Genomic DNA, 132163 nt, shown 5'->3' with positions numbered 1-132163 from the left:
TAATAATAACTAGAAAAATTTGCATTTCCTGCGAAATGCCGTGAAGAATGCAGATAGCTGCATGGTTGAAGCAAAAGATGCAGAAGATCTTTGAAGAAGAGAAAAATAGCTGAAAAGCATCTTGAAGAAGTTGAAAAACTTGAAGAAGTTGAAAAATGTTGAAGAATATGAAAGAGTTGAAGAATTTGAACATGAAAGAACAATAGCTGAATTATTAGAAGAAGAAAAAACTGAGGGAAAGGCACCAAACATTCCTAACTCATTCTAAACACTGAATCGTTTAACAAAGCAGAAGTAGAATTTCAAACTTGAATATACTGTTGCCATATGTGGGCCTGCATTTCTAGGGAGTATAAGGGGTTTCGCCCCCATTGAAACGCATTGGATGTTTGACACCTCTACTAACTTGGAGATGCTTACGTGACGAGGCCAGAACTTATTGTGGAACATTCTGTATAAAGGAGGTACAGACTCTGTAAAGCAGAAGTTTGTCCGAGCGTCCTAGAGCTACTTCCCAATTAGCAACATGCTAACCATTAGCCGCTAAACATGGTTGTGCTCAGGATCCACCGGGTGATTGTACTCTGTCAGTTTGGTCCAAATCCTGTACTGGGAAGTGCCTCAAATAGGGGTGCCAATACTAATGTCACCAAACGTGACCAAAGTTCATGGGAAAGCTTGGCCTCCTTTAGCAACTCAGCCTCACCCACATCTGGGCCCAGAACTCAATATTTGACCCAAAATGGTCAGTAGTGCCATTTCCCACAGGTGGGTGGTGCTGTATTGGCCAATTGGGTCGTGTCTGGGCATCATGCCAGGTCCTGTTGGAAGCAAAGGCCCAATAGGAAAGCATGTCAAATCCAAAATGGATAGAAAAATGACACATAGCTGAAAGTCACTTGAAAATTTTAAAATGTCAAGAGGAAGTGACTGTGCGAATTTCAGATTCCTACATTTAATCACAGCAAACTGCGGTGAGCGTCGAAAGGTTGCCATTGTATCTCAATTGATCCTCTCCCTCTGGCCCTCAGAGTCCGTCGTCATGGAAACTCACTCACACACCTGCAGCGGCCAATCTACCCAAGTGCAGAGACTTTGCTCACAATAAGTCCCATTGGATTATAATGGAGAACTTTGCCCCGAACAACGCTTCATATCTCCTGATCCCTAAATGGTAGAGACGTAATTTTTTCTGCGTTTCTTTTTTAACGGATAGGGGAAGAAGGACTTGCTATCGGTTTTTGCTGGAAATATTTTAATAAAGGCGTAAAAAATTATGATCTAAAGGACATTTTTAAGAAATTTTCCAAATCCTCTAAAAACGGTCCCGAACCAATCACTCTAGCTGAAAAAGTATAAGAGATATCAAATTAATTCTTTCACTGTGAGTATCAGCAGGCTTTTTGAGGACTATGTTGCTCATTTTTTATGTTTGTACAAAAATCTGTGTAGGCACAGCGACGATTTTGTAAAAAAGTGGATCATGTGGAACAATGCAGCTCTAAAGCATTTTCAGGATTTTTGCACATTCGCTACTCCCGAACAAATTGTTCCTGCGGAAAAAACCGTAACAGTTATCCACAAAATTCATTTTTTGTGAGTGCCCAGAAGGGTCGGGACATTCCTATGTGAAAGTCTCATGCCTGTACATCAAACGGTTTTAGGAGTAGCGACGATGTGAAAACGTTCTGTGATGTTTTGGATTTTCAGACGTCATTTTTCAAAACCGCTCCATAGGAAATGAATGGGGGAGGTTTCGGGTTTGTGTCGCTCTGAGGTGATTTGCGAAAAATCTATAAATGCTACACAAATGAGGGTTACATTTCCTGAATCCAGACAAAAATTCCTACGTTTTTGATGTATAATTCATGTGGATAGGTTGAAAATTGAGCGAGTGAGAAGAAGTTGTTCGGAAGAAGAAGAATTTGTTGAATTTCTAGAGTGCGCACTCTATTAACTGCCTCCTTGACGACCATAGCAACGCATGTTATTTGCTGAATTTCTTGAAAAGCCAAAATTCTTTTAAGGAGGGTACTATATGACAATGGTAAAAGATATGAAAAAGCTGAAATATATCATAATAGCTGAAAGATATCACTACATTTTAAAAGTTGAATGACGTTTCTAGCTGAAAGTAGGCTGAAGCAGTAAGCTGTCAAAAAGCAGCTGAAATGAGCGGAATTTTAGTGAATTACATTAATTTCCTATGGGAGAAAAAAGCTGAAAATTTGCAGAAAAAGCTGAATATTTTAAAAGTTGAAGAGTTAAAAGTACAAAAAGACATAGCCATCCATTCCAGAAGAAGCTGAATAGTTTAAAAGTTGAATGGTTGAAATGGGAGAAAAATTGTAGGAGGAGAAGCGAAGCAAAGTTTAAACAGTAAAAACGCATTTGGAAGAATAAACGGGAATAATAAAGAATAAAGAGAAACAGGATCTCAAGAACTGTGAATGCCTACTGCATTCACAGTAATAAAGAATAAAGAGAAACAGGATCTCAAGAACTGTGAATGCCTACTGCATTCACAGTAATAATAACTAGAAAAATTTGCATTTCCTGCGAAAATGCACTGTGAATGCAGATAGCTGAATGATTAAGCAAAAGATGCAGAAGATCTTTGAAGAAGAGAAAAAATAGCTGAAAAGCATTGAAGAAGTTGAAAAGTTGAAGAAGTTGAAAAAGTTGAAGAATTTGAACATGAAAGAACAATAGCTGAATGATTAGAAGAAGAAAAAACTGAGGGAAAGGCACCAAACATTTCCTAACTCATTCTAAACACTGAATCGTTTAACAAAGCAGAAGTAGAATTTCAAACTTGAATATACTGTAGCCATATTGTGGGCCTGCATTTCTAGGGAGTATAAGGGGTTTCGCCCCCCATTGAAAAAGCATTGGATGTTTGACACCTCCTAACTTGGAGATGCTTTACATGACGAGGCCCAAACTTATTGTGGAGCATTCTGTATAAAGGAGGTACAGACTCTGTAAAGCAGAAGTTTGTCCGAGCTTCCTAGAGCTACTTCCAATTAGCAACATGCTAACCATTAGCCGCTAACATGGTTGTGCTCAGGATCACCGGGTGATTGTACTCTGTCAGTTTGGTCCAAATCCTGTACTGGGAAGTGCCTCAAAAAGGGGTGCCAATACTTAATGTCACCAAACGTGACCAAAGTTCATGGGTCAGATCCGCCTCCTTTAGCAACTCAGCCTCACCACATCTGGGCCCAGAACTCAATATTTGACCAAAATGGTCAGTAGCGCCATTTCCCACAGGTGGGTGGTGCTGTATTGGCCAATTGGGTCGTGTCTGGGCATCATGCCAGGTCCTGTTGGAAGCAAAGGCCCAATAGGAAAGCATGTGAAATCCAAAATGGGTTAGAAAAATGACACATAGCTGAAAGTCACTTGAAAATTTTAAAATGTCAAGAGGAAGTGACTGTGCGAATTTCAGATTCCTACATTGATCACAGCAACTGCGGTGAGCGTCGAAAGTTGCCATTGTATCTCAATTGATCCTCTCCCTCTGGCCCTCAGAGTTCCGTCGTCATGGAAACTCACTGACACACCTGCAGCGGCCAGTCTACCCAAGTGCAGAGACTTTGCTCACAATAAGTCCCATTGGATTATAATGGAGAACTTTGCCCCGAACAACGCTTCATATCTCCTGATCCCTAAATGGTAGAGACGTAATTTTTTCTGCGTTTAGTTCGAAACGGATAGGGGAAGAAGAAAAGCTATTGTTTTTTGCTGGAAAAAGTTTAATAAAGGCGTAAAAAATTATGATCTAAAGGGTTTTTTTAAGGAATTTGCAAAATCCTCTAAAAACAGTCCCGAACAAATCGCTCTAGCTGAAAAAGTATAAGAGATATCAAAACAATTATTTCACTATGAGTATCAGCAGGCTTTTGAGGACTATGTTGCTCATTTTTATGTTTGTACAAAAATCGGTGTAGGCACAGCGACGATGTAAAAAAGTGGATCATGTAGAACAATGCAGCTCTAAAGCATTTTCAGGATTTTGCACATTCGCTACTCCCGAACAAATTGTTCCTGCGGAAAAACCGTAACAGTTATCCACAAAATTCCTTTTTTGTGAGTGCCAGAAGGGTTGGGACATTCATATGTGAAAGTCTCATGCCTGTACATCAAACGGTTTAGGAGTAGCGACGATGCGAAAACGTGTGATGTTTTGGATTTTCAGACGTCAATTTTCAAAACCGCTCCATAGGAAATGAATGGGGGAGGTTTCGGGTTTGTGTCGCTCTGAGGTGATTTGCGAAAAATCTATAAATGCTACACCAATGAGGGTTACATTTCCTGATTCCAGACAAAAATTCCTACGTTTTGATGTATAATTTATGTGGATAGGTTGAAAATTGAGCGAGTGAGAAGAAGTTGTTCGGAGAAGAAGAATTTGTTGAATTTCTAGAGTGCGCACTCTATAACTGCCTCCTTGACGACCATAGCAACGCATGTTATTTGCTGAATTTCTTGAAAAGCCAAAATTATTTTAAGGAGGTACTATATGAAAATGGTAAAAGATATGAAAAAGCTGAAATAGACCATAATAGCTGAAAGATATCACTACATTTTAAAAGTTGAATGGCGTTTCTAGCTGAAAGTAGGCTGAAGCAGTAAGCTGTCAAAAAGCAGCTGAAATGAGCGGAATTTTAGTGAATTACATTCATTTCCTATGGGAGAAAAAAAGCTGAAAATTTGCAGAAAAAGCTGAATATTTTAAAAAGTTGAAGAGTTAAAAGTACAAAAAGACATAGCCATCCATTCCAGAAGAAGCTGAATAGTTTAAAAGTTGAATGGTTGAAATCGGAGAAAAATTGTAGGAGGAGAAGCGAATCAAACTTTAAACAGTAAAAACGCATTAGGAAGAATAAACACTAAGAAGAAGAAGAATAAAGAATAAAGAGAAACAGGATCTCAAGAACTGTGAATGCCTACTGCATTCACAGTAACTAGAAAAATTTGCATTTCCTGCGAAAATGCACTGTGAATGCAGATAGCTGAATGATTGAGCAAAAGATGCAGAAGATCTTTGAAGAAGAGAAAAAATTGCTGAAAAGCATTGAAGAAGTTGAAAAAGTTGAAGAAGTTGAAAAAGTTGAAGAATTTGAAAGAGTTGAAGAATTTGAACATGAAAGAACAATAGCTGAATGATTAGAAGAAGAAAAAACTGAGGGAAAGGCACCAAACATTTCCTAACTCATTCTAAACACTGAATCGTTTAACAAAGCAGAAGTAGAATTTCAAACTTGAATATACTGTGGCCATATTGTGGGGCTGCATTTCTAGGGAGTATAAGGGGTTTCGCCCCCCATTGAAAAAGCATTGGATGTTTGACACCTCCTAACTTGGAGATGCTTTACATGACGAGGCCCAAACTTATTGTGGAGCATTCTGTATAAAGGAGGTACAGACTCTGTAAAGCAGAAGTTTGTCCGAGCTTCCTAGAGCTACTTCCAATTAGCAACATGCTAACCATTAGCCGCTAACATGGTTGTGCTCAGGATCACCGGGTGATTGTACTCTGTCAGTTTGGTCCAAATCCTGTACTGGGAAGTGCCTCAAATAGGGGTGCCAATACTTAATGTCGCCAAACGTCACCAAAGTTCATGGGTCAGATTGGCCTCCTTTAGCAACTCAGCCTCACCACATCTGGGCCCAGAACTCAATATTTGAACAAAATGGCGTGTTGCGCCATTTCCCATAGGTGGGTGGTGCTGTATTGGCCAATTGGGTCGTGTCTGGGCATCATGCCAGGTCCTGTTGGAAGCAAAGGCCCAATAGGAAAGCATGTGAAATCCAAAACTGGACAAAAAAGTGACATATCGCTGAAAGTCACTTGAAAATTTTAAAATGTCAAGAGGAAGTGACTGTGCGAATTTCAGATTCCTACATTAATCACAGCAACTGCGGTGAGCGTCGAAAGTTTCCATTCTATCTCAATTGATCCTCTCCCTCTGGCCCTCAGAGTTCCATCGTCATGGAAACTCACTGACACACCTGCAGCGGGCGAGTCTACCGAAGTGCAGAGACTTTGCTCACAATAAGTCCCATTGGATTATAATGGAGAACTTTGCCCCGAACAACGCTTCATATCTCCTGATCCCTAAATGGTAGAGACGTAATTTTTTCTGCGTTTAGTTCGAAACGGATAGGGGAAGAAGAAAAGCTATCGTTTTTTGCTGGAAAAAGTTTAATAAAGGCGTAAAAAATTATGATCTAAAGGTGGTTTTTAAGGAATTTCCAAAATCCTCTAAAAACAGTCCCGAACAAATCGCTCTAGCTGAAAAAGTATAAGAGATATCAAAACAATTATTTCACTGTGAGTATCAGCAGGCTTTTGAGGACTATGTTGCTCATTTTTATGTTTGTCCAAAAATCGGTGTAGGCACAGCAACAATGTAAAAAAGTGGATCATTTGGGGTGATGGAGGTCCAAAGCGTCTTCAGGATTTTGCAAATTCGCTACTCCCGAACAAATTGTTCCTGCGGAAAAACCGTAACAGTTATCCACAAAATTTCTTTTTTGTGAGTGCCAGAAGGGTTGGGACATTCATATGTGAAAGTCTCATGCCTGTACATCAAACGGTTTAGGAGTAGCGACGATGCGAAAACGTGTGATGTTTTGGATTTTCAGACGTCATTTTTCAAAACCGCTCCATAGGAAATGAATGGGGGAGGTTTCGGGTTTGTGTCGCTCTGAGGTGATTTGCGAAAAATCTATAAATGCTACACCAATGAGGGTTACATTTCCTGAATCCAGACAAAAATTCCTACGTTTTGATGTATAATTTATGTGGATAGGTTGAAAATTGAGTGAGTGAGAAGAAGTTGTTCGGAGATGAAGAATTTGTTGAATTTCTAGAGTGCGCACTCTATAACTGCCTCCTTGACGACCATAGCAACGCATGTTATTTGCTGAATTTCTTGAAAAGCCAAAATTATTTTAAGGAGGTACTATATGAAAATGGTAAAAGATATGAAAAAGCTGAAATAGACCATAATAGCTGAAAGATATCACTACATTTTAAAAGTTGAATGGCGTTTCTAGCTGAAAGTAGGCTGAAGCAGTAAGCTGTCAAAAAGCAGCTGAAATGAGCGGAATTTTAGTGAATTACATTCATTTCCTATGGGAGAAAAAAAGCTGAAAATTTGCAGAAAAAGCTGAATATTTTAAAAAGTTGAAGAGTTAAAAGTACAAAAAGACATAGCCATCCATTCCAGAAGAAGCTGAATAGTTTAAAAGTTGAATGGTTGAAATCGGAGAAAAATTGTAGGAGGAGAAGCGAAGCAAAGTTTAAACAGTAAAAACGCATTTGGAAGAATAAACAGGAATAATAATAAAGAATAAAGAGAAACAGGATCTCAAGAACTGTGAATGCCTACTGCATTCACAGTAATAATAAAGAATAAAGAGAAACAGGATCTCAAGAACTGTGAATGCCTACTGCATTCACAGTAATGAACTACCCTATATGACTTTCTTATTACGACCAACTGCTTTGATGTTTTTCAGTCCGGTTTCCGTGCTCACCACAGTACAGAGATTGCCCTCGATCCATGTGAATCCAGACTGTGGAAGAACCACAGAGCTAGTTCAGTTGGACCTCAGTGCAGCATTTGACACTGTTGACCATGACTTGTTATTAAAGCAACTGGAGAGCTGGGTCGAACTCTCTTGTACAGCATTCAGTCGTGATCAGGCCTGAAATCTGGGTATAGTGATGGACTCAGACCTGAATATTCAAGGACACATAAAGACAGTTACAAAGTCAGCCTTCTATCACCTGAAGAACATTTCCATGATTATAGGACTGATGTCTCAAAGAGATCTAGAGGAACTCATCCATACATTTAGGTTTAGTTGCATTGATTACTGCAACGGTGTATTCACAGGCCTGCCCAAAAAAGTCGATCAGACAGCTGCAGCTGATCCAGAACGCTGCTGCTCATGTTCCCACTAAAACCAGGAAGATTGAGCACATCACTCCAGTTCTAAAGTCCTTACACCGGCTCCCTGTAGCTCAGAGAATAGACTTTAAAATACTTCTGTTAGTTTATGAATCACTGAATGGCTTAGCACCAAAATACATTAAAGACCAGTTGTTGCTGTATCAACCCTCCAGACCACTCAGGTCTTCTGGTTCTGGTCTACTCTGCAGAACCAGAACCAGAACCAAATACGGAGAAGCAGCACTTGGTTCCTGTGCTCCACAAATCTGAAACAAACTTCCGGAAAACTGCAAAACAGTCGAAACACTGGGTTCCCCTAAATCAAGACTGAAAACCCACCTGTTGAGAGTTCCTTTCGACCCATAATAACAGGAACATTGACCAACATATTTGATGTGTATTGATGTTTTCACTTGATACAATTTATTGTTTGTTACTGGTCAACCAGTGACCATTTCAATGTGTTTGTCCATTCATCCATTGCCTTCCGGTTATCCGGGTTTGGGTGGCGGGGGTAGCAGCTTCAGTAGGGAGGCCCAGACGTCCCTCTCCCCAGCCACTTGAGCCAGGTCCTCAGGAGGAATCCCAAGGCGTTCCCAGGCCAGCAGAGACACATAGTCCCTCCAGAGTGTCCTGGGTCTTCCCCTGGGTCCTCCTCCCTGGTGGGACGTGCCCGGAACACCTCACCAGGGAGGCGTCCAGGAAGCATCCTGACCAGATGTCCGAGCCACCTCAACTGGCTCCTCTCTATGTGGAGGAGCAGCGGCTCTACTCTGAGTCCTCCCCGGATGACTGAGCTCCTCACCCTATCTCTAAGGGAGAGCCCAGACACACTACGGAGAAAACTCATTTCAGCCGCTTGTATCCGGGATCTCGTTCTTTCTGTCATGACCCAAAGCTCGTGACCATAGATGAGGGTAGGAACGTAGATCGACGGGTAAATCGAGAGCTTCGCCTTTTGGCTCAGCTCTCTCTTCACCACAACGGATCGGTACAGCGCCCGCTTCACAGCAGACGCTGCACCAATCCGCCTGTCGATCTCCCGCTCCATCCTCCCCTCATTCGTGAACAAGACCCTGAGATACTTGAACTCCTCCACTAGGGGCAGTACATCCTCCCCAACCTGAAGGAGGCACTCTACCCTTTTCCGGCTCAAGACCATGGTCTCAGATTTGGAGGCACTGATTCTCAGTTCCAATAGGACCACGTCATCCGCGAATAGCAGAGACGCAATCCTAAGGCCACCAAAACGCATCCCCAAAACGGGGAAATCAATGTGTTTATGTTTTTTATGTTTTCATGATGTAAAGCACGTTCAACTGCCTAATTGATTAAATGTGCTATAGAAATAAACTTCACTTGACCCCATAGGCCTTGCCGCCCTGATCAGAAAGCTGTTCTGTCCATACCAAAAACCATCGCTTGATCTATGGGTGAGTTCTGTGTGCTCTTTTCTTTATTTAGCTGTTTACTGTTTCTTCAGAGGGAACTAGTTGTCTCCATTGAACCTGTCTGTCTGTAATTGGCTTGATGTCTTGTATTTGATTGTATCAAATGTATATCTGTGAACTGTATGTATTTGTTGTGTGGCTGGAAGTTCTGAGGGCTGTCATCTGTGTCTTCTCACCACTGGTCCTCTGGGTGCTTCTATATAACTTTGCGTCTGTTTGAAATTAAAGTTGGCTCCAGATGCTTTGGACACTTTGGCTAAGATGGTTTCTGGCTCCACATCCTCCTCCGTACGGGCATTTATCGTCACATGGGCTCCCTAAGATCAAAGAAATCAAGATATTAGAGGGAAGCTGACATACGAACTTTAATGGCTGCTTTGCCATTGACTCACAGTATAACAAAATTGGACATACCTTCAAAAAATTTGCTATGGAGGTCAGATGGTTGGCATACATTCCTTTACGAAAGTCCTTCACACCTTCACCAGTCTACATACACAGAGATTCATAAACAATGTGTTTTTAATTAGCTTATGCCTTGTTATTGACAGCAACAAAGTGAAAATATATTTCACAATATTTGGTTAATTAACTGAAAAGCTAAATAGGAGCTTTAGAAATCTTGTCTTGCAAAGGGTTAGGCTCAAAACTATTGATCAAAAGGTATTTCCTTTACACTGTTCTTCAAGTTTGAGCTTTTTGTCTCACTTTTTAGCTTTTTGGCTCATGGAACAAATTTGAATCTCAGACAAGTAAAAACTAAACAAATAGTTTGGGCTTCTGAGTCCAGTTTCCAGGCCTGATCTCTGTAGGATCAACAATGATTTAAATAGAACTTGTCTGACAAAAGGAAGTGTGCTTGAAGAACTCAAAGAACAACATATTCATTCAAAGAACTTGAAGAACAGATATGTTGGCATCTATCAGTCTGGAAAGTCCATCCATCGTCTTCCATTTATCCGAGATTGGATTTCTAGGGCACCAGGTCCAGATGGGAAACCCAGACTTCCCTCTCCCTAGCAACATCCTCCAGCTCATTGGGATCCTTGGAAGAATCCCAAGGTTTTTCCAGTTCAGACAGGATGTATAGCCCCTTTAGAGGGTTTTGGATCTTCTCCCAGTTGATGGGCTGGAATATCTTCAAAGGGAGGCACCCAGAGAACATCCTGATCAGATGTCCAAACCACCTCAACTGGCTCCTTTCGGCGCGGAGAAGCGGTGGCTCCACTTTGAGCACCGCCCGATAACAGAGCTCCTCACCCTATCTATAAGTCTGAGTCTGGCCACCCTCCAGAGGAAGCTCATTTCAGCCGCTTGTATCAGTAATCATCTCCTTTTGGTCACGATCCAGACCTCATGAAAATAGGTGAATGTCGGAACGTAGGCCAGAATCCCCCCTGGGGATAAAAGGAAGAGTTGCAGGAAATGGGCGGGGAGAAACCAGCATAGCTGGAGGAGAAAGTGCAAACCCGCCTTTCCATCCATCACCATGGGGAATGTAAAATCACTCACAAAGTGAAGGAATTAGCAGCGCTAACCAGGCAGTGAGGAAAAAAAGCAATATTTGCACCAAAACTGACTGAAGCCCAGGATGTTTTCTGAACAGCTTCGGATTTCACAAAAGAAGACATTTAGGTCTATTAAAGAAATACATTAAGTTCCACAATGACATTAGATTCAACTACTTTATTTAAAAAAAATTAAAAAGTTCTGTTATATTCCATATAATCACTACTTGCTGTACCATAACCTGACAATGACTAAAAAGAAAAACAAGACAGCAAAAAAATTGTTATTTGCATAACTGTCTGTCCTTTAATGGCTGCTCCGTCCAGGCTGACGGCCCGCCTCGTTCATCACCCAAAAAGTTGCACTGAACGCCTCTAGGGCTACAAAAGGGGACACGGCTCAATTCAGAGGAGCCATAGAGCCAACCGGGGAGTGGGCGCCTGGGGCATGTGGCGCATAGGAGGAGATGAATTACAGCTGATCACTTATTCACTCAGGAAGACGTGAGATGGAGGTTTACTCTAACAGCATCGGCAGGGTCGCCATGAGGAACGATGAGCAGAGGGACTCTCACCTGAGTAACAGCTTCTGGCCATGACAGAAAACAGTACAAACCCTCTCTGGGAGCTTCTAGCTGGATTTGTATCATAATGTGAAAATATATCTGGTCCTTAGTTCAGTCAACATTAAAGCATTCTTAAAGCTAAACACATATTGTCTGTGCTGATTCTAAATGTACAGCTCAGGGTTGTTTAAAGATGCCGAATCAAAAAGAAATAATTAATATTAATAAATCACAAATGTACCATTAATTAGTTAACGGTTTTATTTTTCTGAATATTATGTGGAATATGTAATGTTATGTAAACTAAACTGATTAAACAAGGATACAGTTTTATTCAAAGTAAAACATAGTTATCAATTTATGCATGCAGAAATAGTAATACTGATAACAGGACAAAAGATGTGTGTGTGTGAGCGACAGACACTCACCCAGTTTATGAGGACATATTTAGGCAGGCCAGAATTAGGGTCTGAGACTCGACAGAAGGCATACATGACCTTCCCACTGTTCAGTTCCTCCACCAACTCCTCCAGCCCCCCATCTGAAAACACACACACGGGGAATATGAATATCAATGCATTATTTAACTTGCCCTCATGTTTCTCTGATGCAACATAGAATTTCTGATGTATTCATAGAATAATCTTTTTTTTTCTATTTAAGATCAAATTTTTTTGACAATTCCCTTTTATAGGGAAGTTTGGCATGCCTAAATTTTTCTGCCACCCCGTCGAAAAAACGCAAACATTGCCTTTCAATAGGTGTGCCTTTAAAAGACTTGGATTAGAATAATTATTTTTAGTCTGAGACCATGGTTCCCAACCGGAATACGGTAGACTGATCCTTCTTAATTGCCAGACAGCCTTTGCCTTAAAAGGAATTCAATGATCCTGGTATTTTGTTCATGGGTGATGGTAGCATGGAGAAGTAGATGGATAAAGGGATTGGAGCTTCGTCTGCAGTAACGTGGGTGCTGCTGTTGTCATGGTCTGTCATTGGTTTGGAGAAGGACCTGGGTGCAGGAAGTGACTGGCAAAGCGTTCTTTAATAATAGAAAGGATGTAGAACAAAGATAACAAGGTATAGATCACAGTCAGAGAAAAAGGCAGACTTGAACAGAACAACTATAAAGAAGTCGAAGGAGGGAGTCTAGTTACCCTGGGAGGCCACTGGACTTTTCGCCATTGGAAAATGATTATTACTGAACTTAGAGAAATACATGCACATGCACAAAGAACAGAAAACAAGGAATAAACTAATAAGCATTACCTGATAGCAGATAATAATGGTAATAAAGTAAAAAACCTTGATGTTATTTTTGAACAGGACGTGTCCAGGGTTTCCTTTATTCGCCGGCGGATTATTGCCAAAATTAGAAATATTCTTTCCTGGAACGAAACTGCAAAACTGGTCCACAAACAAGCATTTGTTACTTCAAGGCTGGACTATTGTAATTATTTGCTTTCAGAAGGTCCACAAAATTCTTTTCAAAATCAACAAGCGGGATCATATTTCTTCAATTTTAGCTTTCCTTCATTGGCTTCCTGTTAAATCAAGAATAGAATTTAAAATTCTCCTTCTAACGTATAAAGCCCTTAATAATCTAGCTCCATCATATATCAGAGCTCTGATTACCCTGTATGTTCCTAACAGAGCACTTCGCTCTCAGACTGCAGGTCTGCTGGTGGTTCCTAGAGTCTCTAAAAGTAGAATGGGAGGCAGATCCTTTAGCTATCAGTATCATAGTCTTGGACATTTTGGACTAATTGGTTCCACTCCCATCTGTCACCATCCCATCAGCTCAGTCCACTCCTCTGTCACCAGCTACCAGTCATCAGCTCAGACCAGTTCCACCTGCTGCCACTACTTAGTCCCAACTCTGCTCACCTCTTCCCCTGTCCTCATATACCTGCCTGACCTACCCACTCACTGCCAGATCGTCTTGTCTCCTGTCATTCGCTCTGCCGTCACAACGCTCCCAGTTCTGCGTGCTCAACCTGCTGGACGTGGAAACTCTGCCTGTGTTCAGCCCTCACTGAAGAAGGTTTCCAGTGTCTGCATTTTCCTTATGGTTAAAGGGAAGTCTTCCTCTCCACCATCACTTCATGCATGCTCGGTATGAGGGATTTCTGCAAAGCCATCAACAATGCAGACGACCGTCCACTGTGGCTCTACGCTCTTTCAGGGGGAGTGAATCCTGCTTGTAAAGATTCAATCTGCTGGGTTTCCTTAGATAGGAAACTTTTTGACCAATCTGATTTGATTGAATTTGAAAGCGGTTTGAGATAACGTGTTGTGAATTGGTGCTATATAAATAAAACTGAATTGAAGGAAATGAGGAGAAACCCAAAACCATCATGACAACGCTGGTCTGTTGTGATGAAAAGGGAGCTAAAGTGAAACTCAAGACAGTTGCATACAATTGTGATGTCTGGGATTCCCTCTTGGACCTGATGCCAAGGTGACTAAAACTCAGACATCTCAAAAAAAGGATGTATGGATTTCAGTCAGATGACTGCATGAGGAAATTTAACCATTGAACTGTGTCAGGTAAACCGCTGTGTTCTGAGAGTGGCATTGGCTGAATAACTAAGAGGACCAGCTATTATGGCATCGGGCTGTTGTCGGCGCTTCCAACAGACAGGTTCAGGCAGGTTTATGAGACCTGGCAGTAGGCTCAGACGCATACAAAGGGGAATGTAAATAACGAGATTTATGAGAAGCTGGCACATCTGGAAACGGCACAGCAGGGCATAATGGTGAATGAATGTCACAGTGTGTTGCAGGCAGTTTCTGGACCCGCTGAAAGTCAAACAAACAAGCATCAACAGGCTACTGGACACAGAGGGAACTGCAGATGCATTAGACTAAATGACCAGCTCTTACTGAATCCATATAGGATTTCCATGAGACTGGACTTTGGATGATGTCAGGTTTATATTGTTGATAATTGCAAGGCAGGCAAATGGGGCATAAAAAAGAAAGTGGTCTAATATCTGAACCAGCTGGTGCACGAGAGCGTCCACACGCATCATGGAGGTTCTTTCACTCAGAGCAGATCAGAGAAAGGAGGTTCAGCAAGACATCTGTGCCTCATGTGCAGACACAGGTATTAGTGTTCAGAACACGATGTGGGAGGACACGAAGCTTCCTCCAGGCCCCCGGGGGGGTGCTGACTGGTAACACTTGACTTATGATGCCGTCTGTTTTGGCCTCAGGGAGGCTTTCTCAATGCAAATCAATTCATCGGCAAAGTATTCATAGCCGTTGAACTTTTTCACATTTTGTCACAGTAAAAGCACAAACCTCAATGTATTTTTGTTGGGAATTATGTGACAGGCCAACGCTAGTATTGCATTATTGTGAAGTGGAATTTATTTATTTATTTTACAAAAATAAATATGTGGCATGCGGTGTTATTCTACCCCCTGAGTAAATACTTTCATAGAACCACCTTTCATAGGAATCACAGGTGCAAGTCCTTTTGTCCTGTGTCGGTTCATGAAGGACCCAAATGCAGGCAAACTGGTAGGTGCAAGGTTTTAATGACATCAAAAAAAAAAAACAACTTCCAGCAGGCACGAGGAACAGCGCAGGGGAAACTAACCATGAGAAAGAATGACAGAAACATCCAGCAGAACAATGGAGCAACAGGCAGAGTGAAGTCAACGGAGGAAACCAGTGAGGAACTACAGTGACCAGCAGGCCCGTCTGCTGAGGGGAGGTGTGGTGAATGACGTGAGCTGCAGGCGTGAGCACCTGAACCTCATACACCTGAGGATGGAGACACTTTTAGAGTACTGCCCGCCAGCTGAAAACTGTGTCCATTCTTACTGTAACTAGCTCAGGTTCAGTCGCGTTGGCTGAAGAGCATCTCTGGACATCAGTTTTTAAGACTTTCCACAGATTGTCGTCTGTATTTAGATCTGGGCTTTGCCAAGGTTTGCCAAGAATACATTTTGAACCAATGTTTACGGACCTGCTCCTGCTATAAAGTAAACCCTCCACCTAAGACTGAGGTGGTTTTCCTCTTGGATTGCCCTGGATCAAGCTCTGTCCACCTTCCTGTCAACTAGGACCAGCTTCCCCGCCCCTGCTAAAGATAAGTCTCCCTCTAGATTTCGTTTTACAACCTAACCCTGCTTCAATCTGACCCAAATTTAAGCAGGGTTAGGTTTCTTGGTCTTCATGATGCTGTTTTTTTTTTTTTCTCTATCAAACTTCTGAGGCTGGAAACAGAACAGCTGCAATTATATTGAATCATTATTGTAATTGAATCTAAATCTTATTTAGATTATTTTTTTCTTAACCAAAAATAAACCTGTACATTTAAAAAAATATATAATAATAATAATTTGGAGCACTGGATTTAACACAAAGTTATTCCACACTAACCGGATTTTTATTCCTGAAAAATATTTTAACGCCATTTACAATGAATCCCAACAGAACACATTGATGTTTTTGGCTGCGATAAGACAAAAAAAATCTTGGTGGCATAAATATTTTTTACAAGACGCTGTTCATACACCCGGATGGTCTGCAGGTGTCCCACACTGAGTTTATAATATAGTTTTGGACATACCGTCTTATTCAGGATGTTTTCATAGTGTGCTGTCTCTTTAAATGAAATAAGGCTGATAGCACACAACATGAAAGTGACATTACACCTTCAGAGACAGTCCCAGCAGTCAACACAGAAGCCATTTCTTATTGAAAACCTGAGCAACCCCACAATGAGTAGCTCTCACCTCCTGTCTCTGCCAGTCGAAGGTCATTGCTGTTCCCCTCATAGGTAAACAGAGCCCTGAAAGCAGCAAAAGCAGAAGCAGCAGGTGAAAACCAAAGAGCAAAATAAGGTCTGTCACTGCCGCTTTCAACAAAAGCAACTCACCAGTCTGTGGCCGACTTGGCATCCACCACTTGCTTATAGGCAGCCATCATAGCTGAGCCGTTCTTACTCAGGTTAACTGCCATCGTATTCAGGGTTTCAGGCTGCCGAGGAATCAGGTCCTGTCAGGAGACAGAGTCGAGTGGATTTCGAACTCCACAACTTATGAAAAGATTCAACTCTGGCCTTTGCGATCTTTCCAAACAGATTCTGATCTCCAACCAGTCAGGTTGGTGGATTTAAACCTGATGAGCCACATTTTTAAACAGGTTCCTCCCCTCTGACTGCCACACCTCCGCTCATCGACAGGTGACAAACAGGTCTCTTTTATTCCGGTCATTAGTTGATGTTTTCCTCACATGGAGTCAGCAGATACACACAGCAGATGTGCCACAGGCTGAAAGCAGAGCGGCCATGGCAGCCTGTGGGTAGGGGTCACCATGTGATTGGAGTGGAAGCGAAAAGTGCTGTGATTGGTCGCTCTGGTCTCCGTGAATACAAGGAACGGCAGTCCAAGAGACAAGTTTGGACAAAGGGCCTGATGTGTCTTGCATAAGATGTGGTGAGATGAGTGACACGTGTGGAGGGATGATCTTCACCGAGTTTGGAAATCAAGCAGATCTTGTCAATCGTGACACAAATCTGATATCCTGTTGCTCTCCGGTCAAAAGGTTCCCGCGCGTTTGTTTGGATTCATGTCCACCGTGCATTCTCGGTCATTAAGGTCACTAAGTTTTCTGCACCGTTTCGAGTGAAAGGGGGGGGGCTGGTCATTTAGGCCCATCTGCAAGTTTAGTGAGGTCGTCCAGCCGTTTTATGCTGACAGGGCATCGATTCCTAGTTCAGTCGTCCTGTGCTCCTCAAATAACGGCTGAGGATTCAAAGCCCCTTGCTAGTTTCCACCCATTGTCTCCCGTCAGGAAATGTACTTAAGAGACTAACAGTTAGTGATTAGATCAGTGTTCATGAGAGCAAACTGGCCTAAATGGCGATCAGAACCACAATAAATGGAAACAGGATGCAATATAAGATATCTGGAGGATAATACATTAGTAGGTTCCATTATAAGGGGGATTAGAGTATTGTATGTTTATTGTGTTAAATCTGTTTTGTCTCTATGGTTGAAATCATGTTCCCTTCTGCCTTCTCACTCCTACTCTTAAACCATAGTGTGACAGGACTTCAGCTCACCAATTGCTAAGATAACGCCGTCCCTCTGGGAAGACTTCCCAGAACGTCTAGAGTGTGCTTTTAAACTCGTCACGCACCGATTTTGGATGAGTCTGCTCATTCATCCCACACCTAATAATAAGAATTACTGTTAGAAATAAAAAGAACAGAGTACAATGTTCTTTATTGCAGTCACGAGTACAAGGAAATTGAAAAAAAGAAAAATGTAGAGCAGAAATAAGCTTTCTGGTCAGTGTATAGAGAAACAAATAAGTATGTAAAATAGAAAAGTAGAAGCAGTTTTTTCAAAAGTGTAAAATAAAAACACATTCATACTGATTGCACAATCCCATTATTGCATCCCGCATGTCTGTTTAACACAGTAAAGCAATGGAAAAACCCTGCATATTCCAGTGTCCCCCCAGCAGGGGGAGCTGTAGCACAGGTGGGAGCTCTAACAGCGGATGGAGCGCCTTTTCTACGTGAAGACTAATGATTTCACATTAGAAGTTGGTGTGAAACCTTCTCTCCAGACCCCCGGAGAGAGCCAGACATGAAACAGTTGTGTCCTCTCTGCTGATCAGAGGGGTTTTTGTCATCTGCAGTTCAACCCGTCGTACCTGCAGAGCAGCAGCAGCACGCATGCGTCACAGCGCTGAAAGGTTCACCAGCAGTGGAAACCAACCCTTTTAAAAATCACCGGGAATAACATCCTTATCTTCAAGTCAGCAGAACAGACTGTGGTCATACTAACAGAAGCTCAAACTCGCATCTAAAGAACGCTGCTTTTCAGAAATGGAACTCGGGGTTAGGTTTAGGCCTCCCCTGCATGTGGCAGGATTTAGTGTCTGGAAGTGAGGAAATATCACCTTTAGCTGTGAAGAATTAGGAGTTTTTCCTCAACGTTTAAATGCTTAGCAGGTTCTGGTTTCACCTTGGTTGCCGTGCCTGTCTTCCAACATGAGCCTGGCTGCAGCAGCAAACAAAAATCAGTCCATGAGCAGAAAGGAGCCGGTAAACGTGGACACAGAGCTTCTTCTTGACCTCCATACTGCCCTCTGGATCACTGGGTCTCTTCATAAGTTCCTATTCCAGGTTGTTTCTCTTTGTCAGGGACCTAAACTGGTTCTATTGCTGGACAAATCAAATGGATCATCATATAAATACAAATATAAAATATGAACAGATGAAGCAGCCGAGGCGTCTTACTCCGCCGTTCCCGCATCTTTCCCAGAATGCCTGCTTTCCTTCAGGACTGTGCTCCACTCGGTAGGTGGGTGACACGCATGGCTGCAGAATGTTGCTACTTCTGCTATGCCGCTCTTTGTCTTGCAGTGACCCAGATGGGGGGGGGAGGCTGTGAACGAATGTTGTCAGCAGTAAAGCTGCTTTTTATCAAATGCACCCCGTTGTTTATTAGCTGTGCCTTGCTGAAGGTGTGCAGCGTATCAGGGTACGCTCACCTGTGTGGAGTGCTTTTAAATCAAGGCGTACTCGGCACAGAGCCGCTGTTCTCCATCAGTTGGTTCTGATGTTGCTGGCTCAAACAGCCTCGTCCTGCAGCTCATCACCACAAAGCTGCCCATCTTTTCTCCCACAGCAATCAGGACTGAGGCAAACCACACCTTTGTGGAGTATCAATGGTGATCAGCATAAATCTAATCACAGGAGGACTCGTACATCATGCAGAGAAACGGGGACGTTTTTCTGTAGAGGCTATCCCACTGAAAGAACCAAACGTCAGAGGTGATGGGAGGGAGGATGGAGCTAAATAACAGTAGTCCTGGGGTGCAAGGTTCAATGGAGGATGCTTACATTTATTTATTTATTTATTTTTTTTGGGGGGGGGGGGGGGGGGGGGAGAGAGTAATTATTGCCATCAGAATTGGCAAATATTCAATTAACTAACTCAGTCACAATCAATAGTTCTTTCATTAGGTGAGCTTTTGCTATTTTTCGCTCTTCCTGTTGTCGCTGGCGCTGCTCGGCCCCTACCTCAAAAACTCAATATCCCTCTATAAGCACCTTACAGAGGTCCGTTCAACCAGTTTCCCTAAAGCAGGGAGAGTATGTCACAACTGCAGACCTACCAGAATGGCTGCCTGTCTAAACGGACAGGGCAGTCATGGAATAAAGCCTTTTACTGGCTGTAAGAGAGAGCAGGCCAGGGGTTCACCCTCCTGCGGGACAAAAACATAAATCCAAAGATACAATGGAATGGTTTATGTCGGATCAGGAGTGGCCTAGTCAAAGTCCAAACCTAAATCCAACTGGGAATTTGTGGAAAGACTTGAAAACTGAATACAGGTGTCAAGTTTCTGCAGGACTGTGATGCACTTCTGTCCCCGCAGAGCGATAAAACACCATCCTGCTGTCCCATCAGAAAGGTGAAACCAGCTCCACCCGGGAGATGGTTCCGGGTCCTTAGATTCCCGATAGGTGGAGCAGGCCTGTCCCCTGTCCCAGCCTGACTGGCGGCAGAGTCCCCGCTGGGTGGTGCCAGTAGTCGGGACTCCAGTGCGAACAGCAGGAAGTGTCTCACAGCTGGAGACATGGACTCCGTTCTGTTGCTCCTTCTAGCGCTCTTCTCCTACCGGACCGGAGGGAACCGATTGTTCCGCGGAAGCTCTCCGGTCGGACTGGATCTGGACCTGGAAGTGGACGCGGACCTGTCGGCGGTGTTTCGCCGGGTGGATCCCCGCTTTCTGTCCGTCACCATCGACGCCAGCTTGGCTTCAAATGAGAAGTTCATGCTGCTGTTGAGGTGAGGCTGGGCTCGGAGCCCGAACCGGGCCGCTGGTCACACCGCAGAACCCCGCGCAGAACCCCGCGTCACATCCACCGTGAGCCGCTGACTCTGTTCGCTAATCAGCGCCGGTGCGCGCAGCGGCTTTCCTAACCATGGGGACGGCGCAAGGCGCAGGAGACAGACGCAGCCTGCCCTCCGGTACTGATGTTAGACACTAGGCAGGGGTCAGGTCCGATCCTGATCATCCCCCTTTTCAGCGCACAGAACAATGTGCTGATGTGCTGAAACGGGGAGACGATCAGATGAAGGCCTGGGTCAGAGCGCAGAAGAAGAAACTCCATTCAACCCGCTTTCACTTCGTAAGAAAAATAAGAAAACCCACTGAGATTGAGCTGGTTTCCGCTGCTGTGTGTTCCTGTTGCTGCGCTTGTGAAGCAAACATGTGGCGGTTCTTGCACCAGAGGCATCCTGGCTGTAGAATATTTTTATTAGGGCTGGGCAACGATTAAAATATTTAATCGCGATTAATCGCCCTGATTAATCGCGATTAATCGCGATTAATCGCATTGTATTTACAAACTCCAAGAATGAATTCAAAAGTAGTGTAAAGAGCACTTTTATTTTAATGTTCTGCTGCCATATGAACAAAAGTGTTGTAACATTTGTAGCACTTATTTTATACTGGATATTTTCAACCCATCTATTGAATTTAGTGCACTAGTTGATCTTTTCTTCATAAGAGAACAGCAAGCACTGCAGCCAAAATATGGCCTTTTTTGACCTGCTGTATATTAGCCAGTCCCTAAGCTTGATGTATCATGAAACTGTTGACCTTTTGGGTTTTGTGGTTTTTATTTTATTATTACAATTAAATAATAATAATAATAATAATAATAATAATAATAATAATAATAATGCTATGTTCAGTGTTTTTTCGCTAATCCACCTCTTATATATTTCATTCCTTATGTAATTTTGTCTGTGTTGTGTGCACCTGCCTGTTGCTTTAATCCTATAAATTTCCCCGTCGTGGGATAAAAAAAGGATTAGCTAATGTTATCTTATCTTAAATAACACTTTTTAATATATGTACTGGGTTCTTTCAAGGTCTTAATTACATGTTATGTGTGGGCTCCAGTAACATCCATCCATCCATCCATCCATCCACTGATCTACCTGGATGTTCCCTGGAGGACTGAAACGCCTCAGTCAGAGACGTCAGTCTGTGGGTCTGTCGGGGCAATGAGAGAAGTTTCGTCTCCTCTCTCCGTTTCTGGGGCTCGACGTTTTCATGTTTTTTCACGTGCTTAGATAAATTTGTTGTGTTTCCACTAAAATGAACCGGCTTTTTACAAAACATACAGCTTGATTTCATTTACGGTATTAAAATAAAGCCAAACGGTGCTACTTCCTCTGTTCATGTTTTTCCGCTGCTGCGGTCTCTCTCAGCACAAAAACTTGTGTATTAAGTTTGTGTGAGAGCTGAGTGGGCGGGCCAGGCTGAGCCTGCGTGCTGATTGGCTGGCGCCGCTGAGCCATGTACGAGAGGGGAGGGGGGGCGGGAGAGTGCTGCCGTGACAGCGCGCCTGCTGACTGACACTGACTGAAAGCATGTGAGCAACATGCGTTAATGCGCGATAAAATAAATATCGCCGTTAATAGTGTAATGAATTAACGCGAAATTAACGCGTTAACTTGCCCAGCCCTAATTTTTATATATTTTTATTTATGTTATATTCTGCTCCTTATAGGTGACATACATGTGACAGGCAGATGTTAGCTGGATAATTAGTCAATCTATCTGCTGACAGACGGCTGCAGTATAGTGGCACTGTTGTCTGTGGCGTCAAGAAGGTTTCGAACCGCGAACCTGGGTCATTCTGCGTGGAGTTTGCATGTTCTCTCTGTGCATGCGTGGGTTGTCTCCGGGTACTCCAGCTTCCTCCCACAGTCCAAGAACATGACTGTCAAGTAGGGCTTAAAAAATCAAATCTCTGATTTTATTATACCAAATCCGATTGGTTTGTCACAAAAGAAACAAAATTATTTTAAAAACTTCTTTTTATTAATCGTTTCGCCTGGGAGTTCACCTGAATTCAACGTGTAACCAAATGCAAGCTGTGAAACATCCCTGTAAAACAAGATGGCGGCCCTGTCGTTGTAAGCAGTGAAAACATAACATCTTTGTTGTTAGTGGTTTTACACAATGGGCTAACAGGCTTCACTTCACTTGTGTAACTTCAAACTAACTTTAAAAAAAGTTAACGAGTAAATCAAAGTGCCTTGTGTTATGGTTAAAAGAGGCTTTACAGTATTTTGACAATATATTTTCCTAAACATATATTCTGCATTGCATGCTATTCTCTTCATGAATCCCCAATGAGTGCATTGGCGAAATAAAATCCAGATATTTCCAAATATTAAAATGTTAAAAGAACGTAAATTCAGATTCATTGATTAAATCGATTTATCATGCAGCCCTACTGTTAGGCTGACTGGGGCACTCAGGTGTAAATGTGTGTGGATGGTTATTTGTCCTGTGTGTCTCTATGCTGCATGAGATAGTCACACCCCCACCACATACACAATATTAGCACAGCAGCTGCTGGAACCCACCTGACAGTCATTGTGTGGACGTTGGTTAGTGACTGTGCTCTCTGGTCCGGGTCGCTAGATGGTTCCTACCTCAGATCACTGGAAAGCACTAAGATAACCAAAGAGCAGGTCAAGGTAAAGACCAAGCTTTACCGGAGCTTTAAACAGACAATTTACCAAAAGTATGGTAAAATAAAAAAATCTCATTTCGTTCTGCACGCACTCTGTGCATACAAAATGACAATAAAGTTGTCGAAGTCTAAATAGTTCACTTCATGAAACCTTTTAGCATGTTACTTGCATTCACAGTACACATGAATACAGTTTTACATCAGGCCCACAAACAGCATGCTTTGAAGATCTCAGGGGCATAATCTGTGGGAGGAAGGTTTATTTCTCCTCAATTTAACGTCCTAATGAACCCCTTCGGGAAACGTCTTGGTGGCACTGTGGCGTGTGTAAAAAGTCCAATTTCTGAGTGGTTCCTGTTGCAACAGCTACTATATTTTAGGTGCCATGCATTTAACCATGCACTCCTTCAAGTGTTGGATGTGTGAGACAGCTGTTGTTTCCTGACCTTCATGCCCGGCTTTGTAACGCTCCACTGACTGATACATGGGTCTGCCATGGGTTCTTTCCTTGGAGTTTCATTGGGGGCTCTCCAGAACCGCCATGGGATGTGTTAGGACAGCTGCCCAGTAGTGATGAGCTTCCTTCTCTGACATAATGAGGGTCGTAAAGGAAAAGTGATGGGAGACAGCAGTTATCTGTTCAGGTGTTTGTAGGGCAAAAAAAAAAAAAAAAAAAAGGTTGAACTCTGTTTGCCTTGTTTCTTCCGCAGGTCTCAGAGGATCCGAACTCTGGCCAAAGCTCTGAGTCCAGCCTTTTTAAGGTTCGGGGGAACCAAACAGGACTTCATGGTGTTCAGGCCTAGGAGGAGCCAGCGGCTGAATGCAGGTCTTTTCTTCTTCTTCTTCTTTTTAGCATCAACACGTCTGAATGGTGTTAAACAGTTGAAGGTCGGTGACAGAAAGAGACTTATCCTGTTAACTTTGAGCTTCTTTCAGGTTCTTATCTTCTCCAAGTACTTCCACATGGAAAAAGCGTGACATTTCTTGAATGTTTTTACGCTACACTTTTTTTTAGAAATAGCGTTTCTTACGTTTTACATTTATGTAAACATAGAGAAATCCTGCTTCGTTTTAAACAAAAACACATTTGTTTCACGGTGATGGTATCATTCCCAGGGGTCGTCTGATTGATTAGCTATTAATAAGAACATATAAATGAAACGCATAAATGAGAAGATGCAGAGTAGATGCGGTGCACAGGGTACTAACGACCTGGTCAGCAGATTGGTCTCTGCGCGATGGCTGCTCTCGTGACGGGAACTATGAAAAAATGCCTTCACTGAAAAAAACGGAACTAAAATAAGTAATATTCTCTTAAAATAAGTATATCTGTCCTTGATCTGAGCAGGTAAATAAGATGATCTGCCAATGGAATAAGATTTGTGCACTTAAAATAGGAACAACTCATCTCCATCATCTTATTTCAAGTGCAGGATGTCTAATTATCTTATTATAGGGGTCAAAATACTCATCCCATTGGCAGATAATATTATTTACCTGCTCAAATCAAGGAGAAAAACACACATTTTAAGAACATTTTACTTATTTTTAGATCAGTTTTTGCAGTGTTCCTTTAGCCAGGAGGTGTTTGGAGACGTTTTGTCCTCTGATCAGCGGTTCTTGCTCCCTCAGATGAGCCTTGCAGCAGTACTGGACTCCCTTGGTGGCTGGAGCAGAGGCTGAAAGAGGACTGGACTCAGCAGAAGCTCATCCTGCTCAAGGAGGAGCAGCAGAACCAGCACAACAGAGTCCACTTCACAGGTAGGCCGTGGATGTCCGTCAGGCCGTCCCCCTCTGGAGCTCAAGCTGTCTTCTGGTTGTTCTCCGTCTCTGTCAGAGCTCACCGTGGACCTGCTGCACTCGTTCAGCAGCTGCTCGGGCCTGGATCTGATCTTTGGCCTGAACGCGCTGCTCAGGACCGCGGACAACAGCTGGAACAGCAGCAACGCCCGCTCTCTGCTCCAGTACTGCGAGTCCAAACGATACAACATGTCGTGGGAGCTGGGGAACGGTAAGCATCCGCTCCCGGAGCTCCTGCTCAGACGTCATCCTCCGTCACGCATTAAAGTGGCTGCATCTGCGTCGCTCAGCTGCATGAACAGCACCGCGGGTCAGGTGCACCAAGGCGTTAGCCTAAGATCTACAAAGTCCTGCTCAGAAGGGAGGAAAGCATGTGGGGGAAGATCTTCAGGGTTTTCCACCTGGGAATAATCTCATGTGTGGAGAGACAGACATCAGATTGTTAGGAAAGGACCGCATAGCTCTTCCCAGACGGATGCGTGACAAATAAGGATGTCCCAACCGAGGTCTTCTGTCTGTAAGAAAGTCTGGGTCGTTTGAAAAAACTGCTCCGTGCACAATAAAACATTTATTTTAAAACCCGGACAATCCGTGTTTAGTAGCAGAAGAAAGGAGGGGCTTGGAATAATGACCAGTCCCCATCATTTGAGGCTGGCTTGGATGCATCACAACCAACATCTAACCACATCAGAGACAAAGGAATCCAGCCTCAGGGGTAAGAGAGTCCTTTGTTGACCGGCGGTTACATTCAACTCAGGCTACGTTCACACTGCAGCCTGAAGTGATCCAATTCTGATTTTTTTGTCCATATGCGACATGTATCTGATCTTTTTATGACAGTCTGAACGCAGATCTGATTTTTTCAAATGCGTCCAAGACCACTTGGATATGTGGTCCTGAATTCGATACGTATCTGATCTTTTCAAATGCGACCTGTGTCTGTACGGCCGGGTCGCATTTATCCGACCTGTACGTCACGATACTCGACAAACGTCACTATTCTGCGTCCTGCTGTGCAGAAGAGGGAAGAAAGACGACACCCTACAATGAGAAGAGCAGTCAGTGGACGGAAAGCTCCGGTTAGAAAATAAATGAATGACCGCAAAATGCGCGCCAGCATCATAATCCATGTTTACTTCCTCAAACACTGAGGACGCTTGCTACGTGTGACGTCATCGCGTCCTCGAGTGCCCATGCGGGACACTTAGGTTGAACGCGTTCAGTTCACACAGAAGATCACATAAAAGTTGCATATATTTTGAAATGTGAACGACCACGCTAAGAAAATCCGATTTCACAAAAAAGATCGGAATTGAGCTTTAAGACCTGCAGTGTGAACGGAGCCTTAGTGTTGACACCAAACTGGAACAGGGATCCAAACCTAGTCCTGAGAGACCTGGCCTGACTAACGTCTCCATACGTGATGCGTCAACAGCCAGGGAGTTACCGGCTCCCCATGTGGCTCTCCTTCATCAGGACACTTCTTGATGTGCCTTTCAAAAATATTCACACCGCTTAAACTTCTTTTCACTTTCTGCAAAATGTACTAGCGCATTTTGGGCTCTGATGCAACAGGCCAACACAAAGGTGTCAAATGCGAGGAAAATTAAAGTTGTTTCTAGAAAACTGAAAGGTTTGTATTTCATGTAATGTAAAATAAAGTTTGGAGCTCGTACTAGAAGTCTGAAAAAAAAAAAGAGAATTTCTTTTGAAGTTGATTCAGAATGTTAAAAGTCTCTGAGGAACCCAGAACGTTGGGTGGAGTTATGGACCCTGTTGTAGACAGGAGCGCACTCTGGGTTCTAATATAGCGAGCTGTACTGAGCAGTGAACGTTAAGATTTAAAGAAATCAGCCTCTAAAAGGGAGCCTCAGAGCAGCTTCGTCTGTCTTTCCTTTTCACAGATTATTGCCGTAAAGGTGGAGTAATACTGAAACCCTGCGGTTTCTGATCTGACGTCTGAGTTTCACTTCCGTGTCCGCTGTGGCGAGCGCCGCGGGCTGCAGGTCCATACCCCCCCCCCCCCCCCCCCCCCCCCCTACTGATGCTGTGTTCTGTGTGTGCAGAGCCAAACAGTTACGAGAAGAAGGCCGGGATCCGCGTGGATGGATATCAGCTCGGAGTGGATTTCACCCTTCTCAGAAAGATGATGGCAGAGTCCAAACTGTACCGGGACGCCGGGCTGTACGGCCCAGATGTGGGTCAGCCGCGGGACCACAGGGCAGACTTACTAAAGAGGTCAGCTTTCAGTCAGGATCTGCATTGCAGATTTACCTGTTATGATTCTTCTGTCCTTTGTGGAAATGATCGTTTTTAGCGATAGTAGTGGAGAAAACTGTGAAACCATTGAACTGTGAAACCTAGGCGACCATGCGTGCCTAGGTTTGGATGAAAGCATCTGTTAAACAGCTTAATGGAGATGGATTCTGCACGGTGCATTTAATAGTCAGTGATGAATGACGTTTAAGTTTCATCAGAAGAACTGCAGACTGCTGCAGTAACCCGGGCTCCTCAGTTTGGGTTGAGGAGGCAGAAACGTGCTAAAAACAGAACATTGCTCAAAATTTCACAATGCTTCAAATTTTGCTGATCGTGAAAGTCAAACAAAGGAACAAACTGTTTCTGAAGAGATAACCTTTAGTGTCTTGTTCCTTCATTAGATCGGGGGTTTTACACAGCAGGCAGCCTTGGGTGAGGCTGTGTTGCAGCGTTTTATGTCCGCTCCCGGTTTGCTTGAAATGCCATTACCTTGTTTGCCATTTGCTTCAGCACTCATGTTCGGCCCACTTAGTCCTTAAAAGAAACCAAAGATAGAATTGAAAACTTTCGATAGAGATCCAGAGTTTCTTGAAAAAAACATACCTTTCAGAGCGTCTTGGGTCTACACCTGTTGATCTTCTCTGCTGTATATAAAACTCCACCGTTGTCTTGTGAGGTGGGACCAAACATTTCCCAACCATCTGTGTCTCCTTTCCTGACCTTTATTAAAACTGAGCTGGTCTCCAGATCGCTGGTTCCTGTAATTGAGTCACGGGGTAAATTCCATCTTTCAGACAGACTATTTGCTTCATCTCTGGGCTCTTCCCCCTTCGAGGCCAGCAGAGGCAATTCATTTGTTCTAGGAGGTACCCAGATGTGACTTCATAACAAAGAGCCGTCCTATTTACAAAATACGTCTGTTTGAATTCCTCTTATTAATCTTTGGATTTGAAGCCTCTTCTTTCTTGGGATGTTTAACGATCCTAGAGTTTTATTTCTCAATCTAAAAACGGCAACAACAGGATTCTGTGTTTACTTTGAGTAACAGAAACGACTGGGAGCAAAGGTCACGGTATCCCAAACAAACTCATTGGAAGAGCGGCTGCAGTAGACGTTCCTCCTTGTTGCGAAGCCAGCAGGGTGGAGGGTTCCTTGTTTTTCATCTGATGCATCAAAGCTACCAACAGGTTGGGGTCAGACGGTATTTATTTCCCGCGGTCTGCGCGTCACAGACAAGACGTTTCGCTTTGTTTGGACGACGATACGATATTTGCCGATATCACAAAGTCTGTTAGGATTTCCGACCGACGCGATCGATATAACACGATATCATCTGCCCAGCTAACACTATTAGGTAACACTTTATTTGAAGGGGTGTACATAAGACTGACATTACACTGTCGTAAACATGACATAACACCTGTTATGAACATAAATGACTCTTTATGAATGTTCATTCAGTGAACTATGACACTATTAAAGCAAAGTTGACATTGTTTAAAATGTCTTTGTTATGACACGCCCTTAACTTAATAAAACCCCAAGTCAAGCCCCTAACTTAACAAAACCCCAAGTCCTTAATTTACCCTAATTCCAAACCAAGCCCTTAAATTTAACCTAATCCCAAATCAAGCCCTAAATTTAACCTAATCTCAAACCAAGCCCTAAATTTACCCTAATCCCAAATCAAGCCCTAAACTTAACCTTGTCTCTGTTAATGTCAAGTTGTCATAACAAAGACATTTTAAACAATGTCAACTTTGCTTTAATAGTGTCATAATTTACCGAATGACAATTAATGACAACAGTCTTAAATATTCATAAAGTCATTTATGTTCATAACAGGTGTTATGTCATGCTTATGACAGTGTAATGTCAGTCTTATGTACACCCCTTAAAATAAAGTGTAACCCACTATTATTTACATTGATATTAACTCACAAAATATACATGGATATGATTTGACCATTTTTTTCTAAGCAGGCATTTAAATCAAAACAACATGATGATGATGATGATGATGATGATGATGATGATGATAGATCACCTGTTCACTATAGGCTCATGCCTGGATTTCAAAATAAAGGTGCATCTTAAGAATGACAATATGGATCAATATTTTCATCTTGCATCGATGTAATTGGATCATTAATCACTGAATGGATATATCGATGTGGGTCGACGTATTGTTACACCTTGACTAATTACCCAGCTGTTTAATTCAAGCGTGAAGCAAACGGCCGCACGCTCTCTGGTTCTGGTTCAATTTGCCCGAGCCGCGCATAATCTGCGCGTGGGTTGCGGGCGGCTCCAGCCGACCCGGTTACTAACTGCTCTCCTCTCCGTGTGTCTCTGCCGCAGCTTCCTGCAGAGCGGAGCCGAGGCCGTCGACGCCTGCACCTGGCACCAGTGAGTTGACTGTGGGCACCCTGACCGCAGCCCTCTGCATCCCTGTGTCACCAGCTGCTTCATCACACTTTCCTGTCATCTGTCTCCTAGCTACTACGTCAACAGCAGAAACACGTCATTACACGACTTTCTAGATCCTGAAGTTCTGGACTCCCTGGCTTTAAAGATCCAAGAAGTCCTGAAGGTAACGGAGACTGCGGAGGTCGGCGGCCTGCAGGGTTTGATGAGGGAAGTGTGTGACTGTGTGTTCCTCCTCTGGCTCAGAGAGTGAAGCAGGAAGCTCCTGGGAAGCCCGTGTGGCTCGGAGAGACGAGCTCAGCCTACGGCGGGGGAGCGGCGGGACTGTCTGACGCCTTCGTCTCGGGATTTATGTGAGTCAAGAACCATTTAGGCAGTGTCCACAGCCACCCCCATGATCGAGTCAGGACCAGAGACCCGGCTCACATGTTCCTATTCTGAGCTGAAACTGGACTTTGTGTTCAGGCTCTGATCGTGAGCGTGGAGAAAGGAAGACGTTTGTCCCACTGAGCTATATTATACACTGGAGTGCTAATCACCGTCTGTTAGAACGAGTCGCTTTGAAGCCACCAGCCGCCATATTGGTACTCCCTATTTTCCCCCAGTAACTAGGGAATATGTGCGCTACAGCATCGAATAACGAGGATTTTCTCATGTCCAGGGGGGGCTTAAGACTTTTAAAATGTCAAATGCTATATACTTTTATGTTATGTACTAAAACTATCAAGTACTGAGAAAGTCATGAGCTGAAATATTTTGCATTATATTCATTTAAATATATATGTTTAACATTTATAAATATATAAATAACAATATACAAAAACATATATTTACATATGTGTATACATATATATACATATATACATATACACATACTTATATATACATATATATATATTTAATATGAATAACATGTCAAATATTTCAGCACCTAATTTCCTAGTAGTTGATAGTGTTAGTACATCCACTGACTGTAGAATTACCTGTGAAACGTTTTCACAGAGCCAGAAAACTGCTTGTTGTTGCAACCAAATCCTATGGGATTCTGTCAGAGTAGGGAGGAGCAAGATGGCGGCCAGTGACTTCAGTTTTTCGGCAAAATCAGCACTCCAGTGTATTATATAGCTCAGTGGTTTGTCCGCATCAATGATGTCAGACATGAAAGCAACACGACGCACTAAAGAGATTTTCTACTGATACTACTACTTTATTTATAAAGCACTTTAAAACAACAGCAGCTGCGACAAAGTGCTGAACAGACAATAATCAACAAACATTCAAAGGGCGGGCATAAAAACCAAACATGTTTTAATTGGGTCTTTTTCACCTCTCTGGTCTATACATCTGTTCGGGTGTGTAAAATACCTGACATATACAGCGCCTTGCAAATGTATTCACAGCCCTTGAACTTGTCCCCATCGTGTTAGTCATTCTGCAGCCACAATCTGCCTTGTCTTTTATTGGGATCTTGTGTGACAGGCCAGCATAAAGCCCTGGTCAGGTGGAGGGGCGGTGGGGGATGATGGTGTGGCTTTCGTAGATCTTTCTGAAATAGCTCAACTCACACAGACCGGATAGAGAGCCTCTATAAACACTGAGTTTTCTTGCCACACCTCGTTTGGACTTAGGTCCGGACTTTGGCTCAGTTATTCGAACACATGAATCTGCTTTGATCTAAATAATTCCTCTGGATCTCTGGCCGTGTGTTTGGGGTCACTGTCCGGCTCCGCTCCAGTCCCAAAGCGTTTACAGCGCCTCCTTCAGGATCCTTCGGTTCTCAGCTCCGCACAATCTTCCTCAACTCCGACCAGATTCCCTGTCCCCCCTGAAGAAAAGCATCCCCATAGCATGATGCTGCCACCTCTGTGCTTCACTGTGGGGTGGTGTAATCAGGGGGATGTGCAGCATTAGTTTTCTGGCTCACGTAACATTTAGCCTGTTTCCCCAAAAGTAAAACGTTTCTTTCATCTGACCAGGGGACCTTCTTTCACGTGCTCTCTGTGTCGCCTAAGCAGCAAACAAGAATGCATTAGCTTTTTATTAGTCACAAAACCAGAGTTGTGAGGTACACAGTTGCTTTCATAGTCGTTTACCTCATCTGGTGAGAATCTGCCGACAGCCGTGGATCTCTGCAGCTCCTCCAGAGTCACCATGGGCCTCTTGGCTGCTTCTCTTTGCCCAGTCTGTCAGATCTGGTGGACATCCATGTCTCGGTAGGTCAGCAGGTGGTCCATCATCTCTCCGTGCTCAGACGATGGACCGGGCAGAACTCTGGGAGACGTTCTAAGCTTGGGATGTTACTTTAGAACCTAACCCTGCTTGAAACTGAACCAGAACTTTCTCCCTGACCCGTCTGCTGGGATCCTTTCTCTTCAGGATGTTGCGTGTTCTCTAATGTTCTCTGACAGACCTCTAAGGCCACAAACAGAGCAGCTGGGTTTATACTGGGGCCAAAGTGCACACAGGTATTTATTTCAGTAACTTTACCACTAAGTGAACACATTATATAAATTCATTCAATAATTTCAAGTCCTTATTATGATGATTGTCTTCTTACCGCTAACGAAAACACGGCATTTAGGATTTGAATATCAGACCAGTGAAAACACACGTTTAGTATGGAACGCCAAAGTGCTCAAAAGTAAGTAAATAAAACATGAACCAATTATCTACTCGAATAAATAACAGAAAAAAATATACAAAGTGACAACGAAATAGTGAAATAACTGAATTATTTTAAAATGATCGCCTTTATTATGAAATATTTTTCCGTTCTTCTTTAAAATGCATATAATAATCGTTGATGGGTTCTTATTTAATTCCATCAGTTTTTATTTCAAAATGTGGGCTTAGTTTAATACCTGCTTAGCGGCTATTATCAAAAGGCTCTTTTAATCTGACAAATAAGCCTGACCAGCATGCATATTCTAATAGATTGAATATGGCTTTAGTGATGATTGTGGTTGTAATGTTCAGCAGGTATGAATACCTTCATAAAGCCCTGCAGAGAACCCAGAACCGGGTGTGAGCAGGAGTGTTCTGGTCTCATGGTGCCCTGAGCTGCAGGAACAAAGGAGTGCCGCTTCCTGCTTCGGCCCCATTAAAGTGAGATAAGAGATCTCTGAAAACAGAACACAGTGCAGAACTGTAACCAAAGCAAGTCAGAAACATTTTTATTAGAGAGCTAAAAAAGGGAGGGGCTGACTTATTACTGCTGAAACCCTTAGATATGAAGACTTGAGATGAAAGCAGGAAAGGTTTCTCAGAGCAAAGCCTGCTGGTTGGCAGAGCGTGTCTTATGAGCCAAGCTCAGCTCACATGGAGACCTTCACCTCGGCATTTGCTCAGAATGTTTGAACCTACTAATTGGCCGGGGTCGGTGGGTGGAACCGATGGCAGATCCGGAGGTCTGCAGAGACGGTCCTGAGGGTGTGTTTCATGTGGCTGTGCGCAGGTGGCTGGATAAGTTAGGCCTGGGAGCCAAACTGGGCCTGGATGTGGTGATGAGGCAGGAGTTGTTCGGCTCCGGGCATTACCAGCTGATCGACGATGACCTGGATCCTCTCCCGGTAAGACCTGTCAGAACCACCCAGAACGTCATCGTGTAAGGACGTCTGCAGGGGACACACACACACACATGTGATGCGTTAACCTGCACCTCTTTCCAAGTTATCACTTATTACTTGATATTTAATATGTTTTAAAAGAAAGGAACATGCATAAGATAGTAGATGTGAAGAAATGTTATGTTGGTGTAAAACTGCAGGCCAGGGCCAGGATGAACAGCTGAGTCTTTAACAAAAATCTTCCTGATGCTTGGGTCAACTCAGTCTCTTGGTTCGGTCGGTTTGATTTTCTGCTGCCTTTTGAATGGACCGACCCTGACTGACTCCTGGCTCTCCTTCCAGGATTACTGGCTGTCGCTTCTCTACAAGAGACTCGTTGGACCAGAGGTCCTGAAACTTTGGGCCGTCTCGGACTCTGGCAGGAGCAAAAGAGTGAGGCTGTATCTGCACTGCGCCAACAGGAGGAGGTACTGTGAGGATCAGAGGCCAGACAAAAGGCTCTGGAAACCTGGAGAGGGGAGCTAATCAGGAGGCTGAGATGAGGAACATTAGGCGAGGGGGGGGGGGGGGGGGGGGGGTTTAAAGAGGGGATGTGTAGGCCGATGGGTAAATCTGCTCTGATCATGTCGCTGTTTGTGTGTCTGCAGCTACGCCAGCGGAGCCGTGGTGCTGATAACGATGAACTTGAGCAGGAAGCCAGCCAGGATCTCACTTCCTGTCCTGCTCTCCGGCAGCACAGTGGACGCGTTTGTCCTCCAGTCCAGCCTGCCGGGGAAGGAGGGACTGCAGTCCAGGTGCCTCCATCCTCTCAATACATTCTTTTTTTTTTCTCTCAGCGAGAGACGCGCAGTCACGGGGAAGATCTAATTTAGATTCATGTGGTGCTGCTCGTCATGTGCCACTTCACTGTCTAACCTCTGACTTCCCCTCTAGATGAAATCAGAAAAACATACCTGAAGCACTTTGTTGTAAAGAAATAAAATCTGCGGCTTTCAGGAGTAAAACATCAAACTTGTAAAACTTCAATGTATACCATGTTGATCCTCCTTCTTTATGATGTCTATAGCTGTCTGATTTTCTGGATCTGAACTTCTGAATCTCAGCCGAGTGCGAAGCGGCCGGGATGAGGATCAGTGCCTCCAAATCCGAGACCATGGTCTTGAACCGGAAAAGGGTAGAGTGCCTTCTCCGGGTTGGGGAGGATGTGCTACCCCTAGTGGAGGAGTTCAAGTATCTTGGGGTCTTGTTCACGAATGAGGGGAGGATGGAGCGGGAGATCGACAGGCGGATTGGTGCAGCGTCTGCTGTGAAGCGGGCGCTGTACCGATCCGTTGTGGTGAAGAGAGAGCTGAGCCAAAAGGCCAAGCTCTCGATTTACCAGTCGATCTATGTTCCTACCCTCATCTATGGTCACGAGCTTTGGGTCGTGACCGAAAGAACGAGATCCCGGATACAAGCGGCTGAAATGAGTTTTCTCCGTAGTGTGTCTGGGCTCTCCCTTAGAGATAGGGTGAGGAGCTCAGTCATCCGGGGAGGACTCAGAGTAGAGCCACTGCTCCTCCACATAGAGAGGAGCCAGTTGAGGTGGCTCGGGCATCTGGTCAGGATGCCTCCTGGACGCCTCCCTGGTGAGGTGTTCAGGGCACGTCCCACCGGGAGGAGGCCCAGGGGAAGACCCAGGACCACTGGAGGGACTATGTCTCCCGGCTGGCCTGGAAACGCCTTGGGATTCCTCCTGAGGAGCTGGCCCAAGTGGCTGGGGAGAGGGACGTCTGGGCCTCCCTACTGAAGCTGCTACCCCCGCGACCCGACCCCGGATAAGCAGAAGATGGATGGATGGATGGATGGATGGATGGATGGATGGATGGATGGATGGATGGATGGATGGATGGATGGATTTCTGAACCAGTTCCTTGTTGGTGGTGACTCGTCTTTTAGTGCTTGGCGCTGGGAGCAGTTTGCGGGCTTCTTTTTCTCCTACCTTCTGAGAACCGACCACAGCGGCACTTATGGGTTTGGATCTGAGCTGATTCCTGGAAACAGGTCCAGCACTTCAGTGTTCTGATCTGTGAGCCGTCATCATGCAGGAAAATCCTCAGATCGTCACCAATCCAGAAATCTTTCTTGGCTTTGAGAGCAAAGCGGAAACAAAGTTATATTTCCTGTTTGTGTGCACAGACCTGGTGAATCAAGCCAAGCCGAGCCATGTTTTTCAGCTTCAGTCTTCTCAGCAGCAGGAGTTTTTTTTCTTCCATGCAAATGTAAAAAGCCAGACAGAGGACCCAACGTTTCAGCCAGAGGCTTTCAAGGTTTTTTTCAATCGAACCTCTGGTAGGAAACAGGAAGCTGCTGGAAGCACTGCAGGGAGAGGAGACAGCGTGGAGGCTGCTGAGGGTTCCATGGTGGATGGAGCTTTATCATCAGATGACGATAATGACTGTGGAGCAGGAGGAGTGAGGAAGCATACAGACGGGCCAGAATCTTAGCTGCAAAGTGATGATGGCTGCACATGTTTCTCTGGAGGCCAGCGTTGCTAAAACAAGAAGAGAATGTTTCAGAATCAGCCATTTCTGGCCATGGTTGTGATCACAATCAAGGAGTTTGACTGCAGTTGTAGTACGCCCCTGGGTGGTTGAGGTGATGCAGGATGAAAGGTAGACCTAAGTTCACTGTACCACCTGCAGACCTCTTCACCCAGTTAGCAAACTGCAGAGGGTCCAGCACTGGGTCAAGTAGGGGGTCCGTGATTTCAGCACATCTGTCTTTTTTCTTATTCAGTCAGTCAGCCGATTAGAATAGACTTCACCTTTTCTGATGGTCTGATGAACGGACATAAAGTCAGCTGATTGGCTGGGTCCAGAGCAGAAATAGGAGCAACGGCTGGATGCTGTGTTCAGAAAAAGATCTGAAGAAGATGAGACATTTTTCAGGGCCTACCTCTCACTCTTTCAAACCAAACTTACTGTATTTTTCGGACCATAAGGCGCACTAAATATTCCTCCCATGTGTGTAATATCACTCCGCCCCTTCACGTATACACAGCTCTCTATCCGTCTGTGTCAGGAGGACAGAGTAGTTGGACTACACTGCCCTGTTTCTAACATAAAGCCAAAATAAACGTAACTTTTATCTTGAATTAACTTACTAGGTTTATTGTTGCTAGCGCATACTCCAGGTGCAGGCTGCCTAAAGGCTCCCTCATCCTCAGACGTACTGTGAACACTGTGAGCTTGGTGGACCTCCACGCTGAATCTCTGCAGACGTTTTACCCTTCATAGCGTACTGTTGTCTACATTTCTTGTGGCAATTCTCAGACTTTCTGTCAGAGAGACGAAGCAGCGGAAGAGATGGTAAAATGTGTGATTAGCTAGCTGAGCTCCTAGAGCCGTTTCTTTTCCAGCATCATTCATCTCACCTGTCAGTGAGAACAGAGGAACTGTGATGCTGTTGGTTCTTACGACCGCCTGCTTGGAGCAGCTCAGTGCATCAAGCTCAGTGTCACAAATAAAACAGTTTGATATAAAGACTTCACAGAGAAGTCAGTACAAGTTGAGCTGTGCACATACCTGTAGGGGAGGACCTCCACGGAGTGAACTACGCCCGAGAATGTGGGGGGCCTTTACATTAATGCACTTCTGGTTTCCACATTACAGTCAGGCAGTGTGTAGACAGCTCATGGGTCTGATCAGGTAGTGACACAGTGTACCGTAATGCTCTGAATATCCATTTAGTGGCGTGGCTTTGTTGCTTACCAAAGTCCATCCATCCATCCATCCATTTTCTGACTCGCTTATCCCTCATGGGGGACCGTGAGGTCGCCCGTTGATCTCCAGCTGTCAATGGCCGAGAGGCAGGGTTCACCCTGGACAGGTCGCCAGTTTGTCGCAGGGCAACACAGAGACAGACAGGACAAACAACCATCCACGCACACACATAAGGACAATTTAGAGAGCAATTAACCTAACATTCATGTTTTTCGGACTGTGGGAGGAAGCCGGAGTACCCGGGAGAGAACCCACGCACGCACAGGGAGAACATACTCCATGCAGAAAGACCCAGGGCCGGTCTCGAAAGTTACCAAAGTCATACTTGCATATTTTAACAGATTTTTGAGCGCACTGTACCATATAAAATCGGCCAGTAAGCACAACAGTAATTATGTATAGGGCGTATTGGATTACGAGACGCACCCTACATTTTTGAGAAAATGTAAGGATTTTAAGTGCGCCTTATAGTCCAAAAATGACGGAGTTACGATGCTGCGGTTCAGTCAGACGGGCGTATTGTCTCCTGACGCGTGGCGCCACTCTGACTACGCTGCAGAATTTCAAAAGCCCCCAAACATACCTGACAGACGCAGTTGTACCTCTGCTTTCAGCCACATTGTTGTGTTCTGTTTGACCCAGACTGCTTATGTCAGCAAACCGTTGCTCAAACTCCTGTGGATTCAGTCCTGCAGGAGGGGAGGAGTCTAGAGAAGTGCTGAGGGTCATGAGCTGTATTCCTGTCAGTAACTCATCTGGAACCTGACAGTCTGCACCTTAAATGTTAACAAATGTCCCGACTGTCTGGACCGGACCTTGCCTGCATTGTCACTCAGAGCAGAGCAGAGGTTCACTTCACTGAACAACAGGATCACGGTGACTCTGCAATGAGCATGCTGTGTTTTTTTCCCGCAGGTCTGTGCAGCTGAACGGAGTGCTGTTGAAGATGGTGGATGATAAAACTCTCCCCGAACTCAGCGGAGCTCGGTCACCTCCAGCTGAACACGTGCTGCTCCCTGCCTTCTCCCTGGGGTTCTTTGTGTTCTCGGAGGCCCGGGCGCCGGCCTGCCGCTGAGCCCAGCACAAAGCCTGAACATTCTGGGACTGCAAGAGGACAGACTTAGGACAGACTTTGTCTCATGAAGGAGCTGCTGAAGGGTCCTGTTATTAGAACCTACTGTGTTGACTATGCATAGTTTTTAATCAGTTTCTCAGCTCAGATAACTACATGTAACCTCATGGGTCTGTTGTGGGAGTTTTGGGTGGAATATTAAACAATAGTAACTGAGTTCCCATCTTTACTAAATGACGAGACGGTGGTATAACGTTCCAGCACTTTTATTGAGAAACAGAGCAGAGTGTCACATAGTTGGAAAGTAATCGCACCCCACGGTTCCGCTGCAGTCTCTGTCTGCCCTGTCTCTGTCTGCCTCGCTTTTCGGGCTTCCCCTAATACTGCACTGTGGCCTTCCCATGAGACAAAACAAAGACAGTCTATCGTAAACAATCAGTATCCCTCAGCAGCTGCAGCATTTGGCCTTGCAATCAGAAAACAGTGGATCTTATACACAGACATCAGGTCTCCAGGCCTCCTCTGTCCGAGTGGTGTGAGGCCATAGTGACTTCAGAATAATAATTCTTATAACATTCCTCTCTTTTTTTTTTTTTTTTTTTTTGATGATGGCGTCGTCAGCATCAAGACAAAACAAGATGACCCATCACTTGAAAATGTGAACAAAGCACAGAGGAACCATTTCTGTAAACTCGTAAAGTGGGACCCAACGGGTTCCCGTGTTGGAACCGGGTAGTGCTGGAACTTTTAGTACAGATCAACATGAATGCTTCAAAGAGCTTTAACACACAAGATCAAAGATTTAGCTTTTGTCTACAATTTAGGATTCATCTAATTAGGTAAGGCCTGTTTTAGGTACCTATGCGCACATTATTTTAAAATTACATTAGACTATGGTAAGCTAAACCCTGTTCAGTAACCAAGGTCGAATCCGTCTACTCTTACCCACCCTGAATACCCTCCAACTCCTTTCTCCACTCACCCCTACGATGGACAATAATCCACCACTCCAAACTTATAACACCAGGAGCAAAGGCAGGAGAGGTTCAGTGCGTGCAGGGGAACCTCCAGAAAACGCTACCCCTAGGGGGCAGTAAAAACTGCAAGGCCCCCTCCCAGGGAGATCTGCTCTCGGCCAATCTGAGCCTGAAAACCCTGTATTGAATCTAAGTCTTATCATTACCAGCTAATATTAAAGGATCTTTAGAGCCAATCCGATCCTGGTTCTTCCTATATCAAATCAAAAGGTGCATAAACCATAGATCCTTGTGTGTCTGAAGCAAACAGTTTCCATTTTTTACCATAAAACCATATTGATCAACATGATGTAACATTAAAGTGTAGATCTCATAACACAAAAAAAATCAAACATGTGAGTCAGTGGAACAGAGCAGTTAAACAAACAGCAACACAATATGATAAGAGTCCTAAACGTCAAGAACGCAAAGTTAAGGAAGCCTTCAGGCCATTCAGGCACAAGGCAGAAATTAATCTAATCGCGCTTAGGGTCTCTTCAGGCAACTCCTCCCGTTGAAGAATAAGGAATCAGAGTTCTCTGGCTTCTTCATCCCCAGTCCTCTTCTTGGTTCCTCCTCGCAGGCTGGACGATTGAGCTGGATGGTAATAAGTGTTCAGTTCTGGATGGGCACTGAGCATTTTATTTTGCATTTCTCTCTAATAAAACACTTTGTGAAGATGGTCTGCAGACACGAGTCCTTGTTTCCACTGGAGAACAGAAACAAGGTGTAATTACACTGTAAATAATATCCGTAGAATTAACAGTGAATTCCTGTAAAATCATGACATAAAAAAACTGTAGATGCAAAAACAATGAAGCATTGTGTAATTTACAATGATAAACTGTAAAACTCCTAACCAAATACAACTGTTCATTTTACAGTAAGAATATGTTGAATAGATCAGAATTTTTTGTATAATTTGCAAATTAATGTAATTTAAACACAAATAAACTGTAATGCCAAAAAAAAGTCATACAGTTAAAATTACATCATTGCCCTGTTAAAAAAAAGTCAGTAGCCTAGGCTCTTTGGCACATTTCATAAAACGAGTTTTTGCCTCGGCAACCGCCCGAGCCGCATGTCGCTTGGACTGCCGATACCCATCAGCTGCCTCTGGAATCCCACAGGCAGGGAGCACTGAGTTCATTAATGGTACTCATCATAAGGGGTCTTTGGGCTGCGCTTCGTCTGATCCCTAACCTAATTTCGTTTACCATTTTGTAAAACTCTAAAAAGTTTTAAATAAGTGTTTAAAATACAATACTTTTTTTAGAATAAATTAGGAAAGGGAAGCTTTATGTAGGTCTAGTTAACACGGGATGCCTATCCATGATGATATTTGAATGGAAAACGCAGCGGAATCAAACCATGGTTATCCACACTCCAAACCAGTTGGTGGCGGTAATGCACCGTTTCGTTGCGTGCCAACCGCCAGAAAAATTCATAAAGAAGAAGAAGAATCAAACCATGGCCATCTGGTGCTGCTGCTCTACATATATTGGAATTTTTCATGGAACCAACTGTTGGTAAGTAAACAATTTTATTTTCTGTTTATTCCTGCTATGTAGAATAGTTTATTTTACAAAAACGTTGTTCTTTGCAGGAGAATATAAAATTATTTTGGTTCAAATGTTAGCTCCGCCCATTCACAGGCTCTAGTTGCGCTGCTTCAGCGTCAACGTCCCACCACACAGTTACTAGCTAGGTTGGTACACGTGCGTGTTCGGCTCTCTGGCAGTGGCACTTAACAGACACCAAGTTTGAGTAAGTAATGTCTCTGGTTCGAGCATCAGGTTAAGTCAAAAGACAATTTTGTGAAACAAAACGGCGCGTTTTTATTGATTTCACTGGATATTAGGCGGACAACTGACAACTTCACATTGATACTGGCTGCTAGCAGCTAATAGCTATTTTGCCTGTTTCTAGCTCCCCACGCCATGATTCATTGTCATTTTTGCGGGAGAACATTGCACACGTTAAAGGGTTATGTGTTGCATTGTAGGGTTCATAGAAACGAACCACGCTGCGTGTTCAAGTGTGAGAGTACTGACTGCAGGCAGACATTTTGTACATATGCATCATTTAAGTGTCACTTCTATCGAAAGCACAATGTCCCAGCGCCGTTTGCTAATGCTAACACAGCCATTATATCAAGTTTTATTTGCGCCATGTCACTGTGTTCAGACCGATTTCAGACTGTGCAGGAACTTCTTGTACACTTAAAAAACATTTAGTGGAGGGAAGATCTGTAAAGTGTCCTGTGGCAGGTTGTCAAAGCACATTTACTTTAAAAGTAAATTTGTACAATTGTTTTGTTCTATTTATTTAGTCATTTGGCTCAGGCTTTTATCCAAAGCAACGTGCATACAAATACCTACAGGGCCATTCTCCCCTAGAGCAACATGGGGTTAAGTGCCTTGCTAGGGGCTAGCTTCAACCCCTGACTTCTGTTGCTACTGGCATGATAACCAAGTTCTTTTACCCCATCGCCACCACCATCTTAGTCAAGATACCAGTTCTGTAGCATTGCTAACTGAAATACGATGAATCAAATAACATGTATGAAATAATGTTGACACGTTGTCAAACTAATTGCCTGAGTATTTTTTTTTTTAGCAAAAACGATTTCATTTCATGGGCAAAATGACATGTTCTGCTCAGAGGACAACTTCGGTCCATTTCAACAAGAGCTCTATTGCTGAAGCTACTCGAGACTTGCCAGTACTGAAGACGCGAAACATTTTGGTCCAACTTGTATAGGTTTATTTGAACAGAGAATTAGCTCTGATAGCTAACCCATGGGGGCAGAACTTTACACTGTGTTTTATCATATCATTTGTTTAAATTTTGTATATGGCTGCTTGCACAAACACACTGTTTTTAACTACTTTTTAAGCATTTCTAGTCATACACATTACAGTGTTGTGTTGTATTGTGTCGGCTGGTGTTGCATAGCTTTGGCGTTGACATTTGGAGTGTTAAATTCACAATTTAAAGTTATGCCCCCATGGATTAGCTGTCAGTGCTAATTCTCTGTTCAAGGAAACCTATAGGATTTAGACCAAAATTTATCACGTCTTCAGTCCTGGCAAGTCTCAAGTAGCATGAGCAATAGAGCTCTTGTTGAAATTGACCGAAGTTGTCCTTTAACTTAGGAATCTATACATTATACCAAAGGTGTCTGTCATCAAGAGGAAAAAAAAAAGACGTTGATATGTCAATAGACAGAGTGTAGTGTCTAATGTCTATAGGCCTTAAGGTTCACTCTCCCATAATTCAAAGGAACCAACTTTCTTTTAAAAGTCTGACCATGCTGAGCATAAATCAGAATGTTAACACTGAACATTTTGGGTTGCACTACATGTTTCAGGTAGTCAATGTATTTCCATACATTGAAAATGCAATGGAAACACATTACAGAAACATGACTCTCCATGAGCTAGGGGAAGGTGCAATGCAATTTGCAATGTTTGGAAATACACTGACTACCTGAAACATGTAGTGCAAAATGTTCAATGTAAACATTTTAATTCATGTTAAGCATGATGGGACCTTTAAAAAAAAAATATTATTTTTTTTAAAGTTGGATTATGTGGGGGGTTCACGGTTGGCCCCTTAGCTCCCCGCCTACCAGTTAAACTTTAATCAATGGAAAACTGTAACCCGTATTCTCACCTTTTTTGTCTTTTCCTTTGTACTGATTTGACTAGTTGAGATGGTTGTATCATTTATAGTAGTATGTGTTTCTTCTCTCTTCTGTTAACCTAGATGTTTCTTCTCTATTAATCCGGAGAAGGGGACAAAAGTGGAACAAACAAAAACAAAACGGCTCCATGTGAATCCAAGAGTCCTTACTTTGATTCAGGACCTCTCAGACCATGAATGGTGAGCTATTTAAAAAGGTATGTGTGCTAATGCTACTGCTGTCCTTGATTATTGACTGACTTTACTAATGAAACTAATGGAGAATATGTGTTTCTGTCTCTTCTCTATTCCATTAGTTGTTCCTTCAAGTGACCGTGAACACCCATATGTTTCTCTAGATGTTCTTCTAGAAGCAATGCAGTTGCATCTTAATCAAGCCTTTACCATGATTCACAAGCTCTCCATGAATGGCGAGGTATTTAAAAAGGTATGTGTGCTAGTGCTACTGTTGCCCTTGATTATTGACTGACTTTACTAATGAAACTAATGGAGAATGTGTTTCTGTCTCTTCTCTATTCCATTAGTTGTTCCTTCAAGTGGCCGCGACAGTGAACACCCATATGTTTCTCTAGATGTTCTTCTGGAAGCAATGCAGTTGCATGTTAATCTAAGCTTCTGTAACTTGATTCATGACCTTTTCAACCATGAATGGCGAGCTGTTTGAAAAGGTACAGTACAGGCCAAAAGTTTGGACCCACCTTCTCAATCAATGTTTCCTTTATTACCATGTCTATTTCCATTGTAGATTCTCGTTGAAGGCATCAAAACTATGAATGAACACGTGGGAATTATGTTCAGTGCATCCAGAGACTATTCACACCCCTCTCAATGTTTCAGCATTTGTTGCATTGCAGTCATCTCCTTCAGTCAAATAAGTTAATTTTTTTCTCCCTGATCTAGGATCCGTGCCCCATAATGACAGCAAAATACAGAATTGTAGAAGTTTTTGCAAATCGTTAAAAAACTGAAATATCCACATGGGCATAAGTATTCACACCCTATGTTATAACACTCTTGCTGTCATTATGGATCACTGAGTCTAGATCAAGGAGAAAAAAATGAACTTATTTGACTGAAGGAGATGCAATGCAACAAATGCTGAAACATTGAGAGGGGTGTGAATAGTCTCTGGATGCACTGAACATAATTCCCACGTGTTCAATGTACGTGTGCTAATGCTACTGTTGTCTTTGATTATTGACTGACTTTACTAATGAAACTAATGGAGAATATGTGTTTCTGTCTCTTCTCTATTCCATTAGTTGTTCCTTCAAGTGGCCGTGAACACCCATATGTTTCTCTAGATGTTCTTCTAGAAGCAATGCAGTTGCATCTTAATCAAGCCTTTACCATGAATTACAAGCTCTCCATGAATGGCGAGGTATTTAAAAAGGTATGTGTGCTAGTGCTACTGTTATCTTTGATTATTGCTGACTTTGCTAATGAAACTAATGGAGATTATTGTGTTTGTTTCTCTTCTCTATTCCCCTAGGTGTTCCTTCAAAGTGATGGAGCCGATGAACACCTATATCACCTTTTTTCGTGGCTCGCTATTAACAAGGTTCACATTTATTCACTCACTACCACACCTCACTCATAATCCCTCTCTCTCACAAACACAAGTGCAACCACACACACACACACACACACACTTTAATGATCTCTCTCATTATTTTTTCAACAATAAATTTGCATTATTGTGAATTGTATAATGTCTGACGAGTGGTTTGTTACAGCCTGACTTTTCATTTAGAAGTAATTTGAAGCAATGTAGATAGACTGTAATTAATATATATATATATATATATATATATATATATATATATATATATATATATATATATATATATATATATATATATATATATATATATATATATATATTTTTGTTAAAAATACAGTACAAATGTAAACATCTTTAAAAAAGAAATCTGTTGTTTTTTACGGAAAAAAACTGGCAGCTGTGGTTGCCAGAATAATCCCGTTAAAAATACAGTACAAATGTAAACGTCTTTAAAAAAGAAATCTGTTGTTTTTACGGAAAAAAACTGGCAGCTGTGGTTGCCAGAATAATCCCGTTAAAAATACAGTACAAATGTAAACATCTTTAAAAAAGAAATCTGTTGTTTTTACGGAAAAAAACTGGCAGCTGTGGTTGCCAGAATAATCCCGTTAAAAATACAGTACAAATGTAAACAACATTACAAAACAACTTGTAAATTTCACATCCTAAAACTGCTTATTGTACATTGAATAACTGCAAAATGTACATTTAGTCATCATTTATTGTACATTAAATCCCAGTAAAATGTACAAGTTGTTCCGTAATGTTGTTAACATTTTTGTAGTATTTTCTACGGGATTATTCTGGCAACCACAGCTGCCAGTTTTTTTCCGTAAAAACAACGGATTTTTTTTTACAGTGTAGTGTTCTTATCAAAACCCCTTTCATGTGTCATTTATTAAAACATTCTTCAAGCACTTTCACATTCAAGATATTTCTGTGCACAATTATTTAGCTTTCAGAATTCTGAAATTTAATTATTAATTAAAATAGTAATCTTTAAGTTCAAATGTATATGCAGTAAATTCATAATAATTCTTAACAGAATGCTTTTAATGTGTGTCTTAACTGTTGTTGTCTGACAGTTGAAGTTCTCTGCAACATAATTTCATCAACATATTCGTTTCATGTCATTTCCCAATTATTTTGAAAACCCAACTGAGAAAAATAAAGCCTTTCCATGTGAAAGCCTTTTCCCTCTCTCCCTCTTTTTTTCTTTTTTAAAGAAAGCGAGGTGCTGTTCTGCACTGAAAAGACAAAATATTTATACCATGCTGCTACTGTTCAAGGATGCCAAGGTTCTACAACACAAAACAAAGCAGAGAGCAGGAGAGAACAGAAGTTTTTTTGAAAATGTTCTAACATTGTTGAACAACTAAAGCTACTTAAGCAAATCAGAATTAGTTCCCAAATTAATCCTAAAATAAAGTAAACCTTACATTGTGTACATTGTGATTATTTATTTATTTATCTTCTTGAACTGAGGATTGAGGACTTTGATTAAGAAGTTGTTGGATGAACGCGTCTCTGCGTTCCTATTTGTCTAGGCCTCTGCAATCTGATCTATGATCTATGTATTCTGAGTACCCGGTCAGGAAGGGTGAAAGGTTCTCTGAAGCTTTCTGTTTTCAGCAACCCTGAAAACCCAGAACCATTTACAGTCAGTGTCAGGTGTCAGGTGACCTGTGGGACCACCTCGTCATCCCTCTGGTTCCACCAGCTGTGTCAAGTCCACAGCAGCTCGTCCTGGGTGCCATGCCCCAGGGGTCTCCACACCGCCCTGTGTGGAACGCCTCTCATTGTAAGGATCTCACCTTATGTCCCGTTCAAAACAGGAGTTCCAATGTGGGGTGTCTTTGCTGCTTTAATGTTCCTCAGAGAAAACCTTCATTCATTGATATCACCTTCAAGCTGTTACCCTTTTATCATCACAGCCCCCCAACCATCCTGACCAGATCCAAAATGTCCCCATAATCTAATCTAATTAAATTAATCTTACTTATGTTCTGTATGTAGGACGATAACCATTAAATTATCCTGATCTAAAAGCTGTCAGGTTAAAGGTTTGCTAAACTCAGTGTTGTGTTTTTTCCCTTAGGATGTTTAACTGGTTAAAAAGACTATTGAGTTATTTGTGTTCTAGTTGAAAGATATTAAATCTCCATAAATATTGTACCCATTTTACACTGATGCTTTAATCCTAAATTTACCCATGTTAGTTAGTAGGATGTGTCATTATGCTAATTTTATTGCAACATTACCCATTTTAGCCAGTAACCTTTTCTTTGCGTTTTATTGATGCCTGCCAGAGTAGCAGAAATCAGCTTACACTAAGATGTTTATTAAATGAAATGCTATTTAAAAGTTCACATCACTCTACTTATATAGTGAAAACTAATTAATTTATTTATTTATTTAACTGTTGATATAAAACCCACTTAATTTATTAAGTTGATCCATGATTCCATCAAGGTGCTTCTTTAAAAGTTTTCACCTTTACATAATCTTAATGTGTTTCGTAATGTGTGTTTTGTTTTAATTGTGTACAACAAAATCTGAAGTGAAATGCATGAAGTCGTGTCTGCAGAACTCATCTGTGTTTGTTGTCGAAGGTTGTCCGATGCCTCAGTCATAGTCCTTCATTGTCCATTTTCCAGTCCAATGTCTGAGTTCAGCACAACATTCTCCTTCCCTTCAACAGTCCATCCTCCAGTCCTCACGCCTGCAAACAGAATGAATTCTGCCAGCATTTTTTGCCAAAGAAAACACTCCATAGGTTGAAAAGAAATTACAGCAAAACAGTCACAAACATTTTAACTACAGTGTTCCCTCTAACATGACAAACATAAAAGAAACAAAAGGATAGAAAAAAATAAATCAAACTTTGTCTCTGACAAAATAAAACTCAAAACTGGATCAGGCTGAAGTCAATGACATCACCTTTAGTCCTTGTCCCAAGGATCAGCCCCCATGGCACTGCGGCACTGTTTCTGCATTCTCTCGCATCTGAGAATGTCTAAAATGAGACTAAATCTCTATGTTAGCACAATCCCATCATATTGACCAGGTTTCTTTGCAAAGAAAAGAAGCAGAAAGATAGAGCTGTTAATAGCAGAAAGCAACAAACATCTTTAAGACACCACCTTTCCTGCTGGAAGATCTGGCATAACTTGGTTAAAACTAAGTATAATTTAGTGTCCAAATCTGATTATAACTCCTTTAATCTGAAAGCAATAACTCAGAGAAAAAACAAGAGTGTTAATAGCATGCAGTTAAAACCCTGGTCCCCTTAGTGTCCCTTTAACGTGATGTTTTTCCCTTTTTTTTCTCTGATCCTGGGAAGGTTTCTATTCTTCACCTTTCTTTTGAAACTTTGTTCAAAACACCTCCAAAAGAAAGAAAAAAAACGAAAGAAATGAACCAAAAAAACTAAAACAAAATTGTTTTCCAAGGAGCACAATTATGTCTTTTCCAATATGACATAGGTTTTTGACTTATTACAAACTTTTTTGATATATTTCTGGTCCTTTGACCATGTGTATTTGCTGTTAGTAATACTTTTATTTATATATACACCTTTTCAATCTTAATTGGTCAAGGGTGAAACTTTAAAGCAATGATTTTTCCCTTTTAGTTTACTGAACTTCTAGTGTTTCTCTATAAATGATAAGAGTTTTCCCCTTAAGCACATTGAGAAGGCTACCCAAAACAAACCAAGATTAGAATTAGAATTTAACCCTTCAAAAGCTGGCTTTATTTTATTTTTCCCCCTCTGACATAGTTTTCGTGCCCCAGGCCAGAACACACAGACCCAGCCTCGCCATAAACATTCAGATGTTTAAATCATGGTCAGATTTGTTTATCATATCTATTGTCCTTCTCAGGTTATACTGTCCCTCTGAGGTTCGCCTCAGCGCAGCATAACTAATAAAATCAGATGATTTTTTTTACTGATGACGCGTGTAACGTGGCCTTCTAATATTTTGACGCTTTTCAAAATTTCTCATTAGTTGCATTCAAATTCCAAGTAAAAAATAAATAAAATAAATGAATAGAAAAACCTTAGAAAAGCAACCATATTTAGTTCCATACAGTTTGTTCAAAGCACAGTTTTCCCTCATCTATTTAAATCAAAAATCTTGTATATCTAAACTTCTTTCAACTGGACTGGTTTGTGATGAATCATTATTATTATAAGTAATGAGATCTCAGTAATTTTAAATTACTTTAGGGCTAAAAAACAAGTTATAGGATCTCAGCCTAAATTTGTAAAACAGTAAACTTAACAAGCTTATGTAACGCTTATTTCCAATTTCTAACAAAGCTGAAATATTTCCGTTCAAGCCATGTTAATCTCTCCGTGTATCAATTTAATTTGGTCCTGATATTTAATGTTAAAAAAAAAAAACTTTGTTATTTAAATCTCTCTTTTACTGTACCTCTATTGTTAACATAGTCCATGCTTAAAATGTCATTTGAATTACGGAGCTGCAGTTCTCCCAAAACAAATGAACATTCTGAAACCATGAACATTAATTTTACCCCGAATTAATTCACACAGACGAACGTTTAGTTACATAGATACATACACACGTACGGTTACATACAAACGATGACATTCAGACAGACAAACACGTGCAGGCCTGCTTTTTCACCATCTTAAATAGTTATATGTTTTTCATAATTTTTAAACGTCAACGCCGAAAGATGTTTTCAACGCGTTAAGTTCCCGCTTAGTTTAAAAGGTGGAGAGCGTGCGCTGGTTACGACCCCCCGATGCTTCGTCCACACGCGGTTTTACGCTTCAGTCCCGCAAGGATACAACTCTGTGTCTCGCAGACACTTGGACGCTTACCCATTTTTGAAAGTTATACGTCGCTTTTTGCAGTTTAGACCAGTTTTATCCACAACGGAAGTGCCTAATCGGTCCCCACGTAAACGCTTCCCCGGTGCAACGCCTTTTTAGTTTCGTTTCCGTTTCCTTGTTTTTATCGCTTTTCTTTTTTCTCTTAATTTTATTTTTATTATTTAGTAGCAGTACTGCAATAAAATAAAATAATAGTAATAATAATAACCCCTATGTGAGAAATCTGCATGTTTAATCAAATCATTTCAAATCATTTATGCATGTCATGCGTCTGGGCCCCTACGTTTTTCAGCATGAAATCGAACGTCTCACCCTGGGGCTAGGCTTGACCCTGAAAAACCTCTGCCTTTCCCCCATTACACTGACTCTTCTGCATCCAGACTTTTTTTTTTGTTTGTTTTTATTTATTTTATCCTTTTTTTTGTGTTTTTTATTATTTTTACTCGTCCTTAGCACGATCGACCAACTAAATGAAAGGCCTCACATCCGATGGTCGCCTTTTTGGTATAATGGTCGGGGTCCCCACTTATCAAAGCTGCAAACGTCTTCGCAACAGTCAAGGACTTAAGCATCCCTGCCGCTTTCATCCACAACAGAAGTGGACAGCCTCTTGCACAAACCCAAGACAAGAGGACTTTAATGGACCAGCTGCAAACTGCTCAGCCGGTCACCTGTTCTCCAGGTGAAAATCACTCTGCCCCTCCTCTCCCCTTGTGGGAAAGTCCGTATTTCAGCTGAAAACGTATTCTAATTAAATTTTGAATTTTAGTTTAATGTTTAAACCTTAGTCACCGTTCGGTATTGCGAACCCTGTTTTATTTGCCTTAAGGATTAAATATAATTCATTATTTCTACCGGCTTTTACTTTTACTACCTTTTAGGTTTACAGTTTTAAATTTTAAAATTTCTTGAGGTATACTTTAAAATGGGGTTTAAATTTTAAAAGCTTGCAAGCATTTTTTGACCAATTGCGTTTGTTTTTAAAAGAGCTGGAAAATAATCCCCTTACCGTCTCATGAAAGAAAGGTTCGGATCTTCGCGCCGACGCCCAGAGACGCTCCGAGACCAGGAGCTCCTCCACATCCCTTGAAAATCCATTCGGGGTACCAGAGGCCGGATAACCTCTCCGGGCCGGCCAAAGCAGCTCCTGTCCCCGGACTCCCTCGCTCGTCGGTCGGAGATCCTGTTCGTGACGCCAAATTGTTGTGGGAGTTTTGGGTGGAATATTAAACAATAGTAACTGAGTTCCCATCTTTACTAAATGACGAGACGGTGGTATAACGTTCCAGCACTTTTATTGAGAAACAGAGCAGAGTGTCACATAGTTGGAAAGTAATCGCACCCCACGGTTCCGCTGCAGTCTCTGTCTGCCCTGTCTCTGTCTGCCTCGCTTTTCGGGCTTCCCCTAATACTGCACTGTGGCCTTCCCATGAGACAAAACAAAGACAGTCTATCGTAAACAATCAGTATCCCTCAGCAGCTGCAGCATTTGGCCTTGCAATCAGAAAACAGTGGATCTTATACACAGACATCAGGTCTCCAGGCCTCCTCTGTCCGAGTGGTGTGAGGCCATAGTGACTTCAGAATAATAATTCTTATAACAGGGTCCCATCCTACGATGATCTCACAGTTGCACTACTTGTCAGGATGTCTCAGGGTCAGCTGAGCCTTTTAAACTCAGTTTGTGATATCTTACTGCTGTAGCTGAGTGTTGTTTCACATTATTCCACCCCGAATAAAGAACATTCTGGTCACATTTCTGTATTGTACAAAGATGCTGCAACATTCATCCATCCCTCCACCCACTCATCCACTCATTTATCCATCCATCCATCCATCTGTCCGTCCATTCATTCCGCCAGCCAGCTTTCTCGATCTTCATCTAAGCTTTTTTTAGGTTATTCTGATTGGTCCAGATGCATTCCCAGAAAGAGTATATATGATTTTTTAACTGTTCGGGATGATTGCCCAGTTGGGAAACCCACCAATATCCCGAGCAGCTTCAGCTCAATCATCTGCTAGCCGGATGATCTCACAGTGGCACTACTTGTCAGGACATCTCAGGGTCAGCTGAGCCTTTTAAACTCGGTTCATGATTTCCTAATTGCTGTGGCTGAGTGTTTCACTTTATTCTACCCTGAATAAAGAACATTCCGGTCACATTTCTTGGCCTGTATTGTACAAAGATGCTGCAACATCCATGCATGCGTTCATGCATTTATGCATCCAGCCATCTATCCGCTATCAACCATTCATCCATCCATCCATTCATGAAATCATCATTCATCCATCCATCCATTCATGAAATCATCATTCATCCAGGCATCCATTCATTAAATCATCATTCATCCAGGCATCCATTCATTAAATCATCATTCATCCAGGCATCCATTCATTCATCCATCCATCCATCATCGTCCATCCATCCATCCATCCATACATCCATCTATTCATTCAGAGGCTAGACCCTTCTGGGCTGTTGTAAGCCATATGTAAAGCTGAATCCCTGTCAGGGAAATGGCACCATTTAAGTGAGCTCTGCCAATTCTGATAGGAAGCGTGGTCTAATATCCCACCAGAGTTAAGCCTGTAATGGACATGGTTCAGGTATGAAAATGACATGTTTCAGGTATAGTTTGCTGTGACACATTTAACCAATTTTCAGTGAATGTCTTTGTTCATATGTGAGCCTTTACCTTTACGTTAATGACACGCCCAACTGAGCCCTGATTTAAATACTGAAACAACAAAAAGTCTTCATTCGGGTTTGTAGACAAGTGTTGGTGAGGTTTTGGTGTGTGTTATGATATATTTTTCTGGGATGAACCCGGACACAGCACGCACACACAGAGTCAGTTCTTATGAGTGAGTTTTTATTGAATAGTGTGGAAGATGGATGATGAGACCAGAGTCTTACAACGGACGGAGGTGAAGGGTGTAGAAGCTGGCTGGCAGGAGGAGTGTGGAGAGACTGACCGGGAGGAACTCTGGAGCCGGACACTGGAGAGCAGGACCTCTGAGCAGAGCCGTGGAGCGCAGAGCATCAGAGCCGAGCAGAGCATCAGAGCCGAGCAGTGGCGAGCAGAACGTCAGAGGCGAGCAGAGCATCAGAGCCGAGCAGTGGCGAGCAGGACGTCAGAGCCGAGCAGAGGCGAGCAGAGCATCAGAGCCGAGCAGTGGCGAGCAGAACGTCAGAGGCGAGCAGAGCATCAGAGCCGAGCAGAGCATCAGAGCCGAGCAGTGGCGAGCAGGACGTCAGAGCCGAGCAGAGGCGAGCAGAGCATCAGAGCCGAGCAGAGGCGAGCAGAACGTCGGAGCCGAGCAGTGGCGAGCAGAACCTCAGAGCCGAGTAGTGGAGCACAGGACGTCCGCGCCGTGCAGTGGAGGGCTGAACGTCCGAGCCGAGCGGTAGAGGTCTGAACGTCTGAGCCGAGCGGTGGAGGTCTGAACGTCTGAGCCGAACGGTGGAGGTCTGAACTTCTGAGCTGAATACTGGAGAAAACAAAACTGTCGGAAAGTCTTTGGGCTGACTGAAACAAGACCAGGTGAAAGGAGTCTTCAGGCTGACGGGTACAAACGGAGCTGACAAGAAAAACTGGCAGGGACTGAGCGGGAGTGAACGCTATGGACCGGCGACGGGAACAGAAAGAGGTGAGTCTGATAAAGCGGTGGGAACAGGTGGAAGCAGTTGTGGGTTAATTGCAGCCTGCCAGGTGAAACTGATCAGGCTGCGCAGGAACAAGAGAGAGGGAGAGAGGCTCAGCATGCAGCCAATAAGCTGCATCCTGACAGTACCCCCCCCCCCAAGGCCGGACACCGGACGGCCCAGAATCCCCACGCCGGGCGGGTGGAGGGGGCCCAGGAAGGCGGGCAAGAGTCGAAACCGAACACTGAGGGACCAAAGAGCCTGCAAACACAAAAGGGGCCAGAGAATACGGGGAACCAAAGGGGCCAGAGAACACGGGGAACCAAGGAGCAAGAGAACACTGATGTGCCAAAGCACAATCAGGGGGCGGCACATCAGGGAAAGACACGAACGCTTGACTGCGCCGGGGGAAAAAGCGAGTGCTTGACAGCGCTGGGGAAAGAGCGAGCGCAACACAGCGCCAAAGGGAAGGAACGGGCGCAACACAGCGCCAAAGGGAAGGAACGGGCGCAACACAGCGCCAAAGGGAAGGAACGGGCGCAACACAGCGCCAAAAGGGAAAGATCGGGCGTACACAACGCCAAAAGGGAAGGATCGGGCGTATGGAAACGCCAAAAAGGGAAGGATCGGGCGTATGGAAACGCCAAAAGGGAAGGAACGGGCGTATGGAAACGCCAAGGGGAAGGAACGGGCGTATGGAAACGCCAAGGGCAAGGAACGGGCGTGTGGAAACGCCAAGGAGAAACAACGCCGAAGCGTGAGAGGAGCGCTGGGGCCCAAGGGGCGAGATCGCCGGGGCGTGAGGGAAACGCCGAGGCGAAACGGACGCATGACAGCGTCAAGGGGAAAATATAGGCGTACGAAAACGCCAAGAGGGAAGAACGGACGTACTTAACGCCAAAGGAAAAGAACGGGCGTACAAAACGCCAAGGGGAAAGAACGGGCGTACTTAACGCCAAAGGGAAGGAACGGGCGTACTTAACGCCAAAGGGAAGGAACGGGCGTACTTAACGCCAAAGGGAAGGAACGGGCGTACTTAACGCCAAAGGGAAGGAACGGGCGTACTTAACGCCAAAGGGAAGGAACGGGCGTACTTAACGCCAAAGGGAAGGAACAAGCGTACTTAACGCCAAAGGGAAGGAACGGGCGTACTTAACGCCAAAGGGAAGGTACGGGCGTACTTAACGCCAAAGGGAAGGAACGGGCGTACTTAACGCCAAAGGGAAGGAACGGGCGTACTTAACGCCAAAGGGAAGGAACGGGCGTACTTAACGCCAAAGGGAAGGAACGGGCGTACTTAACGCCAAAGGGAAGGAACGGGCGTACTTAACGCCAAAGGGAAGGATAAGCGTACGACAACGCCAGAGGGAAGAACAGGCGTACGACAACGCCAGAGGGAAGAACAGGCGTACGACAACGCCAGAGGGAAGAACAGGCGTACGACAACGCCAGAGGGAAGAACAAGCGTACGACAACGCCAGAGGGAAGAACAAGCGTACGACAACGCCAGAGGGAAGAACAGGCGTACGAAAACACCAAGGCTCAACAACTCCTGCTGGAACACGACTGGTGTACAGAAACGCCAGGGGAAAACCCGCCGGGGCGTGAGGGAAACACCGGGGCTTGGGGAAGAGAACGCCGGGGCGTGGGGAGAACGCCGGGGCGCCAGGAAGAAGAATGCCGGGGCGCAAAGGGAACGCCGGGGCACAAGGGAAACAGGAATATCTAAAACACCAGGGAACAAGAACGGAGGGCGTACTAACATGCCGAGGAACCGAGAAAAGAGGGCGTCCTAACACGCTGGGGAACCGAGAATCAGAGGGCGTCCTAACACGCCGGGGAACACTAAATCTAAACGCCAGGAAAACAAGACCTAAACACCAGGGAACTAGAGGGTGAGCTAGGCAGCAACAGGCCAAGGGCGCCAGAGGGCACAGACAGCGACTTAAGCACTGGAGGGCTCTGGCGGCGACCTGCGTGCGCTGGGCAGCGACAGGTTGGCGCACCAGAGGGCTCAGCCGGCGACATAGGGGCGCTGGAGGGCTCTGGCAGCGCCTAAACAAGGGAATAACAACAAGAGGGTGAGCTAGGCAGCAACAGGCCAGGCGCGCCAGAGGGCACAGACAGCGACTTAAGCACCGGAGGGCTCTGGCGGCGACCTGCGTGCACTGGGTGGCGACAGGCTGGCACACCAGAGGGCTCAGCCGGCGTCATAGGAGCGCCGGAGGGCTCTGGCGGCAACCTGCATGCGCAGGGCAGCGACAGTCTGGCCCACCAGAGGGCTCAGCCGGCGACATGGGTGCGCCGGAGGGCTCTGACAGCGACCTGCATGCGCCTAAACAGGGGAACAACACAGAGACACTAGGGCAAGACAGAACAAAACAACTACGGAAGGGAACTAAACTAACCTAAACAGGGCAAAACATACAACGAAAACAGGAGAAGGGTGTAGGGACCTAGAAAGCGTAGGGCCCTTAGAGAGCGCAGGGACCTGAAAGAGCGCTGGACTCCATCCAACGCAGGAACCCATACAGCGCAGGAACCCATAAGGCGCAGGAACCCAGACACCTAAATACTAAGGGGGAAGAAAAAAAAACAAAAACAAAACTAAAATAAAGAAAAAACAAATACAGAACAAGACTAGAACTACCGGGCTAGGACAGAAACTACAGAGGCTAGACTGGAACTACAGGGGCTAGACAGGGACTACAGGGTCAAGACAGGGACTACAGAGCTAACGAAACTACAGGGCTGACGAAACTACAGGGTCTCAAACTGAAAAATCAAAACAAGACTGGTAAACTAGGAAAGGAACCAAAAGCTAAAGCAAAACTATGAAACAAAGCAGAACCGGGAGATGAGGGCAAATACAGCTGAACTGATGAAAAACTAGATAACTAGAGCTAGAAATAACACAAACCAAAACAGGAAGTCTAAAAAAACTGGAACTCAAAAACAAAACTCAGAAAACTAACCTAAAAAATAGAACCGAACTGGATAAACAAAAGCTAAATAAAACTCTAATACTCAAAGGCAACATAAATCCCAAAAAATTCTAAGTAAACCAAAATCTAAGGTTGAGCCAAAACAAAAGAACAGAAGGCGGAAAATAATCTTCTAAAACAATAAAAAATATACAAAAAGACTAGAAACTAAAGCAGATCTAGAACACAACACCAAAAAATAACTCTAAACAAAAACCAGAAGGCGCTGGGCAGCAAAGTCTGAATATGCTGGGCAGCAGCAAAAGTTAGCGCTGGGCAGCGACGACGAGGAGCGCCGTCCTTAGTGCTGAGCAGCGGGGAAGGCGGACCAGGAAAACAGAGTCAGAGGCGGGGCGTCGCAACTCTGCGACCCGGGTGGCGTCGCAACACAGCGACCCAGGCAAGATGAATCCAGAAGCGTGGCGTCGCAACTTTGCGACCCAGGCGAGACGAACCGGAGGCGAGGCAGATCCTACCAGCTTCTACACCAGGCTCTGTGCGTGCTCGGGTTCATCCCTTGGCCGGTCCATAATGTTATGATATATTTTTCTGGGATGAACCCGGACACAGCACGCACACACAGAGTCAGTTCTTATGAGTGAGTTTTTATTGAATAGTGTGGAAGATGGATGATGAGACCAGAGTCTTACAACGGACGGAGGTGAAGGGTGTAGAAGCTGGCTGGCAGGAGGAGTGTGGAGAGACTGACCGGGAGGAACTCTGGAGCCGGACACTGGAGAGCAGGACCTCTGAGCAGAGCCGTGGAGCGCAGAGCATCAGAGCCGAGCAGAGCATCAGAGCCGAGCAGTGGCGAGCAGAACGTCAGAGGCGAGCAGAGCATCAGAGCCGAGCAGTGGCGAGCAGGACGTCAGAGCCGAGCAGAGGCGAGCAGAGCATCAGAGCCGAGCAGTGGCGAGCAGAACGTCAGAGGCGAGCAGAGCATCAGAGCCGAGCAGAGCATCAGAGCCGAGCAGTGGCGAGCAGAACGTCAGAGGCGAGCAGAGCATCAGAGCCGAGCAGAGCATCAGAGCCGAGCAGTGGCGAGCAGGACGTCAGAGCCGAGCAGAGGCGAGCAGAGCATCAGAGCCGAGCAGAGGCGAGCAGAACGTCGGAGCCGAGCAGTGGCGAGCAGAACCTCAGAGCCGAGTAGTGGAGCACAGGACGTCCGCGCCGTGCAGTGGAGGGCTGAACGTCCGAGCCGAGCGGTAGAGGTCTGAACGTCTGAGCCGAGCGGTGGAGGTCTGAACGTCTGAGCCGAACGGTGGAGGTCTGAACTTCTGAGCTGAATACTGGAGAAAACAAAACTGTCGGAAAGTCTTTGGGCTGACTGAAACAAGACCAGGTGAAAGGAGTCTTCAGGCTGACGGGTACAAACGGAGCTGACAAGAAAAACTGGCAGGGACTGAGCGGGAGTGAACGCTATGGACCGGCGACGGGAACAGAAAGAGGTGAGTCTGATAAAGCGGTGGGAACAGGTGGAAGCAGTTGTGGGTTAATTGCAGCCTGCCAGGTGAAACTGATCAGGCTGCGCAGGAACAAGAGAGAGGGAGAGAGGCTCAGCATGCAGCCAATAAGCTGCATCCTGACAGTGTGAACAGCTACACCACATATCTGTTGCACTTTAATCTCCTTCTCATTAGACTCTAAACGACCTGCTCACCTGACCTCTGAGACCCTCACCACAAGAGTCTTTGCTGCCGTTACGTCACCAGCAGGACACTTTTGGTGAGACTCCGGCTCAGAATTCACACGTGACACACAGACGCAAATCAAAGACATCCGTGGAAAACCGAAGAATGACCTTTAAGGAGTGCACAGAGGTAAAGGGCAGCAAGAGCAGTACATTGTTAAGCTATCTGAGGACTTACAAACAACCATGCTCTAAGACCTGAAAGTGGCCGAGACAAGGGAGAGGTGATCTTGCTTTCAACTACAAAGTAAAGTGTGTCACAGGGCTCATGTCTGGAGGAAATAAAGGTATCTTTCATGATTTTTTTTCTGTTTTCTGCAAAACATTTCTGGGTGTAGAATATAACCATGTGTGCATAACAGGTTTGAAAGGATCAGGCTGGATTGTGCTGCATTTCCTCGTGCTTACAATGAATTGTGGTTTCGAGCAGGTCTGACAACTTGCTTTTTCAGCTGTTGACAGTTTTCAGAAGCTCGTCTTAAGCCCCGCGATGAAGTCAAAGACTAAAGAGCATGAATGTGAAAGGTGCAGCTCCACATATACCGGATCACTGTTCTTGCAATTTCAAAGCAATCCCAAAGGACTCATCGTGAAATAAAAGTCTCCATGATGTTGAAGATGATGTGAATCAGGCCTGACTGTGGGGGTCAGTGCATGAGTGTTCTTTTATCCTGCTGGCTTTTGATCTGATGCCCCTGCAGAGCCTCCTGGGTAGCAACAGGTCCAAAGCCGGTGATCTCTGCTGAGGCAGCACAGAGGGGATGGAGGCAGGCAGCCTTCCACTGTCACTGCGGCTTTACCAGCAAACAGACAGCATGTCAGCAGCAGGCTCCCAATGGACGAGCGGCAGAAGGTCAGTGACAGACCGGAGTCCACCATGATGTGACATTTTCCCTGCGAGGCACACAGAAGGTGAGCAGCTGCTGTCTGGAGGTGGGACACACTTCAAACCATGGGGTCAGTGCAGGTTTTTCTCTTTTTCTCCCGTAGTTTGGCCGGTGTCCACACGGGGGCGCGCTTGTTCCACTCTTTGCTTCTCTGTCCTGTAAAAGCCATGAAGCAGCAGAGATTAACTGCCTTCCCAAAGGTTTTAAAGTTACACAGACGTTTCAGCGTGGCTTTAGTGTTTGTAGATTTTATTTCCAAGTTACTTTAGTATACTGCAGGTCAGGTAAAAAAAAATCCTTTAACTGAGCAAAAACATCCAAGTTCTATGGAAGGATCAACATTTGCCTGCGCGGTAGACTGGCTATCTGTCCAGGGAGTACCCCACCTCTCAACCCATTGACAGCTGGAGATAGGCACCAGCACCCCTCACGACCCCATGAGGGATAGGCGTGCATAGATAATGGATGGACGGATGGATGGATGGATGGATCAACATTTGAAGCGCTGACCTCGCTGTGATTCTGAATGGCTGCCTCTGGGCCAAACTCCTGACAGATTAAGGTGACCTGTTCATGTCTTCTTAGTATTTTCTGATGAAACCCAGCAGATTGCATCGAGTCGAGTCATTGACTGGCGGCACCCATTCCTCCTTGATGAGCCACAGTGGACAGTCACTGGGATGGCTTGGCAGCAATCCCTCTTACTGAGCATGCATGTAGCGACAGTGGAGAGGAAAACTCCAGCGGAACCAGGCTCAGTGTGAACGGCCATCTGCCAAGACTGACCGGGGGTTTGAGAAGACAGACCAGAGACACAATAAATGAAATCAAAGATACAGAAGCACTGATTTAGGAGAAAAGTTACAAGATAATGGCAGTAGCTACTACTTTAGTGGCTTCGTCCAGGAGAGAAACCGAGCAAAGTAGATTGGCTCCTAGTTATGTTTTCAAGTCTGGAGGATGTTGGAGAGAGAAACAGGGTCGACCGCTGAACAACAGGGCCAAGCCGTCATCTAAGGGGAACATGACGACGTTGGCAGCAGTAGGTCAGCCGATGCTCCCCTCCAGGACGGCGTCCCAGCTAAAACAGAACGCCAGGCCAGATGAAGTTGCTAGAAAGAGAAAAACACCCACCTGCTTTTTGAGTTGAACATGATTTCTGAGCCTGTTAGCTATCACTTCATTCATATGGAATGCTGTTGATCAAAGAAGAAAAAAAACCTCGTCGGATCAACATGGAATTGTTCTTGGATTACTGGAAGAAGTGGCTCTTGGAGGACATCTTAGTCCATCTCTTTATACAGGGCAGCACTCCTGGGGAGAGTTGGAAGCAAACTCACCCTGATGGAGAGGAAGCAAGCCTGCAGATGGATTATAGCAGGACACTACACCAAACAGGACTCGTGAGTGCCGTCATCCTTTTCTCCTCTCATTTTCCAGGTCCCCCAAATGATCCGAAGGAAAATTCAGAGATGTAACTCTGCAGTACTCATCCTTGCATGTGCTACGAAATTCCAAAACAATGCAGAGGCAAAATCTCTGCACGGGCAGCAAAATAATTCCTCCCTGGACTCCTACGTAGGAGACGTCGCACATTCTCAGACATCTCGAAGCCTTCTTCACTGCGCCAAAACCTCTCACCCCGAAGGTTTGGATGATCCAGCAAGACGTCCTTCCAGCGGCGATAATCTCAGCTCTAGGTACGGCCCTGTTGGTGCAAAGCGACGATGGCTGCGACTCGTTTTATTTGGTGTGAAGGGTTTTAGGCACACCTGCTCTTCTGTTGACAGAGGGTCTCACCAGGGCCCTTTCACAGCTTTGCCTGTTCTAATGGTCAGGCTATGCTGATATGGTCAGTTTGTGTCGATTTACAGGCAGTAGATTTTTTTATTTCAAGGGGACGTATCCTTTGAAATCCTTCCTTTTCACATTGAAATCATTCCGCTGTGGTCTATATAGCATGGAACTGCAATGCTTTGGTCTGAATTTCTCCTTATTTTTGCCGCAGAACATTAGAAGATTACATAAAGAACAGTTATGTAATGGGGGGGGAGATTGGTCCAGGACACAGTCATTAGCCCCCTCCACAACGAGTTAAAGCCACCAAAGGTAATTGCTGAAAACAAACGATTGTTCACAGAGTGCTTTGGCCAAGCATATTAATGGAGAGTTCAGTAGAAGAAAAAACGGCTAATCTTTGGGAGGGTTGTGAAGTGAAACCCATTTAAGAGTTTGTGGGAGATTGCAGACTTTGGCTGGAGTCAGCACGTCCAGAGCCACCACCAACACATATTCAAGACACGAGCTACTTCTGCCACCTTACCTTAGTTAAACCATTCCTAAACCCGGTGTTGTTTAGTTATAGACAGTGGCGGTTCTAGACCAAATTTACCAGGGGGGCCAAGGTGGGGCCAGTGTTTTTTCACAGGGGCACAGAACAAAAAAATGAAACAATAAAATGGCAATATTTAACTGTGTAATAATATTAAGTGAGGCACTTGTGGCTCTGGAACTGCAGGTTTCAGACCCCTGATCTAGCAGTTGAAAACTTTGGTCCCAGCTCAATACAGCTAAAGCTAAATGTGAAACATGTTAATTTTTATATCCTTCTTAGAGTAAAACTGTATAGGCAAAAAATAAAATTGGTCAAAGTGACAAACCAGTTATGGTTTCTTTGCCATTGCAAGTAATTATTAGAAGTGTATTTAATGTTATGTCTTTAGTACAGGGGCCATAACAGGGGCCAGGACCATTTCTACAGGGGCATGGGCCCCTGTTGGCCCCTGTCTAGAACCGCCCCTGGTTATAGATGAAAGTAAAGGTTGCGTTTGAAAATCAAGATCCCAGAGTCTGAAGGAAAAGTGGAGAGGAACAGAATCCACATTGCTTGGAGGTCCAGAATGAATCTTCCACAGGCAGTGTGGATTTGTGAAGCCATACCGTCTTCTGGGTTTAATCGATGTCCAAAGATGATATGTTAGAGCTCCTTGTGCTTCCCTTTGCTGAAAAGGTTTTAAGGAGATGCTGATTTCATATTCCAGCAGTACTTGGTACTACCCCGAACTGTCAAAGGTGCCAATACTTTTCATGGCATCTCTGTGATTATTTGTCCCCACATAGAACTCTATATTGTTAAGAGGAGGATGAGAGACACCAGAGCCAACAATGTTGATGGCCTTTGGCAAGTCAAGGCAAAGCAACTTTATTGGTATAGCACATTTTTGTCCAAAGGCAACTCAAAGTGTTTGTACACAGAATTTAATACAAACCTTGAAATAAGATGCTTAAAACGAGTTCAAAAATAAATAAATAAAAATCCACTAAGGGTAAGCTGTTGCAAATAGAAAGGTTTTTAACCTTGTTTTAAATGAGCTAATGGTGGGAGCAGTCTTACAAAGGAAGCTTAGAAATTGGAGCATAAATACTGAAGGCTGCTTCTGCATGTTTTGTTCTGACTCTTGGAACAGTGAGTAGGTTTGATTCAGGTGATCTTAAGGGTAGTAATGATTTCTAATACTGCAGAAGATCCGACCTGTTAGGGCTCTGACCAGTAAGTGCTTTGTAGACCATTAATGTGATTTTAAACTTTACTCTCTGAGGAATAGGCAGCCAATGTAAGGATCTCAGAATTGGACTAATATGAAGATCAAGCTTTGTGTTTGTAAGGATTCTAGCAGCAGCATTTCTAATAAGTTTTGTAAGTCCTGTAAAAACAGCATTAGTCGAGTCTGCTGAAAACAAATGCATGAACTAATTTTTCAGAGTCTTGTTGGGACAACAGTCGTCTTATTCTGGCAATATTTTTAGGTGATAATACCTATAATCTATTTTGTATTGGCCCAAAGATTAAACCTTCACTTTTGTCTTTATTTAGCTGGATAGAATGTTGACACATCTAGGTGTTAATCTGATTAAAACAATCAATAAGTTATTGTACTGGACTCTGGTCACCTGGTAGAAGACTGATATACAGTTGTGTGTCATCAGCATAATTGTGATGGTGTATTTTATTGTTCTGGAGAATCTGAGCAAGTAGAATCATGTAGATGTTGAAGAGGAGGGAACAGATGAAGGAACCTTGGGGAACTCCACAAATTGATTTATTGATCTTAGATCTGTGGTTATTTATGGACACAAAGTTGCAGTGCTTAAATTACAATCAGTATTAAGTTCTCACTTAAACTCTCACAAGGGCTGTTTCAGTACTGTGACGTTTACAAAAACCCGATTGATAAACATAAAAAATATTGTTCAAGTCCACAAATCTGTTTAGTTATTTAATAGCATTTTTTTTCCTATTATTTTCCCCCAAGAATGGAACATTTTATATTGGTTGATAATTACTGAGTAACCAGGTGGTTCTTCTTAAAGGAGTAGTTTGGCCCACTGTTAATCTTCCTGGGCTTCCTCAGGCGAATCTTCTTTCATACCATTCTGAATGGATGCAGTAATTACTGCAAACGGTGCAAATTCTGCAAATGGACATGTTTTTCAAAAGGTACATATTTCTCTATTAGAATTTATTTTCTCTACATTTTGTAGTATTTTATTACATTTATTGAGAAACTGAATCTGGAGTTTTCCTTAGCTACTGTATAAACCACAATCCTCAAAATTAACAGAAACAAATGCTTGAAATATAGGAGTGGTTCCGTTTCTGAATCGAATTGGTAAAATAAACAAACTTTTCCACGATCCAATAGTTTTTGTCGAGATGCATCTGTTCACATTTTCTTTTAAATAGGCGGGGTGCAAAGTGTCCTAAACTCCTAGTGTCTGGGCACCGCGACCGTGAAGGCGGCGCCTAAACGTCCCACCAATACTACACTACCCACAGATCCCTGCGTCGAGCCATGTTATAGGAAATCCGCTTGCGGCGGATTATTGTAATCCGACAGAGGGTCTGGACGACACATCGGATCACGATAGAAAAAAAAGAGCCCAAAGCGCAGCGGCCTGTAACAGATGCAGCTGGACCGAGAATAAAGGGATAAAGTCGGGATATGATCTGAGGCGCGGCGCCGTGTTGCTGGAGCCTGAGATCGGCGCTGCCCCGGGCCGCTTCATCCGACACACACACGGTGACAGCGGCTCGGCATTTCTGCACCGCTGCGCTCGGGAACGGCGGCGATTAGCTGGATAGAAACAGGCTCTCCGTCAACGCCTCGTTGTTGTTGTTTTTTTTCTCCGTGTCGGGATTGAACCCTGCTCGGCCTGGAAGCTGAGCGCGGCCGTCCTCTGTGCCGCTCCCAGACGCTCCGCTGCTAGCGCGGCTAGCCCAGCCCAGCTAGCCTGCTAGCCGGAGAGGAATCTGCCAAGTTTGCTCTGAGCCCCCGCGTCCGCCCGCAGCCAGCAGGGAGCGAGGATGTCGGCCAAAGACCAAAACAAGCTCTCTACTGTGGAACGGCCCGTCAAAGGTAGGTGTGCGTCCGTTCATGTCAACTTTCTCTCCCCGGGTGCAGGAAGTCAGCCGCGGGGGTTGGGGAGCGCTAACAGGAGGAGCAGCCTCGTTTACCGGCTCACCTGCTGGGCGTTCACGGCGATCCGGAGGCCGGTGTTTACCCCACCGCCGGGGAGCGGCAGGTGTCTGACATGCCGCCGAGGAGGCGCTGGTGCGGGGCGGCTTCTCTTTGAGGACGCGTGTCCTGGTTCTGGACAGTGTTGGCTCCCTGCTGGGACCATCGACGACGCCGACCCCTTTAATTAGCCCCGTTTTCCCAATTATCAGTGAACGCATCGTTGCTTTTAAAACGGGGGGGCATAGAGAGGCGCGAGGAGCCGGAGACCGCTGATGTTTCTATGAGGAGGAATTGAATGAGATGCCATGAGGGGGAGAGAGAGGAGCGCTGCAGGAGGAAGTGATGGCTTTGCAGCAAGACAGCGGTGAGGTGTGTGGTTATGAGTGACATTAGGCTTTAACGGGGGCCATGCGAGAGTCTCAGTTTAACCTCAACTAAAATAAAACAGTTTTTACAGCATCTTCAGAAGAACCTAGTGCAAAAAATGTTCTACGTTACACGATGGGTTTTATTTAAAGCACGTCACAAAAAAAGTTCACTCACTGTCACATTTGTAGGCGTGTTCTCCACACTGAGTGTTTTCATTACCCCCCCCCCTCCCCATAAATGAACTATGAATATAAATGAGGGGCAGCTACTACTTTGCTTTCCAAGTAAACATGCAGAATATTGTCAATCTGCTGTTTTTTATAGTGCACTACTGGGAGTATAACAATGAATGAATGAATGAAGTCGGTGGAATGGAGACAGAGTGCATGTTTTTGAATATTAGAGAGGCTGTTGGAACAGTACTGAATGGGGATGAGTTGGTCCTGCAGGTCCTTTACATTGTTAATTTAATCAGCCTCTCGTTCCTCAGGCTGTTTCCCAGCTGCTTTTAAACAAGCTGCAGTCCAACCATTAATTAAAGAAAATACTTGGATCCTCATGTTCTGTTAAACTTCAGGCCTTTTCCAAGTTGCCTTTCCTTTCTAAAATAAAATTAGAGAAGATGGCTTATTTCCAACATTAGAATCATCTATAACTAGAGTTTTTATGGATATGGTTTTACCTGCAGACTCGGGAGATTCTGCTATTTTAATCTTGCTTTGATGGAATGTTACTTTTGACACAGTGGACATGGATATTTTATTATCCTGTCTGGACCAGTTGGCTTTAAGGGCACAGTTAATTATCAGTGAGAATGCTTATACAGCCTTCTCACTTAATGGTTTTACTCTTTCCTGTCTGGCAGGAGTGTTTCTGCCCAGTTGGGTCAGTTTTCCTCCTCTGGCGCCCCTTTGAATTGTGGGGTACCGCAAGGCCTCATCTTTGGTCCTATACCGTATTTTCACTGCGTAAGCATTCTTTGGGGTCGATTTTTTTTTTTTTGTGGAAATAAAATGGGTCATTTCATTGCTGTGCAGATATTCAGCAAATTCTATCCCATTGAAAGAAAGTGGAAGCCAGTCAGCACAGAATTTCGTTAACTGTTTTAACCTCTTAAGACCTGAGAATTTTGTTCTGGACTGCTTTTAGACACCTGAATAAGGGCTGACAAAAATAGTTTATCTTGAAACATAAAAGTTTGATCAGTTGTAAACCGTATTTACGGATCTGCCGGGAGAAAAGAAAGCACGTTTGAAAAGAGATGGGTCATTTTTAGGTATTGAAAAGCCTATGTTTAGACTAAAATTCTTAGGTCTTAAGACATTGAATGACAATAGAACTTGGATGGAGGTGAATGTCTTGCAATTAAATAAGAATAAAATGGAGTGGATTGTTTTTAGGAAAACTGACTTTCTTTCAGAATGCAGCAATGCTATCGGTCGTTTCAGTTACTTTAATTGTACTGCTGTCTGGAATCTAAAAGTTTGATAAAATGGTCAGTGCAATGGTCCAATCTAGCTTTTATCATTTGAGAGCAATTCGCTAAGCCCTACTTGCCTTTATAGTGGCCTTGAAAGGGGTTTAGAGATGCTTTTACTACCTTTTTAGACGAGGGTTGTCAAAATAAGCGATGTCTCACTATATGTAATGCTAAAAAAAATAACTATTCAAAGATACTGATTTGCGTCTAGATCTATATAAACTGGCTCATTCACATTTGCCCAAATAGTCGCTGTCCTTCTGAGCCCATCGTTGCAATAACAGACATCCAGCCTCCCTGCAGCTGCTCATCACTACAATGATCTGCTGCTGGAAGTTGAACTTTTGCTAACATGTCGAGTTCTGGCAGAGAAAAACATATTGTGACAAGAAAAAAACGGAATGCTAAACAATACCACATGCTATGCTAACGCTACAAGCTAATGCTCCAAAACTGATGTTTGAGGGCAACTTAAAAAGCTCAGTAAACCTGCCAGATCTGCAACAGTGAAGTAGCAAACCTGGACAACAAGTTAACCCTGGTTGTTTAAATATTAACCAATGAGGTTTTTTTTCCAGCATTACATCCTTAGTCAATATGCTCTTCCGCTTTGTTCCACTGCCATACGAATTATCTAGGGCCGCACAATATCTCGCAAATTTATTGTTAGCGCAATATCACGGATCACAATGTGCACAGAGGCAGCCTTTTCGTTAAAACTATGTGTTTGGGATGGAGACCATTAATGTTTTTGCTTTTTATTAGCTGAATAGACTACTTATTATCTGGGGTCTATGTTTGCTAGCATCCTAAAGCAGACAGAGATCAACACTTTTTTAATTTATTCAGTATTTATCTCAAGCTATGCCGTTCACTGGTTTGTTTCGTTGCTTTAGCTCGAAGGGTGAGCAGTCAGAACCCCGTCATTGGGCTGCTCGTCAATCTGAAGACAGCTAGCATTAGCTTATGTTGTCTGGCATTGATGCAGAGACAGGAGCTTTAATAGCCTTTTTATGTTGTTACTGTTAGCTTAGCATCTAGCATTGTTAAGCATTTCATTTATCTTATCTTTCTGCCTGGAAACGTTTCTATACTACTTTTGTGTTTATCTCGTCCATAAAGAGGGTCACATGTTTCCCTCTGGCTGTTCTCCGCGTGTTAGCAGACCTTACGTTTTCCCGCAGCTGCTCATTATTTGGGTCAGGTAGGGTGGAGACGAGCTGAGTGTCTTTGTGCGCGCTGCTGCTGGAAGAAGTGCGACAATTAGGGCAGATGTGAATGGGTCAGTGGGGGAAACCCTGTGGATATGGAGCCCAGATGTCAGCCAAAGAGCCATTACGCTGATTAAGAGTCAGCGTAACGGCTCAATTACGGCGTCATTATGACCGCTGAGCATAATGGGCCGTTATGGTGGAGAGAAGCCTGCCTTATTCTATCAGTTTCCTGATCAATTGTTTTGCCAACAGGGAAGTGAAATGATATATTTCTCTAAACGAGGGCTGAATTGTCCCCTTTGATTGGGTTTGACTTGATTGGGAACGTTAAAGTTTGTCAGGGTTTTTAGATGTTTAAGTAGCCGGGCGCCATCTTATCTAACACCAGCAGGTCACCAGAAGAAGTCGCTTCCAGGACTTGACCCAAGGAGACCGAGCTTTTTCTACAGCTAGTCCTGAACTCTGGAGCAGTCCTGAGACCTGAAACGATTTTGGAGTCGTTTTAATGCCCCGTCTTTTTACTTCTTATTAGTCTTTTATTGTCTTTTACTCGTTGTCTTTAGCTCTTCTTTTCTTTTTTGGTCTTCTTTTCTTTTTTGGTCTTCTTTTCTTTTTTGGTCTTATTGGTCTTTTTATATTCCGTTTTCTCTTTAATTAATGGACCCGTGCAGCACTTTGATCATGCTGGGCGTGTCAATGGCTCTCTAATTAAAGGCTAAGTTGAGGTTTCTGTGGTCAGGTATCCAAAGCCAAAGGATGAGAGGGAGAGTACCGGGACGGTGGTGGAGATCGGGTAAGACGTAAGCAGCTGTAGACGGCTAACGGCTGGACGTTTTTAGTTGACGTTGTTGACCTAAAAGCAGAGCCGAAGAAATGGATGCCTCCTCCTGGACACTCTGTCAGAGTCCACCACTCTAAAGCCGAGTTCAGAGAGGGCCTCCTTCTCTGCTGCTGGAACGTTGCACACGTAAAGCAAAGCGTCTCACAGGCGTGTCAGTGAGCTGGTTGAGGGTTCAGAGAGGCAGCTGGTGAGACGTAGCGGGTGGTCATGTCTGATGGGCTCAGGACGGGTTAGACGGGCTTAGGGACGCAGAGCTGCGAGGAGAGCACCAGTTCATTAAAGCTGTCCTCTTAAAGCTGCAGGTCGACCCGGCCCGACCGCGACCTGTTCTGATTGGCTTTTCGCTCCTAGCTCTTGTACTCCCATCCGTCTGTGTTTCCCTCGTCACGAGTGAAAGTCTTCCCTTCAGCCGTTCGCCATCTCTGCTCGGACATCAGAGGACACCGGCGTCTGCTTTCATCCGCTCGCCCGATTGGCTTCTGGACTTGATGAGCCGGCGGTCGTTGTCCTTTACCTCTCCCTATCAGAGCAGCTGCTTAATCGTTGAAAAGGCACGCGGCTCAGATAATTAGCCTCCCCCCTGGTTCCCCAGAGCACAGCGTCGCCTTGATGCGCTGGTGAAATGAGGCAGAGAGGGAAGCTGCAAATAAGCGCGAGAGGCAATTTAAACGGCGTGTTGGTACTGCAGCGAACAAGAGCTGCAGATATCCATCTTGCCGTTTCATCCAAGTCAAATTGCTGTTTTCTGCATGCCGGGTTTAACCCATTTTTTTAGATTTGAATCGTTGGTTTAACACAAAAAAAGGAACGGGGCTGTACAGTTTATCGTGATATCGCCGGTGGCCACTTTCAGATCGCGAAGGCCTCTCAGAAACGGCTGCGTGATTTTATTCCAACAGGTATGAACCGGCAGCTTCTCTGCTGATGTAACATTCAGCAGCGGGAACATCCTCCAGAGCGCTAAAGGTCACAGAGTGGTGGAGCCACCTAGAATGAGAGGAAAGAAGAAAAATATGCAAATCCTGCCACTCGTATCGTCATCCTGAGATTTTCTATCGACACAGCATGGAGGGGTGGTGGGGGGGCTAGTTAGGTTGCGAACAGACTGGTGCTGTTTCTTCCTGATTTCTGTTTCAAGGCTCTGAAAAGAACTGCGGCGTGACGGACGAGCAGAAGTGCAGAGAAGTCCCATTTGCCCTGAGCAGCGTGGGGCGGCGCGGCGGATGCTTTGATCAGCTGAGACCAGCGTTGCGCTTTAACAGCCGACAAGCAAAGCGCCGGTTGTGTATTTTGCGTCACATTTTCTGTGGTGATCTGCTAGGCAGCAGGCGGGCTGCCGTGGATCCTGACAAGTTTCTGGTCCCGCCGGCTCCCGTCTGGGTCTGCTCTAAGCTGCCTAAATGAAGGCCGTGTTGCCTATGCTGACGTGCGTGTTTGCCGCGCGGTGTTCAGGAACCGTTACGGTTGTGGGATTATAAAGTCTTTATTGTCAGCGTCCCAAAAAATATACAAGAAAAAACTCAGGGCTGCTCTGTAAAAGTAAAACAGTTTTATACATGCAAGCATATTGTAGCTCCCTAAAGTAAGTGCATTTTTGTAAATATTTAGCACCGTTTTCAACACTGAAGATCAGACACTTTGATCCAGTGTGACATAGTCAGTGAACAGCTTGAAGAACCGTGTAGATTACCCTCCAAAGTAATCTACATTACTCATGGACTGTCAGGCAGTGTTTCAGGTGAGCAGCAGAAAGACCACGGGCAGAGACGGAGTCTGTTGCGTGCCAACCAGGGAAGATGAAAGCTGCTCAGTGTGGGTTTCTTTCTTTTTTTGTTTTTTTACACCGATTACTTTGGGGTGTTTTTGTTTTTTAGACTTGATTGCATTGAAATATTTATTATTTTACCAAACCTTCACATCAAAGTGTGTTCTGATGTTACAGCGTCCTAGTCCAAGCCCAAATGCTATTCCAGTTGAGGAACTGTGGATGAATTCTATATCATTTTTATTTTGATTTTTTTATTAGAATTGTCAAATTATTGTATAGTTCGCTGTGGCTGAGTGGAGTTTTGTTTGTGATAAGACATGTGATCTGTCGTCATGACGCTCTAATTGAGGTTTGCTAACCCAAACGAACCGCATTTATTTTCATTGTTTTTAATGGGAGCAGGGTTTGTTGCTGTAGGGGTCAGAGCCCTGAAATTTGCTGCCAAAAACGACTTGCAGCTATTGCCGGCTTTGCAAAAACAACAACAACAAAAAAAAAACATCACACAATATTGTGTAATCTTTCTTCTACGAAGCACACCACAGGGTTTATTTTGTCTGGAAAGTGAGAAAATGTTAGAAGGGGTCGGGGTATGAAAACTTTGTCTGTGTGGGCAGCAGCCCTGAGCGCGCCGGCGTCAGCCAAAGAGCTCTCTGCCCTTTTCTAAGTGGCTCCGCTGCAGACCACAGCATCCTGTAGAGCCTCGCCAGCGGCCCGTGAGAACGTCTGCTGTGTGGGCACGCCGATGGATCAGTTCTGGCTGCGTTCAGCTTAGTTACTGATGGTAATCCAATCAGTCCGGTCCTTTTGCATCGCCCGCCGTGTGTACTGATTGTGTCTGCATTCATGATTGATGAAGAGCAGCGCGAGTGTCCTCCGGGGCGTCAGGACGGAGCTCTGCCCCTGAGTCCTGCCCTCTGTAACGCTCCGGTCAGAGATCAGGGCTCCTGCTTGTTATCAGGCTGCACCTGACAGCTAGGCTTGCAAGCATTGCTTCAAAAGCACTAGATCTTTACTTGATGGATGAGATTTAAAATTATACTTCAGCTGCTATGTATGTAATAGTTATGGGTGTCATGTTTTCCTAATTCACACCTATTCTTGTCCATACGGCAGCAAAGTCTGCAGCAAGAAGGCTCAACCGACAGCCGTTCAACCCCAAAGACCCAAAGACCCAGTGTTTTCACACAACATCCCAGAGTTCAGCGGTCCCCCCCTTATCCCTGGGCCTTGGCCCGGTACTGGTCAGCAACAAGCACCTCAGGCTGCACCAGAGTCATATGGTAAATGTTGCTTAAAGACAATGTTTGAAATTTGTTAAGAAAAGAACAAACAAGCCTAAAGCTGTCCTCTGTGGGGAGTAAACAGTCCAGGCGTGACCAAACGGTTATGGTTTTAAAGTCGGGATTGTTAAAGATTGTAGGGGTTCCCACTCTTTAATCAGGCTGCCGGTCAGAACGTGGTCCGACAGAGTCCGTTAACCACCCAGAACCAAGCCACAAAAACAAGTAACACAAATGACAAGCACACAAAGGTGCTATTTTAGGCGTAGGGCTGTACGATTTTTGCCAAAAATCAAAACTGTGATGTATTTTAAGTTGAAATATATCGCAATTTGAAATTTTTTTTCAACCATAATTTTGACTTTTCTCCGTATTAACCGCAAGCGACAAAAATCATTGCACTAGAGTAAATCTCTGCTGGAAGAGAGTGGCAGTCTTTCCCCCTGCGTTAAAATGCTCGTCTCAGGCAGTGTCAGCAGTTTGTTTGAGCTGATCACGTCAGATCTGGATAACTATCGCAGCCTTCTGCTCATTATAGAAGCTTTTGTGGTGAAACTCCTTTTAGAACATACTGCGGCTTAGAGTACACACAACAAACAGATAATAAACGCGTGTATAGCTTTAATTTTTTTTAAAATCCTAACCAAAAATTGCAATGATATTTTTTATTCTCTTCTTATTTGAAAAAGTATCGCAATACATGTTTGTACCGATACCAAAATGTTTGTAATGTGACATTACCCATAACGTTTTTTTTTTTTCCCAAATAGAAAACCTCAACATGCACGTGTCTAAACGCGCGCTTCAAGCTTGTGCACAATCCTGCAGAAGAAACAAGGTTTCACTGAGGGATTTTCTCCGTTTTCTTTTACATACATGGGGGGTCTGGGGCGTGAGCTGGTCTGTCGTTGCGCTGCTTCACTGGATGGTTTTCCACAGCAGAGTGCTGCGTAGTGCAGCCCATGGGGGCTATCCGTCAAGCTAATACTAGCTGGCGCTAGCTTATGTTGTTTGTAGCTCCGCTGATGCACGTTTAACAGCTTTACTGACTTTTCTGTGTTGCTGTGACATTTTTTGAGGTACTGACTGTAACACTCGTAGTTAACGAGCATAACGCTCTAAATTTCAGCGTAACTTTGACAACTTTCAGCGCAACGGTCCATTACGCTGAAATGTGTTGACGAGAACACAGAGTAGCTAAAAAAGACGAAACATTTAACCTGATGTTCTGCTTTCCTTCCTATGTCGAACATTTTCTCATTTTCTGGGGAGCTGCTGCTCAGTTTTAACCTTATTAATGAATTAATAAGATGTTTGAAGAAACTGCAACTGGTTAGTCTCACAGTGAACCCCAGTGCTCCAGTAACTGTTAGAGGTTTTCCGATAGCTGCTTGATCTTATTAGAGTTGGCTGATCGTAAAGAAGTGACTGCAATCACTTCTTTACGATCAGGCTGTGCCATATTCACACATAACAATGTGAACCAACACCACAAAAAAACTGAAACCACAAAATTTGCAAAATACCAGCAGCACTGCATCGGATGCAGGGGCCTCCGTCTGAGACGGGTCTGCAGGTTTACAGTCCGCCAAAACGCACAGCTTCAAACATTTGGAGCTTTAAAGGCCATGAGAACCAGAGCCAACGATGCAGTTATAGAAGCATCGGCAGTTTCCTGGATGAAGAGCAAACCAGCCAACCACGGCCTGGATGCCCCGTGTTACTTTGAGACAGCTCGGTGCAATAAGGCCGAGTTCACTGTTCCCTGAAAGAACTAGTTCAGGAGAAAGTTTCCTGTTTGTCTCAATAAAGAACCTTTATTATAATAACCTCGGGTGAACGGTGGCCTGCAGAGACCCGTTTGAACAGAAGAGAAAAAAAACGCAAAGACCAAAACCTTTGGGAATAAATGCCCTCCCCAGCTGCTCACTGAAGCTGCTGCAGCGAGCGTGATGAAGTCTTCCTCTGTCCCTCCTGCCGTTGATTATTTGACTACCACTTCCTCCTGTGGTCTATGAAGCCTTTTTCCCCGTTGTGGTTTTTGTTTTCCTCTACAGAAACTTCACAAGTTGCTCTCTGATCAGGCACGTCTTCTTGAGCTGGACTGCTCTCTGCCGTGCTGGTGATGAACCAGTTCAGGAGCCGGTGGCATGATTGGTTGAATGAGTGTGACCTGGTTTGCTTCCATAAAACTAGACCACAGAACCAGGAGTGTGTGCGTGTGTTCTTGTGCTTGCAGCTGAGCAAGAATATTTTTTGCTCATTTTACTTGTAAAGTGAGGGCTTTGATGTATTTATTTTTTTTGGCCTAGGTGTTAGGTTTAGGACAAAAGTGTCCTAAAAAAAAATTAGGTTAGGCCATAGAAAGGCCCGAAGATGAATTTAAGTCAAGGCACGGTCCTCACTATGCACATTAAACAAGGATGTGTGTGTGTTGTACAAGGATGGCTCCTTCAAATAAAGGAGAGGGATTGGGTGTGTGTGGAATTGACAAAATGCCACTTTTCTGTTTATAAAATGGCATAATTTTTATACTCTAATGTTATGATTGGGATGGGGGTGGGGGGGACATGTCATTAGTCTGTGTTCCCCCTGAGCTAATATATAAACCGTCATGTTCTACATAGAAAAAGCAGAAATAACCTGACAGAGGGAGATGTCCCTATTACACATTTAGAGCGCCTCTGTTCTTCGCCAGCAACAACAACCAGCTCCAATAACTTCATCAGCAACTATTTTCTGAACAGTATTTAAATGGGGTCAACACATGATGCTCTTTACCCTTTCCTTTAAAGTGTTGCTATGCTGTTCTGTCAGCACGGGGAACGTGACAGTCAGTTTTGCGAAATATTTTGAAGATAAAAGTTAAGAGGTGAAAAACTTTAGTGTTTTCATCCTTTCCAGTTATTTAAAACCGGTGTTCTGCCAGGGGAGGTATACCCTGTCAGATTAGCATACCGCTAGTTGATATTTATATCTCTCTCAGTGTAGACTATTTTATCAAAACGGCATTCGTTTGTGAAGCAGTATGCTGATGGTGCTTGTTATAAAATGCAGTTTATGAAGGCGAACGCTCTTCCAACAGATTTTGACATGTTTAATCTTGATCAGTTTGGAGGAAGCTGCTAAATGCTAATAACCCGATCTGACACCAGAGTGAATGATTTAACAGGAGATTAAACCGTTTTATGTCTCCACTTGCTAAAAGACTTCAGTGTACATTTCTTACAAGGCATGCGATTAAGTAATGTGTAATTAATACTGGGTATAATACACATAAACCACTTGTAGTCGGAGGTATGCTGAGATGATAAACTGAATTTAACACATGCACAATTGTGCAGGTTTCGTTGCAGCGCATGCGTCCTGAGGTTTGTCATTCCGATGGGTATGTATGGTGAACCGTCAGCACACCACGATACAGTCGCTCCATTCCTTTTAAAAAGAAATTAACTGGGAAAAACATAATAAGCAGATTTGCTTTTTCCCACTCAACAAGTAAAAATGGATAAAAAAATTTAAATAATATTGTTTTTTGGCTTTTTGGGCAACAATATCCAAAATCTAATTTTTTTTTAGATTTATTTATTTTTTTTACTATTTTTTTCAACTGATATGGCCTCTTGTCCTGTTTGAAGAGGAAACACATATAGCTGCTGTTCTAACAGGAGATCCCGGCTGTTTCAGGTGGAAAAAACCAACGATAACTGGATCTGGCAGAACCAACAGATCATATGCTGACTTCAGCTTGTTACATCTGTAACTTAAGGAACATATTAGAGAGCTTAGCGTTACCTTTGAAACACTCTGCTTACTCATTCAAAGCTGCAGTAGGGATTTGTGAGAAAACCATAGTCTTGGACTGAAAATTTGACCAAGCACACCTTCCAAATCCCTCCCACTTGCTCTGCTGCGCTACAGCCCTCCCTCCACAGCTCCTCCCCACAGCGCAGCCTGATGTGATCAAGGCTTACTGTTGGATTTGGCAACAAGCTAGAGTAACGGGAGATTTGTGCTATCACCTGTGATACGGTAACTTTCAGTTGTGTAGTTATTAAATAATAAAAGAAATCAAGCAGAGATGCTTGTCAAGCAGAAATGTGGCTCACTGCATCCGTGTGGAATCCTTCGTGGATGCGTAGCTCCAGTCCACTCCCTGACATTCCTAACCACAGACCTAGAGGTTTTCAGTTGTTGCCTGTAAGTTGGAATGAGATGAAGCAAACGGGGATCAGAGCGTCCCAAAGCAGCCCTGGTGATGGGCACAGTAAAGCTGTGGGAAAGTAGTCCAATTTTTATTTGAGGGGACATTTAAATGCGTTGAAGTTCATTAGAGAGGTTTGCGCTGTTAAAATACCCTAGAACTATGAAACTATGATGAGAGTCTGGATGTTTTTTTTTTTTTTTCCTTTTCTTTTTTTTTTTTTCACTGCAGTCAACAGGTCCACCAGCTGTTTTTCAATGTCTGAAGTTCAGTTTTCTGGTGGGATGTAAACACTAGCCAAAAACATTAGGAGAACCCTTGGTGAATAAAAAGGTTTGCAGTTTATAAAAGAAAATGGCTCCAGGTGAGGACTACACGTGTTCTGTAACACTGTGACATCCGAACACCAACCTTCCTTTATGTAAAAGCAAACTCATGGTATGAGGTAAAGTCAGAGGAATCTCTGTTGATTAGAGGGGGCTTACCCAAAAGCTGCACACGCTGCATTCAGGTTCAGCTGGGACACCAGGCTATCGTAACGACTCCGTGATTTAAACTTGTTTTATTCTCAAAAATGGGGTCAGTCTTTATTTAAAAAAATAAGTGAAAATTTTTTATCAACACTGTTATTAAGAGGTTATACTGCTATATAATATATACACACAAACAAATATTTCCAGGCATTGGCTAGTCTTGTACTACTTTAATTGAAAAGAAATGCACCCACATCTCGTGCATAATGAAGCCAAATACATTCCAGAAATTAAAAAGGATTTTTAGTTCACTACCGACGAAACTAATAATGGTCGAAACTAATAATAAGATGTTTGGATTTAGTTTTCCTGATTAAATCTCTTAGCTTTGCCGCTACCGCCTCTTTCTGAACTGCCAGATTGCTCTGTAGAACTGTGGTGTTTTCTAGGAATCGAGCTGCTTGGTATTTCCCCCAGGGGCTGGGCTGGGCTGCCATTTTTCTGGTCAAGCCTCGGCACGCTGTCGTAGCTCGCTGACTTGATTGCAGCACTAAGAGCAGTGACTCAGAAGTCCTCAGTTTTCTGAAGGCCTGAATGAGGACACATCTCCGGATTCCAACGCTGTGTTGATTGCTCTTCAAAGTAAAGTCTCCTGTTTGTGATTAGCACTTGACATGAACTCACCTGCACAGAACTCCCTCGTTTCGCTGAACTTTGTTCTACCTGAAATCTTGCAGTGCTCTAAATGGAGAGAAGTCTGCAGGCCTTCCATCCATGCCCCTGTTGTGCTTATGAAAGGAAGTAAAGTCTAAGAGGGAAATTAGGTGTCCACTGAAACGGGTTGTTCATAGCTGGACCTCTAATGTTGGATCCAAAAGGTCCCATTAAGAACTCTCTTGAAAGAGGAACCTAAGCTGTTTGCTACATTTTTACTTCTGCAAAAGTTAATGTACTACATAGACCTCTACGGATTGGTTTGATTAAATCTGTGCTGTCAAACTTTATGTAGAGCAATGGGTCTTTGTTTTAGTTATTCGTTAGTTTTTTTTCAACATGCTCATTAAGGAATGAGTAGTTTGACGCAGTATAGCTCTTGTGGTATAAAGCTACCGCTTAGCTAGGTAGTTAGACTTGAGCAGCACTAAAAGGTTTCCCCCAGGTACAGCTGTGGGTTTAACCTGTTGATGTCTTTGGGCTTTTATTGTAAATGTGGGTTTTTGTTTCTGTCCTCTTCCTGAAAGGTGTGGCAGTGAATCACTGGTTTGCCTGATCTGACACAACTGGTAGCCATGTTGGTACCTGATTCAGCTGCTTTTTGTCTCAATAAGTGGAAAAATTAAGACATTTAGAGACTGCAAGGTTTCACTCTTCTTAGCGAGTAAGCATTCAAGTTCTTTTCCAGATACCCCCCCCCCCCCCACACACACACACACACACACACACTCGCCCGTCTCCTGTGTCATCCACACATAATTTGCACATGATCTCTTATGGAAATCTGAAAAGTAGGGCATACTAGCCTATTCTGTACTTTGTAGAAGGACCACTGGCTGCAGTTACAGTTGGGGTTTATTTCTACTATTTTTTTTTTTTTTTTTGCACATTTAGAGATCAACAACTTTACCCACTCTTATTTGCCATAAAGCTCAAACCGAGTCAGATTGAATGCTTTGACTAGACCCTTCTGACACATTGATATGCTGTGGTCTAAACCAACCCATCATAGCACTGGCTGTATGTTTAGGGCTGTTGGTCCCACTGGAAACATTCATCCCAGTCTCAGGTGTCCTGCAGCCTCTAACAGGTGTTTCTCCACGGTTTGGCTCCATCTGTCTTCCCATCAACTTGGACCAGCTTATGTCGGTGCTGAAGCAATGCAGCCCCACAGTATGACCATATCACAGAGTTTCACATGGGTGATGGTGTTCTTGTGTGATGAACTTAATCACTTTTATGGCCTCGCTTGTCTTGAAGGCATAAAATCTGGATGATTTCATTTTCTCTGCTTTTAAATTCAGACAAAACAGAAGTTGTTGATTTTGGACAAGAAACTGTTTAATCAACTGAGAGCTTTCATTTTTGTTCTCTTATTTTGCCAGCCAATGCCAACACTGAAAAATTATTTGTGGCCTCAATGCATTTTTTTCCTCCTGTTGGATTTTTTTTTTCCCCACACCTGCAGACTTTGATGCACTGAACTGGGACATTTTGCCTATTTTTTTTATTTGTCAAAGGACATTGACTTGTCACTAAAAGGATCCATCCAAAGACAACTGACTGGACTATTTTTATATTAAACTTATTTAATATTGGTTTTGTTGCGGATGGATTTAGGACAGAAGAGTAGCCGCACAGCTGATTTTTGCTTATCATAAACCAAACTGTGCTTTAGATGGACGGCAGACGCTGATTAAGTTGCTTATTGCTGTATGTCGTAACAAATTTAGTAGTAAACTATGATCGCACAATATGCACCCTGAAAACTTGACGTGAGACCATACATTATTAGATCTGCGTCCACTGTGTCATGGAGCAGTCTTTATAAGATTGATAAAGTCACATAGTGTAAGAAGAAGGCCATTAGTTAAAAACCTCTGAACCAACCTGTCTGCAGGATTGGATAGAACTGGCTGTAAAGAGCCCTAACGGGTTACATCACTACTCTGGCGACGTTTTCTGTTTGACGCTGGAGCAGGGCTGAACGACGGGAACTAAAACTCAGATAAGTTTTGGGAATTATCACAACAGCTGACTTCAACTGTGTCCTGACGGGACGGTGAGATCCTTGGTTTGGAGTGTTTTGGCATCATAAGCAGTTAGGAAAGCTAAGATCAGATGAAAGAAATTACACTTGACAGTGCGATGAAGCAGTTTCACACCTTTTCCTTGGAGTGTCAGGGGATTCAGTCTTCTAATAAACATTTGTAGCTGGATCTAGTAGCTTTTTACTGGGAGGATCTGGAGTTTTGGCGTCACAGCTGCTGTGCTGAAAGCGTCCTTGTGTCTTCAGAGAGGACACAGTGTTCTGGTGCTTTGTCTTCATGTCCTTGTGGAGAGTGCAGCTGCATTTCTAAAGTATTTCTGATAGCTCCGTTCTCCAAAAGAACTCACTCACACTTATCAAATATCATCTTTGCGAAACATTCAGAGGAATAAGCTGCCTTTGGATCAGACGTTTAACATAAGAAATGGCTTTTTAATAGAAGCTAGATTATAAAGGCAGGGGGGCGTATGGTCGGCAACATGCCGTAAAGTTTGTGACCTTCAATTCAAGTCTAACCAAGAAGGGAAATGTTTTTCTCTCTCATCCTGGGGTTGCAGCTCAGAAAGGAGCTCTTCCTGCCTCAGTAAGGTAAAACATCTGAGCAGGAGCGGGTCCCTCTCATGTCCTGGCCTCACGGCGAACCTTGAGTTTATCACTGTGTTTGTGTCGTTTACGTCATAGCCTCACCCCCTCCGTCTCCCCCTCACATGTTTGCAGCGGTGCCATATCCTCCCGGTACACGCCTGTCGGTCAAAGAGCTGTACGCCAATGGGAAGCCCAGCCTGGAGGTGTTGAAGGCCCATCTGGTGAAGGAGGGTCGGCTGGAGGAGGAGGCGGCCCTGCGGATCATCAACGAGGGAGCCAGCATCCTGCGCGAGGAGAAATGCATGCTGGAAGTTGAAGCTCCCATTACAGGTAAACCATCGAACCTTTCACTGTCTTGTCATCTGTTTATTACCTGCTCCACCACCGCTGTCCTTCCTTGTTGATCTTCAGATTTGAAGCTGTATGGTACTTTGATTTCAGTCAACCTAGAATATTTATCAACTGAAAGGCTGTGTTCAGAATAAAAGCGATGTGTTTCAAAACGAAAAGCTTGAAATCTTCAGCTTTTTTTTTTTTACACACACACACACACACATACATACATACACACACACACACACACACACACACACACACACACATACACACCTTTCCCAGGAACGTTGAGACATTTTCCCAGTCATGCAGTAAATTTCTGACGCAGCCTAAAATTCCTTTTTACTCACTTTGTGTAGAGAGGCAACAGATTCGAACAATTCCCTTTCTGTGTGTGCTTGTGTGTGTCTACCTATAGTTGTGTGGACCCCACTCCGTACAAACAACACACTGTGAGGACATTTTGCATTGTGAGGACATGTCCTCACAATAACTTGGTTAAGCGCCTAGCACCGCTTCTTCTCCAGCAGTAATGGAAAGGAGAATAATCTGTGTTTGGAACAACAGCTTTATCTCTGTGTTGCATGGGGTTGACCAGTCGACAGATATTCCCGGCCAGGATACTTGTGCTGCTTGCTTCCTGCTGTGCTTGGGTGGTTGTCTTGTCGAAACACCCATTTCAAGAGCGTTTCCTCTTCAGCATAAGTAACATCAACTCTACAGTGGAAATGCACAACGTAACAACTCGCAATCTTCATTGCAATATCCCCCGTTTGTGATAGTGCAATAGCTAAAACCTGTTCGGATGCAATACCAGTAATGTATTCGGCCTGGATCCCCTGAAAGTGAGCTGGAGGGTGGTACTGTGGTAAGGGATGTCTGGTTTTCCCTCCTGGACCTGGGTTTGATCTGTAGCTAGACGGGTGGATGGACAGGACAAAGTTGGGACAGATAGAACCCCCCCCTTTTTTTTTTTTTTATAAATGAAGAAATAATGTGAAGAGTGAGCATCCCACCTATCCCCCTAGAGATTAGTCTAGATATGCTATCTCCCTGCAGACTGAGTGATTTAGGCCCCCATCACTGCTATGCATTTCTACCAAATCGCTGTTCTTTTCCCTTACTTGAACTTGGCGTAGCTGTTTTTTTTAAGTAAATGTCATCAATGAAGAATGAAGGTAAAATAATGCGTTTTCAGTTTATCTTCCACCTTCTTTACAAATAACTCCTTAGCCGTTGACTGGTCCAGCTTTTCCTATATGTTAAATTTAATCTCTGTGTAATAACTAACCCTCTGTCTGGAGTGGTTTATATAGAAGGCATCTGCCCAGTTTCTTTTTTCATGGGAATAATAAAGCCTTCCATGTAACTCTACACCTTTCTGTCAGCCAATCTCTGATATGCAAACCATCGTGCCGTGCCTTGCCGGGCTGCAGCTTGGACTCTGCTCAAACACACGCCGCTTTGTCTCTGTCATGCTCACTCCTGCATAGAACTGTCTGAAACCTTCCAGTTTGTTCTGGACTGTGACAAATGTATGAAATATTCCAAACTAACACAATGTTTAGGTCTCCTGTTTTAGATTTGAAAACAGAAAACTGTAGTGATTTCCCAAGACGCGACTCTGATTCATTTTTGAGGCACATAAATGGTTCTCCTGGAGTTTTCTTGAAATGTTCGGATCACCTGAACCCGGCTTTGTTTGTGTGTCCAGTGTGCGGGGACGTCCACGGCCAGTTCTTTGACCTGATGAAGCTGTTTGAGGTGGGCGGCCCACCCGGCAACACCCGCTACCTGTTCCTTGGAGACTATGTGGACCGAGGCTACTTCAGTATTGAGGTAGGCAACGCTCTCATTTTTTTAGGGTCCACTTCTTGTTTTCCACTAGAAATGCATGGAGAAACTGCTTTGTGAGCAAAATTCTCTGATTTATTTATTTTTTTTTTTTTTTTTCCACCTTGACTGACCCAGATTGGGCAGTCTGAAAGCTCAAGTCTTTTTCAACAATAAATGCAATCTATAAAAGTCCCTTCTGGTGCAAACACTCTTTAGTGTGGAAGTTGTTACTGCAAGAAGTCGACTCATATTTGGTGGTTTTCGTAGTCGAGCACACCTGTTGGCCACATTTCCCACACTTTCTTTGGTGGGACGAAGCGGGGGAATGGATTGTAGTAAGGTTGATGAACTAGTTAGGCTCCTAGCACCGTTTCTTCTTCAGCAGACACCCACCAGTGCAGAACAGAGGGGCTAGAGTCAGCAGTAAGTTGAAAGAAACGGTTTTCTCCTGAGGTGTCAGTCTTTCCTTCAGGCTATAAAAGTGGTTGAGAACTCGGTGCATGCTGCTCAATTTAGCTTCTTGGCTATTTCATATTTTTGCAGGTTTGGGTGAGTAATTCCTGACTGTTTGCTATTAAACAAAGCCAGTTAAGATGGCTTGCTAGTTTTTCCCTGACTGAAGAACATTTTTTTGAACTGGAGAATGACCAGATTGACCCGGAGTCGACCTGAGCAGATAACAGGAAGGTATTAAAGTTAACTTGCTGTGTCTGATTCCATTGAGATTTCCTCCTCTGATGTCATGAAACCTGCTGCGTTTGGAAATACTGACAACCAAGTACGCTCTGGCTACTAAAGTTAACCAGGCTAATTCCTGATATATATTGCTAAGACCAGTCCCAATCCATTTTGTCTATGTTTTCAATTATTCAAATCTTGTTTGTGGCAACTCCTGGCTATAAAAATATGCTCACAGCAGGAAGGCTAGACAAATTATTTTCAACTAGGTTCCAGTAGAGATCTTAAAGTGAAATGAATTGAGCAAACTCTGTTTTGAGTTTTTTTCCTTGCTTTCCTTCGGTCATTTCATTTTCTTCTAGTCTTTTAACAGCCAAGGCTCGCACATTAAGGCCCTTTCCAGTAAACAACACCCATACAATAACAATATTTCCATAATTACAAGTGATGGTCCTGCATTTTGCTGACTTGATGTTCTAATGTAGAGCTGTGTAGGAAACGAAAGACACTTTGTTGGTCTGTTAGTCTTGACTGCCAAAGTCAACGCCCCACCCACATACGAGCACACATGTTCAAACACAGGTCTGCCTATGTCTCACTCACCACCTCCAGACACAAAATGTCTTCATGTGCTCTGAGCTGAGGAGGCGACGGTGTGGGTTATGGCAGCCAGCCGTTTCACCACTCGTTCCCAGGAGTCTTGAACTCATTCTGGTGCCGCTAACACAGCTGCTGCTTCTCTCAACTCCTTTAATGGAGACATTTGGTGTCTTCAGGCAGACTTGTTATCCAGAGCACTCGGTCAGCCTGACCACTGCACTGTAGTCTGCAAAATAAAAATAAAAAATTTCATGGTGAAACTGGAGTGATTTTTAATTCATCAGAACCGCTAGATTCGTTGAACAAAACCTGCCAATATCCTTGGGTTGAATTCAGCGATCCACATGAGGCACCAACGAGAGGGGTTAATTTTTTTACATTTCTTACGCTACCCCTTCAGCTCCCTCTGTGTCCCTCACACAGGTGTGGGCGTTAGATCCGTGGCACCAAATGTATATAGTGCACAGACTTAAAGGTATACTATGCAACCAGGGATGATTTTCCAGCGAGGCTCCCCCCAGAGGGCGAAAGTAAAAGTGCACTGTCGTAAATATGCTCAGCTGTTCTGGTTTCTCCGTCAAGCCAGGCGCGGTGGTTTTAAGCTTAGCAGACAGGCGAACGCAACGAAAAGTGGAAAAAACGGCAGTACAAACAATGACTAACACAGTGAAAGTATGAACATCAGGGTTCCCGCAGCGCTATCTTGGCGCTATCTTGGCGCTATCTTGGCTATTATAATAATAATAATAAAACTCGATATGCTTGCATGTTTATTTGAGGTTAACACGCGGTTCTTTGTTGTTGCTTTCGCGCGTGCATATAGTGAATGGCAGGGCAAAAACACATGGAGTTCTCGCCGTAAAGCAAGACCGACTCTCGCTGTCTACTTCTGAGCCTGTGGGTGCGGGCCGAGAGCAAATACGGTATTTCCCCCACAGACCACCAGGGCGGCCGAGAAAACCTTTGTTCGACCTGAAATGACTCATTTGATCATCCAAAACGGTATGGAACACATTAATTAACTGAAAAATGTTGCATAGTATGCCTTTAAATCTCACACGCGCTCGCTCATCACGTGTCTGGCACACTCAACTCTGACAGACTCCACATTGCCTGCTGCATGCTGGCGCTCTGCTCCATCTCCAACCACCCACCCAACCCGTGGACATCTAAAGAAGCACCTGGCCACCTGGCAGCCAGAAATGTAGATTTCACAACAAGTTCCACTGTGGTGGATTAAAAGGGTTCACCACGTTGTGCTTTTAATCACTGGCTAGGGGACTGGTGTGTTAGCTCTCTAGGCTACTGCTCCAACCCAACATTTCTCCTGATTCTGTGCTCCTCACTGGATTAATCGCTGCACAAATCCTCACCTTTATAAAGGTTCCTCTGAGCTGGAGACTTGACCAGGATTGCTCTCATCTTTATGGATGCTGTATTATTAAAAAGACTGATACCAGCTATTCTTTCCGTCTTAAATTAGCTTGTCATTCACCTGAGAGTAAACTCTGCTCCAAAGGTAGCTGTGCTTTGCTCGTTCAGCTTATTCAGGTCTCAGCTGTTCAGGGCAGGACCGTCTGCTCTGCTGTCCAGGAAGACATGTAGGTACCTACATAGCTGTGTTCAGATGATCAGCTGAGCTGCTTTTCTTCTATCTCATCATCATCATCTCGCGTCTCTTTGACACCAGCCTGTCTCTGTGGTCATTGGATGTCTTTTTATCTGATCTTGCATCACAAGCGTCGCAGCTCTTTGTGCCTCCTCTCTTATCCTGGCAGGTCTAATCTCTGACGTCTGAACAATAGAAACTGTAAAGATAAGGCTTTGCTGTAACGAGGGTTGAAGACGAGATGCGGGTGTGTACTTGGTTTAAAAGCTGCTGCAGGTTGACATCCAGTCTCCCATCGCATCTGTGTCACAGCAGACCGGTCCAGCCGCTTCTCCTCTGGGCCGCTCCAGCAGGCTGTCAAGCTTTGCCTGAAGATGAAGAAATTCAAATGAAACAGGTGGTTGGATTGTTGCACAGACACAATGAAACAGAGAGTGACGGCTGGAAGGAGAGTCGGTCTATATGACAGCTCAGAGGGATGTGTCGGTCTCTCAGCAGCTGTTTCCTCTCATGCATATTAGCGTTTTTTCCGGCGGCCAGTGTTATTGTGAGGAAGCTGCCGGTCAGACTCTTCACCGCCGCGCTGCCTGGTTCCTGCGCTGATCAGTCCTTCAGGATTTCTGGTGATTACAGTCGTTTTATAGAAGAGCAGTTCACCTCATGCTGCAGCCGTGTTTTTTTTTTTTTTTTTTTAGCAGAACCTGGCTGCAGAGCTCGGCTCGTACTGATCAGTGATCAAATGGAGGAAATCCCTGCAGCGTTTAATGATAATTCTGTCCCTCATGATCCCGTGTGTTATCCTGGAAACGGTTACAGATACTGATTAGTGTTGCAGGCAGTCCTGTTCCTGTCTTCCTGTGCTGTTTGCTGAACTCCGCTCTGGTCAAACTGCATATAAGCTGTGCTCTCCGTGTTGAAACTTCTGAAATGTATCTCTAGTCTGGCTGCAAATGGATGGAAATCCGCTTCTAAACTCGACAGTCGTCAAACATTTGGAAACTTCAGGCTGTTTTGCACAAATCAAATCCAACTAAGAGAATCCATCTCTTTTGTTAGCTGCACTAAAGCTCTTTTAACATTTCCATCTAATTTCCCACATTTACAATCATGCTTCTTTGTTTCTTTACAGGATTTATAAAAAAAAAATGCGCTGCAGCCGTGGTTAGCATTGCTAAATGCACCACTGGTGACTGGCTGCCCATACAGGAATTAATGGGGAGAGTTTTGTGTCCAACCTCCTACCTTTAATCTGTCAGCAATGATTTAGGCTGATTTTCTTACTGTTTTAGCAGTTAGCACGGTTAGCATTAAAAGTTCAAGTTTGAATGTAACAGAAATACTTTGCTGTAATTAAATCATCCTTCCTGTTGCATGTTGAAGTCCGTCTTGCTCCAGACAGCTGATCATTGTCACCTATTGAAACAGCAGCTGACAGACGTCCCAGCAAGCATGACTGGGGACAAAAAACAGGTTCCCGCGCAGCGGCCTCTTACTCTAGCAGAGCTTCCTGTGGTTTCATCAGTAAACGCCTCGTTGATATTAAAGAAGACGCACTTCTTCAGTCGATCTGAGTTTCCATATCGAAGAGCTGCTGTTACTTGTGGCTGCTTGTGTTAACTATTTAGAAAAAATGGGATTTTATAGTTTGTGTCCAGTTGGCCAGTCACTGCTCGATTGGTTCATCTAAAACTGCCTCACCAGCCTTTTTCCACTCGCAATGTTTCATATGGTTCTGACCCATTTGCTTCCTTAGGCGTGTGAGTGAAGACAACCGAATGTAACGCCAGTGCAGGAGGCCATAGTCAGCCTTCTGTCTGCTGTCACAGGGATTACTGATGCTAGCTGAGGGGATGTGGACAGGAATGATTAAACACGTCTTCATTATGAAAATGTCTCCTCAGCTCTGTCGTGTTTTTGGACTAACCCCCTTTTTCCTTTGTGTGTCTGCAGTGTGTGCTGTACCTGTGGGCTTTGAAGATCAACCACCCCGACACCCTGTCCCTCCTCAGAGGGAACCACGAGTGCCGACATCTCACAGAGTACTTCACCTTCAAGCAGGAGTGTAAGTGTCGCTGCCTCGCTTCTGCCGTAAGCGGCTTGTTTCATACAGCGGGGAGGCAGGAGCGCCGTTTGCTCAGATTTTGTGTGTCTCTGTGTCCTTCAGGTAAGATAAAGTACTCTGAACAAGTTTATGACGCCTGCATGGAGGCGTTCGACTGCCTGCCTCTGGCCGCACTCCTCAACCAGCAGTTCCTCTGCGTGCACGGAGGTCTGAGCCCTGAGATCACCTGCCTGGACGACATACGAAAGGTAGGACCATCACGAGTATGCACTCACACCATGATCATAAATGTACACCAGCAATTACTATTCCTCACCATTAGTATAAGTCTTAGCTGGTTACACAGTTCAACTAGAATCCACTTGTTGTATTGATAGAAATGGAAGTTCAATCTTTTAAAAAAGCAGCTTCAGTTGTTGGGACAAAATTGAAAAAAAAAATCTATGTATCCCTAACTTCCTTTGAAATTGGTCAATTTAAATCCAGAGTCTAACCTGAGTCAAATATCTTTGAAATATGTCTGCAGGCCTCAGTAAAGCACCCTTTATAAACAATTTAATTCAGAATTTACCGCACTTTTACTTATTTTACTGCAAGGCTAGAGTCAACAATAATGTTTTCAGTTTGTGTTTATTTTTTATTTATTTTTTTTATTTTATTTTTTTTTATTTTCTCCTTCAGTGTATGTTTAAAGGAACCAACATTTTCTGCACATCTCAGGTTTTCAGGGACTTTGTTCCATTACTGAGGAACATGCAACCAAATTGCTGCTTCTCTCTTTATTTGGTGCTTTCCCAGATTGCACTACTGACCTGAGGGGTCTTTGAAGGCTTAGACCTGACATACAGCTGTGAGACACACTCTGTAACATTAGGGACCTTGAGGAGCCCCGTGTGATGTTTGCTCAGATTAGGATTGACCAAACAACATAAAGTATGATTCGAGGTAGCTTGGTGCTGTTCCTGAAAAGTTCCACCAATTCTCTAGTCTGCAGCATTTGTTGAACAGACGTTTGTTACATCAGAGTTAAAACTAACACAATACAATTCTTTCATGGGTGCAGTCTGTGTTAAATCCTCCTCAGGTCACAGGGAAGATGATGTTTTTTAGAGCTATTGCTGCTAAAGGGAAATCTCCAAGCTGCTGAACCAAAGGATGGACTTAGCTTAGAAACACTGATTCTACTTTCAGTTTAGTTTGAGTGAAAATGCAGTACATGAAACAACATGTAATTTGCTATGGACCAGCTGATACAGAAAATATGTCCAATTAAAAGCAAATATTTACATACACTGTAAGAACAGATCCCCGACTATTTATTTTCTTTACTCTAATCGGACCAAACGTTTCCTTATTAGATCAGCTAGCAGGTCGCATTACCAAAAAACAGTTGTTTTTATTTGCTGAATGCCAGAATGATGAGATAATTTGACTTTCTTCAAAATCCTAAACTTACACACATTAAGATTACTATGACTTGATGGATTTTGGGAAAGCCCAGATCATGATGTCAAACTGTTGGGAGAGGCTTTTGGAAGAAAACCCAAAACGTGTGACAAAATGATAAAGTTTTTATATCAAAGAAAGTTTTGTAAAAATCCAGTTTTCCAGGCGTAAAGCAAATAGAAAGAAATTTTATCATTCTAAAGGACCCAAAACAGGATAAGGTTCATCTGACTCGATGTTAGAAAGAAAAATGTCTTTTTTGCTCAATTCTTGAAAGTATTAGGTTTTAAAAGCATCTTTTACTGTAGCTGGGATCATGTGTAGTTGATGCATCCCTGAAACATCCCGTAGGTACGCTACGTGGCACTCACCCCCGTTTTTAATCAAATCTCTGCAGAAAGGTTTCCCCACCGCTTGTGAATAACGGGTTTCTGACCGTTTGTGTGCAGCTGGACCGCTTTAAGGAACCGCCTGCGTTCGGGCCCATGTGCGACCTGCTCTGGTCAGACCCGGGGGAGGACTACGGCTCGGAAAAGACCCAGGAACACTTCTGCCACAACAGCGTGCGAGGCTGCTCTTACTTCTACAGGTACGGGCCTCTGCAGCTGCGTCACAGAAAGCCGACAAACAGCAGCCAGCTCCGTTAATCTGAGCTGATTAAAGCCTTCGCAAACAATGGCTTATCTCCAGATAAGTGACGGCTGCTTAAATCCCCTGTCACACAAATACTGGGAAGAAATATTAGCGTTCTCCTCCCTGTCTTAATATTTGTCCCGAATCTGCCACGCTGACACCAAACACGGCTCATAAAGGAGACGGAGCTGCTCCTGGCAGCGTCCAAAAGCCTCTCTTATCCACCGCTGGTTTGTTTTAGCAGCTCCACCGTCTCTGTTTGCCTCTGGGGGGTTGTGTCGGCGGTTCCAACCTCGCGTCCTTTCTATTGGCTCTGAGGCAGAGCACACGCAGGACGTAGCCTTCAGCTTCCAGCCGGAGCCGCGTTCACACTGCAAAAACGGATCTAAAAATAAGTAAAATGTTCTTAAAGTTAGTGTATTTGTCCTTGATTTGAGCATGTAAATAAGATTATTTGCTAATGGAATGAGTATTTTGACCCCTAAAATAAGATAATTGGACATCCTGCACTTGAAATAAGATGGAGATGAGTTGTTCCTATTTAAAGTGCAAAAATCTTATTCCGTTGGCAAATCATCTTATTTACCTGCTCAAATCAAGGACAAATGCACTCATTTTAAGAACATTTTACTTATTTTTAGTTCCGTTTTTGCAGTGCAGGTTGGCAGAGACTGCTCCACATAAACAGCAGCAGTGAGGAGAGGTTGTCAGTAGCTTCTCCAGGCCTGCTCAGGGCATTTCTTCTGCCTTTGGACTCATTTTTAGGTGTTTTTTATGCCACTTAGATATCTGATCTATGTGTTCTTTGGTGACAAAAAGGCCCGTTTCTCAGACCTTTTATCTACCAGCAGCCTGTAACAAAGACTGCATGAGTTTTTCCCTCCCCAGAGCCGCTCCGTTACTAAACCAGGACCAACACTAGAGCCAGTTGTGTGGGGACAGAAGGGACAGAACCTGCTTGGTTTCCTGCAGCCAGAGCCACGTTGTTGCTACGTCCTCTGATGTAGTCTGAATTATCTCATTGCAGAGCAGGAGTTTATTAATCCAAGTCCCTATTTATCTCCTTTTTTTTTTTTTTTTTTTTTTTTTTTTTTTAATTTTTGCATTTTACGATCGCCACAAACTCACAGACCACCTGCCTTCATCCAGCGGCTGAAAACGGGAGCAACGCACAGTTTTAAACGGGGTTATAAACACCAGCTGGCGATATTGCTATAAATGGCTGTGCGGTGCCTCTATCTATCAGAAGTGAGGTGGCTTCTCAGAGTAGATCACATAGAAACCTCCTCTGACGGCCCCCCTCAAAGCCTCGACCTTATTAAATCCCTCATTTCAGTCCTGCTACCCTCTCTCCCAATCTCCCTGTTGAAGCCGCCGCCTTTACTGTCATGGCAGCCTAGTCGACAGAGGGAAGGAGAACCGGGAGGTACGCCTGGATAACTAATCACATTTGCAATATAATCGCAGTGTTAAAAAAAAACGCAATTTTTGGCTATGTGACAATTAATGGATCCGACGCCTCCTTTAGTGTCAGTAACATGTTTAAAGTGGGTTTGCCTCCACATGGAAGGGAAGAGAGCTGCAGCAGTGAGATTATCTAGTTTTATTATTTGTTTTAGAGTTTATATAATCAATCTTTTTTTTACCAAAAGCTTTCATAGCATTAAGTACAGGTTAAACTGTTTAATATATTGTTTTGGTTGTTGGTTGCACTTTATGTATAACAAGGATTGATATCTAACTCAATTAAAAGCTGTTCTCTTGAATAATTATATTCTTATTAGTAAAAACAGTTACATTTCTTGTTTTAAGTAATCCTTGTTTACAAGGATCTTTACCTACAGGACATTTTTGTTGCTTGCGGCTAATGCAGAGAAAAGTCCAAGATAAATCGCAATTATGGTTGAAATACATCACGATTTTGATTTTTGGCAAAAAAAAAAATATGTCCCTGCGGTGTGGACCTATCAGTCCTGACAGCATGCAGCAGTGAGTCCCGTCTTCCCTTGTCTCTGCAGCTACCCGGCAGTGTGCGACTTCCTGATGAACAATAACCTGTTGTCTGTAATACGAGCACACGAAGCTCAGGATGCAGGGTGAGTCCCACTTTTACCCTGCGTGATTATTACGGAGTGTCCTAACGCTTGTATGTCCAGCTTCCTGGTAGAAAAACACGAACTGTCCTCTGACCATGTCCCTCTGATGTCCGCCAGGTATCGAATGTACAGGAAAAGTCAGACGACAGGCTTCCCGTCTTTAATTACCATCTTCTCCGCTCCTAACTACCTAGACGTGTACAACAATAAAGGTAGGAGAGGCGCGCGATGGAAACCATGGAGACCGGCCAGAGACCTTGAGTCCCTAGCAACAGAAGCTGGAGATGTTGACGTGTTTGTGTGTCGTCCTCAGCTGCGGTGCTGAAATACGAGAACAACGTGATGAACATCCGGCAGTTCAACTGCTCCCCCCACCCCTACTGGCTGCCCAACTTCATGGACGTCTTCACCTGGTCGCTGCCCTTCGTCGGGGAGAAAGGTTAGTCCTGGGAGCCGACCAGCGGTCCTCACAGACGCAGACCCTGCAGCTGAGCAAAAGGCACAGAGAGCTGGAACCTGCTTTGATAGTCTCACGATTCGTACTTGAGGTTGTTCAAGGAGGCCCAGTGAGAGCTGTTCTTCTGTTTCGCTTTGACTTGGTTGGTCTCACTTTGGGCGCCAGTCAGTAAGAGGAGAGACGTGTCAGTCGTTGGTTTCCTCCCTTCTCTGGGTGATTTCTGTGCGTCCTTCATCGTTTGTTGAAGTTCCTGAATTTAGCGGCACCTAAAATGATTCAACCCCCTCTGCAGATCAAGTTTATCTGCAAAATCTAAGATCACTGTCTACCAGCTACTGGAGTAAGAGGCTTCTCCAAAGTCAGAACAAAACGCCACCTTTAAGGGTTTGAGTCCACCGTGAAGACGAGCATCTGCACCCTTTTGCCTTCACAGCCTGCTGAAAACACAAGGAAGACTGCACCTGGCAGCGTTCCTCATGGCTAGGGTCCCACTTCACCAGTGTTCTTGGGTCTGTGCGCTGTAACCGACTTCTTTAGCAGAGTTAAAGCCAGGAGACCAGCTTACTCGCAGGATTTCTTCCTCACCCCCGTCCTGGGCGACTCTGAGGCTGGCTTCATTGTCCTGCCTGAGCTTCAGCTTCCTCACCAACAGGATTTCCTGACGTGATGTGATGTGATGGATCCACCTTGGCCTCCACACGCTGCAGTCAGGAACCTGCTGGCAGTTGATGAAGGCTTCCTGTTTCTGCCGTGGCCCCCCGGCGGCGGGGCCTTGGCTTTGTTAAATGATCCTGTTCCTAGTTTGTGCGAGGGCTGTCCTCTGACACACGGCTAACATCAGCAGCCCAGGTACGTCAGAGGTTCTGTCTGGAGAAGACTGGCTGGGACCGACCCGACACCAGTCCTCCTACAGGGCTCTGTGCATGTTTGTAAACTGCTGAGTCATTAACGGTAGGATTTAGTGTATTGACCATTTAAACTATTTAAACCATTTCAGAGTTTGCCTTTAAACCTGATTAGCAGGGGGGGTTGATTCATGGCTAATGCTCTCTGTGCTGCCTGTTTAGTAATCAGCCAGCAGCCTGTTTATTCAGCGTTAGATGTCCTGCAGACGTCTCCAGTGTGTGCTGCTGCTGCTGCTGTAACCGTACACAGTGCCCCCTGCTGGTGTGTTGTGTCTTCACAGTGACGGAGATGCTGGTGAACGTGCTGAACATCTGCTCCGACGACGAGCTGATGTCCGAAGGGGACGACACGTGTGAGGGTAAGAGGAGACGGCCGGCTCTTTTCCTCGTCTCTGAAGTCGCAGCAGAGGCCCCTGCAGCAGGGGCCTCTGCAGCAGAGGCCCCTGCAGCAGAGGCCCCTGCAGCGGAGGCCCCTGCAGCGGAGGCCCCTGCAGCAGAGGCCCCTGCATTCCCGCCGTAGATGTGAAAGATGTCTGTCCGTTAGGTGTCATTTCCAGAAGCTCCTCTACATGTGAAACTGCAGCTTCCAGATCAAAGTGGGGGGTGCCTTCAGCCAACAGAAATGGCTGCACTGGGCCCCACTGCAGTGCGCTCAGTGGGCCCCACTGCAGTGCGCTCAATGGGGCCCAGTATGCGTTGGGGAATGAGTTTAAATCAAACGGTGTACACAGAGCCGCAGGTCAATCTGGACAACCTTGTATTGTCATTTTTTGACCTTTTTGGTTTACTTTCTGCTCTTATTCTGTTTTTGTTTTTTTACAAATGAAGCATGTGGAAAGTATGACGTGCAATGATATTCAGCCCCCTGCTGAACGCTGCACTTCAGCTGCTAGACCTTTGGGGTGCCCCCCTCCACCACCACCATCTTTGTAATACAGCCCAGTCAGATCCATGGATGGCCACCAGGGTAGGAGGCGACAGTAGGGCTGGGCCTTTATAATCGTGACAAGAATAAAACTAGTGTTGTCTGAAAACCCCCAAACTGCCAGTACTGTCAGGATTGTTGTCTTTGCTGTTTTCTCCACTGTTGGTTTTTTGAGCGCATCAGTAAATATAAAAAAAAATTAATATAATTAGATGCAGCTACTGTGTGCAGTTTGGTAACAAAGTAATCACACTTTTTTATGATCCGATGAAACATCTTTCGAATTTAGTTTTCTTACATTTTTAAATGTTTTTAAGGACAGTATTTGTGCCCATTGAGCAATAATTAACACGCGATCACAGCCACAGTTTCCTGAAAAGGACTGCAAGAAGCTGTAAATAGTCTTTTATCGTCTCTTGTCGTTATCACAACATTGCTACGACATATAGTGATAAAATCTAAAGCTCACATCGCCCACCACTAGCCTACAGCCTTTCTTCCAGCCCTCTCTGTATGGAGCTCCATCCACCAGCTCTGACCCCCCCGCCCCAAGCATGATGCTGCCACCACCATGTTTTCCTCTCAGGTTGCTCACCAGCCAACAGCCACATTTATTCTTGGGACCATAATAGATCTGGAAGGCCGTCCTTTTTTTAGGTTTTTAATAGTGAAATAGCTTGTATCTATGTATCAGTTCTCTTCCTCTTCTCTGCGGTGCGCTGCACTTGTTCTGTTTATCTCAGTGGAACAGATTGATGGTTGTAAGGTGGGAAAGTTTGAGGAGGAGGAAGATTTCTCAAGGCATTGTGGGGGGCACTCCTTCCATCAGCCGCAGGTTCTTCATCCACGGGAGAAACGGCGACTCTCTGCAGAAATCTCTCTCCATGAAGGCTTTGCACCAGATTTGGTGGTTTTTTGGTTCCGTCTGCGATTTTAAAGAGCAGCCGTTCATCTTCCACTGATTAGCTTAATTTCTTGACCCCACAGACGTTTGGTCAGAATGAAAACGGCTGACTCGGTTCCCCTTTTTTTTCTTCTGTACAGCCGAACACGACGATTGTGAAGGTGTCTCATCTTCACGGTTCTGCAGGGAGCTCCCAGACAGCAGCTGCCGTGTGCGGTGCAGCAGGGTTAGTCAGTCTCTGGTTAAACGCTGAGCATGAGGCGACATGTCGGCCGGTGTCACGCCTCGCTCCCTGACGTATGTTCTGACTCGTCGGGAGTCGTGCTGCGGCCTCGCCTCGCCCAGTGTGCCGTTGCCGAGAGACTCGCCGCGTAACGGCTGGGCGCGTTGCCACGCCGACGCACAGTGGGGCGTTTCACGCCGCATTTGATTAATCAAATGTAGTGAAGCCAGATGAGGAAGCGAAACCCTGGAGGAAGTGGGCTCAAAGCTGCTAAACTGCTCTTCTCTCAGCGACTCGCAGCCCGCCTCTCCTCGCGTTACGCCTGCGCTGCCATACCTGCATCATTTAAAAGACGAGGGAAGGCTGATCCAAGCGCTGGATCAGGTTTGACAGCCAGCTGCTAGCAGGGAGCCTTTCTCAGGGAGGTGCCCTGCAGAAAGCATGCAACAGAGAACTTTCTCATGTTTAGTTTTTTAAAAGTGAAAGAACATTTTTTCCAGCAACTGGAACTGTGTGTTGAAAGATGATCCTAACGACCTGTTAGTGAAATTATAACAGAGGCTCACTCTAAAATATAGGCCGCACAAAAGCTTCAGAGTCTGTTGCTGCCTTTTATGTTGCATTTTAAAATGTGATTTTTAGCTTTTACTTTGAACAACGGCTGCATCTACACTGCAAAAACAGAACTAAAAATAAGTAAAATTTTCTTGAAATTAATGTATTTGTCCTTGATTTGAACAGGTAAATAAGAGGATCTGCCAATGGAAAGAGTAATTTTACACCTAAAATAAGATAATTAGATATAATGCACTTGAAATGGGTTGATGGAGATAAGATCTTCCTATTTTAAGTGCAAAAATCTTATTCCATTGGCAGATTATCTTATCTACCTACTCAAATAAAGTACAAATACACTAATTTCAAGAAAATTTTAACTTATTTTTAGCTTAGTTTAGTCTGTTTTTGCAGTGTAATGGGCAGAAACCCGTTTTCACCCTGAAAGGTGCGCTCCAGATGTCTGCTGGTCATCCAGGTCACCATCATTCCAAAATAAAGTAAAAAAAAAAAAAAAAAAAAAACACTCCAGATGTCTGCCTCCGTCACATGGGAAGCAGCCCAAACTCTTCATCTCTGCTGCAGCAGGAACATTTTCACAGCTGGATGGAGCCAAATGTCAGGAAGGTAACGGGGAAACAAAGGAGGCGTGCCCCCAGGGTGGAAGGGGCCGTGTTTTTCTCTCCCTCAGGGTGTCAGCGTACAGCTGGTGGGCTCAGAGACGGCACAGAGCGGATGTGCAGGCCTGCCGCCGCTGTGCCGCTGCCCTGGTAGAGATTTCAAACGATCACATTATTACTGCGGCTGCGTGAAGTCGGACTTGAGCGGGAAAATCCGCCGTTCGGTGTGTTGGTTTTAGCAAAACTCCATAATAGCGGTTATTGGTAGCTGTAACTGGGGCGGGGCGATGTGGCCTAAAAGCATATCGCCTTATATGGAGCAGTTCACCTCTACTGATAAATGGACGATGACACCAGGAACTTCTGATTAGGAACTGTTTCTGGGGCCCAGCACTTCAGGGGGAGGAGCTTAACAGGAGGTTTTGGACGCCTCCTGTTCCTCCTGTTCCTCACCAACAGGAGGCGCTAAGTACGGCGGAGGATGCGGCATGCTGTGGGCCCGGCTTTCTTTCAGCAATCCGCCACATGCGGCCGGATAAAAACAGAAATGGCTCGGCACCCCCGAGAGCTAAATCCTATTGGCTTTTACTTTGATGCTGCAATTTTTTTTTATTATTATTATTTTTTTCCCCCCCAAAGTTTTTAATGTGAGATTTCTTTGTGGAGTGAAATATTTATTTTATTTATTAATTTTTACCAGGGATGGCTGTAAATGTGCGCTGTATGTGTGACCCATAGACGTCTAATGCTGCTAATTATTTAGTTTAAAATAAGTTGAGCCTTATCTGCAGCTGTAGTTTGTCAGAGGGTCAGAGGAGCCTGTTGATGGGGGTTCTAACTCCAGGGAGTCACGGAGAACGTGTTCCTTCTGTCCCCGTGTTCAGGTGGAGCTCCTGCTGCCAGGAAGGAGGTGATCAGGAACAAGATCCGTGCCATCGGGAAGATGGCGCGCGTCTTCTCTGTGCTCAGGTGGGTTCCTCGCTGTTAGCTGGGATTATTGGACCCTCGTCAGGCTTCATCCATCCATCCATCCATCCATCCATTTTCTGACCCGCTTAATGCAGAAAAACGTGTTATCTTTACTTTCAAAAGTGGCAACAAATGAGATGATTGGACGGCCTTTGCTCTACTTTAGTGTAGAGATAATGACTTTCCTTTGGTCTAAACATGTCCTCCTTTAATCCTGCAGAAGTGTGTCATTCTGGTTCTGATATTAGTCGACCATGACCCAGATACGCCTCACAAATGAATGTGGACATGAATAATTCCAGGCCAGCCTTGTGTGGTCATGCTGCACCGCAAACCGCCATGGAATCAGTTTCCAGGTTTTTTTTCAGGATCTCTAACTCGTGTTTAGAGTCTAAAAGATGGCGGAGATTGTTCTGAGTCAACTCCAAGCACGTTTCCAGCGTTCAGGGTAAAGACTGGTGAAGCTCCGGCTCCCAGTGAGCGGCTGGCCACACGTATGAAGAAGAACAGGCCTTTTGTCCTCCCTGGCTTTTACTGTCAGTATATGTTCGCCTGCTGATTCTCTGACTCCAAGATTCGGAGGCGAAAACATAAAAAACATGGTCGCCCAAACGTCTGAACCGCCAAAAAGCAGGAACTGCTGCAGCATTGCCCTCTACTGCCCCCTGGTGACCTCAGGAGTTGCTGTACTAACCCTGTTCAGCACTTTGCCAAAGGCTCAATGGAATCTCATGCTATGGTGTAAAAAAAAATCTACATGTTTATGCCCCTCTGTGTTTGTCTTCTACAAGAACAAAAATAATATTAGAAGTTAATTTTCAAGTCTTAACACAAAGTCTGGATTATGTTTAAGCCTGGATTTTGACCAGTTCCTTCTAAGCCAAAGATGTTTGAATCTAGACCGCTCCATAGCGGCTCAGACTGTGCAGATGGCGCATGGAGATCAGAAAGTAGAACAGTTTTTATGTCGGAGTCCGTAGAAAATCCCAATTTAAGAGGTTAGAGTTTGTGGTTGTAACGTGAGCGGACGAGGAAACGGTCAGATGTATGAAGACCAAGCAGGATGCTTCAAGTCAGACATCCAGCCATATTCCAAGCCTAGCTGGCTTCATGTAGCCGGTGAATACGCTGAGATATTTAGTCAACACTTGTGTTTTTTTTTCTTTTTTTCTCCCCAGAGAGGAGAATGAGAGCGTTCTGCAGCTGAAGGGGCTCACCCCCACAGGAACGCTGCCCATGGGCGTTCTCTCTGGAGGTCGCCGCACTCTGCAGAGCGGTAAGTGGGAACTAGCGTCCCAGCACACACGCTAACATGAGACTTAGCCACCGCTAACTGCCCCCGTGCCTGTACTCACCCCCCACCCCCACCCCCCACCCCCCCGAGACTAACTGGAGCCCCCCGGGCGCTGCTCACCTGCGCGCACAGCACCGATGGGCGCATCGGAGGAGAAGATCAGGCCTGCTTAGAGTTCTCCATCCTGCTGCGACTCTCAGGCAGAGAGGCTGGAGGCTATGAAGCCTTACAAAAGAATAACGAGGGCGTGCCCCCCCCCCCCCCCCCCCCAGCCTCATTCACTATGAAAGAGAGAGGATTTTAACAGAAAGGCAGAAGTTTTCACCCCCCCCCCCCTACTGTGCAGACTCCCAATGTTCATTGATGTAAGATGTTTGATCTCCGTGTTAACAGGACTGATGGATTGCATTGATAAAGTGTCTGACTTGAATGCTTTGAAATATAACGTTCCCACTTCTCTCTCCATTGTTTTTCTTTTGTTTTTTTGTTTTTTTTGTTCTTTTGTTGCTGTTGTTTTGGGCATGGCACTTCTACTCACGCTTACACAGCCACCGTAGAGGCAGAGGAGGCACGAGGTACGCAACCCTTTCCGTCCGTCTGTGTCCGTCACCGTCTGTCTCTGTGTCCAGTTCTGTCTGGGCTCCTGGAAGCTTCTCCGTCTCCGGTGAAAGGACGGCTGCTGGTTTGGCAGCAGGTTCCTCTCAGGGGCCAATCACAAACCGGCAGGTCTTGTTACGGACTTAGAGTTCTTGGTATGGACGCCGCTGAACGTCTTCTAACTGGTAGCAGATGAGTCTGTCGCTCATTAGACCAGGACTCTTCTAAAATCTAGAGGCGCTGTGGGAGAATTCTTTTTATTTATTTTTCCCAGTTGATCGAAGTTTGCAGACATTTGCATTTCGTCTCTGACGGGACCACTGCAGAACCCTGATAGCTTTCAATCAAACACAGCGCCCTGCCCAGCGACCAAACATCTCTGCGTTGCTCCAGAACTCCCGTGTCAACCTTTCAAACTCCGTCTTTCTCCTACAAATGCGAGGCGAGACGAACTCATCCGCCCCGGCGTTTGTCCTGCTACCCGGAGCCTGAGGTGGTCTCTGTGATCTGGGAGGGAATCCTCCGTCAGCTCCTCCCAGGGTCGATCCAGAGCGTCACAGCTGCCTCACTGCTTCTAATAAAAATGCTCCCTGCGTCGCCCCGTGTCCCGCTGAACGTCCGGCTCCTGTAGGTGGAGGACGGATGAAGCGTCCGGTAAAAGCCCCGCCTCCTCCTGTCCAAAGAGACGGGGAAGGCTTCCAGGGAGGACCGCTCCCGCCGAGGCGTCCGTTTGGCTCAGAGAAGTTTCCAGCAGCTCAGAACAGAACACAAAGTAACTCAGTCTAATGTTCCAACCTAAATCTGTTCGTGTTTAGTGAAACTGACTCTCGTTTTTTTTCCATGCCGTCTCTGTCCTGCCATGAAGTAAGTTTGTCTTTTTTTGCTCTTCTCTCAGTCTCTTTGAACGCAGTGTTTTCTCTCAGCTTCAGTAGTGCTGCTGTCGGCAGCAGGCTCAGAAACGACCCAGACGTCTGGCCCGCCCAGCGCTCCTCGTAGACCCCCCCCCCTCTGTCCCGGCAGCCAGCCGCTAACAGTCTATTGCTTCAGTACAGAACCTGCTTCAGACGAGCAACCGGGCCGCTGAAAGGCACAGAGTGATCAGATCCAGTCACGTTTTCAAATCTGATAAACAGAGAAACGACCACAGCTTTTGACCCCCCTGTGAATGTGGGCGGGGCTTTTCTCTGTAGCTGGTTGTTGCTGCTCTGCTCGCCTGATGGTGAGAGCAGAGCAGCACAGCAGCGGGTCCAGTGGGCCTCCATTCTGCAGAACTGTGAGCAGGATGGTGGCGCCACTTACAGGACAACACCTATAGATGGCGTTCAGGCGGTCGATGGGTCTGGCTCCCTTTCTGAGTCTGCTGCCTTTCCTAAGCATGGTTCTGGTTTTGGTGCTGCTTCCCCTCACTAACCGCCTCCTTTGTCCCCGCAGCCATTCAAGGCTTCAACCCGCAGCACAAGATCCAGAGCTTCGAGGAGGCCCGGGGTCTGGACCTGATCAACGAGAGGATGCCCCCCCGCCGCGACAGCAGGCAGCACGAGGGGCCCCCCTCCCTCAACAACCTGCCGGCCAGCACCGGACCCCCGGACAAGAACGGCACCAACGCTCAGGCCTAGCTCCTTCCGGCTTCTCTTCCTCTCCTTCTCCTGTCCTTCCTTGCTTCCTTTTCCTTGGCCTCCATCCTCCCGTCAGCGCTGGGGGGAGGGTTGGAAGTGGTCCGGTCTGAGTGCTTATTTATTTTCTCATCGAGTAAATATCATAGTATGAGACTGAACCGAGGAAATCTCAAAGTGACCAGGACCGGATGCTTGCTGGTACCCCACACCACACCTATGGGCCAGCCTTCTTTCTTTCTTTAGTTTTTTTTTTTTTTTTATTATTACCATGGGGTGGGGGGGGGGGGAGAGAAATGCTCATTCAAATGCCGTGTTTGTCCTCTCACACACACACACACACACACGCACACACACACACACCCATCGTTTTCTTATGCCAACAATAGTGTGACTGAGCTCTGCGGAGCAAGTATTGACATTTATACTGTATATGGATATTTTAACTGTTCCTGCTTTTCAATGTGACAGTTTTTTGTTCTACATAACGGAGATCGGCGGGTGGGGTGGGGGTTGTTACTCCGATACATTAGGACTCAGAGAGCGGTGTTTAAACCTGCTTCCTGGAGCTGATCCTCAGCTGTCAGCTCCAGGTGGGATGGAGCCTGCAGGAGCTTCTGCTCTGAGATCAAACCTAAAGGCTGATTACTGCAACTCCAATCATCGCAACTAAATTCCTGTTGCTTTTACTTGTGGAAAAGAATCGTAAAATCACAAAGGAAAGCTAGCTCTCCGGGTTAAATGTCTAAATTCAGACTTTTTGTCATTGAGAAGTGAGGTTTTTGTTCTCGCTGGTTCTCCCAGCAGTTGATCTAAGGTTCTGGGGCGGTCCTGATTTACCCCCTCAGAGCAAAAACCAAACAAATGCAGAGCTTTTCAAAGACATTGATGATGGAATTTGAGCTTTGGAAGCAGAGAATCATTCTATACAAATCTTATTGGGGAAAAAAAAAAAGTTAACATGTAGCCAATTAAAACTATCATTTAAAGCCGTTAAATATCCAAATATGTGTTTAAAATCTTGTTAAAAGCCTAAAACGATTTATAAATTGCTGGTCTTATCGTGCAGTTAAAACACCAAGAGCGAATGTTGTTCTTGAAATATCAGGTGAATAGAAATATCACAATTATGACAAAATAAAGAAGCTAAAGATTGAAATAGTTAATAGTTTTAAAAAGCTTTATCCAGATGTGTGCAACATCCCTGGAGGTTTTGGGGGTGTGAGCTGGACGTCCAGCTGAAAGCCAGCAGGTCAGACCTCTCAGATGGCTGAAAACCAAAGTTTTAAAACAAATTGACTTGAAAAACGAGGATTCTGTTCCAGACCATGTGAAGCGGAGTTGTTGGACAGACTTTGGTGCGAGCGGGACTTGGATGGGGTTTATGTTGGGCCTAATTTCTCAGAACATCTCACAAATTGTTTATTTTTTTTCTTCTTTACAGATAAATTTAATGTTTTTTTTTTTTTTTTTTTTGTTCATGTTCTGCGAGGCCTCATTTATGTAGACGTTTCACTCCATTCAATAAAAAAAAAAACGCAAAAATCCACTTGTTGTGCTTCTGTGTGAGTCCTGCGCCGCTGCCTGCAGACCCTGGTGTCGCCTAGCAACACGGAGCCTCTGCACGGCAGCCCGCCGCTGTCGCCTGATGGGGAGCGGCGAGGCAGAAGGTCATGGCGGGGAGGACTGAACGACGCGGGGGCGTATCAACCAGGAGAATGTGATCCTCGCATGATGAAAACATCAGCTTTCTGTTTGAAACCATGGTGACCACACATCAGTTACATCAGATCTGTTGGTGCAGAGATTTCAGTGTTGAGGTAGAAGAGACGAATGCCAAAATAAAATGATTAAATGCTTTCTCCATTACACACAATACGGTTGTTTTTTTAAATGTTGGTGATTATGGCTTACATCTAATGCGCAGGTGTCAAACTCAAGGCCCGCGGGCCAAATGCGGCCCATCAAGAGAAATTATCCGGCCCTCAAGAGCCAAAAAAAGGCATATCATGTGATAAAGTAGATTATATATCCTTTTAAATTGTATAAAGGGGCTAAAACTGTGCCTCCTGTAAGTGTAACTCACCCCAATATTAACTTTTCTTGCAGATAAACTGTATAAACTGGGCCTAAGGTTGCTATTTCTATGTTACTGTGCATTTTTTATACTTTTATGTGAACTGGAATGAAATTATGAAATGAAAAGTATCATCTATACACGTGCAACCGACCCTTTTAATGACTTCATGACGCCAAAGTGGCCCCATATAGAAATGAGTTTGACACCCCTGATCTAATGTAACCCTTACATTTACTTTTATTAGAAAATCAAATATTGCATAAGATCTTTTCAATCAAAAATGTTATGTCATGGCCTGGTTAAGACTGACTGCAGTTTTCCCATATGTCACCTCTACAAAACCTGGATGCTGTCTTCTGTATCCAAGCATATTTCTGAAACATTTAGTGGAAGAACAGACATGGTAGAAAAAGATGCATCAGCAACAGGAACTGCAGCCTTAAGACGACTTTAAAGAAAAGCCAGTTTAATAATTTGGGATGGATTTCTAAAGTAGGGAGTTCAGCTGGAGTCAGCTTTCTAAAGCCACCAGGACATGGCCTACAACTGTCTCCTTGGCTGTGCTACCACTGCTGAGACAGAGGCATCAAGGCTGTTTTACCTGGAGACAACTGGACTGCTGCTCATTGGTTCAGAGTCCTCTTGAGAAACCTCCAGATGAAGTTAAAGTCAGCATGTCAGTTGGAAATGAAGAGATGCACTGAATCCAAGCTGATGGATCTCCACTGTCAAGCTTCCTCAGTTGGTGGTGGTTCCTGGAGCCGTGACCTCTGCTGCTGTTTCTCCCTTCTAAGTCCACAGTGGATGGAGCCACCGACCAGGAAGTTCTACAGCTTTTCATTGCTTCCATCTGCTGGCTAGCCTCATGAAGATGCAAATGTTGGTTTCCTCCAGGACTTTAATGGCCCACACTAGCAGAGGTAGCTTATGAAAAGCCGGTTCAATGACCATTGTGTTACTGTGATTAGCCTGACCTGAACCCTGTAAAGAGCCTATGGAGGAGCCCTACTCCTGAATGTTGTTGCCTCCAGTACAGAGGTTGTTCAGCATGGGCAGTGCAGGGGTGGAAGTGCATCTGCATGCAAAGTAGGGTTAAGTGTTTTAGACAATGGTCTGTTACAAGATTAACTACATGGAGGCAAGACTAATGGATGGCTGGCAGAAGGCCAGTGCAAGTTATTTTCTCTAAAGGATCCCTGGTTGAGACGTCTAGGCAGCATTGGAGGTATAGGTAGAAGCTGATCTGTGTTTGGACTGTTCTGATCCATTAATATTTTTTGAGTTATCCAAAAATATTAGCTTCAACCAAACCTCCAACTTGTATGTTAGAACAAACTATTATTTGAGGAAGTATTCCCTTTCATCACTGCCCCTGTTTAGATATTATTAATCTATCCTTAATTAACACATATGTACCACAGGCTTTTAAGGTACACTTATTTAAATCACCCCAATGACGTATAGGGAAGTTGTTTAGAAAACTGCACTTCACCTGCTGTCCAGTAGGTGGCGGTAATATACAAAATGCCATTAATAGTCTCTGAAGGTAGTGATTGATGAAAACTAGGGTCAACAAAGCTAAAGAGAAAACATATTTTTCAGGTTATCAGTTCCCACTTCTTTTCTTAAATGAGTAATTATATACAATATTGCATGATACTTTTGTAATTAAAAAAAGGTAAGAGATTTTGCTATTTCTCAAACTACTACTTTATTGACCCTCCCCCCCAAAAAATGAAAATTGTACATTTGCCCTCCTCCTGTATATCCAGCCTTTCTGGTAATTTTTTTTAAAGCCGTTTTAAGGACTATTAGCTAATAAATGATTAATTGTTTCAACTGATAAATAACAGCAATGATAACTAGTGTTATTGGTTAATTCCTTGCATTCTTAAGTTGCACTGGATCCAGCAGCAAAGTTTAAACAATTATTTTACATTTAATTTGTTACCAACCTGCACCTGGCCAGAGTTGTTGCTTTAAAAATACATGATTCCTTTACAATAACCACTAATCAATGAACAGCACTTATTTTATTATCACAATAATCAGGTAAACCCATATCTACAGCACAGAAAATGTTTTTGGTAAAAATTGTATTTATTACAATAACAAAAAAAAGATTCAGTCCACAGGTACAACTGATACCTTGACTCTCTAGAAGCAAATATCTATAAAGCAGAGGATGTATAGACCGTGGAGTAGGTGATGGACATGTAGAGGATCCCTGGGAGCATTTTGCTTAGCGCATCCAAACGTCTCTGCTTCTGAGCAGTCTGCATAAAACCATGGAAAATAAGAAATCACACTCCATCAGGTTAGGTTTACATAAAATCCACTCTTAGAGGAATGTGGATTTTTTTTTTATGGACAAGTAAAGTGAATGTGCTCGGTTTGATCATTGGTACTTCATTATGGCAGACAAATATTTCACACCAGAATGTGGTCTACTATGGTGATGCAAAGGAGAAAGTTTTCGCTTTTGGAGGGAGCAGGGTGAAGAAATGAAAAAGTTGTTCCAGTGTTTTTGATCTGTTGGGTCGTACGCCATTATCAACGTTAAGATTTCAAACACCTCTCATCTCTGAGCTGCTGCCAACAACTAACTGTATGTGTTCTCTTCTATCCTCCTAACATGAAAGCTGGCTCAGAGCTTATCTGCTTAACTGTGTTCCTTTCTGAGATTAAGTCACCTATGAAGCTTGGTGACTTAACCACCGAGCTCCTTAGACACCTAGCTTAATTACAGACCTGAAAGGACCTGATGTCCATTTCTCTGACACAGAACGTATTCCTGGGTCAGTGCTTCTGTGTTGTTTTGTGTCTCTGCTCTGTCTTTTCTTAAAACAGTTGATGGTGGAAGATGGCCATTCACATTTAGTCCTGTTGAAGCTGCAGTCTTTGCGACCGCCTGCTTTAGAGCAGCTCAGTATGTCGAGCTCGGTGTTACATAGAAAACAGTTCCATGTGAAGACTTCTTGACGCTGAGCAATTTATATTGTGACGCTGCGTACAAGGTCATGAAAACGTTGCTGGTGGAGTCCCCCCTAAGTATGCGAGGACGTCCGTGGACTCATGCATGTTGACCTTTACAGGAAAACTGCCAATTTTTGGACTTGCCCCTGCTCTGAAAACAAAGAAAGCTCACTGGAGGAGCTGTGGAGGGAGGACTGCAGTGCAGAGGAGAGCAAGGGGGAGGGACCTGAAAGGCATACTTCTTTCTATCCACGGTTGTCTTAAAACTCCCTACTGCAGCTTTAATGGGGAATTTTTCTCTCCACTGTCGCTACATGCATGCTCTGTGTGAGGGATCGCTGCAAAGCCAACAACACAATGCAAGCAGCTGTCCACAGCGGCTACACGCTCATCCAGGAGTGAATGCTACAAGTCAATGACTCCATGTAATCTGCTGGCATCCCTTAGAAAACTTTAACTAACCCTTTGGATGATTTAATTGAGTTTATTTTGTAAATTGCCTTGAGATGACGTGTTGTTAAATTTATAGTTGGTAATCTTGTTCAGAAACATTTTTTGTTATACTGGGTGAAATGGTCCTTCGATCCTGACAGTAGTCAATCCATTATGTAGTCAGCAAAAGGAGGTTAAAAAATTAGATCTCTCTAAAGGCTGCAGGCCTGTAAAAACTGGACCAATCACTGTCGTTCGGTCCAAATGGCAGTGATTGGTCACAGTTTTTACAGAGGATTAGTCCTGCCCACACACCCTGTGTTCCGGGGGTATTACCTTATCTATTGGTTGTCCCACATGTCAGTCATTTTGACGTGCTCACATAACACCAATGTGTGTCCATGGTCCTTGTTAGTTTTCTCTTGCTGGCTGCGCATGTGCACTTCTGGTGTTTATGTATCAGGTTAGCTTTGTTGTTAGCCATTCAGTGTAGCTCGGCTGCTCTCACCATGTACTTTGAACATAGATGAGAGTTGCAAGAAGCAAACCGTGTTCATGTTTATGAGAAGACAAGGAAGCTCCGGTGGAAAGAGATAAGACTAGTGTGGATTTGGGAGAATCATTTTCTTCTCACCTTGGGAGTAGACTTGCTCCAATTCTGCCCAAGAACACAACCATATTTAAAGAGTGGTATTCAAACATTCTCTGGGAATAGTTTCTACCGACAATTTGGTGACAAAAGGGCACCGCCTAGGAAATAAAAAGTGAATGTGCCTCACAGATCAGAGCATTTTAATTTTGGACCAGTGGTCAACAGTAAAGCCTGTAAGCAGTATTAAGACAGCCAGGGGGAAATAGAAGCTCACAAAGCCACTAGCTTAAGGATTTGGACCAGAAGTGGAGAATAAGTTTGTGCACTGTAAAAAACAACTGAAAATAAATGCTCCAGAAAATCATGAAATCTTTTTTAACATCCTCTAGAAATGTAAAACTGTCTAAAAATATTTAAACACATTAGTGTGATGCCACAATATTAAACATAACAATCCAGAAACCCTCTGTGACAGTTCTGGTGAACAAAACTCACCTAGGCAAACGGAGCGGAGTTCAGCTAATACCCGGACACAAAAAATACTGTAAAATGCAGGAAAGAACACCAAACACAAGGAGTTTTCAGTTGAACAGATTTATTCGAGTCATATGACACAAACTGAGCACTGTGAGGATGAAGGACACAAAGGTGTCCTTAACTGGTACCAGTGACACCCTAATGAGCAAAAGCTGCTCCTTCAAAGTGTTAAAGTGATGAGTACTAACATCAGTGCTCATTGAAAAAAAAAACTATTCTCAAACTAAAACAGTTCACAGTAAAAACACAATCTATAAATAAAGCTGCCCACAAGAAATAAAACCACAACCAGCTACTGAATGAGGCGTTATCTCTTCAGTTAGCCCTCATTCAAGTTATAGAGCAGAAAGCTGTCAGAGTTGAATCAGGATGAGATTGGGCTGGTACCATGAAGCTGCTCTCTGTTTCATGTGAGTTCAAACAGGCTGAATGTCTGTTTTTAAAGCTGTGACACAATGTTTTTCTCAATAAACGCTGTGTTTTCAGAGACATGTCTTAGATCACCGTTTGGTGGACCACAGGGGCAACCACAGGCTTCTCTGTCAGTGGAGGTTTTACTATCAGAACCATCTGTCCGTCCATCCGTTCTGTATCCCCACTCAATGTGTGGGGCTGGTACTGCATCCCAGTTTGTCACAGAGAGGGATAGACCCACACACTCCTAAGGGCAACTTAAAGAGACCAGGTAACCTAACTTAGGTTGGACTGTAGGAGGAAGCCAGAGTACCCAGAGAAAACATGCATGTAGAATGAATACTACATGCAGAAAGGTACCAGTGAACATTGAACCTTCTTGCTGCAAGGCACAGCAGTGCTTACAACCCACTAGCAGAAATGTTTCAAACAGGTTGTATTTCATTTGATAGACCTTTCAAACCTCAGCGTTATGTGTAGGTTAGTCATTCTCAAAGTCCCATTTAGAATCCTTCATTTCGTGGTCATTTGTTTCCCTCAGTGTACAATAAGAGTTATCTTGTTTTCCATGTTTTTTTTTAAAATGTTGCTGTGAAATATTTTGAAAATGTTCTTTGATGAAGATTCTAACATTTTTTTCATGAGTGGATTGGAAAAAAAGATTTTTGTGATTGAAATGATTTCCACCCAGACTACTGTTTTTAGCTTTTTCAAAATGGACACTGTTTTTTTTGCTTGGGTCAGAAAAAAAAAGCAGCTACGTAACAAACCAACAGTAGGTTTCAGTATAACAGTGTTTGAAAACTGTTTCAACCACCTACATATAAATGAAGTGGTACCCCTTCTCTGTCCCGCCAATAGCAAGTAAACAGGCATTAAACGTGTTTATTTCTGGCTGTGTTTATCCTATCGGTAGGTATTCTCAGAACCTCAACACATGAAGCATATTTTTGATTGGACAGCAGAAAAAAAACAAATCTAGCGACGCACTGATAGTAGCAACCACTAAATGATAAAATGTTCTGCATTATTTCTTGAAAAGGGTTCACTGTTCAGTTTTAGTGTTTTTCAAATTCAGTAACATGGCTCTTCTGACCCATCGTGAATAGCTAGTTTAACAACCTCAGTGTGGATGAAGAGCAAGACATCAGAACAGTCCCGCTCAGCTAACATTAGCTTAAAAAGGCAGCGTTTTTAAAAAGTTGGCTGAACATTGGCTCTGACCTTGAATGATCCCTCGTCTGACAAACTTCATGTTGTTCTCTCTACACTCACTTTAGGGCAACAGACTTGCATTATTTGTTGTTTCTAGGACGGTTTGATGCTTTTTATTTCTTTCTATTTGTTAAACATTCAGGGACATTTGCGGTCCTCCCTAAAAATACGTTCCCCCAGAACCTCTTAACCGTACATTCTAGTACGTCTCAAAGGAGCTTTTACGCAACAGATACTTAGAAACCATAAATATTTTTATTCCTTAAGGTTAAAAATTAATTCCTCTTTAATGAAGCTGAGATAGTAATTGTTCCGTTCTTAGTTTCAAAAAACGACTAACTTGTTTTAATGTGTCTAAAGTGAACTACACAGAACCAAAGTTGAGGTTTAGACTAACACTAAAGAATAATTCCTTTATTAATAACTTTAGGGTCATGCAATAATAATACAGTTAAGGTTATATCAAAGTAAAAGTACACTATTTACGCCGAAAAGCCTGTCAGAGTGGTCCTGTTCAGGATTTTACCAGCAGTTTATTTGGCATTAAGCAGTCTTTGTAGCTTAGTAAAAATTCATCAAACGGTCTAATCTTTGGTCATTTCTAACTGTATGTTAAAATCCCCAAATAGTTCTGGTTGCATTTCGGTGCCATGTCAGGCTACATCAAAATATTATCCATTTAGATTACTGAGAGGTCCAGTAGAGCATGGGTGACCTGGCAGTGCTCTCCATTGGAAGATCAAAGTGTTCTTACTTTCTTTCTAAATTCTAACAAAAGCAGCGTAAGCATCCTAAGGACTGTTTGTAAGTAATACAGATATCTCAAATATCTTTAGTGAGCAGCTGGCTCAGTGAACCCCACCAGAGCAGGAATCTGAGCAACATCTGGGACGCTATGTATAAATGTATAATCATTAATATAAACTAAAGTCTGAATCCTACCATCGTAAGATATTTTAAGAAGAATAAATAAATTAAGTGGTCACAGTGTCAAAATTCTGTTAAACATGAGAAGTTCACATCTGAGATTACGATCAATAATTGATCTGCCACACTGTTGCATATTGTTTCAATGACATATCAAAAAATGTGGCTTGAACTAAGTAGTGCTCCAGCATTACCTCGCCATACATCTAAAATGGTAACACATAGTTTTAATCAGTTTGCCACAACCTTTTTGGACAATATTTCATGGCATTGCAGTCACAGCCCTGATACGCCATGTACTGCATTTATTTCAAAGTTATATAAGTCATACGCAGTTCTGTAACCATCTGTATAATAATTTTACTTGATCTCATGCTACACCATGCAGACACTCGGTCTGTACTGAAGACTTACTCACCTTACTATGCAGAATCTTTGCAGTGGCTCCAACAGGAGGTCATGCTAACCTACCTTCTGAACTATTTAGCTAATAAATATTACACCTACTTGAGGTGGTTAGTATACTATGTAACTGTGTATAGAACATTAAATTTTTATCCCTCGATGACACTGTTACATCACACTAAATTTAACTTACTTATTGTGTCCATATGCTTTGATGCTTAGAGTATTGCGCTAGTGTCCCATAGGTTCTGGGTTCAACTCCCACAGACTGCCACTCAGGCTCCCTGAGCAAGACCCTTAACCCAAGATTGCTCCCCAGGCACCACACAGTGGTAGCCCACTGCTCCCCAAGGGGTTGGGTTAAATGCAGAGAACAAATTTCATTGGAATGTACATTGCAATGAGAATAAAGATTATTATTATCAATATTCTGATTCTCTGTCCTAATGCAGCACCCTGCACATTCTACACACCCAACAGCGGCAATGCATTAACTTTATAGACAGGAAATGACTTAATGTCCATTTCTTCACTTTTGGACCCACGTAAAACATGATTTGAGATATGCTAGCATGCATGGCCATATAAGAAAGTGTAACAGCAGCAGAGTAAGATACAGTATCTGCAGGAAGACATTAAACTGCTTCTCCAGTTGTATAAAACAGACACTCTAAACTCTAAACAGACACACTTAAATACCATCTTGTGTGGATCTAAACCAGATGTCAGAAGAAGAAAGTGTTTTAACAGACTTTACAGTGACTTACGGAGGGACCGCTGGAGGAAGCTCCTATTGCTGGGCAGTCAGCCTCTTTTGAACCCACAGGTTAGCACCAGCTTCATGATACCAGGAAAACCTGAGTTTATCCTAAAGATAACGGCTGATCTCTGTTCAAGATGTTGTCCTCTGGAGGTGTAACGCTATGAGACTAAATGTCACGTTAACGATGATGATGGCGGTGGAGAATAAATGACAGGGATGATTTGCAAGCAGTGGTGGTTATAAGTGCAGCACTGGTAATATGTCAGAGCATTGGTTAAGGTTAGTCAGATCTGACCAGAACTGGTCATCATCAGACGTACTGGTCCACGAGGGGGCAGCACACATTTCCAGGGACATGGGTTGGTAGTATGGTGGAGATGGGTCTTGCTGCTTATTTGCTGATTGGATAGCTGAAGATATGGCCTGTTTTCTGCCTCCTCCTTACTGGAGAGGGGCTTCATCAAGTATTGGTTGGGAATGAGGTTGATTCCTGTTAGAAAAGAGAGGCTTTTTTCTTCAGTTCATTTCGTCTCCATAATGACAGGCGGTCAAACTCTGCAATGGGCATCCCGAACACCTGCTGGAACTCCTCCACGGAGAGATGCCTCTGTCAGGAGAGAGGAAGGCCCAGAGTTAACTACACTGCTTACAGATTTCTGATGAGCAGAGTGCCATTTCTTTTGAAAAGAAGATTCTATTCACACAAGAGTGTTTGACTAATTTTACAGTTTAATTGTTGTTCTAACAATCTCCTTTGTCACTTGGCTGATACTCACCTCCAGCCGAGTCCGATCGACTCCTGGCGGCAACTTACAGCGCCCTCTGTGGGTTACAATCAGGGCTTCATATGGATAGATCTGAAAAAAGACAGAAGAACTCACAACCCTGGCGTTACCATTCCTTCCAAACACTTACAATACAAACACACCACAAGTAAAATACAGTCTTCATATCCTTTGAACTTTCTCGTGTTTAGTCACGGTTCAACAACAAGCCTTTATTTATTTTATCGGGATTTAATCTGGCAGAACCCGTCGTAGTGCATAATTGTGGATTTGAAAGAATAGGATACATGGTTGACCAACTTTTTTGTGAATACACATCAAAAAAGTGGCAAGACTGGCAGGGAGAGCATTAATCACAGAGACCACAAGGTTTTGCTGTCTTTGGAGGAGCAGCAAAAGGTGGGAAAGTCTGTTAAGACATTATTAGTTTTGTACTATGGCCAATCTGGCCATAACAGACGAGTGGCAGGTAGAATGCCATCCCTGAAAGATAGCCTTCAGAAGCTTGTTTGCAGTTTCTCACAAGACACTGTGAGAGACACTGCAAACATGTGGAATAAGGTTGTCTGCTGAGGTGAGACCTGAACTGAACTATCCTCACTGTGAAACATGGTGGTAGCAGCATCATGCTGTGAGATGCTTTGGTTCAGCAGAGACAGGGAAGCTGGTCGGAATTGATGGGAGCATGGATGAAGCTAAATACAGAAGAACTCCTATTAGAGGCTGGAAAAGGCTTGAGACTGGGAATATTCATGTGTTGGGACGGGCCGGTCAACGCCCAGATCTAAATCTAATTTACAATCTGTGGCAAGGCTTGAAAATTGCTGTTTACAAAGACTCCCTGCCCTATCTGACTGAGCCTTTTAAAGAAGAAGGAGCAAAAATGTCAGTATATAGACATGTGAAGCTGGTAGAGACATGACTCAGAACATTTCCTTCTTTAGCAGCAGTGAAAGGTGGTTCCACAAAGTATTGACTTTGTGGAACCACCTTCCACAAAGCGGCTGCTTTTTTAAAAAGTTTACCTTTTTAAAAAAGGATTAAAAACATTTCTTTTTAGCAGGACATATGACTTTTAACATTTTACAATTATGCTATTGATTTTATTCATAAGTGTTTTAAAGCGATGCTTAGTTTTAAATTTTGATTTTACCCTTCTATGATGATTTTACCTGTAGCACTTTGAGATTTTTCTTAAATGTAAAGTGCATTACAAATAAAATGTATTATTATTATTATTATTATTATTATTATTATTATTATTATTATCTGAATACAAATATAGACCCCGGTTTTGAAGTTTTCACATAAACATCATTCACTTTCCTTCCGCTTCGCTGGTTGTGACCTGACAAAATGTTTGGCAAGGCACCTTATGGGCTGGCTCTATGAAGCCAACCCAGCTGAGCTTATCTCATTCAGCCCGTCACCCAGACATGTTGCACAGAACAGTTTGATTTCTTCAACTAAAAGTGGAACCAATTTAAAATTATTATGGGGTTGTTTAGGAGTTGTATATTCTCTTTAAGCCGGGCATACTGTACGACTTTTTGCCCTTTTTGGGTCGATTCTTCAGTCCTGCAAGAATGTTTTGGATCGTGCCGAGTTTCAGCTTGATCATGCTTCCTGCGTCGTGTAGCATACAGGGAGTAACGAGGGCCGATTCGCCTCTCACGACCACCTCCCCATCAGGAATCGGACGGTCGGATGAAAATCAAACATGTTTGAAATTCAGTCGGCCCTCGTGAAATGATCATGAGCGTTTCCTGCTGTTGAAGCGGAGTTACGATTGTCTACGAGCCGATTTCCCCCAACCTCGCGCACTGCGCACGCACAAACAAGTAGATTCTTCTCCGTCTTCTCAAACGAAAACATAGGCGTGGACAGAAGCATGACGGCGGTACGTGTGACATGGAGTCAAACTACGGAGGAGAAACTCGTAGAATTGCGAAGGCAGCGCGTTTCATTCTAGTGAGCCTCATATTTAACAGTGAGCAATATGTCTTATTTTTGCCAAACAGTTTTTCAACGCGGGAAACAAGCACAGTAAATTCTATTCTTCTGTAGGTAACATGTTACATTTTCCTCTTCTCAGTTATTTAATTTCATTCCACCAATCACTCGCAGATTCATTTCCTGTTATTTCTCCTGATTGCAGGTTAGATTCCAATCACTTGAGATTTGACAAGTTTAAATGACTAAGATCAGTTCTAAGATCCGTTTTTAATGGAAATAGACCACAGTCGTTTGTCTGTTTTCCTCCCAGGAGCTCATGCCTTTTACAGCAGATCTCACCTTCTGCTCCAGGATGCTGGGAAGAGAGTTCCCTCTATCCATGCGCTCTCTCCGGGTCTCTCCGTTCTACACACACACACATACACACACACACACACATTTCAGACACTCTGTGCAACAGCTGCTAAAATATGAGATACACAAAGAGCGTGGCAGAGAAAGCTGGGTTGCCATTGAGCAGACTGGGAGCTGTGTTAGAATCGACATTTGGCACAAACACATCTGATTCAGTTCTGACAGTCCTGTCCTGTTAAGATGAAGGGTTCCCTCGCCCCCATCAGTTTTACACAAATGAGGAGTTTAAGGAGAACCATGTTCACAAATTTGATCGACAACAACCAACATCAATGGGACAAGCACCTGTGCTGCTTATTGTGTTCATGGACAGGATCTCAGCGTGTAGTCACGGAGAGGAGGGCGTCTGGTGTGGAACCCTTTTTGCAGATGGCTTCAAACCACCACTTTCAGCAAGTGTGAAGCAACAGGAATGGAAGCTGGTTCCATGGTTCCCAACCGGACAAAGCTGAGCTCCTCCCTCTGGGCTTGGGGTGAGGATCTGGACCAGGTGGACAGACTTCAAGTATCTTGGCGTCTCATTTAAGACAGATGGTAGAAGACGGGACAACCAATTTATGCTTGTTCTGTTGTAATGGAAGCTCTGTTCTGGTTTGCATTGCTTAAGAAAGGGCAGAGCCAAAAAGTGAAGTGGCCGAAAATGAGCTTCCTCCATATGGTGTCTGACCTGGGGTGATCTACACAGAAGGTGAGGAGCTCCATCTGCTGGGTGGAGCTTGGAGTGGGGAAGTTGTTGCTCCGCATCAGTCAGACGAAGTGTTGCTAATAATCTTACCAGGAGGAGACCCTGGCCAATAAAGGCCCTGTAGCATGGGCGAATGAATGGGGATGCCCCAGAATGAGCTGGAGACTGGGATGGATGGATGGATGGATGGATGGATGGATGGATGGATGGATGGATGGATGGATGGATGACAAGAATCCTTTACTTCTACAGACGTAGAGTAAGTTTTTCATCATGGAGACATTTAGAATAATCGACCCTCCACAGGTGCAGGAACTGATCAGGAAAACTGTCCGTGAGGGAAATATGGTTCGTTTCATTTTTAAGACTGAGTACTTTATGCAAAACAGATTAAACCGCAGCTAATGCATCCTCTCCCAGCAACACAAGGAATCCTGTTTCAGACAAATTAAGCAGTAATTTGTTGCTTTACAAGCCACTGAACTGAAGCTTCAGAGATCAATAAGAGTAAAACATCACAAATTCCCGTCAAACAGAAAAAGACATAAGCTGCTTTTCAAATAGATCCAAATAAAACAAATGTGCGGTAAACTAAACGGTTCGATAATTAGCTTGTTTTATCGTCTGGAGATCATAATTTAAATCGAAAGAATTGTTGTTTGCGTTGCTGCACAAAAACAAGTTAACATACTTCAACTAAAGTTTTTCTCTTGAGCATTAGAGCCAGAAATAAAATCTAACAAAAATGTAAAGAAAATAGTAAAAAAAAATACAGAGATATTATAACAGTGTAAATAAATTAATTAATTAATTTAGAAAAAGAAATAGCGATGAAAAGATGAATTGAAGCAAGGAATAAATTGTCCTTTTTACACAAAATAAATGTGAGGAGAATCTGATTATTTGAACTACACTATTCTGTCTAGGGCCATTTCCTCCTCCGTGTGTTAAATATCTTCTAAAAGGGATGAGAACTGGTTCAGAACTGGATTCAGAAACATGGGGTGGAAAGACTGGTGCAGCGGTTCAGCAGCGGGAGGGTCAAGTGGCCATGCACATGCAAACACACACAAACACACACACACACACACACACACACACACACACCTGAACACACACACCTGAACACAGACTTACCTGAGCAGCTGCGAGAAACGAGGACATGAGAAGAAAAGACACAGAGAGGTTGAGAACAGGGAAGGAACTCATGGCCACACAGACGGGAGTTTACTCTCCCAATGGCGTGCGGTCGCTACCTAAATACGGTGCCTTGAAAAAGTATTCCCAGCCCTGTACTTTTCTCCACATTGCAACCACAATCTACAATCTTGTCGTTTATCGGGATCTAATGAGACAGACCGACACACAGCGGTGCAGCGCTGTGAAACCAGGGAAAGGGAAACCAGATGTGCTTCACAGACCTTACTACCTTTGCTCTGAAACCCCTAGATAAAATCCAGTGCAACCAATTGGCTTCAGAAGTCATTGAATTAGTAAACAGAGTCCATCTAAAGCAAGGAGGCCCATGATAACTCTGGATGAGCAGCGCAGATCCCCTGCTCAGGTGGGAGAATCTGTTGACAGGACAACTATTTGGCATAACAAGACTTATATGACGTGGCAGCAATGCATAGCCTGTGACCTGCAGTATTTTATGTTTTCCAACACAATAACTTGGGAAATAACTTCATCACGTTTGCATGTTTAAATGTGCAATGAATTAATATCTGAGCTTTAGATTCTGTGAGACCTATCTTCTATTTCCACAAGGTTAGATGAGGTAGTCTCAATCACCACTGAGTTAGTGTTATGGTCCATTTATTGTTAAGGAGAACCATTGAATATATCGTGGAATTGATTTAAGGCCATATCGCCCAGCCCTAAACACAAATGATTGAGCAAAGTGCAGAAGAAAATCTGCTACAGGTTGCAAAATACTTGAGATCTGGACTGAGGGTCACCTTCCAGCAGGTTAACAACATACAGCCAGGGCTATGATGGGATGGTTTAGATCAAAGCATATCCACATGTTAGGATGGCCTAGTCAAAGTCCAGACCTAAATTAACCTGAGTATAAACGCACACCACACTTTTCAGATTGTTAGTTGTAAAGAATTGTGGAAGCCTTGCATAAACCAGCGTCAACCTCTCAACAAAAAACTTTGTGTTTGTCTGTCCCAGAAAAACGTCTGATGTAACCCATCAAGGTTTGTGGCTATAATGTGATGAAATGTGAAGTACTGTGGTGAGGCTCTGTAGGTTGGAAACTCAGGGAAATAAAATCAAAACATTTTCTGTAGATTCAAGATTTCTCCTCATAGTAATGTAAGATAAGTTTTTATGTCACAGTTGATACCAACATCTAAGTGCTGTTAGACCCTTAATCTGGTTTAGTGTTCATGTATTTCATCTTCCTGCAGCTGACTGATGTGAGGAAACAGGCTGCAGATTTTAAACTGCCAGCTGTTAGATCAATTTTCCTCCCTAACAAATATATCTATATTTATATCTATATTGACAGACAGACGTCTTTTTTTCTCCTCCTGGACATCCACACTAACAGATAAGGAATGGGTAACATGTAAAGAACAAACGGATGCCACATCATTTGATGAAAATGATCAACCCAAGGAGGGTTTAATGCGAGGTCACAGAGAAAGCCAAACTAAAAAACTGATTCTGCAGGCAGGTCCAATATGTTGAAATGTCAGTGCAGCAACTCCAAATGGTCCCCAGTAGTTTGTATGACCCCCATGTGCACAGCTTCTCTGACTGTCTCCTTCATTCCCTTGAGAATGTCCTGGGAGACCAAGCAAACCCTCTGGTAATGGCACATGTTGACGTACCATCCTGGTGGAGATTGACTGCCTGTCCAACCTCTGTAGGGTCCAGATATCACCTCATGCAACCAGTAGTGAGTCTGACCCAGGTCAAATGCTTAACGACTGAAAAGCCGTCAAAACAAAATGAGTAGCGAAGAAATGTCTGTGACTTCCACCTGCAGAACCGTTGCTGTTTTTTGGCATCGTCACATGCTGCGTTTCACTTTCAGTCAGAAGTCGGAAATTGTTACTTCCGAGTCGGAACAATCAACTGGAAACACACCCCTAAAGCCGAACTTCCCGCTCAGAAACTCAGAAATGTTTTAAGGCCAATGTTTGGATCCAATATGGCAGCTCCTTGCATCATCAACGCTAAGCTATAATGAAAACATGTTTAATTTACAAGACACAGCGGTAAGAGTGCCTCTAAAACCAGTGTTTCATGTAGCGGCTGCAACAGTGAACCGGAGAAATGAACGGTGGTGTTTGAATGTGGAAAGTACAGCTTTAAAGGACGTTTATAAGAGGTGCTACGACCAACACAACAGCTCTCCTGGCCGTAGCCATATTGGAATCCCGGCTTCTCCGTCCAGAGTGAACTGGATTCACTCGGGTGTTAAGCCATTCCCACCTCCTAGCTCCAACTCCCGAGGTCCAGCTGCTGTTAACTTCATTTACACCAGAACAGCCGACACTGATTACCAACCCCCTCTACCTGCCTTGACCTCATCAATATACCAGAGGTTTAACTGACTTGATATCGTATTCTGATCAAAAAGTGTTCTTTTAATCGATTTCAGCAGCGCATTTGTATAGACGTTTGCACTTGGTATAAAAGTGATGACTCCCACCTGGCCGTCCTTTATCTCCGTCTGTGGAAAACTCCGCTGACTGCATCTAAAAGCAACAAAACAGGACGCATTCAGGAGAACTGGTGCGCACATGGTGGCAGAAATCTAGCCTGCCTCCTTATCCGTGAAGGTGAGCGGCAGAACTTACTCTGGTCAGGGGTGCGCGTGAAGGCGACTTTGTTGCACTAGCTGACAAACCTGCGGATGGGAAAGGGAAGTGAGTGATGTCTGAGCGGTCCTTCAGCTGAAGCTGAGACACGTGAGACCACAGACGGACTCACTGCTGTGCATGTGCGTTCTGTCCGGCAGAGATTGTGTCTTCCTGCGGATGGGAACACCTTTCTCCTTCTCCTCCTTCAGGATCAGACGGCCCAGGTTAGACTTGATCTGAAAGAGGCACACAAACGCTAACCTGTTGAATGGTTGAGTATGAGCAGGGAGAAAACACTTAATCAAAGATGTGGACCCTTAACAGCGCTGGTCAGATGTTTACATACACCAATTATAGGCCTGGCATGTTAATTTAGACTCTTGTTGAAGCGTCTGAGCCACTGTTTTCCAGGGTGGAATAGTTATAAAACAGACATGTCAAATAGTTTGAGGCAAAAGTTTTAATTCATTGTGGGTTTTATCCCTTAGCACATTTCAGACATATTTCTAGCTGGGTTCTCGATTTCATTTAAACTGGTTGATTTCCTGGCAGGGACCAAGATTGTACATAAAGATTGAATTGGGGGAAATTCCTCGAGTTTAATGTTAGACTGTTTTATCCACCGGCAAAAACTAGTTTTGATGTGTGATTGGGATCATTGGTATGCAGGAAAAACCAACTGCCAATAGGCCAGGTTTCAGTGCAAAGAGTTTAATATCAACATGAGCTTAGATGGTGCAGACCAAGACAGAAACACCGGATCCAAAATGGACCCCTTCAAGAACCATCTGCCGTGTACATTTCTTTGATTTTCCTTGAGTAATGTTCTTTAAGAGCGTTTCCCACATGCTCTGCAACACCGGTGTTGACGCCTCCAGTGAGAATCAAGACCCCAGTGGTGGCTCACTTAGAGGCTCACTTGGTGGGCGGAGCTAAGCCTTGAGATCTACGGACCTGCAACTTCTCTTGAGCTCATCAGAAGAGCTCAAGAGGAGTTGGCTGCTGGTCATTGGATGCCAGGCAAATTTATTTATATAGCACATTTCAGTACAAAGATAATGCAAAGTGCTTTACATGATTAAAATACAGGAAAATAAAAACAGTATAAAAGCATGTTGGAATAAAACGTAGAAAAAATGAAACAAAATAAAACATGGGAAAATGGAGACCAAAGTAAATGCTAAAAACAGTTGGACTACAACGTTGAACTAATGATGTTTCAGTAAAACAGTTTAACTAGAACAGTCGAAGGTAGTCCTGAACAAATGTGTTTTTATTCTTGAATTACCTTTCCGTTTTCCTTTTTTCTCTCTATTTGAGATACTAACCCTGGCCTCTGCTTTAGGTTTCCTCCTGGACATCTTACTCTCCCTGGTGGAGTATGCTATCCCTAAACACTGAAACCCTTCCTGCATCCAGTACTTAACAGACACCTGTTTGTAAATAAATTTTTCATTGTCCCCTGAGCGCTTCTGCATGTGGGTCAGAAATATAGCTAAACCCGCGACATTTTATGGTTTGCAAGACAAGATCCGGCCACAATGACAGGACGTATATTCAAGATGAGGATTTTAGATGTAAGGAACTATAAGAGCTATTGCTTGTCAAGAGTCAAGCATTGCGCTGGTAGGACCCTGTTACACTCATTGTTTAATTTAATTTTTTTGTCAAACCTCAATGATTTCAGATCATCATAGTTTAGCATTACTCAGAGATATCTCGAGTAAACAAAATAGGCATATTTTAAACTATTTAATTTAAAGCCGCACAATATCACATCCTTGATGCTGGTGTCTTTTTCTGTTAGTTTTGTCTCTTTGCAGGTGTTCATGGTTGTCTTTCCCTACTTTCCCCATGGTGGCCATAACAGGATTTTCTTTTTTAGCAGCTGGTTGTTGGGTTTTGTCATTTTTATCTGTGTTTTCTTTGTTTCTCTGTCCTTTCTCTGTTTCTCTTACTCTGTCTTCCCCATTCCCTCTGTCATGCTTGACATTAGTTTGTTCCCAATACCCTAACAGCAAAGAAATAAATCATCATGGGTCGGGCATCAAGAGAGGATTTCTAGGTATAAAGCATCACTTGGTAAAATAAATGTTTGGCATAACTAAGGCAGCTAGAGCACCATTCTGCTTGCCATGAATCGGAACATGACCAGTGGGAATAAATATGTGCAGCAAAAGAGCCAAAACAGGAAACTTGCTGGGCGGCAAATCCTTTTCCATGGCACTGTATTTATGATCGGGAAAATTCCACAATAAAAGTTTTGAACCTGCCATTTTATTAAATTGTTGTTTGCTCTGCATTGATTCCACACTGGGAGATAAGAAGTGGCTCCAGTGCATCAATTCAAACTGGGCTACAAGTTGACTGGGTCAGAGCGGACATAACAGGGGTCAGCATGGTGTGGGATCCCAAACCTTCTCCAGCTCCAGCTCCTGCTCCTGCGGCAGCTGGTCTTCTTCTGTCAGATCTTCAAACTCATCTTCTTCCTGAAGCTTCTTCTTCCTCCACTCGATCTCTGCGAAATGTCAGCCTAGACGTTAACGCTGCTGGCCATCTGAGGGTTCACAGCAGGAATGATGAGCGTGTGCGTTACCCATGGCAGCCAGTGAAGGCGGGCAGGGCCAGTACTCCGTCTCAATCTTGGAGGGCTGGTTGGGGTCTGGAGGCTGGGCGGCAGGAAACTTGGCAGACTGGATGACCCCGCTGCCCTCCGAGTGTGTTTGAAGGTCTGCGGAGCGACGAGGAGAAGCAGCTGAGTGACGACAGCGGCTTCTTAGGAAAGAGACGGAGAGAAACAAGAGCTCACCCTGTTTGTAGATGGGAGGCTTCCTGTAGATGTTGGTGCCGTTATCTGGAAAAGTGACACAACTTTAGCATAAGAAAACAGACTTACTGAACAGCTTCTGTCATTAGAAGCCTTGTCATTTTTGTTCTCTGTCACAGGAACGTTTAATCAACACCATAGCCAAGTCGGTAAGAATTGTACCTTGGGTAATACTGAAAACATTAAACTGTTACAGTAATTCAGCTCATAGGACATGCATTTCATTTATTGCTCTGCGTCTAGATAAAAGCAATTTAATTTTTCTGCAGCTTTGCTTATTGTTTAACTTGGGCTAGGTTCACTGTAGCAAGGCTGCTGCAGCACCCCACGGTGGGTGGCAAAGGAACTGCATGCTCATACTAAGTAAATGAAAAGTATGTTTAAATATATAATATAATAATAAAAGGGAAATGGTGAAGGGGTGAAATGACCAACAGCTGTTTTATAATTGTGTTTCCTTGTAATTATTGACACCAAGAATACTTGTTACAAACGAAACATGCTAATTAATCAATAGATTATATAAAATAAAACAAGAAGGTCAGTTGATATTGGATTAAATAGAAATGTGTTTGTAAAAGAGAAAAAAATATTGAGTTGAGGTTTGTAAAATGATTTTGTTCTTCAGGCCCGTTCTAAGTAATTCTTTTACTTAATAAAAGAACGTGATGAATATATATCCATCCATCCATCCATCCATCCATCAATCCGTCTTCTTCCTCTTATCCGGGGTCGGGTCGCGGGGGTAGCAGCTTCAGTAGGGAGGCCCAGACGTCCCTCTCCCCGGCCACTTGGGCCAGCTCCTCAGGAGGAATCCCAAGGCGTTCCCAGGCCAGCCGGGAGACATAGTCCCTCCAGCGTGTTCTGGGTCTTCCCCTGGGTCTCCTCCCGGTGGGACGTGCCCGGAACATCTCACCAGGGAGGCGTCCAGGAGGCATCCTGACCAGATGCCCGAGCCACCTCAACTGGCTCCTCTCTATGTGGAGGAGCAGAGGCTCTACTCTGAGTCCTCCCCGGATGACTGAGCTCCTCACCCTATCTCTAAGGGAGAGCCCAGACACACTACGGAGAAAACTCATTTCAGCCGCTTGTATCCGGGATCTCGTTCTTTCGGTCACGACCCAAAGCTCGTGACCATAGATGAGGGTAGGAACGTAGATCGACCGGTAAATCTGGTCACGTGATGAATAACAAACAAAAATTTATTTGGCATTCTTCCATAGTCTTATGATGGTTTCCTTTCCAAACTAAAAACTTCCGTTTTATCAGCTTGATATATTTTGCTTGGATGAATGCAAAACTTTTGGACCACTCACTGTTACTGGTTCTCAAGTTCACTGGGTTGCTGAAACCAACGACTAACCCATAGATGTTATAGCAGTCATATCAGGTTGCTTTCATTCATAGTGCTCCTTCCTGTCAGATCCACTGAGGTTTCGCTGCAACTTACGTAATATGTAATATAGAGTGGGCTCCAATACATTATTATGTTTTTGACCAACCCAACCAAAACACACGAAACGTGTGTGCGTCAATCACCTGGTCGGTGGAAATGCTGCATGCTGGTGCTGATCTTGCGTCCCGCCTGCAGCTGCAGCGTGGATCCTCCAGGTGACCCGCCGTCGCTCTCTGCTCTGCGACCTTTCACCTGGTCAGGAAACAGGAGTCTGGTGAGCTGATGCAGAGTTCAGTCCAACAGATTGAACAACAGATTGATCTATCAGCAGCTTTAGACAGACGCAACTGTGAATGGGCTGGGATGGTTCTACAGTACTTAAGACGTCCTTAAAGTGCACAACCCATTAACATGTCCGTCAGAGTGTTTTCACTGATGGGAAATGTAATGCGTTGGGGGAGAAAAAAAACAAAATTCAACAGTTTCTCCTTTTCAACACGGATCGTTTGTGGCAGTACCCTTTCAAAACCCTTGTGCAAACCTCAACATGTCACTGCGAGAATTCTGCTCTGCTCCAAAATAAAAGTGCTGCTACAGACATTGCATCAACTGTGGACTGACAAAGAAGTTCCACTGACGGAAAGCATTAGCAAGGTTTCAACAGAGACTCCTTCTGTTCTCAGGCCCTGCAAGCAAACTGCAAGATCAATGTCACATTTGGACCTCTCCGAGAAACACAAAGTAGCAATTGATGGTGAAGAATGTGATGAAAAATCCAATTAAGTGAAATGACCATCTTTACAAACAGCTGAGGGCGAGACCTTCAAGCGAGGCGTGGGACGTATCAGATGGGTTTCCAGTGGGTCATATGCTGTGTGAAACAACACAAAGTGACCAAGACGGCTCAAAGCTGATTTCTACCAAACAACTATTTTCTATCGTACAATAATAAAACCTAGCCTTGTGAGACCATCCTGATCTCGCGAGCTTTCAAGGTTTCACTCGCAGATCAGTCTGGCTACTCTCCGTTAAAGAAAATTTGGAGCCGTTCACCAAACGAACATCCAATCAGCGTTGGCTTTGAGGCAGGTTGAGGTGTGACGCAACGAGGAGCGACAGTTCAGTCTAAAGAACATGGCGGCTTCAGCTGACGAAGGTCAGTTGATATTGGCGCGGCTATCGAGCAAGTTTTATCGGAATTACAGAGTATTTCTTTGCTGAGCTAACGAGCCTTTACCTGCAGCAGCAAGAGTAGCTTGGTTTGTGGTTGTGTTTTCGTCGTCGCTCGTAACAGAGCGACGAGGAATCTGATTGGTTTATTTGGCCCGTCTATCACCAACATAGGCCAATCAGCTAACCAGTATTTTCGCCCCTTCCCAAAATTATTTCAACGGAAGGTTTCCAGATGGATATGCGGAGCAAATCTATCTGGCGGAGTCAGGTAAAATAAAACCTACCTTCAGAGAAAATGTGGTTAAACTAAGAGAAATAATTTAAAATAAAGGAAAAGATCTGGGGTCTCATTTATGAAGGTGGCGTACATGCAAAACCAGCCCATAGCCCAATAGATGCACGGGAATAAAATTCTGGCGTGGATAAGTCGTTTGGCACGTGTGCTATCCTAGCGCAGCAGGTCTCGGTGATATCACAGTAAATTGGGCAAAAGTCTGGGCTATTTCTGCCCTGTGATAGACTGGCGACCTGTCCAGGTTATACCCCGCCTCTCGCTCATTGACAACTGGAGATAGACACTGGCACCCCTCGCAATTCCAGAAGGGATAAGCATGTTAGAAAATGAATGATGGATGGTCTGGGCTATTTCTTTTTCCTTGTCATAAAGATCTTTGCCAACTGGCACCAGAAAATGCTATTATTGGGCTTTCTTCATCTGGAAACAAATGTTTACAGCCCTTGACGGGCGCAGCCATGATGAAGTGGTTAAACGCGCTCAGCTGACAATACAGCGAACTGATTGGCTGAGCAGCAAAAATCGAATCACGTGACCTCTTGGACCGGAGCGCAACAGTTTAGATATTTTATCAGCAATAACTTATTAATGTGCAAGTGAAAACGTGGGAACATTGGTGTTTTGAGATCACTACTATGAATAGTAACTTATCCCGGTGGAAGAAAGTTGCCCCCTGACAGTTCATACGAAACTTCTTAAGGAAACGTCCTACAGATTCTGGCCCACGGACTGGAAGAAGTGATCTAAGAAAAGCTTGACATCAGAATGTGTGGTCCCTGACGCAAACTCTCACGCGGGCGTACAGGCAGGGTGACAGGCAGGATACACCTGCCTGTCACCCACTGACTACTCAAGGCAGAAAACAGTAGGTGATGACAGCAAGAATATAAAACCTAACATGAGAGTTAAAATTTAATGCACAAGTTGAAGTAAACACATTAGAGCATACAACATAAATACTATATAACTGGAAGCTGTGGCATGCATTTATTATATGTCTAGTACACATTAAGTAGCCGTAACAGATCCTACCTCAGGAGACATGGATGGAGACATAGCAGGAGGGGACAGAGAACGCTGCAGGGACAAAGAGAAAACCAGTTGATTAGTCTCATATTGAGACTTTATTCTCCAAACCTGTACAAACATTATAGGGATAAAGCACCCTAGGGGTTCTTGTACATTTAAGGTGAAGATGTATCCCTTTACTGGCGCACTTATATTTTAATTTAGTAATTAAGTGAACAAGTGTTTTATACATATAATGGGTGTGTGTGTGTGTGTGTGTGTGAGTACCTCTCTGCGTGGCGGGTCAAGTGGTGAGAAGCTAAGGTGAGGCTGGTAGGTCATTAGGTCGGGTCTCTCCACCTGTAGGATGGCCTTATCTCTGGGCAGTGCCGCCAGGTCTTTGTAACCCACCACCTGGTCATTCAGACGAGCCTAAACACAAACACACACAAATGGTGCCGTTCAGGGCCAGCAAGAGGATTGGGTTATAGTAAAAAGAGGGATTTTGAGCTTTGAGCATGTGCACTCCTGGTGTTTATGTATGTGGTTAGCTTAGCGGTTAGCTTCGGTGTTGGCCTTTCATTTTAGCGCCGCTGCTCTCAACGTATAGACTTTGAACATGGCTGAGAGTCACAACCGCGTTCATATTTATGAAAAGAAGAGGAAGACCTCAGTAGAAAGAATTAAGACCAGAGTGGATTTGGGAGATATTTTTCGCGCAATCCCCCTGAGTGACTTACTTGCATTTCCAGAAGAATTGCCAACTCTACCTATAAGTTACATAACTAAGACAATACTCCAGCACACAGAGAAAACACCTACAAAGGCATCCAACTTAAAGAAGTATATTTCTGTTGTGTTTACCATTATGCCAGTGGCAGGAGACCCTGGAGCGCTTGGGCCCCTGGAAGATGGCAGGTTGACAGGAGTGACACGTCCCTCCACCTAAGGGAATAATCGGAATCATTAAGTTTAAACTAGTTCAATTCAATTTTATGTGTCTACATTGTTGATGGCTTTGCAGCAATCCCTCATACTGAGCATGCATGAAGCAATGGTGGAGAGGAAAACTCCCTTTTAACAGGAAGAAACCTCCAGTAGAACCAGAATCAGTGTGAACGGCCATCTGCCGCGGCCGACTGAGGGTTAATGAAGACAGAGGAGATACAAAAAGCAGAAAAGCACGACCTCTCAGGCTGTTTATTCCAGCCTGCAAGGTGGATCATGATACACAAACAATAGGTTAGGAAAACAAACTTTAATCTGGAGATGGTCATCTTTGACAGCATTTCAAGAAGGACAATATCTTCAACAATGTTTAGAAAGTGCCACTATCACTGATGATGCAAGAACAAATTAATTACCTTTTGCATGGCTGTAGAAGGACTTCCCTTTTGCTCAGTTCAAACCAGCTGAGGGAGCATAGGAGGAGAGACAGTGAGTCAGTGAATGTAGTCCCTGTTACACCAATGTTGCACAAGAGCCTGACATTTTAGCTTGAATGAGTTTTGGAGTGACTCATCTGGACCCCGATTCTGAGTAGGAAACGTATTACTGACGGTGGGAGGGACTGTTCATGATCAATACGTGCCTTACAATTTGGGGAGTGTTAAAGAAAAAGGGTATAAGAAAGGTTACATTTCTGTGCCAACCGCAAACACCAAATCTGAGAACTGCAGGGACCACCAAACATGTTTTGACTCATAATGTCATGATTCCTGGGTGGTTGTGCCCTGTCTTTCTCTGTGAGTCATTTGTTTCATTCAATAAATCCATTTTCATTTCATCATACGGCTCCCGAGTTCTTGTCTGTGGTCCAGCTTCTACTTCTGAAGTCATGACACGTAGAGTGACCAGACGTCCCCAGAGGTGGATAGAGTAGACAAAGATTGTACTGAAGTAAGAGTAGCAGTACTTCAACATATTTTTAAAAATTAAAAATTACTCAGCCAAATATTTGCTCAAGTAAGAGTAAAAATTTATTCAGTAAGAAGGCTATTCAAGTACTGAGTGACTAACCATAACAATTGATGATTTCATATTTTAAAATGATGTTATCCAACAGACAAAAATATAAGGGGATGTGCAAATCCTGGTATATTAAAGGCAAAAATAAAATAAAAAATATCCAAACAACAACATAGTTACAAAATAACCAATTCATGCAGATTAAACGCTTTTCTATATCTTTTTTTCCCCAATATTAAACTTGAAAGCAATACAGCAGTTAATGTATATACAGTATGTTAGAACAGTGTAGAACATTGGTTCCCAAACGGTGTGCCGTGAGGCAAGTCCGGGTGTGCTGTGGGATTTTGTGACGACCATTCATTTGTAATAATCTTATGGTGATATAAAACCATACAAAATAATTAATTTTAATGTACTATATTAGTACTTTGTATGCACTTGTTTCATAATGCAAACTCTATACTTAAAGACAGCCCCATATTTCACTGTTCGCGCTGTTGCCCAGGCTGAGATTACAAGCCCGCGAGACATCAAAGGCTGCCGGACAACCTTAAAACACAAAACAAAGAGGCAAAATGGAGCGCTTTCTTGTGCGGAGCAAACCACCAACTACCAGTGCAGGGACTACCGACCCACCACCGAAAGAAAAGAGGACAAGAACTGCCAGCAGACAGTATCTTGAAAGTTATCTTACTTATGGCTTCAGTTGGGCAGGGGACATTAACTGTACTCAGCCCGAGTGCTTCGTCTGTCGGGAGAAGTTAGCTAATACTAACATGGTTCCAAGCAGGCTGAAGAGGCACTTGGAAACCAAACATCCATTTCATGTTGAAAGAAACTTGGCCTACTTTAAAAGAACGCGGGATTTGAACCAGAGGCAGCAAGTCCATTTGTTGGATTGTGTGAAAGTGTCTGGAAAGGCAACAGAGGCTAGTTACATGTTAGCGGAGCTTATTGCAAAGCAAAGCACTTGAGTAATAATATGACTCAAGTAAAAGTAAAAGGTACAGTGCAGTAAAACTACTCCTAAAAGTACATTTTGTTCAAAAAGTTACTCAAGTAAATGTAACTGAGTAAATTTAACTAATTACTGCCCACCTCTGGATGTCCCTGATTTATGGGGACAGTTCCTGTTTTGGACGACCTATCCCGGCTAAAGCTGTCTCAAGAAATGTCCCCTATTTTAGCGTTTTATGAATGAGAGCAAAATGCTGCAGGCAACAACAGCTGTTATTGTACCTCATCATCACAACTGGTAGAAGAGGAGGTGGCGTCACACTCCCGTCAGTCAGCCACGCGCCGTCCAAGAGCCACCAGAATTACACTTTTTTTTTGTCGCATGAACTGAGAATGTTAGCTGCTAGCATTGGTAAGGTAGGGTGACCAGACATCCCCGATTTCCGGGGACAGATTGTCCCAGACGGTGACTGTCCCCCAAAATTTCCCAGATTTCAGCGTTTTATGATTGAGAAAAAATGTTGCATCCAACAACAACTGCTAGCAGCTAGCTGGTTGCGCTACTGTTAGCGTTACAGGTAGCGTGGTAGCTGACAAGTACTCCATCAGCGCTATGCACTGCCACACACCACCCAAACTCCAATGCAGGCTGTACAGTTTGAGTCTTTTTGGGTCTGCTTTGACCAACAGTTTAAGTCATTTCCATTAATCTTAGTATGTCAACTCAACTGTAAGGCAAAATGATCACAATAAATAATATGGCCACACTATATAATCCATGGGTATGAAATAAGCTTGTTTAGGGGCACAAAGAAGTAGGATGGCACATAATGGAAATGTATGGCTAAGGAAGTTGGGCATGAAGGTGTGAATGGATCTGGATACTGACACAAGAACTGATGCAAGTGGATTAGTGTGTACACATATATGGTATTTTGTTATATTTCTTTAACAGTGTGGTCCTTTTTTTTTTTTTTTTTTACAAAACTAATAGATAACCAAAACATTTTGTTTGGAAAAAATTTAATTTATATTTTTAGGGATTTGTTTGGTTGAGTTTTGCCAGGTTTACCTGTTCTCTTTACTACCTTCTACCTTTTCTTTACTACCTTGTACCTTTTCTTCACTGGTCAGTATGATTAGAAAAGTGCTATATAATTGCAGCCCATTTTCCTATGCACAAAAAGCCAGCATATGAATCAGATTTCATGAGTGTCACTTCCAATAAATGTTTGACGGTTAATATGACATTACGCATTAACCAAAACTTAGCCCCAAGGGGCTGTTCATTTCAAGAATGGTGGCTGCTCTCATGTACCAAGGGATTTTGCCAGCAGTACCACAGAAAAACTACAAAACGGAGCATTGTCAAACCTGAAAATGTCTGCTAAATAAGACTGAAGTGATGTTCTGACAGTTAAAGAGAACTGAAACGTTTGACTGCATCTGTGATGGGAGAATATTTCCTCTGGTCACTCCTAAATGCTCTGTTCAGCAGCAGCAATGGATGCTCCATACCTGCTGACTGTGTATGTTTTGTCACAGAACTAACACTCTGGTTTCAAACCCTCACCCTCAGATGTACGTACGGCTCGTCCCTTGAGGCGAACGAGGACATGACAGGACAAGGAGGCTGAGACACCATAGAGTCAGTTTCAGGGCGGGCTGTTATCAGAGCTTCCTCTGGGGACAGCTGATGACTTGGTGTGTGTGTGTGTGTGTGTGTGTTTGTGTGTTGGGGTGAGGAGGGGGGGGGGGGGGCTAAGAGCAAACACACCTTATATTTTTACCACATGACTGCCTGTCTTCTAATGCATCAGCAGGAGGAGGAGAACCTTCCTCCAGACTTCCTGTGAACCGGCTGTTTTTCATCTGCCTCCCTCCTCCCCTCCTGTTTATCAGCTCTTCCAGCCGGGCCAACGCCCAGGCGCTCCTCAACTGTTACTGCTGTGGTTACACTCCTCCCACCAGAGGGACAGCAGAACAGAGCCATGAGCATCAAACCTCTTTTATTTCCCACCAGGACTTGCCACCTACTTAGCCCTATAACGGGCATCGTATCAGCCACGGCTGCCTGCCCTCACTTGAACCCGACAGAACAGTCTGGGAGGCAGCTCTCACCAGACACTGCTGCTCACCACATGCCAAGTCACAGCGTACGAGCACCTCTGTGTTCAAATGCCGTACTAGTATAGGAGTAAGAGCTCCATTCAATGTGTTTCTTAGCCAGAAGAAAGAAACAAAGGTGTGCTTCATTTTCAGGTCTCTGCAACAATTGGTGCTGAGGAAGTAGTTCAGCCATCTAACTCAGGCAGGACCATGAGGACCTGAACCGACCGCTGGAATGAAACTAGACCCTCAATGCTAGCTCAGCTTAGCATATAAAGTGGAAACAGTGAAACCAATGAGCTTGTGCGTGTCTGAACGTCGCGTCTCCAAGCATCTTTGACGAACACTCCATCCTTGCTGTTTTGCATCTTCCTGGAGTCACCTTGTACCCCGTTTTGTGGCCGGTGTGGTGGTTCTTAGCCTTGTTTTGTTCGACAACCTTTTGGTCTCTGGAACTTACTATTGGACCCAGTTATGTATTTGCCTCCCCAGTACTTTTTGTGTGTCTTTGTGGTTAAACGCTTCTCATTAAAGATTTTATGTCTCTGCATACGTGTAAAATCTCAAGTTATTTTCTGCTCTTTGTTGTTGGTAACTTTTACTTTGTGTTTAGTTCTGTTTCACTTTGTACTCTGTGTGTATCTTTTGTACTTTTGTTTTACCCTTTGGCTACTTTGTGTCTGTTGTTGTCCCTTGTAAAAAGGAAAATAAACCATTCTACTTTGAGTGTATGGGGGAGATGAATGGGTGGCGCGGAGAACTGACCCAAAGCGGTTCCTTTGTGCATTCTGTGTTTGTTTTATTTGACTTCATGGCTACGTTCTGTCCTTTGTTGTTACTTGGTGTATTTAGATTAGTTTTTTTGCCTATAGAGTAGAGGTATGTGTTGTTTCGCTTTACGTCATGGTTACTTTCTTCCTTGAATAGCACTTTATCTGTGAATGTTTGACGCTGTTACCTTACAACTTCTTTTAATTTCCTCGTCTGTACTTGTGGAGCTATTGTTTCAAGTGTGTGCGTGTGTGTGTGTGTGTGTGTGTGTGTGAGGCGCGGAGGGAGTGGGGGGGGGGGGGGTCTGACAGTGATCTAAACGGCTACCGTCTGAGTGTCTGGAAGGCCAATAGTCTTATCACTGAGAGCTTTTAGCTGGCAGAAAGCCCCTGATGGAGCTCAGCTCAGTGGTGTGTGGTCCATAATGGGACACACACTTTACGAGAGATCGGCTGAATGTACAAAATCCGACAGGAAGGATGTTTCCCACATCATCACTGGGGGTGGGGGGCTCAAGGACGCCACGCTCCATCCATGCACACTGACTAAGCTGAGTGAAATCATCAAATGAAACCATCCGACCAAAGCCCTCTGTTGTGATATCTTTACACGTTTCATTGTTATCGCAGCTTAAGGGAGATACTGACATTTAAAAAGCTGCGCCCCGGGAGGAAAATTTATGTTTTTTTACTTCTAATTTGACTAAAACAAGATTCTTAGTTTAACCCAAGGAAAAACACCTCGGGCAAAACCAATTTAAATCCTACTTTTAGAACCACACTAATTGCTCAAACTACCTCTTGAATTGTTCCTGTTTAACAAATAACGTTGCCCATTCTTTTACACAGTTTTTAACATAACACTGGACTTTTTTGTGTGTGATATTTTAACAGCAGATGCTAGGAGACTATTACATGCTCATAGAAAGATTCCTGGGTCTATCTCTCTAATAGAGAGGAAAGGATCTAGCAGACGGCCATCTCTCAGAAGATTTGCAGCCTCCATGTCTAATTTTGCTCCCTATTCAGTTTTTTTTTTTACATCAACTTTAACATTTTTGAATGAAAAAAAAAAAAGTGTTTTACCACCTTAACAACATAATTATCCCCTTTATTTGTGTTATTTTAATTCCTCTGAACTTTCCGCCATGTGGAAATAAAAAAAGCAGACCCATGTGGACACGAGGCAGCAAATATTAACAGTGATGGTCTGTGAAATATCAGATTTGTGTCAGATGTGACAGCAGGTCTGAACTGGGCCCATGTGGCGTCCTGGAGGAGGGACACAGACCTCCACCAGGACGGGATCGCGGCGCCTGAACCATCCTCAGGTCGGGGCTGGGTTCTGGCTGCAGGAGGAACATCTCCTGGTGAGGTTCTCTCACCAAACAAAAGGCCTTCTCTTCTCCTCTGAACAGCTAAGCCAGCGCTGGGAATCATTCTGATGGTGCAAAGGGTCGGTCCTGTTCCATAAAGCCGACATGCTCCATCTCTGAGCCAGAGAAGGACCCGCGGCGATGAGGCCTCCCTCCATCACCTGAACGCGCAAACAATCCCCGTTTTTTTTTTTCTTTCGCGGCGACAAACGACAGTAAATATGAGACGAGCGGAGGATCTGCTGTGGGTCATGTGCGGGATGCGAGAATGGAGGAGACAGACAGACAGGACAGAAGAGGAGAGGAGAGGAGAGGAGAGGAGAGGAGAGGAGAGGAGAGGAGAGGAGAGGAGGTGGGGCTGAGGAGAAAACAGCCCGAGAGGAGGCTGAAGATGGTCCTACCTGCAAACAGCGGTCCGGAGCTCAGAGCGAAAACATCCAGCAGAGGAGCCGAGTCGCTCCGAGCGATGAAGGGCCAGGAGGAGGAGGAGGAGGAGGAGGAGGAGGAGGACGCTGCCTTCCTGTTGCTCCGTGGGTCGGTCCACTCCGCGCTGAGGGGGGGGGGGGAAGAGAACAAGCGGCAATGCCCCCAGCGGGCGCGCGCTCCGTCCTCCTGCAGCTCGAGTCGCGCGCGCTCACCGTTCACAACACTGACATGTTTACGTCACGAGGCTGCTGTCCCAGCGCGGGATGTCCTGAGACCGGACCTGCCGCGTGGGAAGACCCGGCGGGCCCGCTGGGTCTGTCCGGTTCGGAGAATAATGGCCCCGGCAGGCAGCGCGGCTCTTATCGGCCTCCTAACGCGCACTGCGCCAGATCCGAAAGATAGACATAGCAAAACAGCATTTAACAACGAAAACAACTATTCCCAACATAAAGGAGAGAGAACAAATACAACCCAGACTTAACATTGCATCGACAATGACACCCTCTTGTATAGGATTAGTGAGCTGGTTGTTGGAGATAACTGTTTTATGTTGTTTTAAATGTGCTTTGTACATGTTAGCGCCATAAGGTATGTCTGCACAGCTTTGGTTTGCACTAAATTAAAACGTGATAATTAGTTTACTATTAATGAATCTGGATCATCTCTGTTTCTCAATCCAAAACGCTCTGACTAGTCAAACCTAGCCTGGAT

The 132163-nt window shown here is 44.0% G+C and overlaps 4 protein-coding genes across 6 annotated transcripts; 2 read left to right on the top strand and 2 right to left on the bottom strand.

The window, feature by feature from the left end:
* Positions 1-9597: 9597 nt before the first annotated feature.
* Positions 9598-18871, bottom strand: LOC118563971 (drebrin-like protein B; the record flags this gene model as incomplete). Its single annotated transcript, XM_036140537.1, is given in 6 exon segments — positions 9598-9738; positions 9836-9910; positions 11924-12036; positions 16247-16302; positions 16390-16508; positions 18766-18871. Coding segments are annotated over 5 exon segments (468 nt in total), but the record flags the coding sequence as incomplete, so codon positions are not given.
* On the top strand, positions 18728-50833 carry hpse (heparanase). Of its 2 annotated transcripts, none has more exons than XM_036140536.1 (13): positions 18728-18825; positions 23742-23857; positions 24664-24792; positions 24869-25042; positions 26898-27069; positions 29452-29499; positions 29590-29683; positions 29764-29870; positions 32972-33086; positions 33426-33550; positions 33731-33877; positions 37763-38089; positions 50679-50833. In XM_036140536.1, the coding sequence occupies exons 1-12, from the start codon at positions 18743-18745 to the stop codon at positions 37920-37922; spliced, it is 1470 nt and encodes a 489-aa protein (XP_035996429.1). In that variant the 5' UTR covers positions 18728-18742; the 3' UTR covers positions 37923-38089; positions 50679-50833. The 2 variants fall into 2 exon arrangements, with proteins under 2 accessions (XP_035996429.1, XP_035996428.1); XM_036140535.1 differs by lacking the exon at positions 18728-18825 and adding an exon at positions 20006-20320.
* Positions 50834-63113: 12280 nt separating this feature from the next.
* Positions 63114-100674, top strand: ppp3ccb (protein phosphatase 3, catalytic subunit, gamma isozyme, b). Of its 2 annotated transcripts, XM_012869650.3 has the most exons (14): positions 63115-63698; positions 78914-79111; positions 80832-80956; positions 85791-85902; positions 86005-86150; positions 87798-87937; positions 90000-90077; positions 90195-90289; positions 90391-90516; positions 91721-91798; positions 95551-95635; positions 96814-96911; positions 97478-97504; positions 98967-100674. In XM_012869650.3, the coding sequence occupies exons 1-14, from the start codon at positions 63647-63649 to the stop codon at positions 99140-99142; spliced, it is 1536 nt and encodes a 511-aa protein (XP_012725104.1). In that variant the 5' UTR covers positions 63115-63646; the 3' UTR covers positions 99143-100674. The 2 variants fall into 2 exon arrangements, with proteins under 2 accessions (XP_021175717.1, XP_012725104.1); XM_021320042.2 differs by lacking the exon at positions 97478-97504 and having other exon boundaries at positions 63114-63698; positions 98958-100674.
* Positions 100675-107062: 6388 nt separating this feature from the next.
* dmtn (dematin actin binding protein) lies at positions 107063-131874 on the bottom strand. The gene is made up of 16 exons (XM_012869632.3): positions 131428-131874; positions 125208-125255; positions 124708-124788; positions 124132-124275; positions 123868-123912; positions 121511-121619; positions 119954-119998; positions 119741-119875; positions 119562-119662; positions 117275-117380; positions 117142-117191; positions 116994-117039; positions 114458-114465; positions 112561-112626; positions 110257-110337; positions 107063-110087 (listed from the first exon to the last, which is right to left on the bottom strand). Exons 2-16 carry the CDS (start codon positions 125214-125216, stop codon positions 109974-109976), a joined length of 1140 nt encoding a protein of 379 aa, XP_012725086.2. The 5' UTR covers positions 125217-125255; positions 131428-131874; the 3' UTR covers positions 107063-109973.
* Between the last annotated feature and the right edge of the window lie 289 nt (positions 131875-132163).

Source organism: Fundulus heteroclitus, chromosome 8 (genome assembly GCF_011125445.2).
Source record: "Fundulus heteroclitus isolate FHET01 chromosome 8, MU-UCD_Fhet_4.1, whole genome shotgun sequence".
NCBI classification, from domain to species: Eukaryota; Metazoa; Chordata; class Actinopteri; order Cyprinodontiformes; family Fundulidae; genus Fundulus; species Fundulus heteroclitus.
The sequence above is the reverse complement of the archived record's forward strand: the minus strand, read 5'-3'. Positions and strand labels throughout refer to the sequence as shown.

Bases quoted from the DNA above. Each gene is read 5' to 3' on its own strand.
- hpse (XM_036140535.1), top strand. From the start codon at position 20,109: ATGGACTCCGTTCTGTTGCTCCTTCTAGCGCTCTTCTCCTACCGGACC. The intron at 29,500-29,589 runs GTGAGTTGACTG...TCTGTCTCCTAG, and splicing joins GACGCCTGCACCTGGCACCA to CTACTACGTCAACAGCAGAA. The intron at 33,087-33,425 runs GTAAGACCTGTC...CTCTCCTTCCAG, and splicing joins ATGACCTGGATCCTCTCCCG to GATTACTGGCTGTCGCTTCT.
- ppp3ccb (XM_012869650.3), top strand. From the start codon at position 63,647: ATGTCGGCCAAAGACCAAAACAAGCTCTCTACTGTGGAACGGCCCGTC. The intron at 80,957-85,790 runs GTAGGCAACGCT...GTGTGTCTGCAG, and splicing joins GAGGCTACTTCAGTATTGAG to TGTGTGCTGTACCTGTGGGC. The intron at 90,517-91,720 runs GTTAGTCCTGGG...GTGTCTTCACAG, and splicing joins GCCCTTCGTCGGGGAGAAAG to TGACGGAGATGCTGGTGAAC.
- dmtn (XM_012869632.3), bottom strand. The intron at 124,276-124,707 runs GTAAACACAACA...GTTTGTGTTTAG, and splicing joins CTCCTGCCACTGGCATAATG to GCTCGTCTGAATGACCAGGT. The intron at 123,913-124,131 runs GTACTCACACAC...TTGTCCCTGCAG, and splicing joins TTGACCCGCCACGCAGAGAG to CGTTCTCTGTCCCCTCCTGC.